General features: G+C 41.3%; 20 protein-coding genes across 26 annotated transcripts; 7 read left to right on the top strand and 13 right to left on the bottom strand.

Annotated features, from left to right (window-relative positions):
- Positions 1–17864: 17864 nt before the first annotated feature.
- On the top strand, positions 17865–30874 carry LOC6569482 (homeobox protein 5). Its single transcript, XM_032741424.1, has 4 exons — positions 17865–18032; positions 18107–18457; positions 28112–28704; positions 28753–30874. Exons 1-4 carry the CDS (start codon positions 17990–17992, stop codon positions 30241–30243), a joined length of 2478 nt encoding a protein of 825 aa, XP_032597315.1. The 5' UTR covers positions 17865–17989; the 3' UTR covers positions 30244–30874.
- An 8440-nt stretch (positions 30875–39314) lies between these two features.
- LOC6569449 (ragulator complex protein LAMTOR5 homolog) lies at positions 39315–40172 on the bottom strand. The gene is made up of 4 exons (XM_001995580.2): positions 40036–40172; positions 39914–39975; positions 39721–39838; positions 39315–39640 (listed from the first exon to the last, which is right to left on the bottom strand). Exons 1-4 carry the CDS (start codon positions 40068–40070, stop codon positions 39556–39558), a joined length of 300 nt encoding a protein of 99 aa, XP_001995616.1. The 5' UTR covers positions 40071–40172; the 3' UTR covers positions 39315–39555.
- A 189-nt stretch (positions 40173–40361) lies between these two features.
- On the bottom strand, positions 40362–43339 carry LOC6569448 (coatomer subunit delta). The gene is made up of 8 exons (XM_001995579.2): positions 42959–43339; positions 42818–42857; positions 42466–42689; positions 41957–42369; positions 41659–41853; positions 41262–41575; positions 41050–41161; positions 40362–40979 (listed from the first exon to the last, which is right to left on the bottom strand). The coding sequence occupies exons 1-8, from the start codon at positions 42959–42961 to the stop codon at positions 40685–40687; spliced, it is 1596 nt and encodes a 531-aa protein (XP_001995615.2). The 5' UTR covers positions 42962–43339; the 3' UTR covers positions 40362–40684.
- A 155-nt stretch (positions 43340–43494) lies between these two features.
- LOC6569447 lies at positions 43495–47235 on the bottom strand. The gene is made up of 5 exons (XM_001995578.2): positions 45426–47235; positions 45059–45361; positions 44323–44980; positions 43947–44204; positions 43495–43884 (listed from the first exon to the last, which is right to left on the bottom strand). The coding sequence occupies exons 1-5, from the start codon at positions 47080–47082 to the stop codon at positions 43551–43553; spliced, it is 3210 nt and encodes a 1069-aa protein (XP_001995614.1). The 5' UTR covers positions 47083–47235; the 3' UTR covers positions 43495–43550.
- A 250-nt stretch (positions 47236–47485) lies between these two features.
- LOC6569446 lies at positions 47486–48488 on the top strand. Its single transcript, XM_001995577.3, has one exon. It carries the CDS (start codon positions 47556–47558, stop codon positions 48216–48218), a length of 663 nt encoding a protein of 220 aa, XP_001995613.1. The 5' UTR covers positions 47486–47555; the 3' UTR covers positions 48219–48488.
- A 342-nt stretch (positions 48489–48830) lies between these two features.
- On the bottom strand, positions 48831–53122 carry LOC6569445 (structural maintenance of chromosomes protein 3). The gene is made up of 5 exons (XM_001995576.2): positions 53049–53122; positions 52869–52983; positions 52660–52799; positions 49468–52587; positions 48831–49401 (listed from the first exon to the last, which is right to left on the bottom strand). The coding sequence occupies exons 1-5, from the start codon at positions 53061–53063 to the stop codon at positions 49189–49191; spliced, it is 3603 nt and encodes a 1200-aa protein (XP_001995612.1). The 5' UTR covers positions 53064–53122; the 3' UTR covers positions 48831–49188.
- Positions 53123–54392: 1270 nt separating this feature from the next.
- On the top strand, positions 54393–68006 carry LOC6569444 (plastin-1). 2 transcript variants are annotated; one of them, XM_001995575.3, is made up of 5 exons: positions 54393–54491; positions 65524–66634; positions 66704–66982; positions 67077–67330; positions 67409–67748. In XM_001995575.3, the coding sequence occupies exons 1-5, from the start codon at positions 54417–54419 to the stop codon at positions 67607–67609; spliced, it is 1920 nt and encodes a 639-aa protein (XP_001995611.1). In that variant the 5' UTR covers positions 54393–54416; the 3' UTR covers positions 67610–67748. The 2 variants fall into 2 exon arrangements, with proteins under 2 accessions (XP_001995611.1, XP_032597180.1); XM_032741289.1 differs by lacking the exon at positions 54393–54491 and adding an exon at positions 63596–63762 and having other exon boundaries at positions 67409–68006.
- A 1259-nt stretch (positions 68007–69265) lies between these two features.
- LOC6569443 (COA8 family protein CG14806, mitochondrial) lies at positions 69266–70412 on the top strand. Its single transcript, XM_001995574.3, has 3 exons — positions 69266–69426; positions 69486–69764; positions 69973–70412. The coding sequence occupies exons 1-3, from the start codon at positions 69382–69384 to the stop codon at positions 70192–70194; spliced, it is 546 nt and encodes a 181-aa protein (XP_001995610.1). The 5' UTR covers positions 69266–69381; the 3' UTR covers positions 70195–70412.
- A 729-nt stretch (positions 70413–71141) lies between these two features.
- LOC6569291 (histone-lysine N-methyltransferase trr) lies at positions 71142–79537 on the bottom strand. Its single transcript, XM_043215970.1, has 9 exons — positions 78820–79537; positions 75911–78753; positions 75581–75796; positions 73226–75526; positions 72651–73130; positions 71979–72574; positions 71785–71914; positions 71529–71711; positions 71142–71464 (listed from the first exon to the last, which is right to left on the bottom strand). The coding sequence occupies exons 1-9, from the start codon at positions 79415–79417 to the stop codon at positions 71372–71374; spliced, it is 7440 nt and encodes a 2479-aa protein (XP_043071905.1). The 5' UTR covers positions 79418–79537; the 3' UTR covers positions 71142–71371.
- A 460-nt stretch (positions 79538–79997) lies between these two features.
- Positions 79998–81275, top strand: LOC6569290 (39S ribosomal protein L16, mitochondrial). Of its 2 annotated transcripts, none has more exons than XM_032741287.1 (3): positions 79998–80245; positions 80318–80380; positions 80594–81275. In XM_032741287.1, the coding sequence occupies exons 1-3, from the start codon at positions 80197–80199 to the stop codon at positions 81208–81210; spliced, it is 729 nt and encodes a 242-aa protein (XP_032597178.1). In that variant the 5' UTR covers positions 79998–80196; the 3' UTR covers positions 81211–81275. The 2 variants fall into 2 exon arrangements, with proteins under 2 accessions (XP_032597178.1, XP_001995608.1); XM_001995572.3 differs by having other exon boundaries at positions 80125–80245; positions 80315–80380.
- Positions 81276–81434: 159 nt separating this feature from the next.
- LOC6569289 (armadillo segment polarity protein) lies at positions 81435–92842 on the bottom strand. Of its 5 annotated transcripts, none has more exons than XM_032741283.1 (7): positions 92205–92339; positions 90435–90494; positions 86387–88026; positions 85439–85639; positions 85088–85360; positions 83776–83872; positions 81435–81933 (listed from the first exon to the last, which is right to left on the bottom strand). In XM_032741283.1, exons 2-7 carry the CDS (start codon positions 90463–90465, stop codon positions 81665–81667), a joined length of 2511 nt encoding a protein of 836 aa, XP_032597174.1. In that variant the 5' UTR covers positions 90466–90494; positions 92205–92339; the 3' UTR covers positions 81435–81664. The 5 variants fall into 5 exon arrangements, with proteins under 5 accessions (XP_032597174.1, XP_032597175.1, XP_032597177.1 ...); XM_032741284.2 differs by lacking the exon at positions 92205–92339 and adding an exon at positions 92710–92842 and having other exon boundaries at positions 81436–81933; XM_001995571.3 differs by lacking the exon at positions 92205–92339 and adding an exon at positions 91174–91377 and having other exon boundaries at positions 81440–81933.
- Positions 92843–92907: 65 nt separating this feature from the next.
- Positions 92908–93998, bottom strand: LOC6569288. The gene is made up of 4 exons (XM_001995570.2): positions 93863–93998; positions 93582–93714; positions 93279–93491; positions 92908–93208 (listed from the first exon to the last, which is right to left on the bottom strand). Exons 1-4 carry the CDS (start codon positions 93863–93865, stop codon positions 92979–92981), a joined length of 579 nt encoding a protein of 192 aa, XP_001995606.2. The 5' UTR covers positions 93866–93998; the 3' UTR covers positions 92908–92978.
- A 143-nt stretch (positions 93999–94141) lies between these two features.
- Positions 94142–95023, bottom strand: LOC6569287. The gene is made up of 2 exons (XM_001995569.1): positions 94831–95023; positions 94142–94425 (listed from the first exon to the last, which is right to left on the bottom strand). The coding sequence occupies exons 1-2, from the start codon at positions 95021–95023 to the stop codon at positions 94142–94144; spliced, it is 477 nt and encodes a 158-aa protein (XP_001995605.1).
- A 983-nt stretch (positions 95024–96006) lies between these two features.
- On the bottom strand, positions 96007–99906 carry LOC6569286 (ER degradation-enhancing alpha-mannosidase-like protein 2). Its single transcript, XM_001995568.3, has 3 exons — positions 99655–99906; positions 98465–99593; positions 96007–98327 (listed from the first exon to the last, which is right to left on the bottom strand). The coding sequence occupies exons 1-3, from the start codon at positions 99768–99770 to the stop codon at positions 96585–96587; spliced, it is 2988 nt and encodes a 995-aa protein (XP_001995604.1). The 5' UTR covers positions 99771–99906; the 3' UTR covers positions 96007–96584.
- A 338-nt stretch (positions 99907–100244) lies between these two features.
- Positions 100245–104334, top strand: LOC6569285 (WASH complex subunit 4). The gene is made up of 9 exons (XM_001995567.2): positions 100245–100309; positions 100376–100887; positions 100997–101218; positions 101280–102380; positions 102432–102693; positions 102761–102915; positions 103086–103512; positions 103577–103785; positions 103852–104334. The coding sequence occupies exons 1-9, from the start codon at positions 100291–100293 to the stop codon at positions 104311–104313; spliced, it is 3369 nt and encodes a 1122-aa protein (XP_001995603.2). The 5' UTR covers positions 100245–100290; the 3' UTR covers positions 104314–104334.
- A 45-nt stretch (positions 104335–104379) lies between these two features.
- Positions 104380–107398, bottom strand: LOC6569284 (peptidyl-prolyl cis-trans isomerase). The gene is made up of 2 exons (XM_001995566.2): positions 107109–107398; positions 104380–105714 (listed from the first exon to the last, which is right to left on the bottom strand). The coding sequence occupies exons 1-2, from the start codon at positions 107352–107354 to the stop codon at positions 105289–105291; spliced, it is 672 nt and encodes a 223-aa protein (XP_001995602.2). The 5' UTR covers positions 107355–107398; the 3' UTR covers positions 104380–105288.
- Positions 107399–108277: 879 nt separating this feature from the next.
- Positions 108278–115734, bottom strand: LOC6569197 (chloride intracellular channel exc-4). The gene is made up of 4 exons (XM_001995565.2): positions 115254–115734; positions 109102–109611; positions 108856–108966; positions 108278–108769 (listed from the first exon to the last, which is right to left on the bottom strand). Exons 1-4 carry the CDS (start codon positions 115344–115346, stop codon positions 108692–108694), a joined length of 792 nt encoding a protein of 263 aa, XP_001995601.1. The 5' UTR covers positions 115347–115734; the 3' UTR covers positions 108278–108691.
- Positions 115735–116196: 462 nt separating this feature from the next.
- On the top strand, positions 116197–119248 carry LOC6569196 (nuclear pore complex protein Nup93-1). Its single transcript, XM_001995564.2, has 5 exons — positions 116197–116469; positions 116530–116710; positions 116763–117620; positions 117731–118359; positions 118428–119248. The coding sequence occupies exons 1-5, from the start codon at positions 116321–116323 to the stop codon at positions 119146–119148; spliced, it is 2538 nt and encodes an 845-aa protein (XP_001995600.1). The 5' UTR covers positions 116197–116320; the 3' UTR covers positions 119149–119248.
- Positions 119185–122570, bottom strand: LOC6569195 (LIM domain-containing protein jub). Its single transcript, XM_001995563.2, has 6 exons — positions 120785–122570; positions 120405–120545; positions 120157–120326; positions 120011–120073; positions 119784–119949; positions 119185–119628 (listed from the first exon to the last, which is right to left on the bottom strand). The coding sequence occupies exons 1-6, from the start codon at positions 122205–122207 to the stop codon at positions 119381–119383; spliced, it is 2211 nt and encodes a 736-aa protein (XP_001995599.1). The 5' UTR covers positions 122208–122570; the 3' UTR covers positions 119185–119380.
- Positions 122571–122909: 339 nt separating this feature from the next.
- On the bottom strand, positions 122910–138787 carry LOC6569194 (AMP deaminase 2). Its single transcript, XM_032741301.2, is given in 12 exon segments — positions 122910–123580; positions 123668–123778; positions 123849–124143; positions 124217–124671; positions 124743–124865; positions 124867–125200; positions 125274–125368; positions 125431–125546; positions 126765–126800; positions 127482–127810; positions 130625–130769; positions 138341–138787. Coding segments are annotated over 12 exon segments (2340 nt in total). The 5' UTR covers positions 138468–138787; the 3' UTR covers positions 122910–123406.
- Between the last annotated feature and the right edge of the window lie 210 nt (positions 138788–138997).

Here is a 138997-nt window from a genome sequence, read left to right as displayed (position 1 = left end):
TTGCGTATAATAAATCAACAACAATATAAATATAGGTGACATTTCGTTGCTCCATTTGAACTCGGCAATTTGTGGAACAAGGCCGCAAGACAGGCACACTTGGCTAGTTAGTTTAACTGGCTTAATTCCAAGCATAACTAACTGTATATTAGCATACCACAGAAGTGACACATAATCCGAGCAAATAAAAACGGAGACACTTTTGCAGGCCACATTCGTAATGCAAATACAAATATTTGTATAATATTTGGTTTTTTCTCTGGGTCTTTCCCATAGAGTGTGAAGCGTGCTGTATATATATATCTATATCTATATATATCTATAGATATATCTATATATATATATATATATGTATATAAATATGTATGAAATTGAGAACGTGTTTAGCAACAGAGAGTGCTCCCGACTAAACGGAGTGTATTTCATTTGTGATACACCTGATCTATACTATATATTACATATATATGCATACATATATATATATGTATATCTATATATATATATATATATATGCCTGACCTATCCCTCGCATTTTGTGTTGTTCTCAGACCCAGCTTGCTATTTTTTGTTATTATTGTGCAGTATCTTAAATGATAACGACGACAGACGACGGCCGAAATGATAGATAGAATGTATATGTATATATTTCTAAGTGCATACTACATATATATATAGAGATCTGGCTGATTTTCGCTAATCAAAATGTTCCTCATTAGTCGAGTTCGCTTTTGGGCAAATGAAATGTTTCCACAGAGATTCGATTAATGTTTATATATATATATATATATATAGTATTACACATTGGCACACTTTGCTTGCAACCTTTTGAATGCAAAATCAACCACAGTTAGGCAACACTCGAATCATTAACTAAAATAAAAACCAACATTGAACAAATACAACAATAACAACAACCAAAACTAAAATCAAGTTTTAAGTTACGACCAAACAAGATCTTTACATAATTCCCGTCAACTTTCATTCCCAGCCAAGAAAAAAAAAACACAAAAACAAATTCAAGCTGTCACCAAAAAACAACAAAAAAAATCGAAAAAAGTATTAAAAAAAACTAATCGAAAATTAGCACACAGCATTTTTGGTGGCTGACTTACTTTCTTTTTGGTTGAGAAAGGTCTGTTTTTTTTTTCTTTGTTTTTGTTTTATTTGGAGTACAGAGTGTGTGTATTTTATGCTGTGTGTGTGTGTGTGTGTGGGTGTGGTCTGTGCAACAGAGTTCAGGCTGACACAGCCAAATTAACATTTTGCATTTGTCTTTTTTTTTCATTTCATTTTATTTTATTTGGTTTGTTGATTTTATTTTATTTGTTTTTGTTGTGTTTTTTTTTTTTGGCTATTTTGGTTGCCTGCTTTTGCTGCTGCTGTTGTCTGTCTGAAATTGAGTTCATTTATTTATATGTGTGCCAGCGAGCAGAGCCAAAGTGTAGGCAGCAGTAAATGAATTTCAATAAATGCACTCGGCCAGTTCACAGTGAGTGCCAAAAAAAACCTCTCACACCACACACACACACAGCATTTTTCAATTTGAGTGCTGGCAGTGTTGTAAAACTCCCAATTAAGTGTCAATACATGTTAGTAAATATAGCCGAAACTTCACTTGAACAACCCAAAACAATAACAATTTATTGACAACATTTGCCATAAATTACACAATTCAAATGCCAACAGTCAAGTCAAATAAATAAATATATTAAAAATTATAATTGACCATTTGCATTACACACACATATATATATATATATATATATATATATATATATATATATATGGCTGGACTTGGATTGACTTAAAGAAACGCATTCCATTTATACTCAATTGGTTCCGTCGCAAAACACTCATCACTTGACTGACCTTATTTCTTACTCACTGTTTGGTGTTTTTTTCTCTTTTTTTCTAAACAATTTGAGGTACAATTGAAATCTCTGTCTCAAAGCAGTTGCCTTTTTATCAGTCTAAATCTTAGTCTACTTCTGTAAAGCAAAAACCGTTGCGATGCCAGCGATTCCAAGCTCAATCAATCATACGCCCCATTTAACATTAAGCATACGCACAGTGTGACGAACGATGTTGATTGTCTGCATTAATCACGAGAATAGTTGATATATATTTCATAGTTATCATATTTCATAGTTATTGCACATGTAATACTCCACTTAATCGGTCAAAACATTATTCGATTTGTATTTTTCTTCTCCCCTTTTTTTTGCTACTCAAGTGAGGCTAGTCCAAGCTGGCTTTCTTTTCCTAGACATCAGAACTACTCCTCTGTTGAGCATTCAGAGCTGAAATATGAGTAAATCAAAGCTGATTACACATTTTGCTATTATGTATATCAAATCAAAGAGATCTATATATATATACTTTTGCAAGGCCATTCAAACAGTGGCAATCGAAAAGATTTCTTTTCTTTTTTTTTTTGATGGGGGGGGGGGGGGCAACCTTGAAGGTTCTTCGTATCATGGTCTTATCGGCATTGCGTTGGCCATAACTGATGAATATTGATTTGAGTTGTTGCCCCAAAAACTGATCCCAATTCCAAGTTGATATATTGATAATAATTTATGGTATTAATCTCTTAAATTGTGTCAGCTGCTGTTGCCTTTGCCTTTCAGTTTAGCCAGTTCAGTTTTATTACACAATTTGTGCGGGGTACTCATCATATGATTTTGATTATTCCTATCAGCTGAAAACATGTTTATGTTGTTGTTGTTGCTGTTGAAGTTGCCATTGTTGCTATTGTTGTCGTTGCCATTGTTGCTATTATTGTTATTGTTATTGTTATTGTTATTGTTGCTATTGTATGCTCATTCATATTGCGCGTTTATTTATTTAATTTATTTGAACTCTGATGCTAATTTGCTGGCATTTAGTCGCATTTCTTGTTGATATTAGAACACAATTTATATTGTCCTAACCATCAATATATATGAATATATATATATATATAGATACCATATATATTTATATATACAAACTGAATAAATTGCCTACAAAATGGGTTGCTTTTCCATTTTCGAACTTTGCAGTGAAATCCTTTTTACTTCTTACTTTGCCCCTTAAAAAATAAGTTTATGTTTATTTTTAATATTATCTCTACTGGTAAAAGAAACTTCTCTAATTTAATTAAATAATTCTATGGTAAATACTAACTAAAGCAAAGCATTCATCTTGCTGTCAAGTTTTCTCAAATTTTTGAATGCTTTTTGATATGCTTCTGCTAGTTTTTTGCCACCAGACCATGCAATCAAAATGTGGCCAAGTAATATTAGATATATACATATAATACTTATAAATATATACACATAGTATATCTGGGCATACATACGATATTTGTATACTCTGTGTCCATTGAAAATAGCAGAAAATACAGAAGGAAACCGAAGGATAATTTACCGATTTGATCATTTTATCGATATAAATCGATTACTGATCTGAGAATAGTTCAATCAATGCCATTTTCAACATTGTACATCCAAGCATTCATACAGTCTTTGGTACAGGGTATCTGCCAGTCGAACTCTCGCTCTCTCGCTCTCTCTCTCTCTCTCGACTCGATAGCATTTTGACTTGTTTATCAGCTGGCCTATATAATCTGTAAATCACGCATCTGCCGTGGCCTTAACGTGTTTCAATTGCTCTACGAGCCAACTGCCAACTGCCAATCTGGCCAAGTTGGCCAATTGGCTAACTGGCAGACCACAAATCACAGATCACCGAGCACAGATCACGGATCGCTGAAGAAGACGCTGTCCATGGGGTTTCGTTGGATTAGAGGGGCAGGTCGTGTCTCGTCTGCCACTGAATGTCGTGACATAATCGGCCATCCGGCAATAAATTAGCATTAACCAACAAAAAAAACAGCTTTGGTCAAAAGTGAAAAGTCAAAGAAATTCAACAATAAAAATGAAACCAAACAAAAAATAAAACAAAGAGAGAGAAAAAAACGTTGATAAACAACAGTAAATACGTGACATAAGAAAGGTCGTGGATCATTGTCATGGTGTGGCCAAGAGATCAAGAGCCAAGACCTTATTTCAAAGCAAACGTTGGCTTCAACTTTGCATATGGCACAGCTTATTTTTGTCGGGCCACCTGATGATGGCCAAGTCCAAAGCCGAAGCGAAAGTTTTGCTTCTTTATGCGTTTTTTTTTTTGGGTTTTTGATTGGTTTTTTTCTTTGGTTAACTTCTTATTTAACTTTGCTTCGTTTTCACTTTGACCCATTGTTGTTGCTGGTCGCCTGAACGTGTCGCAATTCCAAACCAAGCAACACGCTTCAAAATACAAATTTAACATGTTTATATAGATATATATATATATAAATCAACAAATATACCCTATAAAAATATATACATATATATATTTGTTTATTAATGTTCAGATCATCATCTAATTGAAAGTGCACACTGGAGAAACTTGTCATGCAAATGAATATTTGACTCATTTGATTGAATACATCAATTAGTATTACTTAGTGTTAATTCATATTACTCTTACTACTCACAACAGATCAGGCTATATAAGTTTAACTTTTCAGATTTAACCAATCTCAAAAAAAAATACAAATTATTTGAATACATTTTGAATATCAATGCAAATGAGTCAAAAATTCCAAGCATTGACCAGATTTTGAAAGTCCAAAACTGAGTGAGAGAAGGCAATAGCAATAAAGACAGACAGAGAGAGAGAGAGAGAGAGAGGGAGAGAGATAGAGATGAGGGGGAAGTGAATCAGATAAGAGCAGTCAGTGAAATCATTTAGCAACATTTCACATTGGTTGGTTTGATGGCCTTTGCACATTGTTGTTGCCCAACTATCACTCACTTGGCAAAAAGTTTGACAGTCTAAATGACTGACAGACTGACTGGCTGACTGACTGACTGACTAACTGACTAACTGACATTGGCGTACTGGCAACGCTGACAGCAACGCTGCCACTTTCTTCTGTGCAGGCAACATGCGATTTGTGTTGTTTTTTTCTTGCAGACTTTCGTTTGAATGCGAAATTACAAGCAATACAAAGTGTGTGTGTGTGTGTGTGTATGTGGCGTAGTAGTAGTAGTAGTAGCCAAGTGTTATACAAGAAGCAGCATGTCCCAAATTAAGTGTGACCAAGCCAAAGCGGCAAACAAACCAAACTGTCAACGGTGCCGTCATTGGCTAATATGCAAACACAAGCAGCATGTATACACACACACACACACACACACACACGCAGATTTGTCAAGGGTCAAACCGCTAAAAAAAAACATGGCCACAAAGCAGCCAATTGGCCAAGCCAAAACTAGCCGGCCGGCCAACTTCTCTGAGACACAAAAAAAAAAACGAATAACTCAAATTTTTGTGCGCAGTGTGTTTTCAGTTGTTAACACGTTTTCACGCGCCCATAATTGCAACACACACACAGACCGACACACACAGACACACACACACAGACACAGCTAACATTTGTGTGTTGATTATTGCAGTTAGAGTGTAGAGTCAACTTTTTTTTTTGCCAGTGTGAAAAACCATAACCGAAATTGAGGCTAATTGAAGGCACTCTTACTCTCGGTCGCAACATGTTGCACAGCACGATAAGGTTGACAATATTCGCTTCTTGCACACTGCTTGTTGCCTGATGTGTTTGTATACATATACATACATACTGTGCTCACACACACACACACACACACATGTGTATGTTTTATATTATAAATAAATATTTATAAAATGCGCATATTCAATTATTTCTTGAATTTAGTCGTCGTCGTCGGAAGAAATTATCTAGCTAAAAATTAACACAAAAAAAGCAACAAAAAAATCCCCAAAATACATTTGCAGTTGTTGTTTCGAAAGAAAGCCAACTTCTTATTTCAATCAATCAATCAATCATTTTCCATGAAATGCAAATTGATGTAGTTAAACTTTATTATAAGCGCATTATTGTTAAGCAGTTCCCATTTGTCTTCATATAAATTCGTCTATTCAACAAGAGCGCCGGAGGCGTTAGTTATACCCTCCTATCCAGACTGGAAAGGTTATGTGGCTTGGATATAGATTCACATCGGCCAAACTAGAACTAGATGGTTGACAAGTTAATTTGAATATTGAATACAAAGAACGAAAATCATAACTAAACTAAATTCATTTGTTTGCCAACGGTTTTTACAGAGTAAGCCGCAGTCGAGTGCAATGTTCTCATTTGTTTCTCATGAAATTTGGTTTCATAAGAACCGGCTAATATCGATAGTCGACTCTAATTGATGGCTATTGTTAGATTGTCAACAATCAATCAATAACTAACCAGGCAACTATAGCATGTATAATATATATATATAGTATATGCTTGGGTATACTTTGAAACGATGCCACATATCAAATCGGGGGAATATATGCTTTATATTTGTTGTAAATGATGTGCGGTTTTTGTGCAAAACTGGGTTAACAGCCAGCTGTTAAAAGCTCAATGTTATTGTCACATTAACATTTGTGCTGAATATTCTATATTCGCCTTGACGCAATCGGTACAAGTAAACATTTGGATACTTTGGGGTAGACTCTTAAGTATTTCTATTTTTAAGCAACGCATCAGATATGCTGCGGCTGCTGCTGTTGTTGTTGCTGCTGCTACGTGATTCTCTCAATCTCGTTCCACTTTCTTCTCTCCCCTTTGCTTTGCTTTGCTCTGCTTTGTTTTTGATGTCCCATTTCTGATGACATTTCATTCAGGCGAATTGAAATAATTGTCGTGACAGGCCATAAACAGCAAATTTGTGCACACAAATATTCGTTTTTCCACATTTGCTTCAGCTTCTGTTTCTTCTTCTTCAGCGTTGTTTCATTTTCTTCTTTTTCTTTATATTTTGAATGCGCTTGCATATTACATGCTAAGTGCTGCTATGTTTGCATGTATGCATTGTATGCATTTATGTTTCTATTTTATTTGTTTTTTTTTTTTGGGCTTTTGCGCCAACTTGTTGATTTGCACACTCATCGCGACGTGTGTGAGAAGCGTTACAAGCGTTGCAAGTGTATGTTTTCTTCCTCTTCTTCTTTTTGTTTTAATTGCTGTTAATTTGATTGTTGCTTATTTGAGGCGCACTCATCAACATTTGTAATGCTCAACACGTTGCCAGTTAAGCTAATATTAGAATTAAAATGCGGAATTCCGTGTTTCTTTCTCTCTTTTCCTGTACATCGTAAGCCTCTGCTTTTCATCCTCATTACAACCCGATCTTATTTCCGCTTAGCTTATATATTTAGCTTATTTATTATATATATATATACGATATATATACTGTTACACTCGTTCAACATCTTTATACGCCTTATAGACACTTTTATTGCCACTGCTTTGTACTTACTTTCCCATCGTGTAATTTGGGCTTTGTCTTTTCTCTTTTCACACACTGAACCCATTTTATAAAAAGGGTATATTGTGTTGTGCAGCGCAGTAACAGGCAGAGATAGGCTGTATATATAAATATATATATATATATGTATTCTTCTTGATCTGGCTTAACAAGCGATTTGATCTAACCATATCCATAGGTGCAAGAGACTGCAAACTTTGTATATGAATACTCATTTACCAAACACTGATCAAGTGTATTTTATTTGATCAAGAACTTGCTCTGTCTTTGCCCAATATCGATAAAAATCGATTAGCATTGGCAATAAAATTCGCAATTTTATTTGTATAACTGCCAAACAGTATTAGATCTTCATTAAAAATCAGTTGGCAAACACCAGAGAAAATTACACTTATATATAATACAAATATATATATATATCACAGGGTATTCCCAAGTCGAGCTCTCTCAAGTGGAGCACTCTTATGTGTTTTTACATGCGCTTCCGCTTCTTTCGTAGCCTTTCACTCAGACTCACTAGCAAGTTCACTTTACCTTCCTCCCCTCCGTCCCCCTCGTCCGTTTGTTAACATTTTTGTTGTTGCGGTTATTTTCTTCTATTCGCTGTTGGGTTTCGGGGCATGGCCATGTTTGCTTCGCTTCTTTCTCCCATTCTCTCTCGCTCTCTCTGTCTTTTTCTCTCTTTTTTTATATTTGTGTTTTCATGGTGTTTACTTATGTTTTTTACAAGTGCAATTGAGGTTACTTTCTATTTAAAATGAAATAAATAAGTACGTATGCAAATCGTACATCCAAAGCCAAAGCGCACAGCGTTTATAATATTTTCAACTTGCTGCTGCTGCTGCTGTTGTTGTTGTTGTTGTGCTGGTTTTAGTTTTCACACAGCTGCCGGCATGCATCAAAATTTGCCATCAATTTTTCTGTAGCTCGTGCCCTTGTTCTAAGCATTTCATTTAGCATTGCTGGCTGCGTACTCAGCAGAAAGAAGAAGAAGAAGAAGATACATCTACAGCAACAACAACAACAACAGCTGAGGCTACAGACACTTGTGCTGTTTACTGCCCTGTCTACATACAAGCATATCCAACTTTATCCATGTCTGTCTCTCTGTCCGTCTGTTTGTGTCTGTTTTGTTTTGTTTGTTTGTTGTTTATTTTTATAAATTGTGCTCCCATTTGTATTACTTTGATTACTTTTGCCGTTTCGTTTCGTCGTTTGTCGTTTGCCCGTTGTGCACAAATAAATCACTGTGGTTGCGGTTTGTATTCTCTAAATATATATATATATATATATATATATATCTGTATCCCCCATGTTGCCGAAAATATATATATTTATATATGTAAGCATGTAGGTGTCACATACGATAAACTAAATGAAAACAAGTCGCGAGAGCCCCGAAAAGCACACGACTAAATAATACCCAAGTGTCCAAAATTGTCAAGCATAGTTTTCATTTACAGTTCACGAAATTTGTTTTTTGGTATGTGTGCCAAAAATCAAGAGTCCAAACGATGTCTGCAGTAAATTTAAAAACACTTTATTTATACACTGAGCACGAAATGCATTATAAAACCAAAAAAATTTGCATTCTTCATTCAAGAATTGAATGCAGAATTTTGTAATTGAAGCTTAATAAAATGTATATATATCAGACATATCAAAAATCAGAATCAGAATTGAGTGAATGAGTGGGTTATTTTTGATTTTTGCATAAACTAGCATGGACTAGCTGATACCCATTTTACGCTGCACTCGTAGTTACAGGGTATTTCTAAATGGGGAAAAATAAACACACACGTCAGCATGAGCATTAGCATTAGCAACATTTAATGGCATTTTACTTCGATATTTATTATAATGCTCATTATGTATTATAATAACAATTATGTACACTCAATGTGAGCACATATATGTATATATTTATAAATAAATATAAATATATATATATATATATCTTTATACATATGTATAAATACACTTTGTATATGATAAAGAATTTTTACGTACATATTTCGTATGAATGAATATATAATTTTGGCACTCTCGGCCAAAATGCAAGACGTACCAAAACAAAATACGCTGATAAACACGAAGGCAGACACACACACACACACACACACGCGCGCATGCATACACACAGAGAGAAAAAAAGATAGAAAAGCAAAGCATGAAATCACATTTTGTCATGAGCACAAATCAAAACAACATTTCTAACGTATTAATTCGCAAAAAGAAGAAAGACGCCACCTGAGCAATAAACGTATTTGCCGTGGGCGTCACAATTGAGACAACAGCAACAGCAACAACAACAACATATATATATATATGTAGATATATATATATATATATATACCTATATATAGGTCGCTAGAGGTATTAACTTGATGCTAATGTATGTTAGCAGGTTGGGGGCCAAGACAATATCAAGATTATGTTTGTGTTTGTGATCATCAGCTCTAGCTGCATCCATTGTCCATTACTTAAGTTGCTCATTTGGCGCTAATTGCAACAGCAACAGCAACAATAATAACAACAATCAGAGCATCAGAACATGCAACAACAAAGCACTTTTGTTAATCATCATCATCATCATCATTGTTAGTAACTGTTTACTGCGAGAAATATGCTTTGCAATTTGCAACAAGTTGCAACCGCTGAAAATTAATGAATAAAATGAACGGCTATTTTTATTATTAATAACAACAACATTTGCAATATTGAAAAGTTCAAAAACTGCAACAGACTTTTTGATCCCATTCAATTTAAATCGAAAGAAATAATCATTATAACTAACTTCATTTTTTTTATATTCTATTTGTAACATTAATCAACCCATGGAATGGTTATTAAAAAAATGGGAAATTAAAGTCTATAGCATAAAAATATTTATTATTATTGTTATTATTATTATTGGGATACCTGCACTGAGACCCTCTAGATCTCTTATGCCTCCCTCTGAGCCTAAAGCTGCCCCATCAACCCCAGCTGCTGCACGAATGCGAGAATCTTTGTTGGGTTGAGGACTTCAGTGTCTTTGGAGACACACTCTGCTGGGAAGTGCCTTGAGGATCTTCCTCCTTCTTCTACATAGTTCGCTACTATGAATACCCAGTTTGGTTAGTCTACAAGGAATATTCTTGCCCATGGCTATTGCCTGCTTAAGGACAACTATTTTGACGGAGTCCTGGTGCCTCTGCCCAGCTCCGTTGTTGTCTCTGTCTTACATGCATAGATAGCATTAAATTGTTTTGTTTGACATCAGACATCGGAGATCCGAGATCCGAGATCCGAGATCATCAGTATTTCTCTTTAAATGCTATTGTGTTGTCTTTGTCAGCGGACCTGTCAGCATCATACAATTGTGACAGGCAGCACGCGGTCGATCCACACACACACACACACAAACACACACGCACACAAGCTAGCCATCCATCCGTCCATCCATCTAAAGCATTTGGCCGTTTAGCGTGAGAAATGCCGAAATGCTATAAAAATACATTTCGATCTAGTGCGAACATACAGATAGATGTATGTATAAATTTACATATATGTCTTTCGAAAATAATCAAATGCCAAAAAAAAAAAACAAGAGACAAAAACAACAACAACAAACGGCGCTACAATTAGTTGTTCATATTTCATACCCCTTTTTGTGGCAAACAAGCCAAAATTGGGGGTATCAACGATCTCCTCGCTGCAAGTCTGAGTTTTGCTGCAATTAATAAATCGAAATGAGAAAACAATTTTAAATGTTTAAAGAGGTTTAGCTATAAATGAATGAATGCAGGGTATCTGCTAGTCGAACGAACAGCGATCATAGTACATAGCCCACTCAAAAGCACTTTTACTTTTGCTTAATTTTCTTGTTTCAGTTTCAGTTTCGGTTTCTTTTTTTCTTTGTATTTTTGTATTTTGTGTAAACACAATGTGCCATAAAGTTTCAAATTAATAACAATTGTGAATGATGTGCGGAAAATTGGCCACCCCACGATGTGCCCCGCCCACGCTGCGGTTTGTTTGTTTATTTGCTTATTGTTTTATGCTGTTTTGTGGTATTTTGTTGTTGTTATATTGGGACAATGACGCAGGTCAATTTCCTCAATTGCCCAATTTATCAAAGTGCTCATTCCATAAATAATATTCATGTATCTTGTGCTCCTCATCTATTTATAATTGATATTGGGCGACAAATATGCTTTTAGAACAACAACAACAACAACAAAAACCAAAAAAGAAATAATTATTATTATAATCGCCATAATTTTCATAGAGTTAATTATTGTAGTTATTAATTATTGCTGAAAAATTCATTCTTGCAGTTAATGGATTACAGAGACAAATAACTGGGAGAATAACAACGATTATCACAAAAAAAAAAAACAAATCGAAATCAGAGCGATTAAATATAGATTATAATTAATTGGTTTTTATATAGATTGTTGCTATTGTTGCTATTTTTTGCTAAAACTTGTAACGCATCTGTCACAAATGTATTTGTTGCACACGCATCTGATTTACATCTGTCATTTGAATGGCAATCAATAACAATAACTCGACTGGTTATCAATAAAGAAAAAATTATACAAAAAAAAAGGGCAACAACAATTTACCGATAAGCTCCGGCAAATTCCCACGCGTGGGCCAAGCCTAGCACAATTTTCGCTCAGTGTCTGTGTGTGGTGAGTTTTTGTTGTATGTATTTTTCTGTGCGCTATCGCGTTGCGCGTTGCGCATACGCCATGTGCTCAATGTCGTCAGCGGAACCGATTTGTTTATCGACAACAGCAACAGCAACAGCTTAATTGACGCGCCCCTGCCTCAACCAAACCCCCTTCCGCCCCTTACCCCCATCTCGTCCACTCCCCCCTGTATCCACTAGCCTAACTACACATTATTGAATCCATGCTCTTTGCTTGTGTATTTAATTGTAATCTGAATTGTGTGCGTGAAATCCGAATATGCATAAATGTTTGACAAGCAGCAGGGGCTGCTTTGCAGCTCTGAACTTGGGGCGTGGCAGGCAGTCGAGCATTAAATAAATAAATTAGCTCGCCCGACTGACGTCATTGGGCCAAGTTGCGTGCGCTTCTTCCTTCAAAATAGCTGATTAGCTGGCTGGCTGGCTAAAGCACGTCAGCAGTTATGTACATCACATCCCCCATCCCCCATCCCCCGCCACCACCCCTCACCACCAGAGTCGAATACAAGTCTGTCAAAGCCGTCACGTAGCATGATTAAAACACTCTTCCTGTTTTTATTTGTCTTACATGAATCTCATTTCATTTGTGGTCGCAACACAATACACAAAGTACAAAATACAAAAACGATCTGCCTCAATGTCCCTGCCCCTGGCCTCCTCTCACGCCCCTTCGGACTGTTCCCCCTTTATCGCATCTGTCGTTTTGTATCTGTTTGTTGGAGGGGCACGTAATTGAATGCGAATGGCTTAATTTTCAGTGGATTTATTTTTATGGCCCGGCCACAATTAAGCAATACATTAAAGCCACATTTCAACTTCCGGTTCGTTAAACCAATTACAATTATATCTAATCGCACTGAACGAAACAAAACTATTCCTAAACGTCCAAATTTATCGCATCCGATTATATATATATATATATATATATATATATATATGTATTTGGATATTTGAGTTAATCCCTTCAAAGTTTCTGTTCCTTAAAGTGTGATTTGCATACATATTTCATAAATATTTCCATTAGATTATCTAGTTAAAATTCAAGCTCAGTTTGGTTATTCTCAAGACATGCCACAAACGGAAAACAATAAATTCCTCTTTTTTTTTTTAAATTCATACTTAAAAATGAAAAAATAAAAAAATGCGAAAAAGAGAGTAATATAATAGGCATGTGCCATGTGTATTGGGGAGCTTGAACTTTCAAAACAAGTTTGCTTCGCAGTTCAGCACCCCTAAGCGAAACCAAATATATATATATATATGTATATGTATAAATATATAAATGTATACACGCACATGGGGTTTTAAACTGATTGTGTATAATTGGAAAGAAACTCGTTTAGGGTTCAAGACATTAACTGAAAAACGAGACGGAATCTTAAACACTTTTGCACAAGTTCGCACAAGATCAGAGTCCAAAAACTGTGCGCAATCTGAAGTCTACTTAAAGTATATAAATTATAGTTGCGAAGCCAAGTTATGCCAGGAATGTTGCAACCAGTCAAACAAAATTAATATTTATAAGCAAGATTGAACTACATTAAAGCTTTCAACTAAATGTCATCTTAATAAGCAAATAATGAGCTTAATGGTATTAAAAAAAAGACAAATAATAAATCATTTACTTCCCTAGTTGCAAGTTCTTGAAGTTCCAGCAATTTATGTTCAACTGTTTATCGATTCCATCCACGTCCAATGTTAAATGTTAATTATATTATATATAAATATAACATTGTTGGCATTCCTTGAAATGCATCAGAGTTATTCTTGAAATGTAGTTTCGTAATTTGCTTTGAATCTTCTATGGTGTCTTCATTCAGCCTCAAGCAGTTGGGGTAGTCCCCTAGTCCCAAGTAAACTCAAGTCTGGCATGCATTGATGCCATAATTCCCTAACGAGAACCGTTTATCTTCAGTTTCAGTTTCTGTTTCAGTTTCTCATTCTCATTAATTGTCCTTGATTCAGACGTCTTTGTCTCTCTCTCTCTCTCTCTCTCCACTTCTACAAGCTGTATCAGTGTGTGTATGTGCCAGCTGCCTAAGGGTGTGCGTGTGTGTGTGTGTCGATTTTTCACTGCTTGTGTTGCCATGCGAAAAATTGGCTACTTTTTTTTGCTATTCTCTTCGGTGCTTTTTTTTTTGTTTTTTCTGTTGCCTGCTCAATTTTTGCGTCTCCTTTTGTGGCTCTTCCCTTAATGATCTGCTTTGTTGGTTTGGTTTCACTTCACTACAGTTCAGTTAAGCTCCCCCTCCCCCATCTCCCCTCTGGCACCCATTCTAATAGTATTTTGCCTTGTTTTTTGCTGTAATTCGAGCGTTTGGTTCGATGGCTTCGCTTTTGCCTCTGCCTTTGCCTCGGCCTCTTTGCCCCCCTTCCCCTTCCCAACGGCACTCTTGGCGTTGATCTTTCTCTTCCTCTACGTGGAATTCATTCAACTTTGGTCACGCACACGAATAAACACAGACATAACTACAGCTGTAAATATGTATTTGTATGTTTATACATAAATGTATATGTTCATGTATATATTTATATGTATATATAGTATGTATACAGTCTATGGGAACTTATGAATGATGACAATGATCATTAGCGTAATGAACACAAGCAATCATTTTGATAATTGCGACTGATGATCGCGCTGAAGATGATGCTATGATGATGCTGCTGATGATGATGATGATCACATCATTATCATGATGTGTTTTGTTGCCACAAATAGCAACACGCGCCCCAATCGCATTGCGATGCATTTCCGTTTTGGCAACGATGCCAAAGCTGCAAAAATGCCGCCAAATCGCTGCAAAACGAGGGATGCGAAGATGAACCGACTACTGAATGCGAACACACACACACACACGCATACACATACATATGTATATATCTATATATGGATTTGCATAAACATATAAATATATGTATGTATTTGTATCACTCGATTCAACGAACTCGCCCGCTGATATCATATTAAAAGTTATGACACATTTTAATGGCTGATTTTGCATTGATTTTGATTGCGAGCCGTTTTTTTTTTTATGTATTTTTGTATTTTTTTCTTAAACTGGCTTCGTAATGCCCTTAACGTGTTTGTGAGCCAAGAGTTATATGAAAATCTCATTAAGCATATGTTTCGTTTGTGGAACCCAAAACAAAAAGACTTTTTCTTGCCTTTACGGCGATTTTCCTTGAGGAATAAAATCATTTATTATTCATTTACTATTTGCATTTGCATGAGTGGTGTTTAAAATACATCAAAGTTCATTATTTTGACAGTTTAGTCTTGCGGTTGTCAAAATTCCCGTTTGACATCGTTTCTTTTGTACGGAGTTTTTCGTTATCGATAACTTTTAACTTTTGTTTGAGCCGTAAACTACGCTCGGTGAGCAGCTGAAGAGTATTGCAATTTCAGTGTGACCAGCATGAGCTGCTTTTCATTTTGTCAATGCTCCGGTGGTGGTTGTTGTTGTTGGCTTTACCCACTACGCAATTCCATTCAGGCACAAAACTAACCGATTCAAACCGATGCGATCCGATCCGATCCGATCTGATCGACGCCGGTCGACGCCGTCTTTTCTTTCATAAATCAATGCGTTTAACTGCCGGGGGGAGGGGGGCGTTGGCCTGTTTAGGGGGGGTCGCTTTTGTTTTGAATTTGAATTTTTGGACTCGATGAAAGGAAAAAAAATGCAAAATAAAAAATTACGCTACAATTTCAAGTAATCTTTCAATGTGTTGTTGCTGTTGTTGCTGTTGTTTTTGCAATGTCAAACGGAACGGGTGACGGGGCGGGCTTAGGCGTGGTGGGTGGGGCATAGACACACACACAGCCACACACACATACTTGGAGAGCCCCATGGAGAAGCGGCGCTAGGCACAAGCTGGTACCTGTTTATTGTAGCCGCTTTTGGCTTGCTTTTTTCTTGTATTTATTTTAAATATTTCATTTTCGTTTTTGTTTTATTTGGTTATTGCTATTTGTTATTTATTTGTTATTTTTTGTTTTTGCATTTGATTTCGTTTATTTATTTTTCAAATTTGTGGGCAGCTCTTTGTTGCTTTGTTTTTGTTTATCAAACGTTCGGTTCGCGTCTATATTCGCTCTGGCGAATTTCTAACAATTTCTAATAATTGCACAAATTCCACGACACCAGTGAAAGCCACAAAAAAAGAAGGCGTGGCTGCCGATGAGCGCCAAAGTTTAATATGTAGTACTTGTTGCGTCTATTTCTGGGCAGCAGTTCAACATCATTTCGAGTGATTCGTGTGAATCAACAGCAATCCCAGTAAATATGAGTAATGTGTATTAAAATTTTTTTTTTCTTGCTTGAGTAGCTCAAACCGGTCAGCGATCAGAAATCACTTCATAAATTTATCATTTGTAAAGATTGCAATAAAATACATTCTTAAATCGTTCTATTACCGTTAGAGTTTTTGTTTATTTGTTTTGAAATCAAAGATTTGTTATTGGTATTCCATTCATTCAATCCATTATCTAAAATCCAAAGAACAACAAAAACTTCCTTTTAGCTCTTGAAATGCATATAAAATGTTTTTTCTTTCATAACTTTTATTGATTGGTTTCCAATGTGTTTATATGAAAGTTAATAGAGGAAATTGCTAATCAACCGATAAGATTATTTGTAGGAAATCGCACTCCGAATTCGATTGCACTATCGAATCGGAAACAATTAAGGGCTAAAGAGTGTAACAGACAGAGGGAAGAGGAAGCATCTCCCCGACCCCATCAACTAGATGTATATATTCCCGATCATAATTCACGAGCGACAATTGAACTCGACGACGTTCTTTAAGCATCGAACTTCTTGTTTAAGCTGAAAGCTTCCAAATTTCTAAAATCTGAAAGCTATCTGCAGTTATTCCTATCATACTAGGACGTAGGACATTATCTAGTCAGATATCTATCCTATCCTATCAGCGCGGAAGTTTCGTTATCTTCTCGATAAAAGTCCTCTTTGATTAACTTACCGTTGCAAGATTGAACAATCATGGTAACTGTTATTTGAACTCTCCCTCTCCTTCTCTCCATCTCTCTCTCTCTTTTCCCACGAATTTATTTAAGACTGTTGAGTTCCGCATAATGCACAATGCTTACTGTAAACATTGTCTTGTTTCTGCTAACCAATAAAGTCAAATAACCGTTTTTGATTGCCTCAAAGGTGTGTGACGCATAGTCGATTGAATGACGCCGAACTCTGCAGTCCATTCATACGACTTGCACCTTAACTGTTGCGCACACGTAGCAGGCATGCGCAGCTGCTGCCCCACTCGCTACGTGCATGTGCTACAGTAAGTGTGGCACAACACAACACAGGCAAACAGCCGTTTACCACGTGCAAAAACCCAACAACAACAACAAGAAGTAAGCTTGGGCTTTAGCCCAGCCAAAACAGTAAATACAAAAACAAAAACAACAACAACAACAACAAAAAAGCACAGAACCCCGTCCAGTGGCTTTGCCATTGACTTGCGCATTCACTTATCAACACACGTTGTTGTTGTCGCTGTTCTTGTTGTTTCTGTTGTTGTTGTCGATTCCCATTATGTGCGAATGAATCACTGTGTCGTCATCGATAGCAGCGCGCAATTCGCGTCAATTTAAATTGTATTACTGGGTTTTTTTACTGCTACTTTTTCTTCTTCCTTTTGTTTTCTTTTCGCTATTAAGTTCTTGCTCACACACACACACACACATAGGCACACATGCATGTGCATGCATTTGTGTGCGTATTTGCATATTGTTTATAGCGCGCTCGTCGCTAACCGGCGCATTTAGTTTGATTTAGACTGCAACTGGAGGCGGGCGTTTGAGCTGCGCAAGTCCAGTTTTATCGAGTTGTTATCGTTATTATTATTGTGAATCGATTGCGGGGCTTTATGTCTACAGCAGCTAGCAATGCATTTGTATCTCGAAGATTTACTGCGTCTCTGCAAGATTTGTAAGAAACGAAAAACACTCTAATTCTTGGCCGACAACTAACTAATGATCTCTCTCTCTCTCTCTCTTACTTAGATGACAACATGCAGCGTTTTAACAATAACAGCAACAGCAGCAGCAACAACAACAATAACAATAACAACAGCAGCAACCATAAACGCTGCGCACAGAAATATACCAATGGCAACTTGACAACGGCTGCTGGGCAAAACAGCGCAGCAGCAACAATTGCCAACAGTTATCAGCAACAGCAACAGCAGCAGCAGCAAAACAACAACAGCAACAACAAATCGGTACGCAAGACACGCTACAACAACAACAACAACAAGCGTCAGGATGTCGCCGCCTACAACATGCAAAAGCGCACAAATGCGACTGTCTCGGATTCGACCTGGCATCGTTTTGTCACTTCTTCATGCATCGAAGGTAAGTGCCACACGTGCCACACGAGCCACACATGCAACATACCCCACACTCCACTGAAAGCATCAGCAGAAAAACACTCGCTGATTCATTTAGTTAGCAGTGCTTATAAAATTCCGCGCAAATCGCTGGCAGTGATTCATCCACTCACAGTCGGAGTTCGCGCAACAACGTCTTAATCAGATTTTGGCCGACCAACCGTTATTAGCTGGCGTCCAGAAATGGTATCGCACACACATCCAGACACCCGCACATACTGAGAACTCTTTTCGCCATATTTGTAGATTCAATCAGTTCCAAAAATAGGCAAGCGGGTCTATCTTGGACACGCCGCAGATTAAATACCCTTGCCAACCACAGTCCAGCCGATTGTTCCTAGTCGTATTATCTATATATATATATATGTGTGTGTGTGCATTAGCACAACTTAATTATGCCACTCTCTGCAAGAGAGTAGTAAAAGCACTCACTTTAATTAGGGGCATTAGGTGGCCAACTTGTTATCTGGGCCAGCAGCAGCTGTTGGCCACAGTGGCCCACATTATACACAGATATACAGATACTGTTAACCGGAATGATTTAATGAAAGATATCAAATAGAAGAACGAACAATAAAAAACAATATATTTATAAAAATAGAACTGATTTCAACATCGAAAAAGTTGTAAAAATATATTGGAATTATTTGGCACATAATCAGTGAGGGGAATCCTAAGTTGATAAGACATGTGATGAACTACATTTGGTATTTTTCCAATGGTCAATGGAAAAAACTACAAATGCCACAAAAAAAAAGAAAAAGAAAAAGAAACAATCTCTTTTTGTATCTTAACAACAATTTATAAACAATATAAAATGTATCTGTTTAAGTAGAACAGATTGTTTGCTATTTGCTCGTTGAGCAATAAAAGCAGGCAGCTGCTTCCCTTTCGATTACTTAGCAGAGCCTAAAATTCGTGTTTACGACAACTTAAGATGAATGACGCGCATAATATCATAAAAATAATCTTTAGGAAGTTTCTCATGAACTCGATTTACTTGAAGCCCATTTCCTAGAAAGGCTGCTCATTGGCGGGAGAAGTGCGAAGAATACTTTAACTTTGCTTAACTGTTAGCCAAACAATGCAACGCACAACAGATTTTCACAAACATACAGCTCAGGAATATATATAGATATATACATGTTTATATGGCTGGCCATAGGAATCACAATCAAAGCACAATAAAAACAACAATCAACAATGAAAATTAAAAACGCAATTTCGAACCTCACCCAATCGTTTTCGAGTTATTTGCCCAGTTCTTATCTAATTCGCCACGGAGCCGCTTGTGAGCCGTGTTATCGGAACAATAACAATGATTCCGTGAAGAGCCCTTTAGCGCCTACTTCCCCCCAGCCCCCCCACTCCGTACTTGGCTCACAGAAATTTTAATTATTATATACATTTCGAAATTTTGAAGTGAATGATTCGCTTATCACAATTGAAGTATAAAGTTTATAGGCAAAACACAAAATATAAACAAAGTATTCAACGAAATGCCAGTTGCTACTTAAGATACTTAATAAGTAGGAAATAGGATGTTCCATTGAGAGACCTTTGCGTGCACTTGACTATGCTGATGATGCACGCACACAAGTATATATACATATAGGTCTCTGAATCGTAAGATTATTTTGAGACCTCGGCATTTCAATTTCAATTGAAATGTGGCCTCATAAATAAGAAAATTGCAGGAAATCTTCGCTTAAGCTTAGCCTAAGTTGCTGCTGCAATCTAAATGAAAGTCGTTGTAGCCAATACACACACACACAACAACAACAACAACAAAAAACAACAACAAACAACAAACTGATTTTTGTTTTGGCTTTCGCTTTCAAAAACGACAAAAAAAAGTGCGAATCAATTAAAAATTCAAAACTCTAAAGACGTCAGAGAATGGCCAAAGAACAGCGAAAAGAAAGAAGCTAAAATCAATAATATAGCCATAAGAAAAAGCAGTCAGAGAGTGCGCGACTACGAGACACCCTGCAATTCATTTGCTGACAGTAATTACTTTAATATGGAAATAAGAGTTGGCTAACAAAGTCTTTTTATTTGGCAGTCGATCAACAATAATTGTTACAGGTGTATTCTCTATTAATGGGCAGGCAATATCTTTACTATCGTTATCGAATATCGATTTGTATCGAATTAATCATCGCAAAAGTGTGATAAGCTTTTATGGGATCCAGCAAGACGGGCTCGACTTTTGCACAACTTCATTATACCCGATTTATGCATGGCTTTGATGGGCACAGGGTATTAAAGACGTTCGCTTCATTAGATAAACAAATAAACAAAAGCGTGATGAGAAAGCACAATCTGAGAGTAAAAGCTAGAGAAACTAGAAATATAAATGCAAGTTGTGACCATTAACTGATTTGCCTTGAACAAAATGTAGTTCGAAATTGATATTTCATAATTTGGTCATCAATTTCGCAGAGTGTGTGCAAAAAATCAATATACGAAATTTGTGTTGCTATTATCTTTAATATATATATTCTCGTAGCTTATCTGCAATCTAGAAATGAGCGCGATACGATACGATTATGATATGATATGGTATGATATGATATTATTATTAACCCAATGATATCAACAGTAAAATGCCTCAACACTCTATTTATATACATATTGATTTAGTATAAGCAGTTTTGATTTATATAGCTGCGATATATATATATATATCTGCTACTTTGTGAGTTGCATATGGCATAGCCGGATGGCCCAAATCTATATCTATCTATTGTAGATATACATTTATTTATACAGCAGACACACACACACACACAGATAGATATAGACAGATATAGACAGACACCCATTCAATACTCTCGTTTTTATTAATATAGATTTGTCTTTTCTTTTTTGAATAGTTAATTTCTCAATTTTGTTTTCATTTCATAAAAACTTTAAAAAAAACTTTCCAGCAACGTTTTTGTTAGTGTTTTTTTCGCATTTATTTATAGCAAAGAACAATAATAACAATAACATTCTAAGACGCAATACGCTCGTAGCAGAATCAGCTGATTAGCGTTTCACATCTCTCGGTTAGCCACAACCCCAACCCAACCTGCCCGTCCACGCCCCACTCCCCACGCCCCATTTGTGCCCGTTCCCCGCCTGAGTCACTGACGGTGTTTCACGTGCCAAGCCAACAATCAGTTTAATATTAGTTTCCCTCTTTTTCATTTTTGTGTAATTTACCTCGCTCTCCCTGGCCTGGTCTGCTCTGGCCTGGCCTGGTCTGGCCTGGCCTGGTCTGGTCAGGTTACATAAGTTGTTCGTTTTGTCATTGATTAGCACTTGGGTCAGCAGCAGCAGCAGCTTTATTATAATTCTATAGATTTGAATTGTTGTTGAAAAGATCACATCTCTGCTGAAAACATACATATATACAAATATATATATTTATATATACAATATTAACTGGAAGTCTCAATTGATCAATTGAACTTTGTTTTTCATTTCGATTTCCTATTTTCTATAAGCAAGCGCAAACTGATTAAGAAGTGTTAACAGCTTCAATTGAATCTGGCTATATATTTTAGATAAGCGATTTTCTTCTCGCTCTTTGCAATATTTACACTTGATTTGCCTATAATTCTCAGACGATGTTTGAGCCATTTTTGGCCAGCATCTGCTTGGCAGACTTGGCACAGAATCGCAGAGCTGCCACTCTCAATTCGAATTATATATTTGGCTTTAGCTCTCTGATTTGATACAATTAGATAAGATTTCAGTAATTATGTTATTTCATTGGTTCGCTTCCGCAAAACTTGACTGCCAATGAATGAAGTCGGCCGATCTGAAATCTGAAATCTGAAATCAACGCTTTATGGTTCACCTTGTTATGTGTGTAATTAAGTCAATGCTGCCTGCGGAGCAATTGTTGCAGCTACTGCACAATTCACGCCTCGCTGCACCGCCTAAGGTTACCCATAGCAAAGGGGGCGGGCGGAGAGGGGTTGGTTCACTGCGGAGGGAGGCAGATGGTGGCGGCGTCTGTGTAATCCGCAGATGGTGCAAAGCGAGCAGAAAAACAACTTGAACTCATTTCGCTTGCCTTTTTCAGTGGCAGCCAGTAGTTGAGGGAATATGTTGTGGCATAACACACACACGCACACACACACACACACACACACACACACACACACACACACACACAGTTGTGCTCTCATCATTAGCCCATTAAGAAGAGGCTAAAAAAGAGCTGATTTCAAGGTTAATAGGTTTGCCCGTCAGCAACAACTGCCAGATAAAGATCACATCATATCATATCTGTATCCAGGGCTAGATCTGCAAAGGGTAAGCATAGCTATATAGATACATACATAGATATAGATATGCATAATCACTTCTTATACAACTGTTGCTTATCAGAAGCGCTGTTTCTGCACTGTTATCTCTGTGTGACTGCTATCTTTGATGTGTATCTATGTCTGCATTGTAGGTGCAACTTCCTATAGGGTCTGCCCAGATCCGGAACTCAAAGTACACGTACACCTGTTCATCTGTTCACCTGTTCACCTGTTGATCTGTGCTTATCTAGCTCGACTGCACTTTGTAGCTTCTCTCGTGCGATTTGGGTGCAGTTATCAATTAGATCGTTGTCATTATCTACACAGATACAAAGTACACATGTATCTATGGATGTACATTCTCCAGTTAATCAGTATTATGACAGGCCAACAACATTACAATTACAGACAATCTTCCAGCCACTCGTCGTTATTCCAATTATAATTATACAAAGTGGAATCGTATCTAATTGTATTTTTGCAATGCCATCTTTAGTGCGGCTCACACTTTATCGAATCGTCTTTTTGGTACTCGGTTTTATACCCTGTAATTGCCTAAAATGTTTACAAGCCATTTATTTTAATAGTTGCATAAGAAATAGAATAGAGTTAGAGAAATAAAGCGATTGAAATTTAGAACAGGAATTCGATACCCAAAACATTTTTAATCGATAAACCCATAGATCATATTAGTAGGGTGTCTGCTAGCCAATCACATCCAGCTCAATTTCTGGGCTGCTGTGCCCAAAATGCATAACAGTTCAAATTTCAAAAGCGAACTCAACTATTTTAGCCAAAGCTCGACACATTGTCACGTATTGCACGCATGGAGCCATCAACTGTGGAAGTGCCTCAAACACATTAGCATAACCATAAAGCCCCAACTAGCAACAGCCAGACATAGTCAGATATATATATATGTATATAGAGTCCAAGAGTTCGTCTCTGCATCCCATTATTTTCATGTGTTTTATTTACTTATTTTTTTTATTTTATAATTATTATTTTTTTATTTATTTTTTTGTTATTTGAGCATTTTTGGCGCTAAGTTTTTTGTTGTTGTTTTTGTTTCTTGCTTTTGGCCAAGGGACAGGAAGTGCCAGGGCCTTGAGAGCAGGACTGAAAGAGAGAGAGAGAGAGCGAGACAGAGACAGAGACAGAGACAGAGACAGAGTTAGTTGTGTGACTTGTTGACACAATTTTGCAACTGAATGGAATTATTAGTGATAAAGCCCAAGCTTTGTGCTGGGCAATGCTAATTTAATCGCCTCAAGCCTCAATTAATTTGGGTCACATTGCGTAGTCGCTGTCTGCTTTGCAACATGCAAACATCTCTCTTTATAATCACTCAGCCCAGCCACCCACTCTCCCCTGCCTGCCTGCCACACGCCTCACATTTCCCTTTGCCAAATTGCATCGCGGTTGCACTCGACATTCTCTCACAAGCTAATTGATTTGGCAAAAGCGAAAAGCGAAAAAAAACACTCTAAGTGCTTATAATCGTGGGATCGAGTGCTTTATTCAGTTTTACTTGTTTTATACTCTGAACCCATTAAAAATTGAGCAAAAGGGTATAAGGATGTTGTGCGAGAGAATGTAACGGACTGAAGAGGAAGGAAAGTATATATTCTATGCTATATATATATATACTCTGATCAGTCGAGTTACTCTAATATCTGATTTCGTATACCACACGCAGTTCAAGTAAAAGTTATCGAATATCGATATTTATCATTTTCCGATAGCAATCAAAAGGACAACTGTCGCTTTCGATAGAGATTTATGATGTTGCTCGAAGTAATAATGATTTCATATTGAGCAAACTACGAGCAGGGTATCTCCAAGTCGAGCTCTCTTTCTCTATTGGCTAGTGCATTGTAGTTTGTTTTAAAAACTTTGGGATTGCCGGCCGCAGTCGCCTTCACACACACCAACGCACACCAACACACACACACACACACACACACACACACACACACACACACACACACCTGATTAGTGGCCTGGCAACGAGAAGTCCACTTGACAACCACAATTAGACGACAAATTTGAGGCGCTTGTGGCCCACATCTTATCGCCGGCAAGCAGCTAAAAACCTGGGCGCCAAAAAAACACAAAAAACAAAAAACAAAACAAAAAAAAGACAGGCTAAACTGAACTGATAACTGGGCAAATCAATGGCAAAGTTTCAGTTTAAAGATCCTCAATTTCAATTTGTGTTTGGCTAGTTGTGAGTTGCAATTAAGTTTGAAGTTCTGATTTATTTTATTATTGTAAAAAGCATTTCACTTGCCATAATTAACTAAAGCTAAAACTGAAACTGAAACCAGCTCAATTTAAAAAATAATTGTTCTCGATTTACGACACTCGTTGGAGTTTATTCCTCTATTTGGATCGGTAAAAAACAAATGCTTAACATATATATTATTTGTATTTACTGGTATGCCTATATATATATATATATATACTTATATGTACATCGATTATCAGCATTTAGATCGCTGAACTTATTATGTATTTCGCTGTGCAATCTTATCAGGGACTTTCAACAATTGCTGTTATTGGTGTTATTGTTGTTGTGGTTGTTGCTGCTGCTCATTGGTCTTGTAACACTCGCAAAATTTTATGCAAATTAAAACTAACAACAACAACAAAAAGCATTGTAAGCTTTATTTAACTTTGACTTTGACATTAATCAGATGCCAGTTTTTGAGAGAACTACTTCAGAGGCCTTCAACCAATGGCATTTCATCTCAGTCATCTCTCTCTCAGTCCACAATGATTTCCATCTTGATTTCAGTTCATCATTACTTCATTAAAGCTGAGGGTCTGAGGGTTTGAGGGTTTCTTATACCCGGTTCTGATTTCAATTCGCCAAACTACTTGGCATGATTTACCTCTTAATAATATTTAGAATAATACAAAAAATAGCTCTATAAATGATGACAAACAAATAATGACGTTCAACCAAACTTGATTCTTAATTATGAACGTAAATTAATATTTAAAAAGTTTAAAAAAATGAAAACATTTCAAGCTTTTTATATATATTTTTTGCTTTTATTTTTATATATGTTTATTTCAAGTTGTTTTTAGTTTTTATAAATTGACAAGTGATATTTGCATTAATTGTCATAACCGAAGAAAGGGCAAAGGCAGGTTAATATGTATTTGATGTATGTATCTATGTACATGATGTATGTATTTATGTATTTATATATATGATGTATGCAGCTCTGTGATTAATTGATGTTGCTAATGCTAATGTCAGCAGCTACACGTGAAACGCACCTCGCATAATTATTATGTTATGTTTACGTTTTAATCATATATATATATATATATATATATGCCTGTATACATATGCATTTTATATGATTTTTCAAGGCTGTTGAAGATTTTGGCGCATGTTTGTGTTTGTGTTTTGTGTGTTTTGTGTGTTGCCAGTGATAAAGCAGCGCGAAACATAAACAGAGACGGGCAGAGACACCGGCGGAGCCAGAGGAGGTGTACATATGTTTGTGGGTTCGGGAAGCTCGTTTATCTAATCAGGGAAAGGGGTGAGGGGTGAGTGGTGAGGGAGGCATGTAGGGGGTGGAGGATGGTGGGGTTTTTGGGGCCAAACAGTTTTCAATGCGTGTTGAAGTACGTGTTGCACATATGTAAACATTAATTGAGGCTCACTCAGCTACTCTGCTTGCCGTTTGCCGCTTGCCGTTTGTCGTTTGTCGTTTGTCGTTTGCTGCTGCCTGCTGGGCAAACGCGGCGTATGCGTGATTTATGTTTTTGTGCGGAGAAATTTGCTTGACATGCAAAGCGAACGATTGAGCTGCTTATTGGCTACCTACCCCCTGCCCCCCCTCCATTCCCCTCTTAATTGGCGATTCAGGTCACGTGCCCAGCAGCAGCAACAGCAGCAGCAGCAGCAACTATGATGCCAAAATTGAGTTCCACATAAGCAATCGGAATGTCCTTCAGTGGCCAGTGCAGAGTCAACAAACTCAAAGTTCGAGCAGTGTATATAGATGTATATACATATATGTATATAGATGTATATATATCGGTGTATATGATTGATGTGCTTGAGGAAATGCGTAGATTTTATCAGGCGTGAAATTGTCTCGGAGAGCGAGAAAACCAAACAAATTGGCAATTGCAAAGAGATGTAACAAATTGTTGTTGTTGTTGTTGTTAGAGAACATCAGCTAATTTATTAATGTAAATGTTATAACAAAATTTGAGTGGCTGAGAAGCAGCTAAGTCAATCAGAGCTGCACGTGTCGTGTGAAATCGGACAACAAATGAGCACGAACCCTGCCCCAACGCCCAAGCCAGCCCTGGTTTTGGCTCTAGCTTTTGCCTGGCAACACAAGCCGGCCTCTCTTACTGTCCCTCTCTCTCTGTGTCTCTCTCTCTGTGTCTCTCTCTCGCTCTCTCTACTGCAGTATCTGGTGTAAAGGCAGCTGATGAGCCACAAAATGCGGAAGTCACAAATTTATTTATAATAATTCCGTTGATAATGAGTAATGCTCGTCTTTTGTAATAATACCAGTCAGCAGGCAGCGCAAAAGCTGTATTTATTTATTTATTTATAATTGTTATTGTTGTTATTGTTGTTGTAGTTGTTGTTGTCAGACATCAAAGTATAGACACAAGCTGCTATCTTAAGCCATGCGTAGACAGTTTCTTGTGTAGACTTTGAACAAATGCAAACATGCCCGACGCACAGCTACCCTAAAAGTTGACTTCATTTCGATGGATATAGATATTTGTATATATATATATATATATATGGCCCATTCATCAAGTCTGTGGATATCTTGAACAAAGTATTACTTAATCAGAACAAGACACAAACGCACAAAACACATTTCAAAATATATAAAAGAAAGCACGTGGCAAGCATTTGATTGCGACCAGCTGATAAAAGCCATCAATAGGCCAGCACACACACACACACACAGATACACACACACACACACACACATTGATTGTGTTATCACCCTTGACAATTGGCAAGCGTAAATTGACGTCAGCCAAATTTACTACAACTCATTGTATAACTGATTTTTGCATAAGAACTAGTTGCCTGAATAATTAGCTTAATCTAGTTATTGGCACTGGAAACGGTTTTGTTCCAAATTAATGTTGACTTGTTAGTTATATTCTATTGCCAAATAAGAATTTCGTTTTATGCGCAAAGAACTCGTTTGCGACTGATGTTTTCAATTCCATTAAAATCCCATTTGAAATGAACAAATGAATTAAATTAATGTTTTTTGTCTTTTTTGTTTTTGTTTTTTGTTTTTATACAGAGAAATATCTGGGTCAACACAATCCCGGCCATCGGAATAGCACCAGCAGCGAGACGACCAGCGAGGACATCAACTCCAGCGACGAGCAGCTGCACAAGCCAATCAAAAGTCAAAGGGCGACCAATTTGAACCACCACAACAACAACAGCAACAGCAACAGCAATGGCAACAGCAATGGCAACGGCAACGGCAACAACAACAGTGGGGGCAACAACAAAGCACGCAACAAGCGACAACAGAAATCGAAGCAATACTTGACAAGCAGCAACAGCAACAGCAGCAGCAGCAGCAGCAACAGCAACAATAGGACAACAGTGGCTGCAACAGCTGCTGCCACCACAATCGAGCAGCAGACCAACAAAGTCAATGTTAATGTTCATGCCAATGTTAACGGTAAGTGCAAGCAGCAGGGCAAGTGGCGCAACAACAACAACAGCAGCAGCAGCAGCAACAGCAGCAACAGCAGCAATATCAGCAGCATCAGCAACAATTGCAATCAGAAGCAGCGACCCAACAGCAGCAGCAGCAATTGCAAAGCAAAGCAAACCAAATGCAACAGCAGCAGCAACCACAGCAACAAACCAAACAGCAACAACAACAGCAACAACAACAAGAGTAGCAGCAGCAGCAGCAACAGCAGCCACAGCAGCAACAACCGCATCAACAACAACCGCAACAACAACAACTGCAGCTCAAACTCCTCCTCGGCGCTGAGCTCCCCAGGCAGCTCACCGGGCAACAGCAGCAGCAGCAGTGGCAACAGCAGCAGCAGCAGTGGCAACAGCAGCATTATCAGCAAGTGGGAGCGACAGAGACAGAATGTTAACTTTCTAGTGCCACCGCTGAGGCAATATGAACGCTTGGCGCTGGACGATAATGCAGTGTTGCAACAGCTGCGCCGCCATCTGATCGATCCGAATCTGTTGCGCGTCTACGGCTATCCGGTGGCAAGTGTTGTTCAGGAGGGCGCCATCGAAATCTTCAAGTGCCTGCCACACATGAGCTTTGCGGCGGCACACGTGATGTCCGTAACGGAGACGGCACTGACCGTCATCAATTGCCACGACGGCCTCAACACGTGCAACTACGAGGAGGCCACCAGCAATGAGACGACACTGAACGGCGCCACTCCACGCGGCACCCCAACCGATTCGGGCAACATATCGCCGCGATCCCTCGACTCCGAGTCCGGCGGCGAATGGAGTGGCAGCGAGTGCGAATCGAGTGCGCCCAGTGCCGATGCCGATGCCGATGCGAACAGCTGCTACGGCCTGCAGTTGTACTGCAACTATACCACAACCACGGGCGCAATGCCAACGGAACGGCGCCTGGCCAAGGAGTGTGTGCGCTGCAAGCGGGACTTCCTCGTCGACGAGCTGAGCGGCCAGTATATGACGCGCGAGGAGTGCAGCTATCATTGGGGCAAGTATCATCGTTGCTACGACGGCAGCAATTGGATCAGTCGCTGGACCTGCTGCAGTGCCACATCGGAGACGGCACGCTGCTGCACACGCAACGAGCTGCACGTGTGGAGCGGCTCAGTGGTCGGTGTGAATGGACCATATCACGACTTTGTCCACACCCGACCGCGCCTCCAGCCCACAACGGCGGCCAGCCAGGCCGTGTATGCGCTGGACTGCGAGATGAGCTACACGGGCCGTGGTCTCGATGTGACCAAAGTGTCGCTGGTGGCGCTCAATGGCCAGCTGGTGTACGAGCACTATGTGCGACCCGATGCCGATATTGTTGACTATAATACACGGTATTCGGGCGTCACTGCCAAGGATCTCAGATCGTCTGGCGTGAAAACGCTGGCCGAGGTGCAGCGCGATCTGCTCGAACTGATCGATGCCGACACCATACTGATCGGTCACGGACTCGATAATGATTTGCGTGCGCTGCGACTGGTGCATCATACGCTGATCGACACATCGATTGCGTTTCCCCATTCGAGCGGCTTTCCATATCGTCGTGCGCTGCGTCACCTGACCAAGACGCATCTGAATCGGGAGATTCAAAGCGGCGACGGGGCGACGGGACACAGCAGCTTCGAGGATTCGCGTGCCTGCATGGAACTGATGCTGTGGCGTGTCCGCTGCGAGCTCGAAGCCGACTCCAGCTGGGACGATTAAAGCACACACGGATCGGATTCGGAATCGGATTCGGATTGGGAATCGCGATCGGGTTCGGGTTCGGTTTCAGGGGTTTTAGCGTGGTTAATGTGCTTTTCATTTCATTTTCTTTTTTTTCTTTTTTTTATTTTGCGTCTTGTGGGCGGGGCCAAGAAGTACTTGTAGTCTGTAAGCTGTTTGCTTAGTTGTAGCTGACTAATTTTAGATATAAATCTACACTTTTTTTTTGTTGCTTTTTTTTGTTGCTTTTTTTTGCTTGTGCGGGGGAGGCGCAACGCAGCGTTCGCCTCCTCTATTCAATCTCAGTGTACGTTCGCTTGGTCTGCCAGCCACCAGCACCAGCAGCAGCACCAGCAGCACAAACATCATCATCGTCATCAGCATCATTCACAACATTTGTGGCAAGGGGAGCGAGCAGCGAACTGAGAGGAAATCCAACAGCAACAACAACAACGATAACAAATAATGACAATTATGTTGCTTATATAGAGCAAAGTCTATTTTTAGCTATACGAAACCTATATATATATATATGTATATATATATATATATAATGATATATATATATATCTATCCAATCGCACAACTATCAATTGTAAGCACGCACACACACACACATAATACATATGTATATATATATGTATGTATATATATATATACACATTTTGTTTTTTTTTTTTCGTTTATTTTTTATTAGTTGATTTCGAAGTAACCACAAGAAAAATGTACTGAAGTTTTAGCTGTGATGTTTTTTTCACTTTCTCACATATTTACAAAAACAAAACAAAAAAAAGAAAAGAAAAGAAAAAAAAAGAAGAATATCGAAAATATATATATCTATGTAGAAATAGATACCGTTTACACTGCGCGACACCTAATCAAAATTGAAATGTTCCAAAAGAAAAGAAGAAAAGAAAAAAGAAATATAAAATGCACAAAAATCACTCCATTTAAACGATTTGCTTGTTTACTGAATTCATTATTATATTAAATGATTATGATTATTATTATTATTATTATTATTTTTCGTCACACTTTGCATAAGATATAAAGTACGAATGAAGCATCTCATATATATGAAGAAAGAGAAATGAATAGTTAAGTTGGATTACTATTTACACACATTTCGACATATAAGTTAAGTTAAGTTTCCTATCGACTAAATTATGTTTAACGTTTTTTTTTTTCTGTTTTTTTTTTTTTTTGTACTATTTTTATTTTGTTTCTTTTGTTCGCCGACTAGTTTTTAGGACACGCCTAATTTATTTAACGAATTCATGCCAATTTTACATGCAAAGTTCATTGAAAATTTCTTCAAGTGTATAATTTTTACATTGAACAACATCGCATTCAAAACAACAACAACAACAATTGTTAGTGTAAACATTTAAGATTTAAGCAATTGTAATGTTTATTGCTAGAACTATTATAAATATTGTAATTTCTTTTTGTAACTATCATAATTATTATTACTATTGTAATAATGATGCAGCAATCGATTGTCTTTCCAAGGCAAAACGTTGACAAACGAATATGTTTTTCTACTCTTCACGCAACCAACAACAACAACAACAACTGCAACAGCAGCAACAGCAACACATTGAATTGATGTTCCTAGCAGCAACCAGCGCACAGATAATATATGTATCTATATCTATATCTGTATCTGTATCTGAATCTGTCAGATACGCAGTTGCACAACAAAAGATGCGAATGTATTTTTCTATATCAAAATGCTAATGCAGTTGTTGATTGACACACGCAAAGAGTAGCAAAAACAAACAAAAAGCATATATTAAAAAAAAAAAAAATACAAAAAACAAAATACAAAATACAAAAAACAAAAAAGAAAAGATATAAACAATACAAAAGAATTGAAAACGATGCAGAAAATAAAAGAAACATTCATTTGTTTTCAAAACGATATAACATTTACAAAAACAAAAACATTTCACACTTTCTTTTTATTCTGTGGGCTATCGGGGGCACCTCTATAATAATCTATTATAATCCTGCCTGAACTGGACAATCGCAGGACGCAGAACGGCATCTAATTGAAGCTGTTTCGACGGGGCAATTTGCAGGTTGGCAACCTGATTTCAAAATGATTTACTCAATTTAAATCAGTTATTTACTCAGATATTCAGCACTCAGTCGGTCAATCGGAACGATTTAAGTAATAGTCTAGCTCAAATTGAGAACCTATTCGAAGTTCTCAGCCAGATTACTGACTATTTCAGGCAGGAGGCAGCAGCAGCTGTGACATGAACCTGTAAATGCCACCTTCATATCCATGTTGCCCCCAAAGCCACCTCAAACTGGGCCGACTCAATTTGAGGTCAATGCAAGATGTGAAAGTGCTCGCAGAAACCAACCAAACCCAAGCAAAACACACAAAACAAAGCAACAACAAAGCAACAACAAGGCAACAACAAAGCAACAACAAAGCAACAACAAGGCAACAACAAAGCGACAACAAAGCAACAACAAGGCAACAACAAAACAACAACAGCTATTGTAATGCAAAGATAATCTTTTGGTTGTTTGCTGTAAGTAATTCAGATCGGATGGGGGCTCACTCTGGCAGTGCGTTAAATTGGTTGGGTTGGGTTGGGTTGGGTTGCGTTAGTTGTCTGCTGTGTGCACAGCTGAGGCTGAGGGCGTCAGCCATAAATTATTTGCTCAACTGAGCAACCAGGAAGTAGTGCTCAAGCATTGCCACCCAGCGCCAATCAATCGCAACAGCCAAAATAACGAAAAGCACAGCAACCAATATAATGTTAAAGGCATTGCATGGCATATATGTAAAGATATATGTATATATATATATATATGTGTGTATATAAGTCTACATATATATATATATGTGTATATATGTAGAGTATTTGTAGGAAAGAAAGGGATCTTGGATGTCAACAGCTGACAAAGGTTAACTTTGAAGATATCGTTTCATTGTCTTCCTTTAAAAGCGGACATTTCAATATTGTCTCTGTCCTTTTTGCTAATGTGTGCGTGCGTGAATAATATTGTACATGTTCGTCAGTACCTGTGTGAGTGAGTTTGTGTGTGTGCGTGTGTGCGTGTGTGTGTTGCAGTGAAAGTAGAAAGTGATTTAGATGACGACATCTGTAAATTGGTTGCGCTTGCTCTTTTGCCAATGAATTGATGAAGTGGAGCAAACAATCCGTCACCAACCACCCACCCCCTGCCCCCCGCCCACCCTTTGCTTCAGGCAACTCCCCACCTTTGCTCCCATTTGTATTTGTTTTGATTTTGATTTTCGTTTTTCTTTTATTTGCTTTTATTTAATTATCTTCAACTTATTTTCTGTTTTTTTCTACAACCCTTTTGTACAGGGGTGGCTCGGCGGGTGTGAGGTCAATTGGTTGGCAGGGGAGGGGGGCGGGGGCGGTAGTTGGGATCGGCGGTGAGACAGGTGAACGGCGAAGCGTTTGCAGCGCTATCATTTGACGTACGAAGGCGATCGACTAAATATAAATTGAATGTTCGTGTTTGGCACATTTGTGCGAAAAATCGCATCGATTGTTTTTAATTGTACAAAAGACATGTCCGAGATGTGTTTAGACAACTGACGATAAATCCGGCAGGCGAGCGTAAATTTATAATACAAAGTATCATGCATTTGCCAATGTGTATCTGTGTGTGTGTATCTGTATCTGTAGCTGTATCTATGTGATGTATGTGTGTGTTACACCCTCACCCTACTGCTCTACAATACAGCCAGAGACAGAGAGACAGAGAGAGAAATAAATAAACATTGCTAGAATGTGTGTATATCTATATATGTATATATATTATGCAATTCGAATCTGCTGAAAACGAACGCAGATTAACTAAGCAATTTATGGCGAATTATTTGAATAGTTTCCATGTCCATTTGCCATTTGGCATTTGCCTAAATTCTCTATATTTCTAGGACGTTTCACAATTGATAAACACAAAAAATAATAAGAGCAATCGTTCCCTACTCATCACAGATCGGCTATGAGATACCCTCTAAGCATGTCCTTACCCATTATTAACTACATTTTTCCGACCACGTTTATTAACCGAGCCAACCAAGAATTCTTTGCTTGAAAATAATCAATAATAAACAACAATTTGTGATAACATGGCAAAGGTGTGAAAGACATTAAATAAAGAATACACAAATCCTAAATTTATTATTATTATTTGTGTTATTATTGGGATACCTGCACTGCGACCTACTAGATCTGTTATGCCTCCCTCTGAGCCCTCCCTCTCTGCACGATTGCGAGCATCTTAGCTGGGTTGAGGGCTTCTATGCCATTGGAGCTCATAGCGTGCATCACTGGAATGCTGCATCTTCTTCTAGTTAAGGCGACACACTGTGCTCTGCTGGGATGTGCCTTGAGGATTCTTCCTCGCTGTTACACAACCTATGCAACTAGTTTGGTTAGGTGACTTCAGATTCTTCCCCATGGTTATTAGTTGCTGGCTTGTCGGAGTCTTCTGTCTCTCTTCGTTTCTGATTGTGTCTCTTCCTGTGCCACAAAACGATGTCGACCTCTCTGCCCCCATTCTCGCTTGATCATGTTGACAATTCTTAAATTTCAACTTGAAGCAATTGACTTGATTGGAAATCCTTACTGCTCAAATTAGCCGCATGATTCACAGCTTGGTTTTAACTGAGTTCAGCAATGTATAATATATGGTATAAGCAATAAATTTGTGATTTAGCCAAATATGGAAGAGACGAGCTCGGCATGAATCATGCGCCCCATCATTTCTTCAACGAAAATGTTGAATGTCGTAATATGATAGAGTTTATTTTAAATATCATTTCATTTTCGGCGAAATAACAAGTTTTGCAAGACAATTTACAAACGGACAGAAACAATACAATACCAAATAATATAATAATGTTTGAATGGATGGAATGGATGGATAAGCTGAGATTGCTCATTTGCTAATTTTAAATAGGATCGACAGTTTGTCGATTTATTAGTGCAATGAGTGAGTGAGTACCCCTACTGTTGAGCAGAACGTGATTTGTCATGGAAGCGCGCAACACCTGCAATTGTTGGCGCCTATGTTTGTCGTCCATTATACAACATCGAAATGAAACAAAAACAATTCGTGAACAATACAGCGAATACAACGATGTGCTGTGCATACTTGCACATATATACATATATATGTATATATATATATGTCTATTTGTACATACTTGAAACTGAAGCTGGCGTTTGCCGGCCAAATGTCGTCATTTTTGGTCTTCGGTGACGTGATTATTTGTGGAACCATCGATTTGTGACTAAGTTTGGCTAAGTTTGGCGATTAACCGGCCATATGACATAATTTTCCACACCCAATATTTCTGTGTGTTTGTGTTTGTTTGTACAAAACTATTGCGACTATTTCAATTTGCATTCAATCAAATTGAATTCTATTTCGAATGATGTGCAATTTATGTAGCTGAGTAAAAGAGTTCAATAACCAGTCGAACTGACAAACTGACAAACTGTGTCATTTTCTGAGAGAGAAAGTGTGTGTTGTTGGATAGCAGAGCAGCCAGTAAAATGTTTGCGAACACTACAACAAAGAACAATAGCAAAATTGAAAGCCATGTGTAGAAAATCGCCATTTAGCCAACAAATATATATATATATATATATACAGAGATGCTTCACAAAAAAGTGCGTAAAAGATTTATCATGTCGTCGAAAAATATTGCCATGAAAATATGTTTATGTTTGGCATAACTCAAGTCGCGTAAGCCGTCTAGGGGCCAACACTGGTCACATACATAATTCTTAGCTTATTTCGATTTGTTTTCAACTGAATACATATATATATATATATGTGTGTATGTATGTATGTATGTATGTACCTGCATAGCATGTATCTAGTTGTGATTTATGGCAAATTGTGTATAAATCAGCTGAAAATGCCTGAAAATGAGCTTGTGGTCAAGAGTCAACAACTTCCAGCTACAAATCTAATGAAAAACTATTTGAAAAATGTTGCAAGCATCCGCGATGAGCACAGCTAACGAAAATGCTTTGTTGTTATTTTTGGAAAACTCGCGACAATACAAATACATATATATCTATATGCATACATACATATATATATATATATATACATTTTTTTTTGTATGTATATATATTTTCTGCTCCAGTTTGGGCCACATACAGCTGATCATTTCGGCTGCCTTTCTCACTTTCGCTTTTGCATTTCGTTTGTTGCTCTTGCTATGTACACACATACACACATACACACACACATACATACATACATACATGCATACACACATACGTATATACCATTCATACTTACACCTATCAAAAGGGAAAGGCATTATTACATTGGCAGCCAACCAGCTGGCTTTTCTTGATATGAACCGGAGCTGCTGGTTTTCTTCTCTTTACTTTTTTGGCCGTTTGCTCTTTTTCTTCTGCTTCTGCTTCTGCTTCTGCTTCTCGAGCTGCTTCATTGATGGTTCCCTGAAAACGAAAGTGCAGCATTTTCGTTAGCTGTTAGCTTTCCCATGCCACCCCCCCTCGCTCTGCACAACCATTTAGCAACGACGCCGCTCTGCTGAACTCCATTGAACGCTCATAGTCAAGTTGAAGGCTTTCAGTGGCTTTGGCCGGCTAACTGGCTAAATAAACCCGCCTTGACTGGCAAATTTCGCATTTTGCTTATCGAACTTCGTTGCTTTAATTCGCGGTGAATGCGACAACGAGTTATATGCATGCGTGTGAAGAGTTGCGCAAGTTGCAAGTCTATTTGCCTTTCGCAACACCCACAACCAGCACCTACGCAACACTGTCTCCTACTTTTCAAGTTTCTGAGCCACAAACATGTGGGCCGCCCCAACACTCCATATTAACAACAAACAACACAAAATGCCCCTGGACAATTGGCAGCAATGCTGCTGCTGCTGCTGTTGCTGCTGCTGCTGCTGTTGCTGCTGCTGCTGTTGCTGCTGCTGCTGCTGTTAGTGAAAGTTCAAGGCTGCTGTTGGCAACAAGTTCATCGCCGAAATGTAAATAAATGTATACCAGCGAATATGCAAATACATAATTACATATATAGATATGGAGGCATGCATGGCGTGCGTGTAGATGTAAATAAATACGCATAAAGCGTGTTTAAGCATTGCTATTTGACAGAGTAAATATATTTGCATAAGCTTGTTCATGGATTATTTTTCATCATTTGCACAAGTAGCATGCATTCTGTTTGCCTGCTTCCATTTTCGACTTGAGCACAACAAATATTGACCGAATATTGTTCGTTCTGAAATACTTGCACATGTCTACAAATATTTGCCCATGGGTGCATGTACTTTATAAACAGTTAACTAAACTTTGTGCTGCATTTTCCCAGAAAGCCTTCAACTCGAATTGCCCAGGACATTTCAAAAATATTTGTTAAGTGAATAGTCGTTATTTGAGATATTATTTGAGTCGGCTTCGAAACAAAAATTGCTTGTTAATAGTGATATATAATAATTATTTGATATATATTTTATTTTTTCTCTCATTGCATTATCTGTATCGGTGTCGTGTGCACTGTTAATTGATTTTCTCAAATATCGTGCACATAATATTTATTTACTGTCTTTCGTCAGTTGCAGACATCAACTAAACATTAATCTCAAACTCGACAATATTCCCACCTGGCTAATGGGCCTAATGGGCAAATGTTTTTTGTGCGGCTTTTTCATATATAGTCTGCTGGCAAATAACAAACACTCTGATAGCTAAACACTAACTGCTTTAGTGGCCGAAAATTTTGAAATACGAGCGAATCACAGCGGCAATAGGAAACTCGTTTAGTGGCAGCGGCAACAAACTCCCTTGGTGGCCATGTGGCCATGTGGCCATGTGGCACTACCAGCCGCCACGAAAACGATAAATGTTAACAAAAAACACATTTGGCCAAAATCGGCGTCAAAACTTAATTTGTTCATCAGACTTTTGCGCTGACAGTTGATCCATCTTGTCACACGACTTTCAATTCAGCGAAACAATATTAACAAATTAAGAGAAACCAGAAAAAAAGTTTATTTAAAAAAAAATAGATAAAAAAAGAAAAAAAAAACTTGTGGGTTGAAATTAACTGCAATTTGTTTGGCGTTTCTGCGAGATTATTGCATGTATCTTGCATATTGCATGACGATAATATATCATTTTTTTTTTCATATTTTTTTTTTTGTCGTAGGCGGTCTGCATTTCCTCAACATTGCTCAATCCGGAAAATTTGAAGAGGTTTGAGTAAAGCACGTACAGGCGCCGTTGTGGTTGAGTAATTGCAAACATAGTCATAAATACATATTCATTATGGATGGCTACCGATAAAACATATAAGACTCGCCTTTTTTGCTCATCCATAGTTATTTTCAGTGATTGTTGTGGGTGGCTTGAAAAGATTTAAGAAAATTAAACCCAAAACGAAGCAATAACCGTTGAAAGGTTATAAAAATGCTATTAAATGCTATTTTTATGGATTTGAAAACATCTACAAAAATCATAACGATCACCATAAATTAGGTGCATATAATCCGGTGAAGACAATTTCAATTCAACTCAAATTATACTGCATATTTTTAGGATGAGCAACAAAATCGAAGCCAATTTCGGAAAATACAATTTTAAAGCATACTTTTTGGATCAAGCAACGGGAGAAGGCAATTACATACTTTTTTTAGAACACACCTCAAACTTGATCAAATCTGTACAGATTTTCAAAGGAATTCACTGTGCGTTAGAATGACAAGGCCCAACTCTATTGATAAATAGTCAATAATAATTACAAAATTGCACAATATTATTGTTTTTCGGATTACAATGTATTTTAATATATATATAGTCTTTGTGTATGTATGTGTGTGCATGTATGTGGAATTATGCTTTCACCACTCAAAGTCGAAATCGTGCAAAATGTTTATATACAAATACATGTCTGCTAAACTGTATTAATCTGTAATAGAGTATAGAGCGCATAATTGATCTTGCTTAAAGCTACGGAACAAAAAAAATCACCCAACATAATATTAACAATAATTACGATGATAATCAAAATCAATACAATTTTAGGCAATTTAATATAAAACGAGAACAGCAGCTCAAATTGATATTAGCGATTCGGCTGAACTGTGTGGACTTTTGTTGTTTCTGTGGCTGCGGTGGCAATGGCTATGGCTTTAGCTATGAATCTATCTATCCAGCTATTGTTGCAATGCTCGCGAGCGCATTTGGAAGATATATGTCTTACTTTGGCCTATGATGACGATCCTTGATTATGGGCAACTGTTTATTAATTGGTGGCCGACGTCGATGTTGTTGCTGTTTGCTTATATATGATGCCAGTTATTTCACCATCTTTTTGTATGACACAGCGCCTGATTAAACCAAAAACAGGAGACAAGTTTGTATGAGACTCTTAAGAATACAGCTAGCTGTACACACATTTCTGACTTACTTATTGCCGCTGTATAAACAAATAGTTGCGGGAACAGTGTTGTTTGGCTCCAGTTTGGCCACCTGCTCGGAAATGGCCATTCCAATACCGGATACATTGGGATTGATATTGCCCTTGGCTATTGACAGATAACGAAAACAAAGTGAATATGTTTGTATGCGTATGCATGTATTTTATATTTTATCTTACTCACCACCCAAGCACAATCCTTGCCGATTCGCCAATAATGCACCCACCGTGTCATGTTGTGTTACGCTGCAAAGCAACAAGTTAGTAAATTGATAGATAGAGTGCTTAAATATATGCAGCACGTACATTTCGCTCAACACTTTTTCCAACTGCTCTTCCATTCTGTTCTCTTCTAATATCACAATTGCCCCCAACACTCGTACAAAATGAAAACAATGAATAAACCAAAACAATGCCTGTAAAGAGCTTGACTATCGATAACTGGCTATCACAATATCGGACTGCCAACTCGCGCAAGTGTTGCATAATGTGATTAGAACAAGCACCTTGCAGCACTCCTCTAATTTGACCGACACTAGAAATTTGAAATTTACTTGAATAATTACAGGCCAACTGCATATTTGTATTAATGTTGTTGTTTCTTTTATATCAAATAAATAATGCGCAACCCGTGCAATTAATAAAATATTTATTGTATTTTATTGAATGTTTTATGCTCTATGATAGTTGTGTGGAATAACTGTTGACCATGGTGGCGACTTCAGAAGCGCTTCATCGGCTTGAATGCGTACACATACGCCCTTTCAAAACATATATATATGTATGTAGGTGAATAGATAAGTATTATAAACATAGCTTTAACATATATATATATATAATCGTACATAATGCGAAAGAATTGCTGCAAAAAAAAAATAAAGTATGTATTGAAACTATATATACTAATATATTACTGCCAACAGATAGTGTATCTACGTATGTGTGTTGTGTGGCATTAAACGATCTCGTATTTCTCCACAAAGAGCATCGTTTCGCTCGAATACTTGACAGACTCATCGTTATCCACGTGTACAACATCTAGCGCGCTAATAGCCGCATACGGCGTCTTCGAGACGAACGAAACTTGCAAAGGAAAGAAGTCGCCCGGTATGGAGGCACTGCAGCTAAACTCCATCGAGCCGGACTTATTGGCCGCATCAATAACGGGTATCTGCCACTGCAGCACATGTTTCCGTGCATCATATTTGTAGGTGCCATCGAATTCGGCCACTGAAGGTTGCACGTTCAGGCTGCGCATACGAAGGAAATTTGATTTTTAGCAACTCAAAGATGGCACATTAAATAAGATGAAATAATTACGGCAATGGTATAACAATGACGACATCCTGCAACTCCAGATGCTGCGTCTCCAGTTCGTATTCAATGTTGACATCGCAACCGCCTTCTCCATTGTCTGAAGGCCAGCAGTTAACTGAGTGTTAATGAATTGAATAGAGACAGAAAAACAGAATGAATGTGTGTAAAATAATTGTAAAATCAGCTGGCGAGCAGAGATGTGGAGAAGTGCTCACTGGTTAATGGTATGGCCGATTCGTCCTGCGTTATGAAACGCCACTTGAGCACACCCACATCGGTGTTGAGGGGAAACGGCTTGGCTGGATTCTTGAGTCCGATCATGGCGCGCGATTTGAACAGTTCCTTGTCAACATTTGGATGTGTCTGCAGCTGTATGCCTTGTGCATCGTTATTGGCCAGCTTCACCTTGATACGTCCCAGATTCTCATCGGTAATGCGCAGCGTTAGCAAGCCAGTTAGCTCAAACTGCTGAACGCCACCATCACGTCCCAGACGCACCACCAGCTTATCCTCCATTTTGAGATGCACACTGCAAAGGAACAAATAAAAAACAAAAAACTCATACAAAATTTGCACAGTTTCAAGCAGGATCGATTTAAACTATCGATGTACCTTTCTGTATGAATATCCGCTGAGATTTTCGCTTTTGCCGCTGCACTGGCATTGGCCGCTGCGCCGGAGCTGCCAGGTGCAGCCGCTGGTACCAGAGTGGAAATCTTCTCGCCCTCGCTTTTCAGCTGATCCACAAAACTGTCCACATCCTTGGACTTGCCACCCAACTTGAGAGCATTGCGGGAGACGGGCTTCCTATACGCAAGAAAGAGAGAGAGCGAGAGAGACAGAGAGAGAGAGAGATTAATTACAAATTAGGATAGGCTTGACGGGGAAATAATCAATGATGTCAACTAACTGGGCCGCCTTGACTGTCACAATCTTCGCCTCCGACTGCACAAATGATGAGTTGCCACCACTGCCAATGGAGCTGCCGCTGCTGCTGCCAAAGCCAGAATCGGTGCTGAAGCCACCGCTGCGATCGCTCAGCGAACCCATCGAGGGACCACCACGTTTGTTGGCCTCCATGCGTTGACGCTGCAGTTCCTTGGCCTTCTCGCGCATCTTTTGGCGTGCCTCGCGCTCTTGGGTCAGACGCACCGCTTGATACACTTTCTCCTCGTGCGAGTCCATCTCCACAAATGTCTTGATCTGCGCCAGATTCACGCTCTCCCTGTAGCCAAGCGCAACGATCTCATCAAAGGCGAATATCAGATTAAATGCATTCTCCACAATCTCCTTTTCGTCTAACGAATGACAGTACTCGGGAATCTGCACACATGAACAACAGTTATAAGCATATAATTAATAATACCCCCTCTGCTTCTCCCTTGGTTGCTAGAACATTGTCAGGGTCGTTGTACGCACCACTTTAGAGAAGAGCCTTAGCGTCTCCAAATCCTCCAGTATGTTGCTGGCCTTTGTGGTTATCAGTAGCATGTAGAGCTTTTCCATCGGCTGGTAGACGTAGCGCACCGAGTCTGTTTCCACATACGTGTGCTGCTTGCCGGCGGTCATCAGTTTGGGGAATGCTGCCAGCAGACCCTCGATGCGCGCCTTCGTCATCTCAACGTACTGACGTGACAATATAACTGTGCATTTGTATACGAAAGTGCAGTTTGTGTTTGACAGAGTGTTTGTGTGTGCGGGTGTATTTGTTGGATGTTAATGTTAATATACGCAAAAATATTTATATAAATATATGCAGAGCTTTGCTTACCTTTGCCATTCTTTGTGCAGACTGATGCGGCAATGAGTACCTGCAGGTGATAAGAAGCACAAGTGAATATAAAGGTATGTGAAAAATAAGTCGAATAGCCGACATTGACGCGTACGCAATTGTGTGTGTGTGTGAGCTTACCATTTTATTGCAGCGTTTGTTGGTTTGTTGACTAGTGAATACTTGCAAATTTTTTGGTGAAAGTGCGTAGTTGGTGCACTCAATTTATTGAATTGGATTGATCAAAACAAATTGTTTGTCAAACAACAATCGGCATCCGCGTAGCTGACGTGTTCGATATTGGTTCTGCAAAGAAATGTTTACGATTGCGTGCGTATGTGTGTAAGTGATGACAGTAGCGCAAGTTTTGATGTCACAATTGCTTATCATGCATCCATCTATCCGGCTTGGGGGCAAAAAATAATCAGTTAGATTATGCTTATGTGCCGCGCTACGCTTTTCATACGCGCGACATTGGCAATGTTAATTTGTTATGCGGCTTTTTCAAAAATCAAAAATCCACCTACAGAAGCAACAAAATAGCTGCTTATTTCGACGTCACTGTTGCCCGTCTTGAGTATATCGAAATCGTAACCACATCGATAACTCAACAATCGATTGTTGTTGCTGAAGTTGTGCCACACTAAAAGTGATAATTTCAAAAGCAGAGGTTTTGCGAAAATGCGCTTTTTTTATTATTCAAACAAACAATTAATAAACGAATTTTGTACGCTTAGTCTTGCTCATCATCATCATCATCTAATGTTAATGTCTCCACTTGGCTAACTATAGTGGCCACTTCGTCTTTTTTTGCCAACTGTCCTTTGGGCTTTACCTTGGCATACTCTGCACTCAGAATGCGCATCACCTGCGGAGCAGTAAGATTGGGGCGCTTGTACTTATGAAAATTTTCCTTGACGAACTTGGCGAAACCTGTCGCCTCTCGCACCGGCGTCGGAACAATATTTCCAGACTTGTCCTTCCTGTTTAGGAGCACTATGACGTGTCCACAGCAAATGCTGCAACGTAAATTCTCCACCTTGCGAGATCGTGAGTGGGCATATGAACTGTATGAGACTTGGTGTTATTAATAATTCGATTCAGATTTATATATGTGTATGCAACTTACGCTGCGTTGCAGTTATCACATTTATATGTGTACTTGAACTCAATATCGTAGTCGTGACAAACTCGAATCGGCGGCAGATCGGGAAACTTGTCGTTGGCAAGTCCAGTCCAACGCTTCCAAACGACACCGTGTCCGCACGCACCGTCGAATACCCAGGCAGCCGCATGGCACAGCTCATGGATTAAGGTGCAGCGCAATCGATCCGCACTGGTCAACACCTTGGAACTCAGCTCCACAGAGCTGCTTCTCTGCTGCCCTCTGCCAAACGAAAAAAAATAACAACAACAACAAAGAATTATTGGCAACTTTCAAATATCCTGCGAGATATATGAATGAAGGATGAATTCATAGCTTCCCATTGCCATTTGATAGCTACCTTTGTTTAGTTGTGCATCTGCCCGCTGTATTGCGCAGCAGCTTGGACCAGGTGATGGGCACTTGGAGTCCATTATTGCAGACCTGGGCGTTGAACATGTCGTATAGTCGCATCGCCAGCTGCTCCTTGTTCTTGGCATAGTTCTCGCGATAGAAGAATGCCTCGTTGTCGCAACGATCCCGACTGATCTCTGGCTCCAGCGACTTGATGAAGCTGCATTTTCCACTGCGTTTGTCCACATCCTTGCCTTGCTTGACATTGTTCTGTGGCATTTTGGAACGTTCCACTGTTTTGGTTTTGGCCGGCGGTGCGGTCTGTGGTGTGTGTAGCTTAAAGATCGGTTTCCTCCTTGGCGTTTTTATGGGCATGCCCAGCTGTTTTTTTACCTCCAGCATACGCCTATGCACCGCCGTATCCGGCAAATAAAAATTCGCCAGGTCATCCAGGAAGCTCAGGTCGAGCGCTTGGTCCACAATGCGCTTGGCCTCCTCCTCGGTCTCAAAGCCCGTATTTGGCGTAAAAAGCTGACGGCGTGTCGGGATCCGATCTGCGGTCATTGCTGGCGTGGCAGGCGTTGCAGGCGTGGCAGGCAACTTAGGTTTATCGGTGGCGCGACAGGTGCGTAGAATGTCATCGAGTCGTTTTGGAAATTTGCTTACTGCAAACGATGCACAAAGATGCATGGAAATTATTGTATAATAATTGAGTTGAAAGAGTTTTCACCAAATATACTCACTGGCAGCATCAGCTTCTTCATTGGGATTGCCGACCACCTCTACCTCGGCCTTGGTTAGATCCAAGTAGGTCAAATTGCCATCATTAGCATTGCCATTGGCATTGTCACTGCTATCTGATGCTGTTGCATCGGCATCCTCATCATCGGAGGCATCACCGCCACTGTCCGTATCAACCAAAGCCCGCAAGCGTTCCTCGTGTATATGATTGGTGCGCACAACCTGCTTAACCGGTCGCCTCTCCGTCCTGGCCACCTTCGGCAGATGCGTCGAATTCAGTTTCGTTGAATGCAAGGCTTGCTTAACTATAAGATTATATATATAAATAAAATAGAAAGGATTTCGAGTCTTATTGTAATATCTACGTACAGAGGCTAAAGTCGCCCAGTGCGCTCTCGTTGGGCGTTGCAGGTGGCGGCGGTGGCGGTGGCATCCCTTTCTTAGCTGTTGTCGCAGCTTGACGACGTACTCTCGGCTGTCGCCTGATCTCGTTCAGCGGAGTGCGGTTTATTCCCGTTGATGATGATGTCGATGCTGTTGTTTTTGTTGTTGTTGCTGCTGTTTTGCCCTTGCTGGCGTTGGGGTGTTTGAGAAGGTATATATTCTCCGGTGTTTGCCAGGTTGTGCCGTAGAGTTCATTCAACAGCTTCTCAGCATTCGTCAGAAATTGCTCATCCTCTGAACCGTCGTCGCCAAAAATAGAACTCTTCTGTTCTTGTGTCCTTCTCTGCGACTTTTGCCTCTCTAGTGCCTGATTCTGTGGCTTTACGTAGCTCACATCCGCCTTCGCCTCCTCGTCTATTGCATCGTCGGACTCTGCCGAGCTCGAATCCATTTTCGGTATGTGGATTTTAATATTGATCTTTGCCGATATATTAATGCTGCTAACTTGTATGACCGCCTCCGTCTCTGTCTCTGCCGATGAAGACGAGCTGGGCCGGGCGGGAGATGGTTCCAGTTCGGTGCTGGTCTCCGGTATGGTTTGGTCCAAGTGCGTGGAATCAGACATCGGCTCATCCATGTCGGGTGTGTTCACCTCGGTGTCATCATGCGCCAGCCGCTTGCTGCTATCCGTTTCCAGCTGCTCTTCGGATGAGCACAAAGTATTCATCTCGGTATCATTATCCGCCAATCGCTTGCTGTTATTCAGCTGCTCATTGGGCTCAGACGTATGCGTCGTCGTGATCGTGGCCATGTCCGATGGCAATTGTGTGCAATCGACATCGAGCAGACTCATGGACTCAGTATCAGCGCTGGCCAAGCGCGTATGATCGCCAGACAGGGCCATCTGTCCACGACGGATCATTGCACGCCGTTCAAAGGATACGTCACGCAGGAAAGCCTCAATTCGCTGCACCTTGCCATTGGAGAGATGAACAGCCTGTGGCTCTGGAGCAGCTGTTGTTGCTACCTGCCCGCTGACTGTCATGCCTGGCTCCGTCTCTGGCTCCTGGTGGTTGGCTGGCTGTTCCTCCGCTGGAGCACACTCGCTGTCACTGGTATCGGATATGGTAATGCACGATTTGTCATTGTCATTGTCATCGTCATCATCATCGTCATCCAGATCCTCTTCAGTTGTTGAAGATATGCAAATGGAAATCTGCGGAATTTCCGGCTTCACTGTCAAATTGTATACCTGTGTAGATAGACGCTCCACATCCGCATCGGCATCTGCATCCACAGTGCGCTGGGTACATCCATCGGCGCTCAGCTGCAGTGTCTCCATATAATCTGAGACATCGTCTCTCGATGCCTTTGACGACTGCTGCCGTCCCATAGCGCTTAAGGATGAGGAGTCGCTGCGCAGCAATGGATGCTCGTCAGACTGAACAACAGTTATTATATCCAATTCGGGCAAAAGTTGGCGACTGACGCTTTGTAGCTGATCCTGTTTTGCAGATTGCTGCTGCTGCTGCTTTTTCTTGTTGGAGGATAGTGTCAGATTCGCAAATTTTTCTTTTAGCGGCACATTTACTGTTGTCGGATCCACTGTTCTGAACAATTTAAATCCACTTGGATCCGCCATCTTGCTGGCGTCGTTTAAACTAACTGTAAATGTTTATAAGAAGAGCAACACTAAATAAAAGGAACCGATAACAAAATACAAATCGCTCGCGCGCGTCCCCAAAAATGAGATGGAAGAACAACGCTTAGTGTTGGGTAGCTGCTATGAACTAGATCGATTCGAAATAAAGCTAGATTTGCTGTAAAATTTCTACCAAATGTTCGATGTTTAACTGAATAAGATAAATTTATAATGAATATTTCAAGTTTTTAAGACTGCTCAGTAAATGATCAAATTAGAAGGAGGTTGCTTGATTCAACGAACGAGCAGTTACCCAACACTAGTTTGTATTTCTGCCTATCGATTATTTTGGATATTAGCCGATGATTTCATAAATTACGTTAAATCGCCGTTGTCGCAGTTCTGCTTGCAACAATAACAACAATATCAGTTGTAAGTTGTAATTTGTTTTGTGTGTTGGGGCAACTGTCTCAATGGCTCTCAGTGCCGGGGGCTGCTTCACTTCGAAGCTCGCCTTGGGGCTGTTGAATTTCATATTGGCCGTCTGTTCCGGTTGGGCACTGAAACACTACAGCAATGGTCGGCATGGATTGGCCGCATATGGTTTAATCTTTGCACACAGTGTCTTCTGCATTTTGCGCTACACGCATCCCAATCCGGGCAATGTGCAGCGATGCATCTGCGAGCAGTCGCTCCGCTATGCACCGGTCATATTCGTTACACTGATCATTGGCCAGCTGCAGGGCATCGTTGGCGATATCCAATTGGGCGTCGGCATCAATTGGTGCTTTATCGTCCTGGCCTTGTATACGAGCATATTGACATTGATCAGCTTGCGACGCTGCCTCAACGAGAAGTCAACGCTGGCAGTGATCTTGAGTCGGTTAGAGCGCTTCAATCTGACCATGTGCGTGCTGTGGAATGTGTATTGCCTGTGGCGCATCGCCATCATCGAAGAGCACTCGTGGTCATTGGGACTGGCCATGTTAGTCCTGCTCAATCATTTTGTACTCTGGCGCCTAACATTGCACTTCAACATCACTGCATTGGAGGTGGAAACTGTGGGCATGTGCTTCTCTGTTATATTTGCCATCAATGCCACCCAGGAGCTAATTGAGGAGACCACCAGCAGATGATTATGATTGTGCGAGCTTGAAGATTATAGAGAATGGTTTAAGGATTTGTTAATTAACTGATTAATGCTGCATTTAGCGCGAAACTGAGACATTTTTATACATTGTACTTGTATTATTAACTTGTATTTTTAAGCGTTGATTTTGTTTACCTGTTAATCTGCGAGATTCATTCAAATGGATTTTTAGTCAATAAACGATGGTTTCTATATATATATATATTGATGTGCAACCCATTAAAATAAATCTGTGCTGTCTATTCGAAATCAAACAAGAAAACAATCAAATATTTATTAATTATTTTTAACGAGCTGTGGAAAATAAGTTTAAGGCCAATTGGAATGCAAATGTGACCTGTTCTCTACTTAGTGACTGATATATATATCAATATACAGGTGTATATATATATAGGTGTATAATACACCTTTTAGTTTTCAATGGATCTTCAGCAAACCCTTTTTGTCAAGTGTAATGATCTGTTCGCAAGATACAAATGTATTTTATTTGTTGAGGTTGACATTTTTATTAATAAATGTACATTGTAAACTTAAATCGTTTGTGTATAAACAAATCGTTGAACATTAAGTTGCTAGAGTATAATTAAATACGTTTGTATATATTTCTCTGCGTCATTTATTACGATTACTTAAATGTAGCAAAATAAGAATAGATCCTTAATGGAAAAGGAGTTTCGCAACAAATTGCGTTATTTCAAATGTTGCAAGACTTGTTGCTTTCACTTAAATAGGTCGAATTGATAGCAAATTACAAAAAAGTACAAATAAATTTAAGCATTCAAAAACGTTTAGTTTTAAGAAAGAAAAACATAATAAAAGGGAATACAAAATATTGAAAAACAAGAAACAAAAAATTCAAATTATTTATTATCACTAAGAAATGCTTGAGTGTGTGGGATGTGGGATGGGAAGGGAGTGGGCGTGGGCGTCGGAGTGGTAGTGGAGGAGTGCTGCTCTTAAGCGTGCGTATTGTCATCCTCGACAAAGTCCTTGGCCTGCTCGCGGGTCACACAATCAATGTGGCTGACCTTGTTGCGAAATCGCACACCATAGAATTTGTGGGCATTCTCGAGCAGCTCCGGCCTGAATGTGGTGGTTATAAACTGGGCGGTGTCGCTCAGCTCGTGGATCATATCGGCAACAGCCTTGCGATGCATTGCATCCAGTGCCTGCAAGACAGAAGACGGATAGATTAAGGCAATCGTCGTTGCTACTGCTGCTGCCAATCTGATTACCTGATCGATCTCATCGAATAGATAGAATGGTGCCGGATCGCATTTCTGTATGGAGAAGATGAGGGCGAGGGCGACCAGGGATTTCTGTCCACCAGACAGTTGATTCATTTCACGCATTTCGGCATCGATGCCCGTAAACGACACGCGTATCCCGATGCCAGTGAATGCGTCCGAATTGGCCACCTCCTTTTCCATTTCTTCGCCCTCGTTATCCTTGGTCCTCAGTATCAAATAGCCGGCGCCTTGAGGCACCAGTTTCTTGAAGACCTTGGTGAAATTCTGGGCAACCTGACGGAATGTGAACTGTATGGCCTCGACCTTCTGCATCTCCAGCGACTGGATGAGGATATGGATCTTCTGATCACCCACATCAAGCTCCTCCTTGCGCCTGTACAGCTTCTCCTTCTGCTCGGAAAAGCTGAGGAATTGATCGAGCGCCTTCTTGTTCACATGATTGTATTTCTTTAGATGCTGATTGGCCTTCTCCAGCTCCTTGAAGATGTTCTTCAGCGAGATGCGAGTGTAGGTGGCATCCACCATTGGCAGGGCGCCCAGACTGGCAATCTTCTCGGTACACTCATCGATCTTCTGATTCAGCATATTCTCTTTGGTTGTCCATTTCTCCAGTTGTTTGCTATCCTTGTTGATGTTCTCCTCGGCCTCCTTCTCCTTGCGTACATGCGCCTCCAGCTCCGACTGCAGTTCCTTTTGCAGCTGGACAGCCTCATTGACCCGCTTCTCAATCTCCTCCAGATCTGCATTGACCTTCTTGATGCGTTTCTCCGTTGAGACCAGCTCTGTTTTACAATTGTTTAGCTTCCGCTTGCGATCCTCCACAGAGATCTCCTGCAGTGCCTGGATGAGCTCATCGCGTCGCCGAAACAGATTGTTAATCAGCAGATTGTCCAGTTTATTTTTGCGCACCTCCAGCTGCATGCGCTGGGTGAATGCATCCTTATTGTTCTGGTTGAGGTTACGTATATCCTCGTTGAGCTTATCAATTTCAAGCTGATCCTGTTCGGAGAGCGTTGACATTAGCTCTTGCTTGAGCTCCGCCTCCAGGCTGGACTTGGTGCTATTCATCGCCTCCAGCGAGGCCTTGCATTGGGCCAGCGATCGTTCCTTGGGCGCACGATATTTCTCGATGCGCACCAGCTCCTCCTTCATCAGACGAATCTCGCCCTGCACCTTCTCAAACACATCCTTCGATTTGCCCTGTTTCGTTTCTGTCTTCTGCATCTCGGAGACAATCGAATTGATGTTGTTCTCCGTCGATTTCAGCTCGTTGCGCAACTTGCTCAGCTTCTTCTCGAATTCCGTAATCTGTTGGGTGTATTCTGTGCGCTTCTTTTGCATCTCCAAGCGGGAACGCGACGTATTGAAATAGCCGCCGGTGAGGGAGCCCTTCGATGATACCTGATCCCCATCGAGTGTGACACAGTCGAGCCCGGTGCTCTTCGCCAGCTCCGTGGCACGCTCCAAATTGCGACAGATGAGCGTCTTGCCAAAGATATAGCGCAGCGCCTTATCATGCTGCTCATCATATTTGAGTTTCGATATCATTGGTATCGAGTCCGGATCATCCGGATAATCGTGTATCTTCACCTGGAGGCGATTCAACGGCATGAATGTCACCTCTCCGGGCAATTTCAACTTGTTCATCTCCTTGAGGATCTGGGTGCCCTCATATTCTGATTCGACAATGTGATGGAAGAGCCGATTCGCCGCAGTCACCTCGACGGCCGTATAGATCGTCTTGTCGCAGCTAAAGTTCTCGATAACCGGACCGTAATAGGCACGGGCTATCGCCGCAGATTGGCCGCCGCGCTCCACGAAGCTGTCGAGCACTTTGCGCACGGAATCGCAGCCATTCAGGATTGGTTTGCCGGCCATGCTGCGCAACGCTTGATCGGCACGGGAGAGCTCCTCCTTTTGGGTTTGCAGCTGCTGGGTCATTTGGGTCTCCTTGCGCCACAGTTCGTTGCGCATGGATTGATGCTGATCCTTGGTCTTCTTCAGCTCGTAATATTTCTTGTTGTGCTCATCGATTTGGAGGCGCAGCTGCTCCAGCTCCGATGAGTGCTCCTCGATCTTGGTGCCCAGATCCTTCTCGGAGGTGGCATCCTTTTTCAAATCCTCCACCAGTTTTGCATGATGATTGATTTTGTCCTTGGTCTGTTTGCTGATCGATTTGAGCTCATTGTGTATCCACTTGTCGCGGTCCTCGCGTGACGAGAACTGTGAGCCGCGTCCCTGTTTCGCATACAGCTCCTTGCGCTTCTGCTCCTTCAGCTGGAGCTCGCGGGAGCAGTCCTCCTCCTTGCGCTTCATCGACTCGTATTGGGGCTTCACTTCGTCCAGTTCGTTCTCGCGCTCTGCTATTGTCACCTTGAGATTCTTGAGCTCCTGATCGGCGCGCTCCTTGGATTTGTTGTCACCCTGCACCTCATCATTCAGATCGACAATTGTCAGGTCGAGTTTTGTCTTTTCGCGCAACAATTGCTGCTGTTCGGTCATCAGCACCGAGCGCTCCTCCTTGGTGCTGGTCACCTTTTTCTTTGCCTCTTTGAGGTTCTTTTGCACCTCCTTGATCTTCTCCTGCGCCTTTTGTATCTCAATGTTGTAGTTCTTCTTCTTGTCCGACGAAGATTTGCGCTGCAGCAGCAGCTCCTCGAGGGCACGTCGCGTATCCTTCAGCTCCGTCTCGTAGCGTATGTATTCCAAAGTGCGTCGAGTCTTATCCCACTTCTGGTATTCCTTGAGCTCTTCCTTCTCCTCCTCGAGCGTCTGCAGTCGGTCCTCGATCGTCTTCAGATACTCAACGATCTTCTCCAGCTTGCCATCCGTTTCGCGCAACAGATTCAAGGACTCCTCCTTGCGCTCATCGTACACCCGAGTGCCGGCCACCTCGCGAAGCAGCTTCAAGCGATACGAATCGGCGGCGGTGGCCATCTGATTTATTTTACCCTGCTTGACAATATAATAGGGATTGGAGCTGGAGAAGCCAGCCGATTCGAGCAAATTGACGACCTCATTGCGTGGCACCACCTTCTTGTTGAGGAAGTACTGATCCTTTTTGGCGCCAATAACGCGACGCAAATAAATCTCCTCCTTGTCGATCTGTCGCAAAAATTCGAGAAAGTTATATATATATATATCTTTATGTCTGTGTGTTATTCACATCACACTTACCGGCACTCGATTGTCCGAGTTATCGAATATAATTTCCACATAGGCGGATATGACGCGCGCTCCTGTCCCCTCATGCAGCAGAGCCTGACGCTGCTCCGGCCGTTGATGTGTGAACTCATCGCTCAGCACAAACTGGATAGCTACATGTGTGTGTGCGTGTATGTTTAATTTGCAATTGAATCGCAAGTGGAAAGTGGCATAGGACTTACCATAGAAGAAATTACTTTTGCCAGAGCCATTGCGTCCAACGACGACATTGTGACGCTTATCGAATGGCTCGACGACCGTCTGGTCCTTGTAACTCTTGAAGCCTTGTATGATAATCTGCAATGGGAGCGCATTGAACGACAACGGCCTTTTTCATTTCAGTTTACTTAGTTTTTACATACCTGCTTAATGTGCATTTTATTTCAACACGAAACACATAAATACAGAACACAATACTGCTTTTTCTGTTTTTTTTTTGTGCGCCAGCGCAGGGTTGCCTGCTTTGATTTATGTTCGCAGCCAACTTCACGCGACTCGAATGTGCGCTAACAGTTTTCTGGTATTTCTAATTATGCCCAGCAACTGTTCCCATGTTATTTGAATAACGAAATGAATGTTATAAAAATGCATTTATTTTTTTCTATATTTGATAACAATATTTGTTATTTCATGCGATTTTAATTATGGCTTTAAGCCACAGTGCTTTGAGTATAATTATCATATAATATAATGGAATATACTACAAATGTATTTGATTTCAAAAACATGTTTAAATTGTTATATAGTAAAATTACTTCCAATTTTGATTCGAATCCATGTAAGCGCGAACATTTGATTCAAATATAGTATTTTCTTAGGTATTTTTGTAGATTTCCAATGACTGCGTTGGTGTTTTGAGTAATTAAGTACATTTTGTTGTAAGCCACCAGCGGTCACACAGTTTCAGGCTCCATCAGTTTCAATTCAGACTTTCTTGCGCATGGTTCGTGCACCCTGTCAGCAATATAAATCATTCTTTGTCGTTAGTTGAGTTATTGTTATTGATTAGGAAATAACAAAGTGTACGCACACACAGAAGAAGCCGGCTAAACAATAGCAACAGAGGTGAATAAGCTGAGCTTAGAGCAACGTGTAAATACGAGCGGCGGAGAGTGAGACCAAATCTTGTGCGTTCATATTTTGTTAAGTGCAAAAAAGAAGTCGTGCCAAAACAGAGAGTGAGAAAGTGCGCAAAAAGGAGGAGAAAAGCAAAAGCAACAGCAATAAGCAATAACAAAATAGAAATAGCAAAATAGCAATTATCCAGCGCAGTAGCGTGTAAGAGAATTAACAACAATAACAGCCATAAATAAAAGTAAAGTTGCCGCCAACGCCACCACCCAAAAGAGAGAAGAAAGTGTCACCGTTGTCCCCCCAGCCGCCCTCGACAGCCCATCTCCCATCTTGCTGAAAGCAAGCAAACAAACCCACCACCAACAACACAACACAAGACAACAACAACAACACAAGCAGACAGACAGCGACGCGACGCAGCAGCACCAGCAGCGGCGCACTTTTTCGCACAACAACAACAAGAACGAGACAAAAACAACAAGAGAGCGGCAAAACGGCGACAGCAGCGATAAAGTGAAATTAACCCTATACTTTATATAAATAATAGCCAATATAACAATTAAGAAACAAGAACAAAGAACATCAGCAACAGACGCAGCAAAAGCAAGAACAACAACAACAACAACAACAAACCCAATAAGAACAGAGATAACAAAATGGCAACACTTAACAAATTTACAAAATCTTTATCCATTGATGAAAAGGCCGAGATAAAAGAGAAATTTACAGAGGTAAGTAAAGAGAATATGAACGGCGTTTATCATGTGTTTATATTGTATATATATATAATAAAATACACATACAAATATGTACAGTAAATGTTAAATCAATATGGGCAACTGTAAAGGGAGATGCCATGTAATGGGAGATTGTACATAAATATATATATATTAAATGCCAATTGCATGACTCATATAAAAGAGCACTGCGCAAAACCGTTAACCGGTGCATGTGGGCGTCAGCGTCAAGTCAACGTCGACATCTCCAGCAATAGCGACAGCGACAATGGCCTTCAACAACCCCCCCACGAAGAGAGCGGCATCAACAACAGCTAACGGTAATGCTCCAGCTAGAGTGCATATACACATACATATGCATGTATGCATAAGTATGTATGCACTTATGTATAAATACACATGTATGTGCGTGTGTGGGGGAGCGCAGCGCTTGGGGGAAAACAAGTTCCCTTGGGTGGTGGCAACGCCATGTCTCTTCTCTCTTTCTCTCTCTCTCTCTGTGAGTTTGCATGCATTGCAAAATCACAACCAACAGCAGCAGCAGCAGCGCATGCGCCTTGCCCCTCTGCTGACGCACAAGTTCAATGTTTTCCCCCTTCCTCGCCAAACCCCCTTCCAACCCCCCACCTTATCCCACGCAACAACATTTATGACTAATTCGCATATGCTAAGCTAGGCTGGCATCTTCTTCTTTCTCTTTACTTGGAATTTCATATGAATTTCGCAAAAATAACATTTGAATAATATATAGATATATTTATACTTACACATACAAGTATGTGTATGTGTAAGTATTTCCATAGTATGACAACACAACGGCAAACTTAAAGAGACAGACCCACAGAGGCTAAGAAGGCAAACAGAAACCGGTTTCTGCTTAAAATAAAGACACACACATACACAGACAGAGAGATAGAAAGAGAGAGAGAGGGGGAGAGAGAGAGAGAGGGAAAGAGAGAGCAGCACAAAGATGGAGAGCGTGAAAAACTACGACTTAGCATCAGCAGCAGCCCGCAAGTCAGAGACGAAGAGCAACACATAACTACATCATCAGCGACGACGTTGCCTCTAGTTCTCCAATTCTCTAGTTCAAGGGGCAGCCGTAATTTTCGTTTGCCATTTTTGTGTACAATTTCTTTGCGCACACACACACACACAGACGATCGTGCACAGTGTCTTAATAGTTTTCAGGTGTTGCTTTTCGATTTGCCAACTGTAATTGCTGCGTCTGCCTCCCCTCTCTCTTTATCCGCCCACACACTTGTCCCCATTCAAATGCAATTTGCGCCGTGAACAGTGGTGGAGCACGCGCGTAGCGCTAATCAAAACACAATGTGCCATTGTGAAACGCGCAAGCGCGCGCGCGTTCGCTCACTCATAAAAATGCGTGGCAAACAAAACGATAAAAAGGATAACTGGGAAAGAGAGAGAGAATTACAATGAGTACGCTGCGTAGGCGGTTGTTGGCTGCGATCGGGTGCCGGTGGAGCGGAGGCGTGACATGCTAAATTATTGACACTGACACTGATTGACACTTGAAAGTAGTTGTGGATGCTGTTGTTGTTGTTGCTGTTGATTTTATTAATCAGCCCCAGCTCGCCTTGTGAAGCTCTTGTGATGACTAATGCAGCGCAGCGAGAGCGGGGGAGCTGGACTTATTCAGCAATGCTTACTTTGCTTTACATTTGTTTATGTCAAATCGTAAAGAGTGTTGCCATACTGCCACAAAGCATTGCCTTTATTTTTGCCTTTGTTTTTGTTTTCCTTTTGTCTTTTGTCTTGTGCCTTTTGGTCGTTTCTTCTTTAATATTTTGAATTGCGCGTGGGAGTGTCAGCGTTAATTGCCGCAAAGTCTTGCATTTTGAGTGAACAGATATGAATGCATACATACATACGTATATGTACATATATATGTGTGTGTGCATAAATATTTTTATGGTTTATCAGTATGTTTGCTGGCTGCTGGCTTGCATGCCTCAAGTTGGTGGGTGAGTTGAAGTGGATAGGCACAGCGCATAATTCATTGGGCTGCGCGTTTATTAGGTCTGTAGTCGTTGCTGTTGTTTCTGTGCCCATTCACACACATGCAACAATAATAAGAACAACAACAACAGCAGCATTTGTTTTTGTTATTTTAGCTGCGCGCTTTGCTTTTATCAAGTGCATTTTAAGTGCGCTTGGGGCAGGGGTCAGATCTGGGGTGGGGGTAGGACGCTACTTAAATATGTATGCATGTATGTGTGCATGTGTGTGTATGTGTGTATGTACTCGTATGCATATGCACTTCAACATTCTTCGCATTGAAACAAAGAGCATCTGACTGAGCTTCGCTTATGCTTAATGAATGCTTCTTGAATGTGCACGCAGATGCCGAACGGCGTTTACAGTGTGCAACTCTTGCAACGCACGTGCACAGTGGTTCCTTGAGAATGACAGTACTCACTCATGACTGTACACATTTGTTGCCACATTGATATATATATATATATATATATAGGTGTGGGTATTTGATATGACTGCAGTGGTGCATTGTAAACACAAAAAGAACACATTTACCGCACGTACAGTGACCACGCCCAATTGTCTCAAGTACGTGAGACTCATTTCAAATTTCTAATAATATTTGTTTATTGTGTTTCAATTTCAATTGTGGTTTCAATTGTAATTACACATTTCGAATGAGAAAAGCAAAGAAGTTGAAGAATTGAAATTTATATACATATGTATGTATTTATGACGCTGCTGCGACCACTGTGCACAAATGGAGCGAAAGTGATTTTGAATGCGTTCAATGCCAGCTGTGTCGCTTTTATTTGGCGTTGCCACTTGTCGTTTGTCCTTATGCAAAAGCTTTGATGCTTTCTTCATTCGGTTCGATGCGGTGCGGCTTGGTTTGGTTTTTTTTTTTTTGGTGTGCGTGCAGAGTTTTTTGAACTCGGATTACCAGTTACTTTATGGCGCCGATAACAACGTTTATATGTTTATGTGCTCTCCCCACCCCACCCCCCTACCCCCTCCCACACACACACGCACGCTCCACAAGTTAATTTTGATCAGTGTATTTGCCTGGTTTTTCAGTGCAGGTTTTCACTTTATCATCAACCCCCACTCCAAAGAGACATTTGCAAACATAGACAGACAAACAGGGTGGGGGGGTTAGACACCGAACGATTTATGGCTCTATTACCAATATTTAGCAGAGTGGCAGCACTGGCACTACGACTACACCAACTACTCCTACTGCTTAGCAACTGTTCCCTTCGTTCACGCTAATTAACACGCCTTAAGGTGTGTTGTGGTTCTTTTTTTTATGTATTTATTTTTGTGGTTCGCGTTCCATGCCAAAGAGACTTATTGTCTGCTGAGCTGTTTGGCGCGTCGTTCCCAATGGGCCAGTTGATTGACTCACCCATGTAACGAGAATACATATCATTTATCCTTATGACTAATATGTGTATTATGTTTCACACAAAATTACAATCAGTCTGCCGACCAACGACCACGCCCAACAACAACAACAACAAGAACAACAACCCAGACACGAAAAGTAGATTTGCCTGTAGTTTGGGCAAGTGGTGGTCAATGGCCATCCGACTTTTGCATTAGTCTATTCGGCGGATATGTGTCACTGCTGATTATACAATTCACTTAGCTTTCCGAGCAAGTAACTCTTGTATGTACACATTGTATATATATGTACAATGCTCGACGACTCTTTATCTTGTTGTTGGTCGCATTGCCAATTTCTACATAAAAATTTATTACATGCGAGCTGTGTGTGCTCAAGCAGACAACGCGCAGAGTCAAATTTGTTGTACGTGTTACAAATTTCAATTGACTGCACGATAACAACAAAAACAAAAACAATAACAAGAACAATAACAGCAACAACAACAATGACAATGTCAGCGACATCGCAACGTTGATGAAGACAACAGCAAACAGCAACAAACTGACATCACACTGGACTCTACAGGTGACAAAATTGTCGGATTCGAGTTACTATTATATATTAAAAGAAAAGGATTGTTTTATATATGAATATTTTGGTACATTTTTTGTTATTATTAATTACTATGTCGATTGTTTTCCCCTTCTGAGCCTAGCAATACACTTTTCATAGCTGAAACTGCACAGAAGTTCACAGAGAGTGGGTGAATACCCAACCACGCATACAAAAATAATACCGTTTTCGAGAAATTTGAATTGAATACCTATTTATTTGTCGGATGGCAGCAAAGCCTGCTTCAATCGTCTTAGCCCCAAAAGACGTTTCTTGTGTGGCAACTGCGCAACGGCAACAGCAACCATAACAACTGTAAATGCTGCATTGTCATATAAATAATCATGACTTGTCTGGTGGCCTTTGATTATTCATATTTTGTTCAATCGATTTCCTTTGACTATTTACGATCGTTTGCCAGGTACTTGGCCCCAATGTGCGCATTGAGCAGAGTGACAAATTATGCATAGATAGTTAGATATGTAGATACAACTACTCGAACAATTGAGCAGTCTGTGTTGATTAACATGTTTCCAATGTTGTTGTTGTTGTTGTTGACTCACTAGCGATGCCGATGCCGATGTCGATTCAATCAACGTCAACAGCTAATGTTGCGCTGATGTAATGCCGCCTTTGTTGTCGAGGTCGGGCATCAGCTTCAGCATTAGGTTCAGTTTCAGGTCTGGTTTCAAGTACGGATTTAGCTGCTCCGTGAACTGCATGCAGTTTGGGCAAATATTGGAATAGTCCGCATAGCAAATGCTCCACTTCCACTTTGTGTTACGACGGGGCAAGCGAACAAAGGTTCGTGCCTGGCATGAGCAATTGGAATTTGACTAGTGAACTGGTTCCAGGCCACAAAACCGGTTCAACGAAAGCGAAAAACTAACCATAATAAAAACCATAACAAAGTACATGTAATCCACATTCATACATACAAACAAACCAAAATACGTATGCATATTTAATTGAGGGCACTTTGAATACCCCTTAGCCACTCTGACAAAGGCAAACAAAGGGTATAACTAGCCGGTGATCCCATAACAGTGTGGACAGTGATCGCTTGAGACTTGAATTGGAAATATCTTCGTCATATAATATAATAATATTACAAATTGTGAAAGTCGAAAGATCAGCTATCAAATGTCGAAAAATACCTAACTAGATCAATTATGAATGAAATATAACAGATGAAGAAATCGAATTACAGTGTATACGTTTGTCGGGCATTCTCGATGGACAACGCACTTTTACTTGTCATACCCTGGACACATTAAAAATGAATGTAATGGTTTTGTGCAAATGTATGTAATAAGCAGAAGGAAGCATCTCCGATCCTATAAAGCATATATATATATTTGGTCAGGATCAACGGCCTTGTCGATCTGATCTCAGAGACTATGAGAGCTAGAGAATATAGGTTCTCATATACCCGGCGCAGATCAAGTGTGCTTTATTTCATCGATAACTGCCTTATTTCGATTTTCGAAAGCAAAAAATGCTGCAATTTTAAAGGCAGAACCTTCTAATTAATACTTAATATGCATATTTATCTTATTGAGCCTTAAAAGAGTGCACTTGCAGACCGCAGACCTGCTCACATTTGGGTGCAAAACTTTTGAAAGGGAAAACTGGAATATATTTAACAGCTGGGTGGGTTCAGGGTATATCGTAGTCGAGCTGACTCGACTACAGCACTCTTACATGTTTTTGTTGTTGTGTTTGTATTTTCTGTTTTCGTGTTACGTTTTCACGCCTTTGGGTGACACAACGGGGGTGGGGGGAGCTGGGGTTGCTTACGTCAGAGGGCAGAAGTGAAGTGGTCGTGTCACGAGCCATTACACGACAGGTCGCGACTCGAATGGGCACCACAGAAAGAATTGGCACCAAACAAAGCAAGGGACAAGGCAACAAACCAACAAGGCAACAAATAAACAAAGACAAATACAAACAAAAACAGAAACAGAAACAACTAAACGCCGTTTAGTATCTTTGTGGCATGCTAATGAACTTCATTTGCTGTAAATTGACTTCAAATGACAATAACAAAATTCATTAACAGAACTTTCGCGCGCTGCTCCTCATAATCATAATCATAATCACAATAATCATAATCATAATTACGGTTTGCGTACGTTTTGCCGTTTGTTTTTGACCCTTTTACCTGGCTTACCTCTTTCAGTTATTTTCGTTGTTTTATTTTTATATATCTATTTTTTTTTTGTATTTTGGCCAAACTCTCGAAACTATTCTAAGCGACGAATGCGGACGCTGAAAAGGCCAAGAAACGAACTTGAACTTGTTAACACTCAAAGTATTTAGATGTGTGCTTAAAAAGTTAGCTGTATGCGAAGTATGCGTATTATGAGTGTGGTTGGGAAACTTGTCATCGATGCTGTTCAGCAACTGATCAACTTATCTGTCAAATGAATGATATCAATTAAACGATAGAAATGAACTGTTTCAATGATGATTTGTATATTGCTAGATTGCTTTGCGCACTTGTGATTTTATTTTATTTATGATTTAGCAATTTACTTACGTACAACGTGCGTCCTCGTAAATACTAGAAGCATTTAAGAATTTCACGTTTTACCTGTCTTCGCGCCGACAATTTCCCTAATCAACTGTGCAAATGTGCAACTAGTTGCCGCCAAGTGAGTGAGGCAAAAGTAAGTTAACGATAGTTGACATTAAGCACAGGTGGTGCATGCATCAAATAAGCCGAAAGCTGATTGCTATTTAAAAGCAACAACTGTTAGCGATCCATTTAAAAGCGCCAACCCGGCTTTCAGCTGAAATGAATGAATCTTAACGATTGCCATAACCAAAACCACAACGTGACTGCTGCATTCAATTCGCTTCAACCGACCACGGGCAACGGACAATGGGCAATGAGTAACAACACATGCAGCAAGCAAACTCATTATCAAAAAACGACGCTATTCAAACAACTGTTAAATAAAAACATTATGTAACGAATATAGGTTGATTACACTTGCTTAGTGGCTGTGGGGGGATTAGTCATCGCTGCTCAACTTGGGCTCAACTGGAGTGCTTAAAAATATATAATTTTGTGAAGAAACCAAAAACCAAAATGCACTATTTATTCCTATAGAGTTTAATAAATAACTAACTGTCTTGTTTGTGGACGGTCTTATCGAGACATTTTCTTATCATTGACAAAATGGTATTAATTTTATGTTTAACAAGACATCAGTTGGCAAAAAGCAATTGTCACATAATTCCCTACCTGATACAATGGCTATTAAAAAACCAATTACGTTTAAATGTCATGTATTTCCCTCCCTCTCTCTCTCTCTCTCTCTTTGCCTCTCTCCCTGTCTCTGTGCTTCTCTGTGGGTTCTCTCTGACCATAACTGGGCGGATAGTGCCATAAATTATAAACCTTTAACTACATTAATGCAATACATCCACTTACGTAAGTAGCTATGAAATTGAGCAACAACAACAAATTGCGGTGTGTAAGCATTTTGTTAAAGGTTTTTGGCACTTGACAATGGGTTGTCACATTCACCAAAAATATGTGTTCTTTGCTTTTACCAAAAAGAAAAAAATGTAAATTAACCAATGCCGAAAAAGAGAAAGAAATCCAAGAATTTGCATAACAATTGATATAAAAATCTTCGAATTTTCGAATGATTAATATAAACATATTGAAAGTCAGCCCAAAATGGCTGATGATGCGTTTGCTTGAGATCAGTTAACATTGAGATAGCTAGTAATGAATGAACTGCTGGGCTGCTGAGTCAGAGATGTCATCAGAGATTGATGGATGCAATGCACTCACCTGATTTTGAAGGTATGACAACCCTGTTCCAACATCGCTCGATAATCGAACGTAATCTGATATTCTTAATCGATATCGCGTTGATTTTGACTGACTGCCTGGCTGACTGACTGACGGTGCGAGTGTGATGTGGTGCAGGGTGTTGGTCGCTTGTTGTTGCTGCTGCTGTTGCTGTTGGTTGTTGTCTTGTTGGCTGATTGGTTGACTGGCCGTTTCAGTAGCGTGTCTTATCGGTGCGAATGACCAAAATACCTATATATATATGAACACAAACACACACGTGCCGTATGCCATATAAATCCTAATTATTGGCTCATATGACTTCCAACTGGAATTCGAATTGAATCGAAAATTGCAAATGCCAAATGGCAAATGGATGCAAATACAACAACAAATTAATGACCAACTAGCCAATAATTAAAGGGTCTGCTGTTCACTGCTGACTAACTAACTATTACATTAATAATACAAAAAGAAAAACGAAGAAAACAGTCGCTCTTTAAAATATGGTTTGGTTTGTTTTTTTTTTTTAAGTTCTGCACCAATCAGACACTCTATCTCTCTCTCTCTCTCTCTGTCGCTCTTTCGCTCGCTCGCTCGCCGTGTGTTATCGGTTTCGATTTTAGTGCTAGTCTCGCGCGAATGGGTTTTCTTCATTGCTCTGATAAAAGAAAAGGCATAAATAGTGCGCACGGCGTCAGGCGCTCAATTAGTAGTACAGCTCGTCCAGTTGCGCTAACACCTAAACGTGGAGTATTTTATTATATTATTAGTCTATCCTATATTCGCACACGCAGTCTATTCACATCCTTTGCACTCTCTCGCTCTCTCTCGCTCTCTCTCTCTCTATCTATTCTTGATCTCGCTCTCAGTGCTTGCTCTCTCGCGCCTCGTTCGGCTCTCGCGTTTAACGTTTACTCTCACTTGCTCTTGCTCTAGCTCTTGCTCTTGCTGTCTTCCTATCGGGCTCTCTGGCTCTCGGTGTTCTGCTACGTAACGGTAAATTTGTGAACGCGCCTGCTTCTTATTGAACGAACCGCCTGTCGTTGTTCAGCACTCGTGCCATACACAAATCGATCGCGTGTCCGCCCCCACCAAGTCGGCCCCAGCTCCCTCCTCGGGTTATGTGCTGCTCTTCTTTATTTTTTTAATTTTGTTATTATTGTGTTTTTTCCTTTGCGTGTGTGTTTCGTCTTAAATCAATTTACTTAATTTACGCATAATTTTTGGTTTTGTTTTTGTTTATTTTGCTCAGCAATTAAGTGGCTAGCAAGAAGCAACACACAAAAAAAAAACATCTAAAAGTGCCCCAAAAAAAAAATATATATATAAGTAAAAAACAGAAACAAAAAGAATCGAAATAAATATCAAAAATGTCTGATATTCTGAACGTTGACCAGCATCGAACCATTGAGGAGTTCAAGCAGAATCTGGAGGAACTTCTGCCCGATGTACGTAAATCAAGTTTAAATAGGTGCAAAAACGAATCATTTCAATTTGAATTCAATTTTCATATTTTTCCGCACCAACCAATTTTATTACTCACGTTTACGCTCACGTAATCAAAAAAGTGTTTGCTCTTTTTCCTGTACTTGTTCTTGGTGTCGGCATACTTTATGGTTTTTTTTTTTTTTTTAAATCGATAACACAGACAAGCGCACAAAAAAAAATGATTCTCAACAGGGGTTTTTTTTTTGCTTTGCCTTCGTTTTATAGGCAGTTACAGTGAACACCTTTGATAAAGTTTACCCACCTTTTGAAATCGCACTCAGCTGACCAGTGGACAAGAACGAACTTCCGTTAGTTGTCAGTCAGAGCACTGGGCCATTTAGCCTGTGCGTGGCTTATCTCAAAAGTAAGTGGCCTATTGCCTAGGACAAAGCCAACCAACCAACCAACCACAATCGTCATCGTCACTTACCCTCTTACGCTGCTCCTTTCTCATCTATATATATATATATATATATATACATCATGTATATATATATGTAGAATGATTACCATATACGTAATCAGGTGCTATTTTCGATTTTGTTGCCATTCTGCCACAAGACTTTATCTTATCGGGAAACGCAACGGCGAACGGCAAACGAAATAGTCGAAGTAACATCATCATCATCATCATCGAGCCGACCGACACAAATTCCACACAATCACCCATATATGGCAAGGCATACAAACTTTATAGCATTCTATACTGTACTATATGGCCATGATGGGAATTTCACACCATAGTCACAAACATTTGCGAATCCCCCACCCACCGCCCCCAAGTGAAATGTTTGCGCTTCTCCATGGGGAATTGCGAAAGTTTCTAATAGTCCTCCACTCAGCACTCAGAACTCAGCGCTCAACTGAACGTTATATGCATATATGCAAATACTTCCCGCAATTGTGCAAATCTAGAACTTAACTTAATTAACTGTAGTAAATATATATAGCTCTTAACGCTGAATGTTTAACTCGCTCGTAATCTCGGTTCGCACATAAAAACTTTATGTTCTGTTTGTAAATTGCTTAGGATTTTTTTTGGGTTTTTGTAACGCTAATCGCCAGATTCTTTTGAGATAGAAATATTTCCGATAATTTCAAAGTAGTTAATAGTTCTTTTTGTAAATCGTGCAACTGACTGTTGTATTTCTCAAGATGATAATGATAATGAGTTGTAATTCCAAAATAACACATTTTATTTCATAGCCGATGATCGCATGATTGAGGCATTTCGATTTCGATATCGATAGAGATAGCGATAACGATTGTCTTAACTAAAGCTAGATACAAACTTTACACATACGTCAGTTCAACTGACTGCCAATAATCAATTACCAATGACTATGAAATGATGTGCAGCAACTTGATGAAGTCGAAAACTGTAGATAGATATACATATAGATATAGATATATATTGATAGTAGTGGGGAAGTGGAACTCTTTAGCATGTGCAGGTGACGTGTTAAGCCTTCAAAGAAAACCACATGGCAAAGCAAATGATGGCCTGGTCTGCATTGTGTTTAGCGATTCATCTATTCGATCTATTCGAAGGTGAATCCGCTCGATGAGTCAGCAAAGTAAACAAATAAAAACAGAAATTTGCCTAATTGAAATAGCAATGAATGAGTAAGATAATTAGTCAGCCAATCAAATTAGACACATAACTCATGCAGTCAAAATTTTTAAATTTTTCTCTTTGTTTTTTGTTTTTTGTCTTGCAGCTGGACGCCAATAAGGATGGCTTCATTGATCTGCACGAGCTGAAAGATGCACTCAATCAGGTCGGCTTCAAGCTGGCCGGTTATCAGGTGCGCGAGATGATCGATGAGTTCAAGAGCAAACAGCGAACGGCGCATCAGGGCAAATTGAATTTGGATGAGTTTGAGACGCTGTGCCTGGATTTGAAGTCAAAGGATGTGGCCAGCACATTCAAGACGGTCGTCTCCAAGAAGGAGAACTTGGAGACGTTAGGCGGCATGTCCAGCATATCGTCCGAGGGCACCACGCATTCGGTGCGGCTCGAGGAGCAGCTGGCCTTCTCCGATTGGATTAACTCGAATCTGGGACATGACAAGGATCTGCAGCATCTGCTGCCCATCGATGCCGAGGGCAAGCGTCTATATCAATCGATCAAGGACGGCATCTTGCTGTGCAAGATCATCAATCACTCCTGCCCCGACACAATCGATGAGCGCGCCATCAACAAGAAGAGCCTGACCGTCTATCGTGAATTCGAGAATCTGACGCTGGCGCTCGTCTCGTCGCAGGCCATTGGCTGCAACATTGTCAACATTGATGCCCACGATTTGGCCAAGGGTAAGCCGCATTTGGTGCTCGGCCTGCTCTGGCAGATCATTCGCATTGGCCTGTTCAGTCACATTACGCTGGACAGCTGTCCCGGCTTGGCCGGCCTGCTGTTCGACAATGAGCGTTTGGAGGATCTGATGAAAATGTCACCGGAGGCCATATTGCTCCGATGGGTGAATCATCATCTGGAGCGTGCCGGTATCTCGAGACGCTGCACCAATTTCCAATCGGACATTGTCGACTCCGAGATCTATACGCATCTGCTGAAACAAATTGCCGGCAATGAGGCCGATGTCAATCTGGATGCACTCCGCGAATCCGATCTGCAGTCACGTGCCGAGATAATGCTGCAGCAGGCGGCCAAATTGAATTGTCGCAGCTTCCTCACGCCACAGGATGTCGTTAATGGCGTCTACAAGCTGAATTTGGCCTTTGTCGCCAATCTGTTCAACAATCATCCCGGCCTGGACAAGCCCGAACAGATCGAGGGACTCGAGTCCATCGAGGAGACGCGCGAAGAGAAGAGTATGTTGTTGACTACCCCAATTGATTTGATTGGATTGATTTGAACTGATTTCATATATTATTTTCCAGCTTACCGCAACTGGATGAATTCGATGGGCGTGGCGCCGCATGTTAACTGGCTGTACTCGGATTTGGCCGACGGCTTGGTCATCTTCCAACTGTTCGATGTCATCAAGCCGGGCATTGTCAATTGGAGTCGCGTCCACAAGCGTTTCACGCCACTGCGCAAATTCATGGAGAAGCTGGAGAACTGCAATTATGCCGTTGATCTCGGCAAGCAATTGAAATTCTCGCTCGTCGGCATTGCTGGACAGGATCTGAACGATGGCAATGCCACGCTCACATTGGGTATGCACCAATATATAGTATATATATATGTATAAATAGTAAATCGTATATATGCACTACAATTTGTTTGTTTTTGGCTTTGCTTAATCGATAGCTCTGATCTGGCAACTGATGCGCGCCTACACATTGTCCATATTGTCCCGGCTGGCCAACTCGGGCAATCCGATCATCGAGAAGGAGATTGTCCAGTGGGTGAACACCCGGTTGAGCGACGCCGGCAAGGAGTCGAAGCTGAAAAACTTCAACGATCCGGCGATTGCCGATGGCAAGATCGTTATTGATCTGATCGATGCCATCAAGGAGGGTAGCATTAACTACGAACTGGTGCGCACCAGCGGCACTCAAGAGGTACGTGTCCCCCCTCAGCTCCTTCTCCGTTGCTATAAATGAATGAATTTTAATTGAATGCATTTCATTATTATTTAGGATAACCTGGCCAATGCCAAGTATGCCATCTCAATGGCGCGTAAGATTGGCGCTCGTGTTTACGCCTTGCCCGAGGACATCACCGAGGTCAAGCCAAAGATGGTGATGACCGTGTTTGCCTGCATGATGGCGCTGGACTATGTACCCAACATGGACAGCGTTGATCAGAACAACCACAACAACAGCAACAACAGCAATTGAATCAACAAACAACAACGACAACAACAACTACAACTACTCAATTATACTTAATCAAAAAGGAGAGTAACAAAGTAAAACCAACCAACCCACAACAATAACAACAAATATGTAAACAATACGTACTACATACATGCATACCTACATACATACAAACATACATACATACATACATACATATATACATACATAAGTGCATATGTATTTGCTAATTAACTAAAATTAACTTTTTAACAAGTGGCGAAATAACAACAACAACAAAAACAACACAACATGAAACAACAGCAAATTGTTCTTGCAACGTTCTTTTAGAATTTTTTTTTTATTATTATTATTGTATTATTTTTTTGCTATTGTAATTAAGCGTAAACAGTAAAAAAAAAACAAACAGCAAAAAAAACTCACACACAACACATTTTGAGTTGCTTGTGTTCATTATTAATTTTGTTTACAAAAATTAATTGTTTAATTTTTTTTTAAACTTGAACCTTATTTTATAAATAAAGGTTTGGCCCTTTCTGCTTTAGTTCTTATCTGTTTATCTGCTCGGCAAAGAGTTGAACGTGCACGAAATTTGTAATATGTAACAAGAGAAACTAAATACTTTGTAATATATATTTATATACAATATACATGCGTCTATCCATAAATACTACATACATATACATATATATATATATATATATATATATATACGTAAAGCTATATATATTTATATATACATATAAAATGATATATTTATATATATATAAATCTATTTTTGCATAAAGAGTTGCCTGATCAAGAAAAAGGGACAAAGATGTAAGCAAATGCGGCAACTTTTTTTTCTAATTGTAAGCAAACATTTTAAGCCACTTTTGTTTATGTTTTCTTTCATCTTTTTTTATGTGTGTGTATTGTTTTACCTGTTTCGTATTGGAGCGGGGCGGCAACAAATGCATGGCTTTGAAAGAGCTAGCAAATTATATGTCGAACAGGTTTTTTTTAGTGCAATGAAGAAAATTGACAAAACTTAAAGTAATTATCATACGCATTATGAAACTAAAATAATAAAGTAAACAACAACAAAACGAAAGAAAAAACCCAACAATTATATTATTTATTTACTGGAAGGAATTATTGAAAGCTAAAAGCCCCTAAGGTGGTAAGTAATTGAGCCATATTCTATTGTAAGAAAACTCCTGCTATTCCACTTATTTGAACGAGTGAAATCCTTTGTGCTTCATTCCAATCGGCAGCCCAATGTATAAATTGCAGCACACTTTAAGGGGCATGCAGAAAATAGTTTCTTAATATGTGCATCTTGGATATAGTTATAGCTGTTTATATTGTAAGTTAAGTTCGTTATGGGTATTGTTGGCAGCGGCAGCAAAGAACTTTTAATTGATTATAAATTATTTACATGCTTGAATTTGGAGCCCTGCGTGGCTTAATATAAATAGCTTATTGTTAGTCGTATTTACAAATCCACATGTTAAGTGCAATGCATGGAGTAAGTTTAGCAATTGGAGGAGGAGTAGAGTGTAATTGAAATTGGGATTACATTTTTGAATTACTTAAGCGAGAGCCGAACTCATGTTTGGCGGCAAACAAAGTGTGCTTCTTCTTCCTACTCACGACGTCAGGCGCAACCCAAACAACAATCGAGCTATCGTAACGTAATCATATTTCCGATAACTATCGTAACGTAATTATAATATTTCCGATAACTAGTCGCGAGTCGCAGCACAAGTTACCTACATAATTACGTACAAGATAGAAAATAACAACTAGATATGAATAAAAGTTCAACACCACGGATATTTGCAAGTATATTTAACGTGAGTAATTTGAACCGAAATACTTGTGTGCTCCTTTAACGTTTAGTATCGTAATTTAGGCATCGTCACGGCGCTATGCAACAGAGCCGACAACGCAAACACAGCCACGGCCAAAGAAGAATCCTCCGGTGTACGTTGGTCTTACACAACCGCCAAATCCACAGTCGGTGAACAGCGATTATATTGGCCCACCGGATCCGAAATCTAATCTACGGCCTTATATATGGCACTACGATGAAAATGAAACAGAAATGGCCAAGAAATTACGTCTATTGCGAATTGAGGTTGAAAAGTGGAATATGGAGTTCTGGACAAAGCACAACAAACGCTTCTATGAGGTTTGTGTTGTATTTGTTAATTTCGTTGTCCACCGGTGACCATTTAACCCACGAAATGTAGTTTTAGCACTTGGTGGGCTCAGCGTCTCTATTCCCCTTGCTATCTTGCTCATTATCTCTCTCTCCCTCTCAATGGTACTTTCTCCGTTTGTTTTGTGTTTCTGTGAAATCTAAAAAAGAAATTTGGTTTGTTTTGTTCGATTTGCAGGAGAAAGACGATTTCGTACGTCTACACAAATTAAATGGGAATGACGAAATAAGCGCCGATCAAATGAGTGTTTTTTATAAAACATTTTTGGATAAAAATCGACGCATACATTTGATGTACAACATCTCATGGTATTTGAAAAACTTTGATATGCTAACCTTAGCATTTGCAGTGCAGGTGCAAAAATTACTAAATCGCCGACGAAAAAAGGAGACGCGATGACTACCTATAAATCCACTTACATATAGGTCCAGGCCGTTATATAGATAGAAGTACATCAGTTGTTAACTATAAACATATACACATATTTGTATATATATATATGACAATTTGGTGTATGTACATTATGTTGAAAATCGTTGGAATTTATGGATAAGTTAAATTGATTTACAAAAAAAAGCAAAGTATATATATTATAAATAAACGAAAAATCATATGTATAAAACATATTGTTTTATGGTGTAATGTGTTGACATTTACTTAAAATTTAGAGATACATTTGATTATTTATTTGTATGTATGTTAAAAAAATCGAAAAGAAATTAAGTAAAAATACATTCAATTTGGATGTACATCAAATAAATTACTACGCCACTTGGGAAGAGATTGTTTCTTTTTTTTATATATATATTCTTCCTATACAGTCTCGTAATAGATAAAAAAAAAACTATATTCAAAAATAATAAACAGAAGGCACACCCACATCTGAGCTGCTCCTGAAGAGCAGCGCCAAGGCTTTGGGTAGAAAAATGTACATATATATATATATATATATATAGGATCGTAATACATACGACTCATAAGGTAAGTAACATAAAATACATACTTAAAACTTTTATCTATAGATAATTTATGCGTGAAGTTTTCCATTTTGTTGTTCTTGCTGTTTTTCTGTTTATCTGTTTTTCTTTTCTTTTGTTTTTCTTCAAATTTATACTAAAAAACACGTTTGGCTTATGAGCAATAGGATACAAATTAGCTACAATATGCACGGGGGCGCATTCTTACAATTTATAAACTTTCCAATATATATATATATATATATATACATAAACATACATAGATACGCATTTACATAGAACGTATGCATAGATATGTATATAAATATATATATATATATTTAAAAAAATAATAAATATATGTACATATATATATATATATATATACTGCTTACTAAATATACTATTTTGATGATGTGGTTTACAATGTGTTGATAACAACATTATTATTATAATTATTATTATTATTATTTTGTGTTCACTGGGGGGCGGCGATTCCGCGTACACCTGAACTCTGCTGGTATTGGGGGTTTGATCGGTTTTGGTTTCGGTACTCGTGGCCGTATTGGTACAAGTGCTAGTTCTAATGCGGGTGATCGTGCTGCTGGAGTAACCGGATCCTAGTTCATCCATTTTCGACAATTCGGCGCCCCACAGGCACAGGGGATCTTATGGGATTCATCCTCGATATCGAACTTGTAGTCATATGACAGCTAACAAAATAAACGTTAGCATTCGCATAATACAATGGACAAATTCAATTGATATGATAGATACCTCTTCGCCACGATAGATCTTACGCTTGGCAAATATGATTATGCGCACATCGCGATCAACCTCAACGATCTCAGTGACACAGTTCGGATTGCAGGAGTGATTAATGTAGCGAGCCAGGCCGCCGCTTAGAGTTGCATCGACAACGCGATCCTCATCCAGGCGGAACATATAAATACCACGATTCTGCAGTTGGAAAAGACAATTAGGTTATACGTGCATAGATGCATTGCTGATGGATTGGTTGATATTCGCTCACCTTGGATTCGTATTGCTTTTCACGTATCTCGGACACCTCCGTGCGGATTACCTCGCCAATATACTCAATTATCATCGTATGCTTCTCAATGTCGCGGGCCGCATACAAGCCCAGCCCCTGAATTTTGGATCTGATCGAGAGGAATATGTTATATATCTATATACTGATAGAGTAGATAGAGTAGCTTCGCTTACCGCGCCAGGTAGACGTTGTTGCGCCACTCCTGCTTCATCTTTTTGTACTGCGAACTCTTGGAGTGGACAAACTGTTTGCTATACGGGCAGGCAACTTCGCCGGCAATTGCCGCAGAATTTGCCATGCGTTGTGTGGTGCAACTGCCGGCGGTGCGTTGGGTGTGTGGCTTGCGCCAGACGAGCAGCTGTCGTTGCTTGGGCTCCGTGCGCGCAGCACCCGATGGATTGATGGCCAGCGGGAATTCCAGCAGCGGATTGCGTCCATATTTAAATCGATAGTCGGTCAGTGTCTCGATGCCAGGCAAACTTTCCAGAATGCGCACAATCGCCGGCTCCGTCAACCCGAACAGATCCTCGCCGCTAATGTGTTGCGGAAAGAGCTGCAGCAACTTATGCACCTGTCGCAGACGCTGGATCGGCTGCAGTATCTGCTGCCAGACTCCCGATGGTGTGCTGTCGCGGTACTCGCGATCCGGCTCCTTGTCGTGGCCCTCGTGCACCTGAATGCGGAACTCCGGCCGACAGCCAACCTCGGCAATGCTGCACACATAGCGACATCGTCGATTCGGCCGTCGAGTGCACCAATAATAGCGGCTCTAAATAATAATGCAGTTGTTAGTTGCTGGAGGAAGTTGGGTGTTCTTTATCCAATTTATCCAATTTGCTACTTACCACCTTGTAGCCAATGGGGTAAATGTAATGGGACGTATGGAACGCCTCCAGTTGATGTGGCAACAGTTGGCCCACATTGAGAAACGTCATGTTGCCGACGCGCAGCAGATTGGTCAGCTCCGAATAGTGCATGACGGTGGCCACCTGTCGATTCTCGTCCCGGTCCCGGTCGACAAACACCCGACGATGCACAACGAACGAGCTGAGCTCGTTATCCGCTGCACTTGCCAAGCTGCTCGACGCATGCGTGCTGCAATGCACCGATTTGTCCTTGTAGAAGACGCACTCCTCTTTAATGGCGCAGGGCAGATGATAGAGACTGTTGCAGCGCGACTTAAAGCACTTGATTGTCGCGCCCAATTGGTGGCAGGCAACGCACGCCTGATTCAGTCCAGCCTGCAGAGCCGTCGGGAAGTTCATCAGTGCACCCGAAACCGTCTCGAAGACATCGTTCGACCATAACGCACAATTCAGATGGACCTGGTTTGGTGAATCGTTAACAAAGTTATCAAAGTGCAAATAAACAATTCAGTCGAACAGTTGCCACAATTATAAATTGTGCTTGAGTCACTTACCCATTTGTCGACATCAAAGTTGAGGAGACGTGAGGGACCATCGGCCTGGCCATCGCCACGCTGATTGCAGAAGACGCACTGGCGCGTATCCTCGTGTGCACCCAGAGCGTCTCTTTCCCACACCGTATTATTTGATGTCGCCGCATCCGTTTCGGGCCGATGGGCGCTGCGATCAGTGCTCGTCGCAAAGCAATCGGCGCTGTAACACTTGATGATGCACTTGCGCTTCACTGGCAGCGTTGCTGTTGCTGTCGCTGTCAAATCCTGTGAAGGCTGTTGCTGCTGCTGCTGCTGCTGCAAGTGTTGTGGTGGCTGCTGCTGCTCCATATCAACGTCTTCTTCCGCTTTATCAATGGGAATGACGTGCTGGGATGCGGTCGCGGTTGCAGTTGAAGTTGCAGTTGCAGTTGCAGTTGATGATGTTGCCGTCATGTCCCTGTCGATTGTCAGCGATTCGTCATCGATTGGTTCGTCGTTGCCGCGATATTTGTACTGCGTGAAGCAGCTGCGATTGCAAAAATAGACAAAGGCCGATGGCGGGGATTGGCGCGGCAGTAGAGCACGCAGGCGGGCAAGCATTGGCGATGGCTGCTCCTCGGGCACATTCTGGTGCGGCACACGCAGACCAAAGGCGGCAATGGCGCTGCCACAGCAACGGCACAACTTCCGCTGACCGGTGAGTATTTTCCGCAGATTGCCCTGACTAGTTGGAGTTGCTGCCGCTGCCGCCGCTGCTCCCCGTCCACGCCGATGTCCCTGTCCCTGACCGGACTCATCGCCCAGCTCCGAATCGGACTCCGTTTCCGTTTCGCCTGGCTGCTTGTCCGTCTTGTCCGCCGCTGTGTTGTTCGCTTCAATTAACTTGCAGGTTAAAGCGGGCGTCAAATGCAACAGATTCGCCAAATCTCGCAGCACGCCGGCAATATTATCGGTTGCCGATGGATGCAGCGAGAGTATCACATTTTGGTTCTTCTGCTGATAGTTGTTGTTGTTGTTATTATTATTATTATTGTTGTTGTTATTGCTGCTGTTGTTGCTGCTCACGATACCGGTGCTGGTGCTGCTGCTGCCTATTGCAATAGTTGCCGTGTTGGTCGCTGCTGCTGTTGCTGCTGGCGCTGTTACTGTTAGACCCAGGTCAAGCTGCTGCACCTTGCGCAACTCCTCGGCACAGCTGCGCATCAGTTGAGAGACAGGTGGTCGCATTGTGCTCGCCTCCATGGACAGGGCAATGGGTGACATGCGTCCGGGCGCACAGCGTTGATTGATATTCGTATTGAGCAGCACCAGACCCGGATAACGGCTATGACGCGCCCACGCAACGGCACCATCCAAGCGCATATTTGACGACTGCTGCTGGTGGTGCTGCTGCTGCTGCAATTGCTCCACCAGCTCGGTGGTCTCTAGATTGCAATCGCGAACAGCGCTTATCAAGCGGAGCAGACGCTCGCGCGGATTGCGTTGGATGTGTGATGAGAATTCCTGATCGTAAAAGTCGTTCTGTATGGTTGACATGGCGGCGCCACTCGAACTGCTGCTGCTGCTGCTGCTGCCACTCGCATTGGCTGAGGTGCTGTTGCAGCTGCTTGGTTCACTGCTGCCGCCAAAGCGTTCGCTGTCGTACAGCGATTTAATGCTGGGATGACGCACATTGCCAAAGCGGCCCAGAAGCTGATCACAGTCGATGTCGCCGCCGCTGCCGCTGCCGCCGCCGCTGCCACTGCCATCGGCATTGTTGTCGTCGAGCTGTCGCTGTAGCTGCAGTGCACGCGATATTGCCTTCAATTTGCCACCGCCGGCACCGTTGCCAAAACCGGCACCGCCACCAATCAGAAAATTGCGATTGAGCAGCGGCTCCAGCACTTGTAGTGGCTGCATTTGTCGTATGTGCGTCATCAGCTTGTCGGTAAATGCATCGTGATCCTCCTCCACTTTGGAGAACTTGCGCACCCGCTTCTTCAGCATGGGCGATCCCATGCTTCCCGCACCGCTGCCACCGGCACCCAAGTGTCCGCCAGCTACCATCTGGCCGCCCAGCTGCGAATTGGTAGTCACGTTGGCCAATTGGACTACGGCGCCAGCGGGCAATGTGCCAGGCATATCCTTCAAGCTATTTGCCGCAGCAGCCGCAGCGGCGGAAGCAGCAGCAGCAGCAGCCGCAGCACCAGCAGCACTGTTCGCATTGCTGCGTCGCGGCTTTTGTGTCTCTCGCTTGCGTCGCTTCCGTTGCTCCACAGCTTTCGGCTCGGGCAATGTTGCCTGCGCTGTTGCTGGCATTGATTGTTGTTGCTGCTGCTGCTGATGATGCAGTTGTTGTTGTAGCTGCTGTTGTATATGTTGTTGCTGTTGTTGTTGCTGCTGCTGTTGTTGTTGTTGTTGTTGCTGCTGTTGCTGTTGTTGTTGTTGGTGCTGTTGTTGGTGTTGTTGCTGATGCTGTTGTTGGTGCTGTTGTTGATGCTGTTGTTGATGCTGTAGCTGCTGTATTTGCTGCTGCTGTAGCTGTTGTTGCTGCAATTGCATTTGCATCTGGTGTTGTTGTGGCTGCTGCTGCTGTTGTTGTTGCTGCTGCTGCTGTTGTTGCTGTTGCTGCTGTTGTTGTTGCTGCTGTTGTTGTTGTTGCTGTAAGTGTTGTTGTTGCTGGTGCTGCTGCAAGTGTTGGTGTTGCTGCTGTTGCAAGTGTTGTTGTTGCTGCTGCTGTAGCTGCAACTTTTCGTAAATTGTTGGGGGCGCTGCGATGCGTGTTTTGATCAACTCATGCTCCTTATTATTGCTATTGACCAAAATTTCCGTTTTCAGCTCCAACGCAGGCTTCTCCTCGATATGTTGCTGTTGCTGCTGTTGTTGTTGTTGTTGCTGTTGCATTGGCAGCTTGCGCTTCAGCGTTTCGCAAATCATGAGACTACCACTTGTGTGCCCGTCCTGCATTTTCCAGTTGTCGCCATGCGTCGCCGCTGACGGCGTCGTCATCGTTGGCGCTGACTTTTCCGGCTCGTCATCAAGCGGCTCCAGTTTGGCCAACTTGCTGAGCTCCTTGCTGGGCTTGGTCGTTATGGAAATGGTCACGTTTGATACATTGCCGGTGCTCAGCTCGTAGGGTGGCGGCGGCGGCAGCTGTTGCTGCTGCTCCGTTTTCAGGCTTGACTCGACTAGCAATGTGGGCGGCAGCTTATTGACAACGGTGGGCAGGACGACGGTGGACTGGGCAGCCGTCACTGGTGTTGATATGAACGATGTCTCCTTGGACACAATTTGCACCGACTGCTTCAGCTGTGGTGCTGCTGCTGCTGGTGCGGGAGCAGCAGCAACGGCAACAGTTGCTGCTGCTGCTGCTGCTACGGTTGTTGGCGGTGCAACAGCAACCGTTGCAGCCATTACAGCTGCAGTTGTAGTCGCTGCCGCTGTTGTTGTGGCAATCGTTGTTGTCACTATCGCTGCCTTCGTCTCTGGTTGCAATTCCAACAGCTTTTGTGGCTCATTTGTTGGCGTTGGTGTGTTTGAGCTGCTGGACGGCGCTTGACTAATTGCCACCATGGTGGCTGTTGTTGTTGTAATGGTATTACAGCTGCCGCTGCCACTGCCGCCGCTGCTGGTGCTGCTGTTGTTGCTGCTACTCACAGCCGTCGGTACTGGTGGTATAACTGGCCTAGCCAGCTGGGCCTCCAGCGAGCTAACCAATCCCATGCTCGGCGCACGCACATTGATCACTTTGCGGGCGGACAGCGGCGCCGACGTAATTGAAATCTGTTGCAGATTGTGACTGTTGTTGCTGTTGGCGTTGCTGCTGATGCTGTTTTGCAGCAATTGCTTGAGCAGCGCATTGTTGGAGTCATCCACACGACTGGGCGTCACCAAGCGTTTCTCTTGCGCCTTCGAGCTCAGCAACTCGTGGTCCGGCTGCTCAGCATTCACATCCTTGCTGCTGCTCTCGGGCGGCGGCGGTGGTGGTGGCAACTGTGTTGTTTGCTTCACCAGCAGCAACTTTGGCTTGGTGTCGGATTCACTGGCATCGGACTTATCAGCTGAGCTGAGCTTGACCGTCTGTGGTTTCAACTGCAGCTTGGTCACCGTCTCAGTTTCCAGCGCATTGAATTGCTGTAGCGTGGCTGGCGTTGTCAGCAATTTGGCTTTCTGTTGACCCATCGGTGCCTTGGACACCACCAGCGAGATGTTCTTTTGTAGCGATATAATGGGTCGCGTGAATATTTGGGCGCCACCAGCTGTTGTTGCCTTGTTGTCGTCATTTGCAGCAGTTCCGGTTGCCTGTTGCTGCTGCTGCTGCTTGAATATATTGATGTTGGATGCACAGTGCAGCTGATTTTTGTCGAGTGGCTTGATAACAACGCTGTTTATCTTGCCAAACTCGCTGCTGGCATCGCTGCCATCCAGCGATTTGCTTTTGTTTAACAATATCTTTTGTATGTTCTCGCTGTAGGTAATCGTTTTCGGATGCTGCTGCTGCTGCTGCTGTTGTTCACTTTGTTCGCCACCATCAAGTTGTTTTTCTAGCATTGTAAATGTCTGGCTTGAATTAGTTGGTGTTATTGTAACAATGCTGCCGGTGCTGGGTTGCTGCTGCTGCTGTTGATGATGCTGCTGCTGTTGTTGTTGTTGCTGCTGTTGCTGCTGTTGTAGCTGTAGCTGTTGCTGCTGGAACTGCAGCGACATCTTTTTGCTAACCACTTTGGCGGTGACAATTTTTGCATTTGCAGGTTTAATTTGCACATTGGCAATTGATAAAATTGTTGTTGGATTCTTGCGAGTGCCTTTTAACAGCTTGGTGAGGTTCAGGTGCTGCTGCTGCTGTTGTTGCTGTTGATGCTGCTGCTGTTGTAGTGCTGTTGTCAGCGTTGCTGATGTTGCTGTTGTTGTCAATTGCTGTTTGCTTTCGACTATTGTCGCACCACCAGCTGTGGTTGCCCCACTAACGCTCATTAGCTGGCCACTTTGCAGGATTTGTGGCTTTAGCAGCGGTACAGATATCGTCTTATTGCCAATGGACACCTTGGCCGTTGTCTGTGTGACTTCGGCCAATTTCTTGGCATTCACCATTAGGTGTTGACCCTTGAATTTTGCATTTAAATTGACGCGATTCAGGAGAGTTGTGGTTGCTGTTGCTGTCGCTGTCGTTGCTCCTGCAGAGCTGAACAAGCTATAGCTGCCAGGGTGTGTTGCTGACTTCACAATGCTGGTTGTTGTTGTGTTGCTCACAACAATGTTGTTGTTGCTGCTGCTATTGTTGTTGTTGCTGCTGCTGCTGATTGTACTGCTGCTATTGATGTTATTTGTGACCTGTGTCGTCTCGTGTGTGGCTGGGTTTAGCTCAGCCGTTGTTGTTGCTGGCAGTAGCACATATTCCAGTTCATCAATCGAAACTGTTTTGCCCAGCAGCTGCTGTTGCTCGCTGCTGCTGTTGTTGTTGTTTTGATGCGGCTGATCGGCGCTGGGCTCGATCGATATGATGGAGGCTGTCGAGGAGCTTGACGAGGCCGAAGAGCCGGCAGCATCTTTTTTGGTAAAGCTGGCAAAATCTGCAAAAATCAAGTATATTGAATATATATTGAATGTCAATTGTACAAATCATTAAAGCCACTTACTTTGCTTTGGATTGTTACTGTTGGTGTTGGTGGTGTTAGTGTTGGGGGTGCTGGCGGTACCGGACGACTCCTCGGACTTAATGGCGCTCATTTCGCAGACAATGATTTGATCGTCGCGTGCTTCCCAGCAGACGTCAGCAGCAGCAGCGACAGCAGCAGCAGCAGACCCAGCAGGTTCTGTCTTGGCGTTCGCCTGACTGACAAATTGGGGTTCGTCTGTTGTTGTTGTTGTTGATTTAACGCTGATTGTGGATGTTGTCGACGCTGCTGCTGCTGCTGCTGTTCCTGTTGTTGGTGGTGGTAGTTGTGCTGCTGATGCTGGTGATGCTACTGTTGCTGCTGCTGCTGCTGATATTGTTGTTGTAGATGTAGCTACACGTTGTTTGGCGGGTAAACTGGTTGTGGGCGTGCATATAACAATGTCGCGTTTTAGTTTCTTGCGATTGGCATCATCGGTGTCATCAACGCTGCTGCGCTTCTGTATGGTTATTGTGTTAAAACTGAGCGCCGCCGTTGCAGATGTTACACGTTCGGGTTTTGCTTTTTCGGCGGCAGCAGCCGCAGCAGCAAGCGATGTTGTCACTTTCGATATATTCATAACAACAAACTATGCGGCCAACACACACATTTAAGCGCTAGCACAATTCTAGCTTAATGCACTACGATTCCGAGTTCGGTTTGTTTGTATCTACATATAGAGAATGTTTCAAAATATACACTGCTTAGACAAAAAAAATGATTTTCGTGTACGCGCAGGGTATCCTAAACTTTAGCCAGTGATAATATATGAAGAAAAATACCACACTTCAGCAGCGTTGCATTTTTCGATAACATTATGTACACACACCCACACTGAAAATACTGTGTATCCACTATAGAGCTGGCCGAATATATTTAATATTCAACCTGTACCTGAGCATGGTCAATAATTAATACGAATCATATGTGTAGCATTAAATAATGTTCGTTATTTTTAGCATTAATAAACAAAATTGCAATTCGATTAAGAACTTTTCGTAATTTCCAGTTGAATATTAAAATAGGCGCATGTCGACAAATCGTGAATGTGAGAACGCAATGTCTGGTATGGTAGCTCTGCGTCGAAACCAGTGCTGCAATACGAAAGCACAAATGCCCCTGTACATACAATAATTTATTAAATATTATGTAAATGTGCCAATGTACGCAGAACTGAGCGATAATTATGGAATATAGCATATAATAGATATGTGCATTTAAGATTATCATGTTATTATTACAATTAATTATCACAGCTTAAAATCGAGAGTTTGCCAGTCTGGCAACGCTGCGCTGATGCAACCAGCGGCAGGCAAGAATTCGTGAATTGACTCTTATAAAATAATAAAAGAAAACAACATGTGGTGCTTGAAAACGGTCACACAAGTACTTAAAAACAGCATTGCGTGTAAGTGATTCATTTTTGTTCGACAGGACATATTCAACTTATCCGAGATCATTCAATATTTATTTATAGCAGCAAATGTGAACTACAATTGTATAGCCGGCCTCAAATATTTCCCACCGCCAATCAAATATGAAAGTAAGCATAAGTAAATATTCTCGTACCCTGTACCCAATTAAAATGACCAAATTCATATGCTGATGAATCGAATCAGTGAATTCGATCTACCGATTTTCACAATAAATACAATACAATATTCATTTTTGGAACTGGGTACAGGGTAACTCATAGTCGACCACTCCCGATTATATCACTCACAATGATTATGTTTGTTGATAATGATGTTTGTAGATATTGAGAAAGTGGAACGACCCAAGCTGCGAATTATGGAGCGGATGCCGCAACATCCGCCCAATTTGCGGCCTCCCAAAATGCAGAAGCGTCTACGCTATATGCGCGGTCCGGAGCTGGTCCACAATCAGCTGCTCCACAAACAGTATGCGATAGTTGCGACTGGAGGCGGTCGTTTGCGCTGGGGCCACTACGAGATGATGCGTCTGACGATTGGCAGGAAGATGAATGTAAACACAATGTTCGCCACATGGCGAGTACCAGCACCCTGGCAGCCGATAACCAAAAAGGGACAGGGCCAGCGCATGGGCGGCGGCAAGGGGGCCATCGATCATTATGTGACACCGATTAAGGCGGGTCGTGTCATCGTTGAGATCGCTGGCAGATGCGAGTTCATCGAGTGCCGCGGCTTCCTCCAGCAGGTGGCCAATCAGCTGCCCTTCCAGGCCACTGTTGTCTCCCAGCAAATGCTGGACGAGCAACGGGCGACAGAGGAGCGCCAGGCACGCCAAAACGAGAATCCCTTCACTTTCAAATATGTTGTACAAAACAATTTAAATGGTTGCCATCGATGGCTGTCGCCAGTGGACCACAAGTGGTTCGGCAAGCATTTATAGAATAGGTTATATCAGCTAGTTAAATGTTTAATAAATTGAACAGCATGTCAATTGTTTTGTTTGAATTGCACACTTGTTTCAATGCAAAGAACTTATTTGTGAAATCCTTTTTTAGATTGGCATAGTCGTGACGAGGAGACGTCTTCAATTTGCTTACGAGCATTATTTATTATTATTATTAGAAACCACCCACCCGCATATAGTATATTTCAGAGAATGATTAAGTTGGAAAACGTTTTTAATTTATGATTCTATTGCAAACATTCGTTTAATTTCCATTTTTGTGTATATGGGTAATATGTAAGACTTCGCACTTTATATATGTTTTGTTCTGCTTTATGTTTTTTGTTTGTTTTGTTTAATATAATGTATGTGTTGTATTTTAATTGCACGACATTGGAATCAACGTTATCGCTCTTGTTATCGTTATCGTCGTCGTTATCGTCATCTCTGCTTAACAATCAGTATCGTACCAGGCAGCCAAGTTATTGTTGTCATTGGGTGGCGTCGGCATGGCATCCAAATCAAAGTTAAGAGCGGCCGCATCAATCTCGCCGACATCCATGTCCATGGAGTAGGGCGATGTGGGTGCCCCACCCGGTGGTGCAGCGCCACTGCCGCCAGCACCACCGCCCACTGTATTGCCAGCAGCGCCAGCACCACCACCTACTGGACTGCTGATCTCGAGACCCTGCATTGAATCTATTGGTAGAGTATCATATCCTGTAGAATGAGAAGTCAAAAGTAAGCAACAATTATTCGCATGCTCGCCACAACATTTTTTGGGGCAACAATGTTATGTACGATATTATTAAAGGATAATTATATATGTATAAAAGATATTCAATATTAATTGGCTAGAAAAAACAGAGCACTCAGCCGCTCTCAGATGACTTATAAACATAGATACATACATATATAAGCGACGCTTCTTTCAGACATTTCTATTACATGCATTCTATTATATATTTTTACTACATATGATATATATGCACCATATGCACTTCAATTCTACAATTCTCTTCAAAGAAAACGTGCAAAATTACGGCTTATTTAACCTAAACATAACGCACAACGATAATCAATAACTTGAGAAGGTAATAATAGCTTTAGGCTTACTTATAAGGGAAACAATATTCTGTAATCAGACGTAAATTAAATAAGAAAAATAACAAAAAAAAAAAAAAAAACATTTTTAAGGGCGCCTTTAACTGCACAAGGAATTTGTGTGTGGGTGGCGTGTTGTGATTGTGCGTGTATGTGTGTGGACGTGTGTGTGTATGTGTGTGTGCGTGCGTGTGTGCCGATATGTATTTTAAGTATTGATAGTGTACAGAGTTTATGCTAACAGCACTCTGTAGATTTCGACGACTGCAACTCGTTAACTTTTATATTTAACATTCACTGCTTTCCCTTCCAGAATATGTATGCATGTAATACAAATGTGTGTGCGCGTGTGTGCAGGTTTAGCACTCACCTAAGCTCAAAATGCAGTTCTTGCGCTCTCTCTTTCGCTGGAGCACGTAGAAATGCATGTGTGTGTGTGTATATGTGTAAGTAGTCGCTCAAAGCTCTCTTGTGCAACATAAAGTTTAACATATTTCGACAGAAATTCGAACTGTAATCTAAATGTTTGGCGTTACAACTGTAAAGAGTCAGCCATGAAAACATTGGTAAAAATGATTCTTTTCCATTTTCGAGATGGCACTGAATATGAAGTTAAAATAAAGGGCGGGAGCTGGGGGCGGGGGGATTGTAACCAACTGAACACACGCAAAAAGAAATGAAGTAAAGTTATACTCGGTTTCTTTCCAGTTCTTTCACAATTTACATGCAGAGCGGGGCGGGGGTCAGAGGGTAGTGCTGATTGGAGCTAGAGATATTTTGGGTAGCGCTGGGTGAGTTGATTTGAGTTGAGTGGGTGGTCAGGAAACAGAAATACATATGGATGATATGGATTGATTATATATGTGCCTACTTATGCATATACGAGACTTAAGATAAATTCACACGATATTATTTCTGTATATGGAATTGTTCTAATTTTCCGTGCGAACATAATGTTTTTGTTAATAGACTTGAAGGAATATTGTTTGCTTATGTAGAAATGGAATAATAAGACACTTATGTATGTTAATGTTTATCGATTAATAAAAACACTTATATGTTAATCGATTCGTAAGACACTTATATATGTAATCGATTAATGAGACACCGATAGAAACGTAATGGTTAGTGATATCGGTGGGGAGTTCCTTGGGGTCAATCAACTACAAAGGCGTCAGGTGGGGGAGGGGGCAGGCGGTTGGGGTGGTCGGTGTCGGATTAAAAGGCAAACCCATTTTATGCCATCTTCTTGTTTTACGGCTTGGCTTGAACAAACAACGATTATGCATCTATTCATTCATACTTAAAATATATGCAATGAAACGAGTGGGGTCAGGTCAGAGCGGGGCGGGGCGTGGCGTGGCGGGTCGGTTTGGATTACTTGTAAGATTAGTGTTGATTGTGTGTTGATCTCCTCATTAGCCGTAGTAGTAGGTAGATGGAAGCAAGCATACATACCTTGCTGATGGAATGCGCGACCTCCGTGCGAACTGTGCACACTGGGCGGACCTTGTCCGTAAAGGCCCTCATATGCTTCATCGGTTCCAAGCATATCCTGTGATCGTGATGATCGTGATTGTGATCGTGATTTGTGTTCGTGTTTGTGTAGTCAATTCGAATGTGAGTTTGTATAATGTGCATGTGTGTATGTTTGTGTGTGTGTGTGATCGAAAGTAGGTCGATTGTTGTTGTGTTTGTGATTTTTTTTTAACACATATATATATATTGAATTTTTTTTGGATGGATCAGAAATGAAATGTTGTTAGGAAAGAGAAGAGACACACAGACACAGAACACGAGTTTTTGTGTTGCGTCATTTGTTGTTTAGAGAAAGGATGCGCAAAAAGTAGTCATGATTGATGGTTGATTGTTGTTTTTGTGTGATGGTTGTTCATATTATATGTGTGCGTAATGCAAGTGAATTCGGTCGGTGTGTATGTGTATGTGTGTGTGTGTGTGTGAGTGTGTGTATGTGATATATTTGGTTTGTTCGATTTTTGGTTTTTCACACAAAGAAAACATAATGAAAGAAAAAAGAAACGAAATAAATCAAAATACAAATTAATTACAAAATCAAAAATAATGACAACGTTAATTAGTAAAGTTGAGAATTATATATATAGGTGTATGAACGCAACATTTAAAAATAAATAAGTTTAAATATAAAGATAAATATACATATATATATACACACAGATATGCACATATATGTATATGGCGGCAAATTAATGGGGTAACAATTCGTTTAATTACTTTCATGTGGTGGACGACTAACGCTAATTGAGAGTGTTTTGGATTAATATATATATATTTTTTGTCTTTCGAATATTGTGACTAATTCCAGAAGATCATCTATCTATCAGTGGCCAATGCTTGCAAACTCCACTTAAGTCTAACATTAAAAATAATCGTTTATCGATATACAAAATAAGGAATAATTTCAAAAATGGAATATGTAGATAATTTTCAAATACAATATATACATAATTGATATGCTTACAAATAAATAGTTATATATATATATATATATATATTATATTATATATATATATATATTATATTATATATATATATATATTATATTATATATATATATTTATTTATGTACATATCTGAAACGCTACAAATTGCTTATGTACAAATTCAAGAACTATAAAAATTTGATTTTATCATATATACATCCGAATCAAAACTAGGTCGTAGTTAAATTAATCGACACTCATGTTTATGGGGAGAGTGAGGATCAAATCAAAATGGCAATATTACGCACCTGTAAGTCTGGACCCATGCCCAGGTCGGCGTTGGTCCAGATGTTGTTCTCCTCGCGCAACAGCGAATTGGTCAACTCAATGGACAGTCGCTTCTTATAGTCCTGGGGCTTGTCCTCGCTCATGCGGAACAGCACGGCTGCTGCATAGGTGGCCACGCCCTCGTTGCGCGAATGCAGTAGATCAGTGAGCGGCCCAGTGGCGCCCTCCTGCTCAATAATCTCGGCGCCCTCCTTATCCGCGGCCAGCTCGCAAAGCACGCCAGCAGCGACACGCTGCAGGCAATATACAAATATATATATATATTGTAAATCTGCAAATCTCAATACGAGTCCATGACTCGACTCGCTCACCTGAATGTTTTCGATTTCGTTGAAAAGCAAACGCACAAAGATCGGTATAACCGATTGCTGGCGTATGAGAGCCCGATTATGCGACTCACGCGCAAGGATATGCAAGGCGCCGACAGTCCCCTCAACAATCTCCTCCATGCGCACACCGTCGGCATACGCAGACGGCTGCTGCGACCCTGTGGTGGCAATCGAAGAACGTTGCTGTGAACAACGTAAGATTCATATTTGTTAGATACGCCGTTCATTTGTTTAAATTGCTTGTATATTTGCGTTTGGTATAACATAACTAAATAAATAAACTAAGACTGTAACATAACATCTGCAACTTAACATGCAACTATGTACTTAACATATAATATCGATCGATATCATTGGTGTGACCACCAGCTTGATGGAGAAGAGATCAATCGTTGTAAATATAGTACTGAGCAGGCGTAATATAATTGAATTTTGACTGCTACAAATGTTAGTTGAGTGAATTGCAATTACATTTGCACACCATGTTAAGTGCATCAGTTAAACTCTCGCTCTCTGCAAAAGGGCGCTCGCTGATCTGCTATTTTGAGGTACCAGCAGTCTTAACAGCTGTAAAGTTTCGTCTGTCTGACAGCACTTGGCGGCGAGCGTTTAAATCATTGAGAATGATATTTTGTAATGAAACACATTCTGCAGTCTTTAAGGTGCAATTGTCAAACAAAAATCGTTCGTCTCGACCAAAATGCACAGCAGCTGCTTGCTTATTAACATGTACTTCGAAAGTGAGATGCAAAATCGGCTTGTTATCGCCTCATGTTATTACACCATCCCAGTGTTAACAGCGCTCTCTCTCTCTCTCTCTCTCTAACACTGCATGTTTACCAGTTACTAATTCAGTCGCTACTTATAATAATAAATGACAGCGCAATGTTTGACATTATTAAATGAAATGAATAGGTTTTTGTGACTTACGCGTTCTGTGTCCTGGAATGCACGCATCAGGAGCCGCACCAGATGGTGGATTGCGCCGTGTTCGCGCAACGGTGCATGATTGGCCGGACAGAGGGCCAGATTGCGGATGAGCCCGATGACGGCCTTGATGAGGGGCCAACGGGATGGTGGATGCAACAGCTTAACAATCACGGACAAGCCATAATTGAGACGCACTGCATTCTGGGCGAGCTCCGAGTCGACGTGACGCGAGGTCAGATGGCGAAGGGCGCAAACGGCCGGCTCGGTGATCTCCTCACGGTCACCGGCATTGATGATGGTGCGAACGAGTGCATCGACGCCGCCCACTTGGCAAACAGTCGCCTTGTTGCGCTGATTGTTACATGTCAAATTCGAGAGAATGCCAGCGGCACAGGTGACCACATTGACATCCGTGGAGCCCAGCACTTGGACGAGCGATTGGAGCAGCGCCTCGAGGCCCTCCACCTTGGTGGCTGCATCCGATAGATTGCGCAACGTCCACAAACAGTTCTGGACGAGACGGGGCGACATGTTGCCCAAATGCATGGCCAATGCCTGCATGCCGCCGGCATCAACAATTGCCGGCTTATTGCTGGAGCACACAGAGAGGACCTTCAGCACACGTGATGTGGTCCACAATAGCTTCTCGTAGTCGTAGGAGCGCATGATGCGCACCAGTTCATTGGGCCCGCCGGAGGCGAGTATAATCAATTTGCTCTCCTGATTCCCATATGCCAGTATCTGCAGGCAGTCGGTGACAATGGCCAAAAACTTGACATTGTTCCGCTGCAGCAGGGTGACCATCTTCTGCAATCCGCCAGCGAGACGAACGGCCATTTTGGAACCATCCTGATGGAGCAGCAAGTTATGGAGCGTGGTGATCGCATAGAAGAGCACACTCTCAACCGGTGACGAGAGCAGCTTCACAAGAGCTGGTATGCCGCCGCTCTTGAAGATGGCCAACAGGCCCTGGCGATGATGCGACAAATTGTGCAGGGTGCCCACAGCAGCCTTGGTGCTCTCCAGATCATTGCTGTTGGAGATGGCGCGTACAAGGGCGGCCACCATCTGGGGGCTGTTCATGATGGCATGGCGCGATGCCTCCTTCTTGGATAGCTGGTGGACCATCATGGCTGCCTGGGAGACGACCACCTGATCCTCGTCATTGAGCAGCTTGATCAGCTCGGGTATGGCGCGTGTGGCCAACTCGGCGTCATCCTGATAATTTATCAAATTGACAACGGCATGCTTCAGCATCTGTGATGGCTCCGAGAGGCGCTGCACAGCGGTCGGCTGCTGTGGATCAAACTGTGTCGATGGTATCTCGATGCCCTCCTCGAGTGTCTCGGGGAACATGGCGGCACGGACGCGTTGCGATCGCGTCTGGCTTAGCTGCTGATTCATATCGTCCACCTGATCCTGTGTGAAATTCTGTGGAAATCCAGTGTCCAAATCAAACATCAGCGGATCACCCTCCATCTCCTCATCCTCCTTGCCAGAGAGCGATGGCACCTGGGTGACGGCGCCCGAGTGTATACCGGAGTCACCCAAATACGAGTTTTGCTGCCACATCAGTGTCTGCTCCTTGGCCGACACCATTGGCGGCAAATCCGGGGGATTATATTGGTTGTTATGGGACACTGCAAAAGCAACAATCAAAATATTCATTGTAATTGCACAGAAAAACTAGAAACAAAACGAAACGAAACGGAAGGATGCACTGCACCCACTCCAATCTAATGCCATCTTATAGTTGAACAAAAATTGCTAAATCAATGAGTTCAACCAGTTTTTGAATACATTTTGCATTCATTCTTGGCCACCCACTCATCCATCCATCATATATCGTCGCGTGGGGCTCGCATTTGCAGCCATCACATGGTTGGTTGGCAGCTCATTTTACTTATAGATGGACGCTTAAGTACTTATCTAAATACATTTTAGTGGATTTGTGTAGGGGAAACGAAGGACTAAGGAGAGCGTACTTCATTTGTGCATTGAAGCCTGCCTACAACTCCTAATGGATTAAAGAAGAAGCAGGCAAAGTGGCCCAAACTCCACGACTGGCTTCTTCTCGCTTCTTCTCACTTCCTGACGTGTTTGAAATGCGACACGACAACGACAACAACAACTACAACAATCATGAACAAGAAACGACAGCAAAAATAGGAACGTGACAAATTGAGCGCTGCAGGATATTATTTTTTTGCGCATATTGTAAAAGCAACGCCCCCTTCAAATGAAAGAAACATGTCGCTTGCAACACACATATATACGCGACTAAATATATATACATATATATATATATATACAAATGAGTGTGTGTGTGAGGAGACGGAATCATCAGTGTCGTTTGTGTCTCAACGAGCAATCAAAGCCAAAAAATGCAAACTGAGCTGAACTGCTGCCAGGACGAACAGAAGAACGCCGCCCTCCTGGCTCGTGCCTCGTGATGCCTGCCAGCCTGTGTTGTCCATTCTTTTTCAGCCGACAAATTGGCTTGTTTTAAACATTCTTAAAGCACTCACATCTTTTTTAATTGTAGCACCACAAATATCTGGTATGAGCGAGCGTAAAATATGAATTCTTCCAGCAATTCAGGGATTTTAAAAGAGTCTTTTAAATAAATTAGCTTGTGAGCGAGACATTAATAATAGGATAGTCGTAGCAGTAGTCAAATACCAATATTATACTAATAAAAAACGATAAGAAAAAAACAACGAACAAAACTCAGGCCATTTTTTGTCCTTTTTTTCGCTCCCCACTAGCATCTTTGTGCTTTTTACTTTACGCCAAAGGATGGCAACGCTGCAGCCTGGAGGAGGGTTGCCAGCTGTGTGTGTGGGTGGGTGGGTGGTGGGTGAGTCGATGTCGTCGCCCAATGCGTTTGGGCGTTTTGTTTGCCACTTTGCCTTAATTATGCCTGCTCAGCGATTCGCTTTGTTTTTGCATTTGCATTTGCCGTTGAATTTGAATGAGAACTGCTTATGCGCTGGGATGTAGAGATGTAAGGCCGACGAGAAGTCATTGAAAGTCTTATTCATGTTTTATCATGTTTTTCCCCTGATCGATTAAAACGCACTTTGTGCCCTTATTCTCTAATTCTCAAGTGGGAGCAAAAGCAAAAGCCCGCTGTTGCTGCTGCTGCGGCGCTCTAATTACAATTTTTAACAAAAATCACAGAAAGGAGACTTGAACGTGTGCCGGCAGTTGAATTATTGGAATAGAACGAGTGCGAGTACGTATGCGTGCGAGTGAGACAGTGTGCAAGAGAGCAAGGGAAGAAGAGAGGAACACTGCCAGCCAGCCAGACGCCCCCATCCAATCAAACGTATTGCAAATGAAGTGGCAACAGTGGACAAACAAAAGCAACAACACCAACACCAACTTACAATGCGCAATTTTCAAAGGCAGCATAAAATAATGTTGAAAGCGGAGAAAGAAAAAAAAGAAAAGAAAAAGAACGAAATGAACAAGTTGCTAACGGGGATGGCGGCCGCACTCATGTGAATGAGATAGGAGATGGAAGATGGATAGATGCACTACAGCTAACAGAAAGTAAATAAAGAAGCAAAAGCAAAAAAGAACATAACCAACAACAATGGCGGCCGATAGATTCATGTTACTGTTGTTATTGTAGATGCTTTGAAAACAGCCACACAATTTATAATCGATTACAGCAACTGCGCCTATGCTCTGCAAAATAATCGTTTGTCAATGGGCATCGAAGCGTATATGAGCCACATTGCAGCAGCTGTACAACAACAATAACAACAACACTGATTGAATGGAGCCCCGCCCCGCCTCGTTCCACTCCCCCTGCCCTAACGCAAAGAGCTTCACTTAAATATGTATGTATGTTTGTGTGTGTAAATAACAGTTTGTTGACCAGTGTGTACCTCAGCATTGCATTCAATTCAATGCGAGCTTTTGCATACACTCCCATAAACTCTGCTTACAGGCAAAGATTGAAATGCAATTCGCAGAGAAGACCAAATCTGGATTGATTTTTGTTTATTTTGCTGCTGCTTTTAAAGTTTAGACTTACTTGTACGGTTCTGGGCTGGCATGTAACTCATCTTGGTGGCTTCGGCGATTTACACCACACCTGAAAATATAAAGAAAAGATAGTAAGGTATTATACGATTTCGTTGATTTACATTTAAGACTTATGTTGTTTGTTGTGTTCGTCTCAGTTTCTCAGTCTAAATATGATATGAAAATCTCTGATCCAACCGGCTTTCTACCTGCATGAGCATTAAAATAAACAATATATATGCAAACATATATACACAACATATGTACAAACAACCATATTTAACCTTTTTTTCCGTTTAGCGCAACACTTTCATTCACAGTTATAAAAAAAAAACATCGCGCACACAAATACAAGTATATGCATGTGTACATTTGTGTGTATGCATGTACATTAACATTGACACACTACCTAGTTAAAGATTCAACGTGAGAGCGCTGCTGACTCAAATTTCAACAGAAGAAGCTAAACATAAGATGAGACAAAACTCCCTCACAAGTCGTGCTCGTGATCCGTGCTCCGAGATACGAGCAGGTAAACACGAGTTTGCATGCAGCAATCGTTACTCACTCATATTGTATGAACTATACATATATGCACACACACACACACATATGCAAATATATGTATACACATACAAACATGTATTTCCGGTGCAAACAAAATATGTTAAGGTGCACAACACTGAAGAGATTGTTGTTTGCAGCATGTAGGGCAACAACAACAACAGTTACTGTGATTTGATAATTACCTGCAAGGCGAAGAGCAAAGCTCTCACAAATCTCAAACTAACGAGAAAAAACTATATTTCGTTTTTTTTTCTTTTTAATATAGTTGAACAGCAAAAAAAAAAAATGTTTGTTCTGCTCACTATTATGGTTTTTTTTATTTTGGTTGTAGCAAGCCTTGGATTCTTGGCACACGCAGCCAAAAACACGAACGACCAGCACCGAACGGAAACAGACAAGTGACTGGAAAACAGTGAGAACGACGCCGTAGCGGCCGCGTTGCAAGTATATACATATAAACATGCTGCAGCCAGAGTGAGCGAGAAGGAACGAGAAATGGAGAGAATTTATGTACATGCACACGCATACACACAAACATACATACATGCACATGTACATAAGAGGAAACTCCAATGCAGCTGGACAGTGTTGCCATATGCTGCGATTTCAAATGCTAATAAAGTAAACATTTTTAATTTGTACACAGAAATGAGTTGTGCCTTGACACAATAATTCATGTCAATAACAAATATTTCAAAACAAAAGTATATTTCATTGTAACATACTTTCTACAGCATACTTTGCTCACATACATTCAATGTACACACAAATATGTTTAATGCTGCGCAGAAAGCTGGCAGCTCCATTTTGCACCCATACATATATACACACACACATGTACACATATACATGTAAACGTACATAAGTATGGAGTTTTCTTTATTCTAAGGTGAATACATAAATGAATACAGCATTGATTTAAAACTTGATCAGCACTTGCATTGTTGGCGTTGTTTATGTTTATAACAATAAAAATCAACATGCACGGATACATACATATACAACTGACAGTGTTTGTAGCTAGCTGTTTGTGTGGAACTGGCTGCCACACCCCCGCCGCTGGTTACTTCTATCCCCTGCCCATTGCCAGCTTTCCTACGTTTCTTTTTTCACTAGTTTTTTAGCTTGTGGCGAGCGTCTTAATTTTTCATCACACATCAAATGATGGAAATTATTTGCTCGAAAGAAGAATTACTTAACTCCATAAACTTACCGCGTCAATAACAATTTTATCTGCTAAAAAGCAGGTTTTATTTATTTTCACGCACTTAAATACACAGAATTTTACAAAAAATTTTCCAGCGAAAACAAGTATGTGTGTATATGGACGAAGACCTGCAATAACTTCGACGATACTATCGCTCGATTGGTTTTATTATCACGATACGATATACTCAGTATCGATTACTGCTGCACGTACTCGATACAAATACTAAAGCGATTCATTTTTTAAACTAAATTTTGAAACGTTTACTTTTATTGGGGATAATTTAATAGTTTAATTGATCATTTCATATTTAATTGCCATAACTACTTATGTCTGTATTCGACAAGCACACAAACGCACTATATGCAATAACCATTAAATTATCGTAATGTGAATACTTTGTATGTATGTATGTATGTTATATACCCATCCATCGGTCAACTTGTTTGCAACTTAATAAGTATTGAGAAACACCCAAGTTAATATGTTATTTTGTGAAATGGCTGCTTACCGTGTCAATAACACTTTGGTCTGCTGAAAAGCAGAGTTTATACATAAATTTGCATACACTAATCAATGAGAGTTTATCAACAATTTCACTGTAGTAAAAACTTCACTCGTTTGTATTGGAGATGGCCTGAATAAAACTATCGATATCGTGCATATTGTGAAAAATTACACAGTGTCCTAAAATTCAATACTTCGATGATTTAAAAAATTCATATTACAGTCTTTCGTTTATTACGGGGTATGCTTCAAATGTTCTTTAGAAAAACTAACTTAATTTGCAGACCCTGTTTCGGTAGCATTTCGGGCTGGTCCACTTGCATTAACAGAGCTTCTGTTTTGTTGCATAAACGTGATGAGCGCGTCTCGATGACGCTCCATTCCAAAGAATTCATAGATCTGCGCAAACCCAAAATATGCAATGACAGCAAACAAGACAACGCCAATCGTCAAACTGGCGATGCAGGCAAGAAATATTATGAGGATAACCGTCAACACGGTACCTACAATTAATGTGGATAATGATTATGGTGATGCGGTAATTGTTCTCAATAATATCATTTGGAATAATACCTTCAAGAACAAGGATGCCAGTAAATGTGACCGCCATTGTTATAATGCCAAAGCCGAAGATGATGAGCAGCGGCAAAAATAACACAAAACAGGCCGCAACAGCACAGATGGCAATGTCTGGATGTTGGAGGCACCAGGAAGCCGCCGCTTCGACCAGTTCCTTTCCACCCAATTCGCACATAATGCTATAGGCAATGCGGCGAAACTGCAGCCCTGTAGCATAGCATAGTAGCATAAATTTGAAATAAAAAGAAGTAAACATATAACATTGAATGTAAAGTGTGAAAAATGTCGGCGACTTACAAAGCTTTTGCATGGCTTGAAATACGCCATCCAACAGTTGTTCGCTATTCAAGGACAACGAACCCTTATCAGTGTCTTGTTTTCGATGGTTTTGGCTGCTTGCGTGCCTGTTCGTTGCCTCATTTGATTGGGTCTGTTAATAAGTGAATACGGTTGAAATCGACGGTAATTAGGGACAACAAATGTTATAAACAACAAAAAAACAATAACCAAACAAAAAAAATATGAACTTCGATTGTTCCGCTTCAAAGTTCATTTTACTGCTCTTTGACGATGCCTACCATATTCTCGCGGTATGGTGTATTTTGTGTATTAGTCAATTGTCGCACTAATGTCCATTTTACAATTCATTAGATTTTCACAGCGAATTTATGTATAATTTGAACAAATAATCCTGGCAAGAACGGCAGAAAAAGTAAACATTAGCTTCAATTGAGCTGCCAACTCGTTGCAAAACGCTGCGTTGCCACAATTCGAAAATTTAAATATGGACATATATAGTAAATATATTGTAAGCACTTTTTTAGTGGAAATGCACAGTTACTACTAACTTTATTTGATTAATGAAGTATGAATTTTAGGCCGTTAAATGGTGGCCGTTCAGTAATGCGCCCAGCTATAATCTGTTCGCCGTGTCTTGTCATACGGCAACGTCGCTTCGGTGCATGTATACAATTCAAATAGGTGGCAGCCTCCCGACACTGCAACGGTATCCACCCGTACACCTGCGACTCCAGCAGCGGATACTCCGTGAGCGGTTTACTGTTTCTGTGGCGCTGCGTCTGCGCCGCTGAAATCGGCTGTGGCTCACATTTGGCGTAAAATTTGCTAGTGATTGGATATACTGCAAGTAATAATAATATTTTTATGTACATATGTATAAATACTTTCAGCTCCTGTACACATTAAATTGAAGCGAGAAGTGATATTTGACTCATGAAAATGTTTCGTTAAGTTTTCAGCAATGGATGAGAAAGAGAGCGAATAATATTTTGAAATATATACGCAGCTCGCTCGCTCTCTTGTATTAAACTCAACTTGTAGGTGCGCTGATCATTCAAATGGTACAACTTTAAATACATGTATATTAAATAAATATATCTAGTAAATATGTATGTATGCAAACTTAAAATATGAGTATTTTTCAATTGTACCATTCGATAGAGCAGCATACACTTTCCAGTCGAGATTCGATCAACGGATCGGGAATTGCTTGGAATGTGACACACACACACGCACACATACACACCTTTGTTAGAGGGCACAAAAACTTCACAGATGCGTATGTGTTTGTTCGAATTGTCGATTAGTTCCTTTTCGAATGCGTAGGGCATTGGACGTGGATCTCCCTCGAAATGATCGCTGCTGTGCTGCTCGCCATCGGCATCGTCGTCGTCGTCGTCACCGCCGCCGCCATTCGCCAGTGCCGCCTTTGACTTCATGCCAGCCAGAACAACGTCTGCGGCGCGTAGCGTGCCTTCTGCTTCTGATTGGGATTTGTGGTGCTACAAGGACATCCGCCCGTTCTCCTTTCTTTCATTTATAAAACTTGAACTCATTTAACTTTTGCCATTGCTATTATTATTATTATTATTGTTGTTGCTGCTGATGTTCTTGTTCTCGTACTTGTTTCTGTTATTACCCATGCAGCCCATGACAGGCAATTTCGCCATATTACACACGCACCCACATCCAAACACACACACACATACACACATGCAAACAGACGCATACAAATGGCAGCCGGCAACTGCGGCGTGACCTACATACATATACAGACATACACACACATGCACACACACACACACATAGACACGCCAACGTCACCAGCAGCGCTGCCATTTATTATTTTTGCAATGGGCACAAAGCTGATCACCGTCATCATCATCATCATCATCATAATTATTGTTATCATGAATGCAAAAGTTTCCCTTTCGCTGTTTTCTTTTACTTTCGCTTACTTCACGTCATACTTGTTGTTGTTGTCCTTATTTTCCCGTTTCCACAAGCAAAACCAAACCGAACCCTTGAAGTATGCAGCAATTTCCGAAAATAAACTTATTGAACAAAGTAAAAGTGTTCGCGTGAAGAAGAAGACGCCCGACTACCAGTTATCCCGCAAAAAGGGTGACTACGTTTAATCGAGAGTAAGTGCGAGAGAGAGAGAGGGAGAGCAGAATATGGTGAAGCGAGTCTAAATATCAATTTGGTGTGCAGAGTCAGAGAGATGAGCAAGACAGAGTGAGAGAGAGAGAGAGAGTGGGTAAGGGAGAGGGAGTAGGATGACGGAAGAGTCTTCTAATTCCAATATGACTATTAACATAAATCACTTAAAATGAATGGGAACCAATACAAAAAGAGGGGAAAGAGTCTTATGGCTATAATATTAAGCCCATTAGTATTAAGCAGTAAAAAATCGCGGAAATCAGTATGCCTAACTTGAAAGGCTATAAATGGAGTAATTGTTATTTATTTCGGTTATAAACTAGACTAGACTAGATTAGCCATTTTGTACTGAGTACAGGGTATAATAAATGCCATTGCGTGCCGCCGCAGAAGGAGAAAGAACAGGAGCAGGAGCAGGAGCAGGCGCCGGAGCAGCAGCATAAATTGGAATTTAGTCGCAGGCCATTTTTCGATTTGATTGGATTGGAGTTGTGCAATCGTCATCGTCGACATCGTTGTCAATATTGAAAGCACTAAATACGCCAATTTAATCAGCAAACAGTCAATAAAATTAATTGCAAACCAAACGAAATGCGAAATGGGAAAAATGAACAGGAACTGGAACAGTTCTCGAGTTGAGGTACCAAGTACATTAGTATTAATATAATGAATATAAATTACATAGTGCCATGAGGAGAAATGGACTTTGTTTGGCATTCGCAGACAGAAAACAATTGGATTAGTATTATTCAGCTTAGCTTATGCATCGACACATATATAGGGTCATATATATATATCTAATATCTACAGATTCAGTCAGATGTGGCAGATGCTGAATTACATTGCCTCCGGATAATAGTCGCGATAGGCGAACGATTCGATATATTGGGGGCGACGGCAGCTGAACAGCTCGTAGGACAATTGCTTGTGGGCGTGCTTCTCGAGAGCTTTGCGCGTCTTCTCGAGCAGCACAGACTCATCAAATTTCACCCGTTGCACGGTCGTTTTGCGCAATATATTTTGCACAAATTGCGACCAGACGGAGCCCACATCCGGGGCCTTGGCTTGCTGATTATCCTGATCCTGCAACTGCGCCTGCGGCGGCTGCTGCGGCTGATGAGGCTGTTGACGTTGACGATGTCGATGATGTTTCGCTGTGGCTGTTTCGCTAATTGCTACCGGTGGCATTGCAACCGGCACAGGACTGGGATTGCCCGATGTTGTTGGTGGTGATGTTGAATCCGTGTTTGTGGTGCCAAGATCCTGCATGATTGTCTGCAGGCGATCAACCGTCTCCGACATGCGCTTGCGAAAGTCGACAATGCGTCGCGTATATTTGAACAGTTCCTGCTCCTCCGCCGGCTTCAATGGGGTAGTGAGCAGTTTACCCAACTCAGCGACACTGAGAAGCGGCAGAAATTGCTGTGTCGCCTGCTCCTCATTGGTGCCGTGCAGGTAAATGCGATGCACAAACTCCTGCATCGCCGTCGTATTCCTCATGGCCAGCACATAGTCTATGCGGGCCACATCAATCGCATTCCGTATCAGTTGGACATCGGAGGAGTTAAGGGTCTGATTGAGTGTGCTATTTGCTGGCAGTGTCTGCAGCTCGTCCAACGATTGATTGAGATTCTCGAGTATGATGGCCAAAAAGTTGCGCAACATGTCGCCATCGATTGGTGGTGGCACAATATCCAAGCCCAGGCGTCGGATCAGCTGCACATTGATCGTAAGCTGCTGTTCCAGCACGTAGAGCTGCCAGAGGGAGCGCATCTTGGACTCGTAGTCCTTTTGGGCAGCCACGCCCAGCACTGTGCTAATGTTGCCATCGTACAGCTGCAGGCCGCGTATGAAGGCGACGTCCATGGTGAAATTGGACATGAAGTTGAGCACAAACTGCAGCGTATCCTCGACACTGGCAAAGCTCTCGCGTCGCTGCCCAAAGAACTCATCCAGATCGCTGACGGTCAGCTGATTGCGGGCAACAGCCAGATTCTGCTGGGTCCGATTCAGTTCGCGCTCCTCGCGTATCCGCTCAAAATATTTAACGAGCATATCCGCCGCCGGCTGCTGGTACTCATCGAACACCTCAATATCGACGGCCGTTGTGAAGCTTGGCGTTGCCTGAGCGCTTCTCCCCTTATCGCGATCCCGTTCCGGTTCATTGGTATTCGACGTTGACTGCTCAAAGGAGGCTGCGAAGCTGGCGGTATCTTTGCTTGGATGACAGTCGGGCTTCCAGTTCTCCTGGGCAGCGACACGCTGTTTGCGACTGTGCTCGAAAAGCGCCTTGCCCGTAAAACTGGACACATCCAGCTGCGCAAAGATGTCCTCCTTGTAATTGTGGCAACAGTGCACCGCCGACATGTCCATGGGATGTGCCTCGGTATTGAAAATATAGGCGCCCGCCTGCACCACGCACACATTCTCCTCGGTGTCCAGCAGTTCGCCATGGCGATCGTCGCCATCGTTGTGCAGAAAATTGTTCTCGTCGAAGAGCAGATACAGATACTTGGTCGTCTCGGCCAGGAAGAACGATTCCATGCGGTTCTCCTTCTCGTGGGTGACCACATTGCGTATCTGCGAAGGCAAGCACAATCTCAATTAAAGCAACCAACTTTCAACCTTATCGGACAGACGTTGACAGAGAATCAGAAATAATAATCTTAATCTAATCTCGAACTGTAAACGAATAAAGTGAACTTTAAGTTGCTTACCGTCGCATAGCCGCACCTGGTTTTGGCACTGAACTCAATTGTTTCCAGCATGTGCTCGCCGAGCTCGAGAAGATATTGATTTTTGGTTGATCGATAGAGATACATGGCCGATTCGATGAGCTCGGGCCGGAGTGGATAAACCTCGCGATTGGGCGACGCCTCGCCGGCAGGAATGTTGAAGAACTCGGGCAGGAATCCGTACTTTTTCCACACACTAATGTAGCGCATCATGGTGCGCAAGGCTGGCTCGGTGTCGCCAACAATGCTGAGTATGCCCGGCCAGAAGGATTCGAGGGATTGGAAGACGGGCAGCGTCACATGTCCCTTGTTCATGCCCACCCACACATACCAGTCCTCCTTGCGCATATATTTATCGATCGGTGCACGCGCCTCCGCAAACAGTTCCATCAGCTCGGGCCGATTCAAAAGGATCGCCCCCTTCACCAGATACTCGAAGAGGGAATCAACGCCGGCACCGATGCCCGAATCGATTGCGGTCCATCGCCCACTCTGCACGTCGATGTGATTGCCAAAGAGGCCGATCGGCGAACGACGCTCCCAGAGTGCGTAGATCGCTTGCAGAGCCACCTCTTCGTAGATGCTGTTGCCAGTGAGGCGGCTCAGTGTGCCGAACTCAACGAGAAAGGTGCCGACACCGGCTGTGCACGTTATGGGCGTCTCTCCGCTGGGCACACCGTAGCGCAGATTGACGGTGCCATACGGCATCCCAGTGCTCGTGTCAAAGGCCGGCAACAGTCGACGGGCAACATCCTCGGCCATGCGCAACAGCGGCCCGGTGCATGGCCAGCCGGGCTCCACATCGATGCCGGCGCGACGCGACAGCAGATGTGCCGAAAGGAGGCCGCCAACAATCCGTATGTTCGTCTCAAAGACGGACACATTGATGTCCCTGTTGAAGTTCATCTTCTCGACGAGCAGTGTGTGCACACGCCGGAACTCGCTGAAGTTGCCCATGGTGGCCAATGTGTCCAGGGCATCGATCAGCGTCAGCGAATAGCTTCCCCACGTATCTTGGCCATCACAGGTCAACGGACGCAGCTCATCATAGTTGCCGGCATACCTCAGATAGCCATCGTACGCATGCTGAAACATGCGGCGTACATCCTCCCTAAAGCGCAAACAATGGGATTTGAAATCACGTATTTATAACGTTTATAATCATTGCTTACCGCAGCTCCAGTTTTCGCGTGGCTGAGTAGTGTTTTTGCGCAGCACCCTGCGTGGCCAGGCTGAGTAGAGTACAGAGGGTGACGATGATGTACAGGTTTTTGGCGACTTTTTTCATATTTTTGCGAAAGTTTGTTGCGCTCAATCCATGTACCCCTAATCAAATTATGAGCATTGTAACATTGTCCACATAGCCAGCAGAAGCAACGAGTGCGAATTGCGGTTCTGGCTACGTAGTCGCAAAACAAAGATCAGCTGATAGCTTTCTTTTATCGATATACCCAGTATATCGATGTTTCAGCCACACAACGCACCTATTTTTTTTTTTCATTACAAAAAATTTTTTTGCACTCTTTTTCTTGTTCGTTTTAGTGTGCGCAAAATACTTACTAATTATTTAGTCAGTCATTTCAGTTTTTCTGATATTATACTCCGATTGAAAAATTGAGTCCGAATCAAAATTGAATCTAGTATATTGAGGGCATACCCCTAATAACTTTCCAGTTTAATTTTAATCGATACACATATGTGAGTGCAAATGTATCGATATCGCTTTTAAAACTCGCCCATTTAAACGATGTCATCGCTATGTCTAATAACAAAGAGAGACCAAAACATTAGAATTTAACAATTACAAAATGAAACAAAATTCCTTATGTATGTAGATATGTGTGTATTTTTGCAAGAAACCACAGTGTAATTTTGTATGTCGCATATTCACAGCCATTTTCGCCGAAGACATCCTAAGGGATTATGGCACATTCATGGAGGAACACGATGATAAAATGAAACTGTTGCGAAATCAAATGCATAGCAACTGTTTTGATAATTGTCATAATTCATCTGTGGCACCGGCTATTGAGATAAATTACATGGACAACGACTTTATAATCGGCAACTGTATGAAACTGTCCGAAGCCGAGTTGCTGGCCAACAAGCCGCTCACAACTCTTGCCAATTTGTGTAATCAATGCAACGATTTGACCAAATCCGCACAACAACTGCAACTCAAATTTTTGAACGCAAACTCTCAAATAGAGATCCAACAAGTGTCGCAGGGGAGCACCAAAAATGTGGGACTGGAGTGCACTCTATTCCAAATGAGCGCCGCCATTGACTTCTTCTGTCAAGTGTATTTTCTGCTCGAGCGCGCCATTCTTGTACTCCAGAATATTTGGACACAAATCACATCCTTCGTATCCATATCTGTTGACATCCATGAAGCGTCCCTTTTTGTAAGTATCCTTCAACTGGCCACAACTGCAACTGCCAACGTAAACAAGCAGTAAACAAAACTAGATTCGATTTGCTTGCTTTAAACTGCTTGAGAATTTCTTGTTTCAGAATGTTTTCGATGCGATGGTTAAATTATTGGAACAGATTGTTGTCTTTAACGAGATCACCGAACAATCGAGCCTATCGAGCAAATGGTCCTTCTACAAAAAGTGGCTGCAGACGCTGGCCAAGAGCAATGCAACTTATGAGCATTGTACCAATTTCGAGATCAATGGCCTTCAAACATCGCTTGATGACATCGAATCAGTGATTTCTGGCAATGTATTTCGGGTAATTCAAATAGATATATATATATAATTTATAATTAATAATTATTTGTGTGCACGTATAGATACTCTTGGATAGCTTGCTGGATACGAAGAAACAGATGAATCTGAAGGATGCCAATGTCAATCTCATAACTCAACATTCCAATGCATACATTCGCATGCTGGTTGGCTCGATTGAGACGCATCAGCCGAACGAGTACAAGAATTATGAGGAGCCCAAGCATCTAATACGACTGACAGCATTCATTTGCGTGCTCCACAAGCTCGGCATTCTGCTGGATGGTAAACTATTGAGGAATGCCCTCGAGTCACTCGCAAGATATCAGCGTGTGCCCCTGAGCCGGATGGTTTATTGGTCGCCACACGCATTCATCGGGAAGCATGCGAAAACTCTGGTAAAGAGCCAGGATAAAGTGCAGGATTGCCTAAAGCAATATCACGCATCCATTGAGAAAATCAATGCCAACGATCTGAGAAGCTGTCGCCAGTTGGGCACCCACATTGCATTGTGGTCGATTAACATGCAGCGTGTCATTGCTGCTGGGCCCTTTGGCCAGCTGAAGTCCTTCTCGAAACTAATCCTACAGGGTCAGGGCTATGCCGATGATGTAAACGGTCTTATCGATGGCCTAATTAAGCGACACTTGGCGTTGGCATTGCCCATCACGAAAGCGACACTTTTCACAATCTGTAAACTGATGCAGTATTTGCAGATGTTGCAGCAAACCTTTGCATCGAATCAAATCATTTGCATGCGCTTCTTAAGCTCCTTGCTGCAATGGCAAAAGCAAAAGATACTCCATCTATTGCAATTGACCAAGAAGAGCATCGCTGATGTCAAGCAAATGGAGAGAAAAATGAGCATTCTATCGACGCTGAAGCTGTCGGAGAAATCCATTAAGGGCTATCCCTCAAAACGGCGTCTGACCATTCTAAATCTGGCGCTGAGCGAATTCCTGGGCAAAGAGCGCATCCTGCCGACCGATAAGCAAAAACTGCTCAAATCCATTTCGTTGCGAGCGAACAATCTGTGTCGCTACCAAGCCAACCTGCTCGGCCAGTTCGATTCGCCGACTCTGATCAACAATTACGATTCGGTGGCGCTATCCGATGTCGCCCTCAAGGAGTACGTGCAGCAGCAGCGCAATCCCTATTTACTGCAAGTAGGTGTTGCTAGTTATCAATATATATATATCTGTTAACAACCCGATTAGAATATGTTCGCAGCATGCAACAAGCTGGATAAGAATCTGGGCTTATTTAATCTGAGCAACGAGTGTCCCATGACCAGCACAAGGATCTTGGACGGGGAGCGGGACTTCCTATGTAATCATTTGGAGTACCTATTGCGCGTGGAGGCATTGTCACATCTCCTACTTAGCCAGGAGCAGCCATTCACCCAGCAGACGCTCGACTACAGAAACTGCATTCAAATGTCGGCAATTGAAGTTGCCGGCTCTTATAATATACTGAAAGGTTCGCCTTTAAGCTATTCATATATATATATATATATATATATATGTCAACTTGTATGTATTTGTAGATAACCTGGAAAACTATTTCACTGCAACGTTCTACAATTTAACGACCATCGCGCCACATGATTGGAAATCATACGAAAAGATGCGTCATTTGGCTAATAAACTTTTACAATTGCGACCAGTCGATGATTATTTGCCCAATCAAATAATCGATCAAGTAAGATACATATGTACAAGATATACGAGTATGTATATATAAGTGAGATTTATATATGTACATTGGCATGGACTTGGCTAACAAATCCGATTTCGAATCCTGTCCATATTTATATCCAATGTCTGCATCTGTATTTGTATATATTTATTAAATATTTTTCCTTCGAATAGGGCATCGATGTGCTGCAGATAATGCGGAATATACACACATTCGCCTCGACGTATGCGTACAACATGAATCTGCAACTGTTCGTGGAGATGGAGAGTCGGAACAAGCATCTCGATATTATTGGGACGCGGCACGTGGCCAATTCGGTGCAGACACATGGCACGGGCATTATAAACACAACCGTCAACTTCATCTATCAATTCTTGAGGCAAAAGTTCTACACGTTCTCAACGTTTCTGCACGACGAGCACATCAAGTCGCGACTCCTCAAGGAATACCGCCACCATGCCGAGCACAAGCATATTAAACCATATCAGTCGTATCCGTACGAAAGAGCCGAGAGCTTTATCAAGAAAATACGCAAATTGGGTGTCTCCAGCAATGGGGAGACATACATGGATCTATTCCGTAAAGTAATCACTCAAGTTGGTACGTCTGATTCTTCAGTTATAGTTCTTTATATTAAAAATATATCCCCATTTCTTCAACATAGGCAATGCTGTTGGCTATGTGCGTTTATTGCAATCGGGCAGTAAAAATGCCAACTTTCGAAGCCGTTCTTTCATGTGCAGATTTAACAGCAATTTCGGGCGATGCGAGGACAAAAGCCTGGAGGCAACAACCACGGGTTCCATTAGGGAATACGAGAAGAGTGTCGAGCATCTTAAGGAGTGTTATTCCGACTGCACCAATTACTTTAAGGTATTGAACAAAAGTGAACAGTTGAAATACAATGTATTATTTATTATTGATTGATTGACATTGCAGTTATTGATGCAAGGATTTCAACCATTTTTATGCAATCCACACAATCATCACTTGAGAACGTTCTTCCTCATAACGCCCGCCCTGATTATGAACTACATTGACTACCGGGTCAAGGAGAAGCTGAAAATGTATAAAAAGGATCAACCGAAATGTTCGCTGTTCGAGGACGGATTCGCCATTGGCCTAATCTATATACTCAACATGTTGAATCAACTGGGCGACTTCCATGAGCTCGGCTGGAGCCAGACAACCGCACAGCAGCTGGCTGCCGAGCGATTCAAGCTGAACGACATGTTGTCCACCAGCAGCAAGGACCAAAGCAATTCGCCACAGAAGCCGCACAACATCGACGAGAAACTACTGCAGACCGTCGCAATCACGGAGCGGCATGTGAACGCCTTTGAGCATGAATACAACTTACTTTATGCCACTTTAAGTAGCGCTGAAATCTTCTTCCAATAAATCCCTATTATCCAAATATTATATACATATTTAGCTTAAAAGAAAAGTATCAACTATAATTGTAGGTGTTTTTTCTAATTTCAGTTTATTAAGACGAAATTATGAAACTGTTGGTAAAAAAATGGATGAAAAACATCTTGTTATCGGCAATGTTGCTAAAGATTAGTTAACTGGTTTTACAATTGGTTAGACTACGTGTTAAGCAATTTGGGCAATTGTTGTAACGCAAGTTTCGAATAGTCGTCACGCACGTACCTACTTAGGTTAGATATAGATTAGGGGTTATATTCTATATTGTTGGGGCTTGCCAAGTAATAAAAGCACTGCGTGTGTGGTGTTTGTGTGTAAATGCATGAAAAATACAACAAGTTTGCGCTAGTTGAGCTTAGGAGCGCACAGGAGGTGAACAAACACTTAGGATTACTCTCACAATTAAAAAATGCTTGAATCAATCACTTTTTGTTTGGTTTGGTTTGGTTTCTTGCACCGACTGACGACGACGGAGCAATCTCTCTCCTCTCTTACAGATTACACAGATAGAGACGAAAATTAGCACATGCGGATTGGATTGGATTCGATTGCTTTTCTTTAACTTTCTTCTTTCATTCTTCCTCCCCTTCTTCTTCTTCTTGTTCTTATTCAGTGTGTTTTTAGAATCTTGTTAACAGAGTCGGTGTAGTAGTTAATTACATTCATACTCTTAAGGTACTACTGGGATTCCTCCATGTTGCATTGCATTGGAAACAAATCCGTAAAGTTGCGCATTGTGATTACGGAGGGGAGAGTAGAGAGAGTATAGAGTACAGAGTAGTATCGATAACATAAGATAAGAATGTCTATTGAAAATATGTATTGTATTTCATATTATTACAGTTATTGGTAAAAAAAAAAAAAAGTATATAGATTTTGTCTGAGAAAATGCGAACGGGTATTTTTGATTCGTCTTAACCAGAGAAGGAGTTGAGTTCAGCTATCTTAAAGTGCTCCGCAATCAGCGACCACAATCTTCTTTGTGGTCTTGCCCGACTGGGAACCGTAAGACTCGATCTGCTTGACAACATCCAAGCCCTCAACAACTTCGCCAAAGACAACGTGCTTGTTGTCCAACCAGGTGGTCTTCACGGTGCAAATGAAGAATTGCGATCCGTTGGTGTTGGGGCCAGCATTGGCCATCGACAGGATGCCGGAGCCAGTGTGCTTAAGGGTGAAATTCTCATCGGGGAACTTGTTGCCGTAGATCGACTTGCCGCCAGTGCCGTTGTGGTTGGTGAAATCGCCGCCCTGGCACATGAAGTTTGGAATGACGCGATGGAAACTGGAGCCCTTAAAGCCGAAGCCCTTCTCGCCGGTGCACAGAGCACGGAAATTCTCCGCCGTCTTCGGCACAACATCAGAGCGCAGCTGCAAATACAAATAAAAACCAAATGATTAATTCAAATTCTAAATAGAATAGAACAGGGCAGGGCACTGTAAAAATAAATAAAATATCAATTCCTAAATATTTCAAAATGCAAAATGCCAGTTTTCCAAAATCCATAATCAAAAGCAAAAAAAAAAAAGAATAAATAAATAAAACAAAAAAAATAACATCATTTATTAAAAACGATGATTCAAAATGGAATTTTGTTTATCTGAAAGTACTAATTTGTGTCTCACTATAAATGTGTATGTATGTTTGCATGTTTGCTTGTATATATATATATATATATATATATATATATATATATGTGTGTGTTTAAATACCGTGTACAATGACCGGAAAATTACCAAGACTGTGCACACATACATATGCAAATGTCAATATGAGAACACGCTACTCGCAGCACTCACTCACATCGCACCTAAACAAATACAAATGCACTACGATTTCGTTGCAACGGGAGAGAGAGACGCGAGGGGAGGCGAGTGGGTGACCGCTAATAGCAGATTTATAGATTTGACAATCGAAATTGACGTAAGCCCATTACATCATCAAATATAAAATAACCATTCATATTTAAAAGCTCGTTCCACAAAGTCAAACGGGTTTACTTAATTCTCAACACACACACGAATACATACATGCATGAACATACATACGTATGTATTCTATGGCAGGCAATTCGCCGTTAAGATGTTGAGGTTATGTTGGCGTGTATGAATTTGATTCGTGTATACACACACATACGCACAATGCCGGCATTTTTTGTGTATATGTATTTATATGTGTATACATTTTTTTTTAGTTGGAGCTCGTTACTTAGCATATATTTAACTTGGCAACTAAAAATATAAGCGGCGAACTTTAATTGTGCTATCTTTACACACATTCATACACATACACATCCACTTGTGTATGCGTAGGCATGCACACAGTCACAGACAGACATCTATGTATATGTGAATACACACATGCATTTTTTTTTAGGAGTATGTGTAGGTATGCGGTCAAATCTTAGGTGGCAAAATGGTAATTGCCACTTAAGGCAAATATACAAATTAAAGCACACATACATACACATGTTAGCAAATGTGCATTTATATATATTTAAACATATATATATATATATAAATGTAAATTAAATTAGACACAATATGCCAGAAAATAAAATGCAAGTTAATCACGTGTTAAATTTTTCAAGCGTACTATGGACTTGGTAGTGTGATTAATACACACGTGTATACTATATATACATACACAAATATATATGTACATATATAAGCTCATATGCAGAGATGCATTTACCTATGTTCATGCGCCGAATTATCCCGCAATGCAATCAAAAAAAAAAAACGGAAAAATAACTGCAACTTACCTCCATAATTATCCTACCAACCGGCTGGTTGTCGGCGGTCATGTCGAAGAATACTCTGGGTAAAGTACTCATTTTCGATCCTTTTGAATATTCGCGAACAAACTGAATTCCAAATTGCAACTGACCTCCGCTGCTTCCACTTCGAGCTGGGGTTATAGATTTTTTAAATAAAATGGCGGACCCAGCAGAGCGAAATGCCGCCGACTTGTGAATGTTGCGAATCAGAGTTGCACCTGAAAAGGCCATCGTGTAAGTGTGCTATGCGACACGAGGCGTTTGGAACCGTTTTATCATTGTTCCATTCCATGAGCCGTTGTTATATCACAATAAGGGAGCCATGAACAGTGAACCGGACTGGTTCCGATTTTTACATATTAATCACAATGAATGTGATATATTTAATAAATTCAAATTCTGAAAGTTATTAATTCGGGGAATTTTTATTAGAAAAAAAAATTTAAAAAAATAACTATCGGATAATTTGAATCAGTTTCAGCAGATAGCTTGAAACATGTTTCATTTCCATTTATATTGCCTATGCTTTGGACTTTGCATTAATTCATTTATTTATTTCGCAAATGTAAGATCTTCTGTATAAATTAACGTAATGAACCACAATTCCAATTATGTTGCTCAAGTAGCAAATATCTCTTATATATGCGAAATCAAATACATCGATTCGACTCACATTGGCATGCACCATAAGCACCATTGTTATCGAAATCTGATTTTATACCAGGGCTACATCGTCGAGCTATCGTTCTCGCAAATAATGCGCGATTCAAATGATTATTTGAAAATATATTTAATAACTGACTGAACATGAATATGGTTGATTGTTCTGCACGTAATAAACACAAACATGAATATGTATTTCAAATTGTTTTTGTTTTATTTATAATTTTTCACTTAATACAAAAAATACTCTTAATTTCCTCACATATTCTTTTTTTCTTGTTATGGTATTAAATAAAAATTAAAAGCAAACAAAATGGCAACTTGCGCCAGGTAGCAAAAAAAAAGAAGAAAAATAATAAAATTCTCTGAATAAAAGAAAACAACGCTATTTCTTTACATTGAAAAACAAAAGGGAATTGGTATCAATTGGTATTGGGGTGGGGCAGTGGAAGTTAAAGTTGAAGGATATACAAAGGACGACGATAAAAAGATTTTTCAATAGCTTTCGCAGCTGCAGCTTATGTATATCAAATACATACAGTTAATTAATTAATTAAACAAATATTACACGCACAGGCGGGCGATATAGTCAAAAAATGGGTTTAAATATAAATCAAATAATTGTATGCATAGCTCTTAAAGAAAGGCAACGGTGGCTGCTTAAAAAACACTTGCTTGTTATGTTCACGCGTATTTATATATGTAAGTGTATATGTATATATAGTAATTATATACGTAGTTATATTCTTTTGTATAGTTGTAGTTTTGTATGTTGTCATTCAAAGTTGTAGTTTCAAAAATAGCTGATAGTTTTCGTAGCTTTGTAAAGCTGTTGTTGTCACACAAACAAAAAAAAAAAAGATTGTATCATAATAATAATAATAACTGTGCATGGCTATAAAACTTTACTCCGAAATATCAATTGGAATGGATGTGGTAAACGTCGGCGTCTCCAGTTCCTCGTGCTTCTTCATTTTGAGACTCTGTGCGCCGTTGAAACGAAAAGGATGAGAGACGTTTAGCAAACTTTGCCACAATTGAATATTGAATTTCAAATCTCAAAGCTCACCTGTTGCAGCTTATAGTGATTGATAATGTCCTGATCGGCCGGGCACGATTGTGTGAATGCGTCCAGCTGATACATGTGGTACATATAACGCCACAGCGCCGTCAAGTGTGTCTGCAACGGGACGAACAGATCAACAGACAAAATCAGAATGCATTCGTTTAAATACACAAACACTCGAAATAAGTTGATAAGTTAACAGATGCAAGCAACTATAATTCGTTTTTGCATGTGCCGTTTGCTGCTTACCGGTATCTCAAAGTCGACAAAGTATTTGCCGGCAACGCGAATGTGCTGCAGACGTGGCATCAGCTCGCAGTCGAAGCAGCACATGGTGTCGCCGGTGAGGAAGCGTGTGTTGCGATTGGCCAAATGATCGTTGATCTTCTTCAGATGCGAGAGGAGCGCATTGTTCTTCGCATCGTCCTTCTTTACCAGCATCAGCTTCAATTTCACATACAGATTCTCAATCAGCGTGGCGACCTCCTTGTCCTGCACGAACAGATTGTAGCCGCCGGGTATGTTCTTCATGATGTGACGCTCGATTTTCTCGTTCTCCAATATGGCCAGGCCACTGTCGATCAGGATCGGTGGATGTGTCGCCTCGAAATTGGTCCGGAAATCGGGTGGCGGCTTCTGCATATCCACTGTGGTCACCTTCAGGCTAATCGTCTTCAGCTCCGCCAGCAAATACAGATCCATGAAGTACTCCTGACAGAACAGACATGCCCCCTTGCGCCGTCCATCGATGGTCGAGGCCTGCGTTAAACAAGCAGAAAAAAGAAGAATAAAATAAAACAAAATATGCCAAATTTTAATTGGTACATAATAAGCATGTTGTCATGTTCATGTGGGTCAAGTGGACCGACTATGATAGATACACGAGTATAATTATCTATACTAAATGCCAGTTAAGCGGCGATCGCGTGCCACGCATTTGACATGCGAATAAATCAAACTCAATAAAGTAAAAGCAAAATACAGTGCACGCTCGCCCAAGTCAACACAATGTGTGATATACATATACACGATATATGCAAGTATAAACAATATTCAAGTTATTGATATATCGTATGTGGGCGTGTGTTATTAACACAATTTACCAAATCCAAATCCAATTAATACGAAAATGTATTCGATTCATTTAATGGAGCGGCGACTGTAGCTTTAATCATGTGACATCATCACCAACACATCGCATTCACATCAAAGTCGCGTGATGCATTGTTGACGCACGCCGACGATATCGAATAGGTATCGAAAAGTGTTTAGTCGTGCTATCTAATAGCTCAGGAAGTTGTTCAAAGGCTGCGCCAAGTTCCTCTGCATGCCAGACACGCCTGCGTGGCATTTGACCACCAAAGATAGAGTGATGTCATCATCTTTTCTCCTTATCCCTCTCTCTGTCACTCTCTCTCTCTCTTGCTTGACTTGTTGATTCATCGACTGCCGGCAATAAGTCAAGTGTGTGTTAAATAAACGCATGTCATTGTGTTTGTGTGTGCGTATTAACACATTACAAAACAGTTGCTGCCTCTGCCTAAAATAGAAGTCTTGTAACAATCACCAATCGGTCAATCGGCTGATGAGTATTAGTAATCGTGGCTGCCTGTCAACCACTAATCGATTGATCGTAATCGCTTGCTTTAACATGTACGCATCAATTACATAGGCTTTTATGTTTAATTTTCTAATAAGAACAAATTAACATGCTTTTTGCATGCGACTGTCAATAAGCGTTAATAGCTTAATAGCCACACCACATCACATAATAGATACACACACCACATATATATATGCATGTATGTACATACAAATAAACTTTGGCCGCGCCCACGCCGCCCCTCATTAAGCACCATGCTTCATGCATGTGTGCGATCGAGTGGGGGAAGGGAGCGTCGTCACGGGTGCGTCGTCGCCACTCAAAGCATTTGACGTTTGAGCTTTAACGGTTCATTTTACATAGCGACAAAAATATTGCACATGTGTCTTTAGCCGCTTTAGCAGTCGGTGAATGCCCAGCAATGTTATTAACAGTTTGCTTGTACATATATAGTGATGCGAACATACATACATATGTACTTGCATACATATATAAATACAAGGCGATCACACATTAGTTTCATAAGTGACCTGATTATTTTCTCTCATACGTTTGACAGTGTTGACAATATTTGGCTACCAAACAAACAAAAAAAAGCTAGTTTCATTTAATAGGAATTGCATTGACATTAAATTGCCAGCACTAATACTTTTGAGACTTTGACATATGTGCAAATACGTACATGAATATGAATATCAACACACACACTCGTAACTGTAAATACCTTTGAATGTGTAAAAGAAAAATTGCTCAATGGCCGCAGCCATGTGAAATGTCAAAGTTCAATCGAATGCAACAGAAAAGCTCGAAAGATTGCAATTCGAATTGCCGTTCGAAAATAGAAATGATCATCCGAAACAAGCCAAAAAGCGGCAGCAGTTAGCAAATGTCAAGGCGCGCATCGCGGTTTGGTCATAATTGAAAATCATAAACGAAAAATACAAAGCAGTCACTGATCACCAGATCAGCAATAAAAACGTTCATTTTAAATACCACATAGACACAAGCATTTCATTTAGCTTGCAAATAAATTACTGATGTGTGCTGTTGGTTTGGGGTAGAAGAAGCAGCACCAGCAGCAGCAGCAGTCGCAAAAACTAAATGGCATCATTCACAGAAGCGAGACAAATCTATCGTATGATTAATCATCTATCTATCTCCCTCTCTCTCTCGCGTCGCTTCTATGGCTACATATGTCTGTACATGCATTTGTATGGAAATGTGTAGTTGGCGAAACATCTCCAACTAGTCTGTTTTATTCTTGATTTGTTGGTTTTACGAGGGGCAACGCATTCCAGCACAAATACAGAATAACAGCGTGATAAGATAAAACCTAAACATACAAAAAAAAAAAAAAAAAAAAAAAACACAGAAATTGTGAGTGCGGCAATCACAAATAAATATGAATATGTATATAAATATGTATGTATGTGTGATGCTCACAAATAGCTCTCATTTTTTAAGTTTCTTGTTATTTAAACATTTCTATTTGATACGGCAACAAAATGCATTTACATATTTTCTATTTCTGAGTGTTGCATAAGGTAAAAACGCTTATTAAGTTGTTCGGATTCCTAAAGATGGAATCGATGAAACCACTTTAAATATTTCCACTTTCAAATATGCCAGCTTTTTGGGTAGTATTTTTGGGGAATCGGCAACCCTGGTGCCGTATTTAAAAAATGAGGAGTTTATTTTTGGAACCGGTTTTGTGGCTGACAGCTGCAGCAGCACAATACATGCGGCATTATAACTAAAGTTGAGGGCGGGCTGCTGACGCTGAGATGTGTCAACCTTGGGAGCTTTCTTGCCTGTTTGCCTGCTTGCCCGGCCAACCCAACCATGTATCAACATGCTGCACACACCGTGGCACACACACACACACTCACACTCACATACATATCTTATCGAGCAGCAGCGGAAGCATTCGCCCCTAATAGAAAGAGCTCGAGCAACCCAACTCGACTGCCTCTGCAATGTGATGAAGTAATGTACAAAATAAAAATAAAAAAAGAGAAATAATAATAAAACATAATCAACGCTGAGTGGTGTGAGTGAGTGCTGCATGAAGTATGAAGAATAAAGTATGAAGGAGGAGGAGGGGAAGGAGGAGGAACGTGCGCTTCAAGAATGCTCGCTGGCTCGTATCTTGGCCTAAATTGGTAAATGGCTAATGGGTTTTTTTTTCTTCTGTTTTTTTTGTTGTTCTTCTTCTGCTCAAGTTACCCCTTCTTCCGAGCCTTCTCCGCGCGCTCAACGTCTTATTATTTACGACGACGCTTGTCAATTTAATTTGCCGAACTTTGTGACTTAATTGCTATTTTAGTTGCCAGCGCACAGATAAAGCACGGCGGGTGTTAAGCAATTTCTAAAATCAATTATCTTCCAGTGCGATATGTAATCAACACAAACACAAACGAAAGATGAACATCAACAGAAATAGATTCCGAAGCTCGTTTTTTGTGCTGTGTACTCGGCGATTTGTCAATGAAATACATATATACAAAACACACACACACACACAACACACAGAACTGCAACAACAACAAAGCTACTCTTGCATGCTTTGCTAAATGTCATGCTGTGGCACGCTGCAGATGGATGCGTGATATATGTATATATAATATATATATATATATATATATATATATATGCAGTTGTAATCATTTTTGAAACAACACACCTTAAAAATCTGCAAGGCAAAACAAAAGCAGCGAGTTAGTTTAGTTGTAGGATAGCTGTGTCTGCATCAAACCCTACACAACAATGAGCGCAGTTGTTGATGTTGTTGTCTTTGAGTGTGTGCCTATCCATGTGTGTGTGTGTGTGTGGGCGATGACTGTGTTCGGCTTTGGCCAAGGAGGCGGAAAACTGCACACGAGAAAAACCTGTTTAGCGTTCAATGATTGTGTTTTGTTAGTTTGTTGGACCTCGCTCGCCTCGTGAACGTAGTCAACACAAATTTGTTTTGTTTTTGTTGCTGATTGTTTGCTGCTGCTGCTGCCACTAGTTGGGAAGAGTGAATGCGGTTGTTGCTGCTGCTGTTGCTGCTTTCTTCGTCTATGCAACAGCAACAACAACACCAACAACAGCAACAAGTTGCCGCAATGTATTTGGGCGCAAAACCAAATTGAACTTTCACTTTTTAGCTTAAGCGTTTTGTTTGTACGTTTTAGGTTTATTGTTGTTTTCCTTTTGGTTGCAAATGGCATGTGTATGCTTGTGTATATATATATATATATATATATATATATATATATATATACATATACATATATATATGTATGTGTGTGCGTGCGTGTGCATTATGTCAAAAATGCCTCTGCTTCGTCGAGAGTGCATTGAGCTCAACAGGTGCGCTCACAGCCAATCATCCATCTTTCACTTTCTCTCATTCTCTCTCTCTCGCTCTTTGGTTACAACTGCATGCAGTTAGAGGTGGCATAAGTCATACTCCTTTAGTGTGTGTGTTTTTGGGGCGCGGCACAACGTGCAGGCGTGGCGCGAACTTATAGCCCTAATAATGATAATCAATGGTTGCCTTACTAATAGAATCAACAATCGAAACTGTACAAAGACAATTACCTGGCCAAACAAAAGGCGTTCGAGTTGAAGTGTTGTTTTCGTCTTGCTAAGCATGACGTAGGCGCCAAGAATGATCGAAATCACGCACACACACACACATAAACACGCACACGCACACGCACACAGAATGTGAGTGAAAATGTGCGAGTTGTCAAGCAATCACCTTCAATGTGATATGAGTTAAGTTAAGTTGGTTAATCTAACTACAAACTGCAAAAAATGGAAATGCATAAATATATTTTGCACCACAAATGCAAATTCAAATATGCACACGTGTGTTTCTCTCAGTGTGTGCGTGTGTGTGCGCCAAGAACTCAAAGAGGAGAGAGCCAGAGACAGCGAAAGAGAGCAAACCAGTTTTGCGATGCTTAGCTTAGAATCAACAACAACCACAACAACAACAACAAGAACAAACAAACGCAGAGCAAAGCCAATACAAAAGGGGGCGCGGGCAGCGTAAACTGTTGATGAACAGTGTTGCAAATTTCATTAATTTTCTTTTTTTACGCCTTTTCGAAACCTAAAAAACAAATATAATATATATATGTGGATGCAAGAGAAGATGTGTGTACCAATGTAAAAGCTAAAGCTATCAACATAATTAGCAAAGTGTCAATATTCATCAACACAACATTCAAAATGAAATAGAATTAAAAGAAACAACAACAACGTTTTGGCAAATTCAGACATATTATATCTAAACCTATCAATTAAATGTCTAAAACGGTATAGTGTGTAAAAAGCAATCTGAACGATCTTATTGTATTTGATAGAACGAAAGCAGCAAAATCTTAGGAATTTTTCCTTCTTTTCAAAACTAGCTTTTTTTCGTTCTGAATAGCTGGCAGAACCCATAACAAATAAATGAAATACGAATAATGAGCGTTATGCATAAATTTTGTATATTTCATTTGACACAAAAGTGGACAAACAAAAGATGAGGAACGACTCAGAAGAAGAAGAATGTGTGTCTCAGTGTGTACTACACACACACATGTGTGTGTGTGTGTGGCGTGTGTGTGTTGTGCTGTGTGAGCAGAGTTATTTGCAACTCAAAACAGCAGCATTTTCACTTTGTTGATGCACGGAAAATTAGCAAAAGCGCGCATAAAGAAATTTAACACAAATACAAATGCAGATGCATATGAATATGAATGAATATGGTTATGCATGTTGTGTGTGTGTGTGTGTGTATGGCACAGTGTTAACCCACCTTGATGATCAATTCGATCTCGGGCACATCAAATTTGCTGGTACCGTTAGACGACTCCTGCTGCGACTGTGTCTCAACATCGGCGGCTGACATGTTGTTTCTTTTGAACGCTTTTGCAAAGCTTTAGCTTTCTGTTAAAGAACTTAAAAATTCACGCTCTTTGCTTGCTGTTTCTTGTTTTTTTTTATTGTTTGCGTTATCGTTGCGTTGTCGTCGGTCGGCCGCGTGACGTGCGTACGTGTTTTTCTTTAGCTCTTCTTTAGTTGTGCCAATTTGGTATTTGGTAATATTCACACACGAACACAGAACACTAAATTCAATATGCACTGTACTTAGCACTCCAGTATGTGTAGATAGTGAGTATAAAAAAAAAATTATACGTTTGCTTTCCGTTGCAAGCGATTGCGGTGTGCTGCTGCTGTTTGCTATAGTTACAGTATAGAATAGTGTTCGATTCAATCCCATGGATTGTTCATAATACAATGTCATCGTCTTTAACATATCGATAGTTTGCAGAAAATGTATATCGATATTTAACATTGGCATGCCACAACAGTGCTGTCAATTTACCCCTGTTTCCGTACAGATTAATATTTTCAAAATTAAGTTCACTGAGTCAGTTTTGTAAACTATTCATACACAGAACAATAATAATCCCCATCAATGTTTGCATATATTTGAAATAATGCCTGTATTCACGCGAATTATTTACAAAATGTGTTGTTTGATTGAACTAGACTAACCGGGAAATTTGAAAGTATTAAAATGCTAAACAAAAAAAGTGACTGCATAATTAAACCGTATTTGCAGACGTTGAACGCTATGCTGTCCAACCGATAAAGTTTAAGCTTTTAAAAAAAAAACAGCTCAGCGGGTCACAATTTATTTTTGTTTCGTTATCGATTGGTGGCAGCACTGCTGAAATAGATGTGCGATGAATGGTATCGTCTATCAGTATATCGTTTAAAATCGTGCTGTTGTTTTAGCCGGCTTCCGACTGAATTAGGAAATTCCACTTTCCTCTTCCTGTTTTTCGATTTTGTGGGCAATTTTCAAAGTGTTTAAGCATGAATTTGAACGAGCTGCTGCAAGAGGCACAACGCCTCGCAAATGAGACAGAACTGCCGCCCGTGGAGCGCACGCTGTCGCAAGTGCTTCAGGCCACACAGGAATTGCATTCGCGCGTCACACAAAACGGCTCCAACGATTTACAAGCGTAAGTTGTTAACCACAATGTATATACATATGTATATATATAAATGTATGTCTATTACAGGCAGCTGCTGCTTGGCTCCCGGGGCGTGGATCTGCCAAAGCTAACACAAAAGGTCGAATCGTTGAGCGCGCGCCAATCTTTCGAGCCCCTCAATCCGATCGCCGACACCGATGTGGATGGGTTTCTGAAGAACGTGCGTAATAATGCCATAATCGCCATCATTGAGGAGACTAATCAGAATGTAAGTGTTATATATAGTTCGGTTCAATTAATTATATTTGTTTGCCTGCCAGATATTTAAAATGGTTGAGCGAAACAAGATGCGCGCCATGTTTGCCGAGTGGGGCGATGAAAAAGAGCTGCTGCTTAACGCAATGGTTGGCCCCACTCAGGAGGACTTTCCCGATGTACCCCGTCACATGGTGTCTACAATACTGCCAGAGAATGCGCTGCCGCGCTCTCGTCTCAATCGAATTGAGGCATTGTACGCCGCAGAGATTAGCGAATACAATAAACAGCACGGCCAGGGCAACCAGCGTTTCAATCTGCTGACGAAGCTCACGCAACTGGTCAAGGAGCCGCAGAACGGGTTCGACGGCTCGGTGCAAGAGATGTGGAGCGTACTGGCCTATATGGCCAATGTCACGCCACTCTCCCGCACCGCAGATCCCATTAAAGCCCGCCAAACGGGCCAACAATTCGTGCAGCTGGCTCTGGCCTATTTGGAGCAGGCCTATAAGAAGTACATGAACAAGATCATCCAGTTCAATCGGCTTGTCGGTCAGCGCGGCGGCATACCCAATGTCTATAATACGGTCAGTTCGTTTGTGACCGTCACATTCCAGTTGCCACAGAGATTGGTCGGCCTACTCGATGTGACCAACAAATGTCCGCTGTGGCCGCTCGTCTATTACAGTTTGCGCAGCGGTGACCTGGGTGCTGCCGCACAGTTCCTCAAGGAAGCCGGCGTTTCGCCCGATCTGCTAAAGCTCATCCAGCACAAGCAGCAGGAGCAGCAGCATAAGCGACAGCACCATCCCCAACATCACGAACTGGGCGACCAGGAGCGACCCAATGCAAAGCTGGAGAGTCAGCTAAAGCTCGAATATAGCAATAAGCTGCGCGTCTGCACTGATCCCTACAAAAAGGCGGTAAGCGAATTGAATAAAAACAGATGAAAAAAGCAAAAGAATATTTGACAAAATGTTGAATTATTTCTCTACTCGAACTTATCCCTTGTCTGCCTGTCTGTCTGTTTCAGGTGTATGCCATCGTGCTGGCTTGCGATCCCCATGAGCCGCACCCTGAGGTGGTACGCACCATTGATGACTTCCTCTGGATGCAGCTGTCCGTGCTAGCCACAGATGAGCGTCCCGACTATCACATTGATCGCCTCAGCTACAACGGCCTGCAGTCGCTCATTTTGGACAAGTATGGCGAGAACTATTTCAATGCAGGCGAGAAGAAGTCAATATATTTCCAGGTGCTCGTCTTAACTGGCCAATTTGAGTCGGCGATTGAGTTTCTGGCCCGCACCGCTGAGAATCGTGCGCACGCCGTTCACATGGCCATTGCCCTTAACGAGATATCGATGCTGGGCACGCCCAGCAACAGCCAGCAGCCGCTGCTTTGCATCGAGCCAACAGATCCCTCGCCCATGCGACGCCTCAACTTGGCCCGGCTCATCATCATGTACACGAAATGCATCGAGCAGACGGACACCACTGAAGCAATGCAATACTATTACTTGCTGCGCCATTTCAAGGCCAACGATGGACGCAACATGATGCTGACCTGCGTCTGCGACATGCTTGTCGAGAACTGTGACGCCGACATGATAACTCTAGTCTTTGGCACGCCCGATCTCAACGATCCCTGGCGTTATGTTGGGTAAGCAGCCATATTTCAAGTTCGCCTTTTATGTTTGTCTTATGCTTCTTTTTGTGATGGCATTGCAGCGGCATCTTCGCACTGTTTCCCAGCATGGATCACGACAAGTATACGCTCGCCGGCATGGTGGGCGATGATTTGTCGCAGCGTACCAAATTCCAGTTGGCCATTCAGCTGTACTTTATAGCCGGGCAGCTGGACAAGGCGTTGCGCTTGCTGAGCTCGCTGCTGATGCAGGTGGTGCATCAGCCGCCCAGCGAGGGTAGCATGCGGGAGCAGCTGACGATTGTGACGGAGCGAATGAATCACTTGCTGACCGAGCGCAAAGTGGATGTTGATGAGCATGTGATGGCTACGTATACGCTGCTCTCCCAATTGCTCAAATTCTTTGATTACTACCATGAGGGCAACGGTCGTGTGGCCGCTGAGATATTGGCCAAGAATCGCATTACGCCAAATAGCTGTGCCGAGGTGGACGAGTGCGTTAGACGCCTGAAGCTGATCGGTCCCGATATCATCAAGGTGCTGCCCGATGTCCTGCTGGCCGCCATGGATCTCATTTATGAAGAGTACAAGGATTACAAGTCCACCAGCGGATGCGGTGGCATCGGCAGCGCTACCAGCAGCCGCTCTGGCGTAGACAATTCGATCAGCGAGAGCAAGGAGGAGCGGCTGATGCAATTACGGCAACGCGCCAAGGCCCTGACAAACATGGCTGCAACGCTGCCCTGCCGCATGTCCGCGGACACCAACAATCGCCTCGTGCAGCTGGAGATATTGATGCACTAACACATCGATAAGGGTTAACCAACTGGAAGACTTGCATTTGTTTTTATGAAATGTTCTCTTTTATTAAAAAGATTATAATTGGTATTTGGAAAATTGAAAATATCTGTGTATATTTTATTGTGTGTGTGTGTGTGTGTGTCTCTCTGTGTGTGTTATTTTGTGCGAACAAATTGTTTATGATGCATCAGTCGGAGGGTGGGGGAGTGTGGAGTTGTGGGAGGATTGCTTCAGCTCAGCCCATATACTGATAGGAGGCACACACCGGCTCCTGGTGGCGCGTGTGCGGCGAGGATTGCAACGCCAGTCGCTGCAGATGACAGCCGCGGCAGAGCAGTCGGCCATCCAGCGGATAGCAGCGCTTGTCCGGCTCATCGGTTAGCTGCATGCCGCACTCCTCGCATATATAGCAGTCCACATGGAAGTCCTTGTCCATGGACACAACGCGCACCGTCTCATCGGTGCCCTCCACGGGCGTAATACCTAAACGAATGGTAAAAGTAATTAATAAATGAAATAATTCATCAATTTACAAGCAATTGTTGATCTTGGCTAAAGGATTGTATCAGGACAGACAGACAGACAAGATTATAATATTTAGAAATATATAGTTTGTTTTGAGTGGATAGAAGTCGCACCTTTGCCGCAGCTGGCACATTTGGGTGCAAACATGCGATGGTAATCGTTGACACAGTAAATCTTGTGATCCACATCGACGGTGAATGGGACGCCGTCGAGGCACTCGTTGCAGATGCAGCAGCGAAAGCAGCCCGGATGATATGACTTGCCCATGGCCTGCAGAATCTGTTGGCCACAAAAATCAATCAGAAAGAGATAGATAGAGAGAGGGAGCAAGAGTACGCACCATTTCCATAATAAGATGGCCACAAATAGCGCATTTCTCAGCCGTTTGCTGAAAGCCCGAATACTGCAAGAGAAAGAGAAAGAGATTGAGATATATATATATATATATATATGTGTGTGTGTGTGTATGTGTGTGTGTCAGCCTACCATGTAATCCTCCTCACAGTAGACACGCCCGTGCACATTGTAGAATGCCTTGCCACGCAGCGCTCGTCCGCAGGAGCAGCAAATGAAGCAATTTGTGTGATATAAATTGCCCATGGCCTGGCAGGCCTGGCCAGCACCCTTCACCTTCTCGCCGCAGGTGTGGCAAATGCCTGCAATCGAAACGAATATAAATAAAACTGGCTACTGCAGCTACTGGCTACATCTGCTACAATCGGAGCTGTGCCCACCAAAGTATTCGCCATGCTCCTCGCTCTGTTCGATCTCCTCCTCCAGTTGGCGCGTCAATTCCTCTATTTTGCGCTGCGCCTCTGTCGGACCAGCCGGGCGCGGCGGTGTCACGCTGTATGGCAGCAGATTCTTGGTCAGACCTGCAAAAGTAAACCCAACAACAAAATGTAGTAAATGCAACAAGCTGGATTAAAAGAGGCGATTGGGGATGGAGGATGAAGGACGGAGGATGGGGAATACCTCGTCTGGGCCGCAAAGCGGCTGTGCAAGCATTTCAAATAAGATTAATAAGTAAAAGAGAGAAAGAGAGATTTATAGATTAGTAGCAATGTATATCGACAATCCCAATCCCGATCTCAATATCGTCTTGCCCGCTCACCTGTGCTGCTCTGCGAGGGCGTTGGGGATGTGGCGACAACGAGTGGGGCTGTCGTTGCCATGGGCGTGGCACGCAGCTGCATCGGCTGTGTTTGGGCTGCTGCTGACGTTGTTGCCATCGTCGTCGTCGTCTGAATGGTGGCGGTGACCAGCGGTGGCGGTGGCAACGGCGGCTGTGGACTGATTGCCGTGAGACGAACATTGTTGGGACTGCGACTCTTGGCCGTGTTGCTGCTGCGATGCAAATTGGCAGTCATGCACACATAATCGGAGCTGTTGATGTCCTCAATGTAGTTCGGATTGACGGACACATTAATGCCACCGTGTGGATGTTGCTGCTGATGCTGTTGCTGCTGCTGATTTTTGATGGGCGTGTGCTGTTGGAGCTGCAGCTTGGCCAGCGGTGCCGGCACCGGCGAGCCCATTGGACTGAGGTGGCTGGGCAGCGATAGATTGCGATAGCGCTGTGTGGGTGATCCCAGTCCACCAGAGCTGCTGCTGTTATGGTTGTTGTTGTTGCTATTGCTGCGCTGATGGAGCGGAGATGACAGCATCAACGCATTCATCTCGGCCACCTGATGGGGCGTCGGCGTCGCCATCTCTGTGTGCTGATAAATTGTTGCCGTTGCGGGGGATGCCTGCGGCTGGGCACGTTGCCCGGAATGCGGTATAATATTCTCATAAATGGGCGCCACCTGCGACGACTGCAGCTCCTCGATGGCATTGTGGCTGTGCCCATGTGCGTGTGTGTGAGAGAGTGTGTGCGTGTGTGCCTGGTGATGCTTGGGCGCCTCCGGGACGGGTGTGTGCGCAAACCGACCGCCGCCGATCGGCTGCATGAGCAGATAATCGTTCAGCATGACGCTCTGACGACTGGCCGGGCTCTGCGGCTGGGCACGCTTCTGATTCGTATCGAACTGACCATAAAACTCGAGATTCTCATACACCGGCGAATGCTTTTGGGGCACAATGCGCTGACCCAGCACCTGGGCCGTGGGTGCATAGATTAGCGGTGAGTTTGTGTGGCTATTGTGGCTTGTGTTGCTATTATTGCTGCTACCATTGCCCAAGTGCTGCATTGTCAGGTCGATGCTGGTGCTGCCGCCGCCGTGTGGCTTGGGCGTTGCCGTTGCCGTTGCATATTTTGAGGCGGCTATTATGTTGCCGCGCTCATACAGCTTGTAATCCTCGCTGCTGGGCAGGCGAGGCTGCTGTGAATGGTGTTGTTGCTGCTGCTGCTGCTGTTGTTGTGCATCGTGCATAAAGTGTTCAATTGCGCCGGGCGAGCGCTGATAGCTGGAAATGTTGAGGCGCTGCATCAGTGTCTCGTAGTCCGCTTCCGAGCCGAGACTCCCCACCGTGCCACCACCACCGCCGCTGCTGCTGCTACTGTTGGCATTTCGATGCGTTCGCTGGGTGGTCATTGTGCACACATGCGCACACACATATACAATCTTCACACACAGGCGCGCACATGCATGTATGTATACGTGCGTATGACTCGTCCAGAGCGCGTTCAGAATTCGAGGTGTCTGTGTCCGTCTCTCTGCGCGTGTGTATGTGTGAGTAAGTTACAATTTTGAGTTTGCCGTTCAGCCTTTCTGCTACGATTTCTTTTTTTTAGGTATTTCGTCTTTTTCGTCGGCTTTGCAGCGGCTGCTAATTTGTCGCGTTCTATCAGCTCTATGTGAGCAACATATTTTTCAGTTTATTTTGTGTGGCTGATTTTGTTGAAAACAAAGACAACTTGAAGAGAAGAATCTCTCGGCCACAATAACACACACACACATATGCACGCATATATGCGTTCATGTGTGTAGTCGGATTGTTGATCTTATATCGGCATATCGATAGTTATCATCGATGCACATTTTGGGCGTATTAAGGTAATCGCATTTTGTTGGTTAGCCTATATCGATACATCGATAACAATAACATTGTTTTTATTATGAGTATAATAGTTAGCTGCAACGCCAAATCAAGAAGTGTGGCAACTCTAAACAACTAGTTTGAACCTAGTGTTTGATGGAACAACCGTTACATAACGCCCCTATTTTATTTTTAAGTCAGTTCGAATTAACCACCAATTGAAATGCATAATTTTGTATATTGACATATTAAACAAATTTGAAATCGGAATTTTCTTTATTTGAAACTTTCAATGTATATACGATTTTGAAATAATTGTCTCTAATTCAATTGCAAAGCAGCAGCAACCTTAACACCAGCAGTGCCATAAAAATAAATATTTACCTACAATCGAAAGTTATACAAATTGCCGATCGATTGCTGCACTTGCTGTGTGTTGCACTCACTCCTGCCTGCCAGCCCATGCGCCCTGTATATAAGTATGTACTACACGTATATATGTAGCTATGTGTATATATGCGTGGTGTGTGTAGAATTTTGGTCTGTCCGGTCTATAATTGATTAGTAGCAGTAGCAGTAGTAGTAGTAGTAGTAGTTGTAGTAGTAGATAAAGATTCACACTGAGTAAGCAATTAGAATAACGTAATTAATATGTTATAGGCAATAAGTATGCACGTTCGTTGGTTGTTGCTGGTGTAGTATAAATCAGCAGCCCCTTGTTACGCGTGCCTCGTGCCACGTACCACGTGCCACGTTACTCGTTTTCTTTGACGTGACACTTTTGATTCACGTTGAATATATTGGAGAGCTCATCCAGTAAGGTCTCATAGCGATAGGCCACACGTATTTCGGGCACATTGGTGCGGGTTATGTCGTTGCCACTGATGCCATCTTCAAAGTAGTTGGGACCCAGCCATTGTTGTTTGATCTATTTTTGCAAAATATAAAGACATATATATATATATATATAGAATACAGTAAAAACTACAAAAATCTCCAATCGATTTAAGCTTACGTTATGTGAGAATCCGCTCATAATGACGCTATTCCGCGCCAGCTCACACATATCGCAGGAGCTGAGCTTCCATACCTGGGCCGCAATGCTGTACTCCTCCATAAGGGGTTCCTGTAAGCAATGCGTAAATTAGTGATTAATTTTTCTTATTTATGAAATGTAGCAGATCGATCGGTTGTACCTTTGTAAAATGAAACTGCAACGGATCATCGGTGGATAGCGAGATGATCAATCCACGGGCTAAATATTCGGGCAACGGATTCCGATGGTAGTTGAGAAACAGCGAGTTATTTGACAGCGGTGACATCGCGATGCCAATCTGGGTCAGATAGTACAGATACTGCAGTACGGGCACCTTGCGCAGCAGCAGACCGTGCGAGATGTTCTCGGCCATCAGGTAGCCGCAGACCAGATGCTGGACGGGTCCAGCTTCACCGCAATGGGGACGCAGCACGAAAGTGTTCAGGCCACGCATTCTGTTGGTAATAATGATGATGTTAATAATAAATACAAAATTGTTCGATTTGGATTTGGATTTGGATTACTAACTGTCTGAACTTATTGAGCACCGTCATGTTGGCATACATATAGTATATATAGTAGGCATATGGCGGATTCTCCTCATATGTCCATTCCTCGGGCCGTGGCACATCGTTGTCAAAGAGTGGATTCTCCGGCTTGGACTCATCGTCAACGGAATCGAAACCAATCACATACGTCAAGAAGCGATGCAAATTGGGATTCTCGCTGGGCTTATTGGTCGCCTCGAATAGTGGTAGAAAGATATTATCGATTATTTGCTGGAATGAAGTCATCATCTTGTTGGACTTGAATATATCGAAGAGTCGCGGTATCTGTATTAACCAGCGTATATTCGAGCTGTACACATTATTGTCGATAGCCCACTTGGCCAGCTTGTTCCACTCATCCGGCGACTTGCCATAGATGGAGAGGCGCAGTTCTGCATTCTGATATTTCGATTCTTCCAGATCAAAGGCCACTTCCTACGTATGTAACAATTAATATGCTATTGAATGTAATCTATATATACATACATATATATATATTTGCATACCTTGATGATTTGTGCAAAATATTTGCCATTCAAATAGTTATCCGTCTTGAGGAAGACCTCCCGGAGACGCGACTCGCCAATGGGATTATATTTGGAATTGAATTTATCGAAACGATGGAACGTTATTCCGATCGGCGTGCACATCGAGCATATCAACGGTCAGATCGTATGTGGTCAGGTTCATCGATTGGAACACCTGGGCCAACGTCATTGGTTGTCCGTTTGTGTGGGTGACCACCTCGCTGGCATTGTTCTTCAGCGTCTTCTTGATGAAGCGCAGCAAATGCTTCTGGTTCATGCACGACGCTGCATGTATGTGAGTGTCCACCTTTCTAGTGTTGTAAAAGTCACGATGCGGCACCGCTTTCTGGGCGGCCAGCTCACGCAGCTCGTTGAGCAGCACATGCATCTGGTACTTGGAGGACAAATAGCAAAGGCGACGATAACAAAACGATTTCCTAAGCAGCAAAGGAACAAAGGAACAATCAATTTGGGGTTCTATTAGTAATTATATGGATACACTCTACTTACAGTGGTCCATCGGCAATCATATTGCACATGACCTGCATGTCATTCACGAACTGACTCATGTCCGGGTAGGTAAAGTTCAGCTCACTAGTTAATGCCTGCAAAAGAGAACATCTATATTAGTATCTGTATATAGTATCTATCTATTTTGGCAACTTACTTCATCTTTGTAGATGTGAAATACACCATTCACTGGCTTTATTATGTAAGACTCGTCAGGTACAAATTCCACATCCCAGGCATGGGGCGCTTTAAGCGACGATGTTGGATGCATGTCTGGATGCAATTTTATAGTCGGTTTGTTTTATGTAAAAAAGATATATATCTCTATATATATATATACATAAATACGTATAAACGCAGACATATACACCTGGACAGTAGAATAGATGTGTATTTTGGACACGATTTTTACATTTAGTGCTGAAAATTCACAAGTATTATCTTCACAGGTATTTTAGTGTCCAGGTTCGTTTGGATTCAGTATTTCCAAGTTGTAAGTTTTGGAAAATGTTAATTACTTATATTCAAGGCTACGATTAGTTTTAAAACTAACGGTGTTTGTTTTTAACTACAAATGATCTACACACAAACGTACGGGGTGCTTGTATGTGCGTGTGGGTGTAAAGAACAGGGTTGTCAGCACACAAAATTGTTGTCTCTCTTGGTATTCATTGTGCGCAACAAGCTTGCTAAATTTTTTTTGGTTTTTATTTTTTTGTTTAGCATTCTGTTTAAAAACAGTATTCGTAAAATGAGAATATGTTGGCAGAAAACAGTGTATTATGCAAACTGCTAAGGCAGTTAAGATGAAAAGAAAAAACACCGAGAAATTCGTGTTTTTGATTTCATCTTTTTAGGTTGCAAGCAGAATTCGCATTTAGTTCAATAAACGACAATCACAAAAGCATTAACATTTCGCGAGCAATTCAAAGTTATTGTAAGCGACTGCAACAAGACAAACATTTCATCACTAATTTCAAAATGTTAAGAAATGTGTAAAAGGTGAATTTCTGAACATTTGAAAATTGTCTAATAAAATTTATTGCAGTTTTCATAACCTACTTCTTAGCGTTTCTGAACAACCAAACAAGACTGGTGTGAGTGTGGGTTGGTGTGTGTTAAGGATTGACTGGTACTAATTTCAATTACATTTAATACATTTCTGGTTGTCGGAAATAGGCGTGAAGTAAAAACAATCAAAACAAAAGCACAACGCATAACACAAATCTGTTAAATACAGCTAGTTAAGTTCGTGACAAAAGCTGAATGCTGCGGCATCCGGGCGCGAGCGCGAATACACAAAGACACAAAAATAGAGAAAGAAAGACAGAGAGAGAGATAGGCTCAACACATGAAAAAGCTAAATTATACAAATTGTAGGTGTGTGAGTATGTGTATATGTGTGTGAGAGAGAGAAAGAGAGAGCAACAAAAAAAAAGAAGAGGATATAACTGTTTTTTGATTCGGACAAAGTGGCAATGCCCGAATTACCTGTAAAGCTGACCATACTCTGTTTGCGAATTATTTCTATAAAAAAAAAATGAAAAATAATATTGAAATAGAAAATAATTATTTGTACAAAATGAAGAAAAACAAAGGCACACAAAGCAAAAAAAATAAATCAAACAAATTATAATATTTAAGGACAAACCAAAGTAAAATGGAGAGAGATAGAGACAGACAGAGAGAGAGAGAGAGAGAAAAAGAGAGAGGGGCTGCATATAATAAATCATACATAAATACATATGTATATAGGATATATGTAAAAGGAAAACTTACTAAACGCAATAGAAGACATGACAGGAGTAAAGTGGCAGCGGCTAGCGAGCAAGATATAAAAAGAGAGACCCAAACATATATATATATATATATATATATTTACATTTATATCTATATATGTATTTCGATGGAGAGAAAGAGATAGAGTGAGAGAGAGAAAGAGAGAGAGAGAAAGGGGGAGCGGGGGAAATAAATAGTAAAGAGCTTAACGCGTTCCTAGCGCACAACAAATCGCTTTACAATATATATACTTATATATATGTATATATATATATAAAACACAACTATTTTTTGTATAATACATCGCATCAGTTTGGGGGTGCTATACAACACTGACATAATTCGCTACTAAAGGCACTACAAGGGGTTGAGGGCTGGCACCTGCTTTTCCGTTAGATCAGCAAATAGCAAGGGACAACTTGAACTTACCAGATACCGTTCTCACTGGCAGATTATCGTAACGATCCTTAAGCCGAACCGTTTTGAGGAAACGGGCTGTGGTCGTTGGGAACGATTGATCAGAGATTTCCATGTAATGGGAGCGCAACTTTAGCGCCTCGATGAGCAGCGTGGAAGCGCGCTCCAGATCCTCGAGTGGCACACCGCTGGTATCCTCCCCAGAGACGGACACACGCTGAAAATTGATGTCCGCATCGGTGAGCCGGGTCGAAGTGGTCGGCGCCCCACCATCTGAGTCCGAGCTGCTTGCCCGCGGACTGGCAGGCGTGGGCGGCGCTGGTTTCTGGCAGATCGATTGCCTGCATTGGTAGAAAAGAAAGAAGATCAGTATATATATATATATATATTATATGTATTTAGAGAGCGATTCAATCAAGTATAAACCATTGTTCCGAGCGGGTCTCGTACTCGTAGTGGCGACAGAAGCTGTAGCTATCATCCGCGAACGACATGTTGCTCCTGAGCACCGGACTCAGCGAATGGGCGCCGACGTCAAGTTGCAGGCCAAGTTTACAATTTTCCCAATGATCGATTGAGCGATTAATTTATAGAGCTGTTCCCGTCTTTTACCCCGGCTCCGCTCAAAACCCACTCCACTCCCCGATTATTTGCAATTGGGCACGCAATGTGGCGTAAAGTGAGTGAGTCACTGGGCGGGGGTTGATTATTGTTCCCCTGTTCCCCTGTCGAGCGACGGGGGTTGCCTCTCTCTCACTCCTAAGAAGTTGCGATATTTGGATACTGCCTATCATATCTTTGCAACTGCGCTTAGAGAAGCACGCGTGTCACGAGCACGAGCAAGAGCACGAGTACGTGCACGACCATCAAAACGAAGCTCAACCCGATTGACCATAAACAATTTCATTATCTTTATGTGACAGTTTTTGTAGAGGTCGCTTGCTACCCGACTATCGATTTATGATTAGTAATCTTAATACAATTTTCCTTTGTTTTATTACTTTTAGGCCTGTTTTACAAACTGAAGTACAAAACACGAACAACGAACTACAACAAAAATACCAACAGCAAACAGCAAACAACCAACAACCAACAACACACAACAAACTTCAAGTGCAGTGCGAAAAGTTTGGAGTTTTTGACGCTTGGCGTGTCACACGAACAAAAACTATACGAAACGTATTTTGCCTGAATAACTGACTGACTGACTGACTGAGGGATGGACTGACTGGTTGGCTGTTTGTGAGTCAGTCAATGTCAGTCGTAGGTCGTTGAACAACTCGTCTTGGGACGACGCACGATAGAGCCACAGAGGCCAAAACCCAGACCGGCAACCGGCACTGCCCATAAGGGTTCTCAGTTCTCGGTTCTCCGTGCTCCGTTCACGGTTCACCCGAAAGCCCAAACCCAAATCGAAGCCCGCCAAGCTGAATCTGTTCCAGTCTTGTGCGCTTCCTTGTGGCCCGCTGCGTTTGTCGCGGTGCGCTCTAAGTTATTTGGATGCACAAATTGTACTAAAAGTGACGGCATTCGAAACTCAAAAATTGTTCGGCTAGTTCGCAGTAGTTGGTTGGTGGTGGCTCGGTGGTTGGTTGGTGGGTTGGTTGGTTGGTTGGTTGGCTAGTTGGTTGGTTGTTGGTTTCATCATCATGCCATAAGCCGCGATGGCGACGCGGCTCGAATGTGTGGTGTGTTGTGCGTTGTGTGTTGAGCCATCGAATGCTAATGCAGTCCCATTCAAAATCAGAACGTGTCCAACGCTGTTATTGCCGTCTACGCTTTTGACCCACCTGCTCACCTGGCCACCTGCTTGGCATGGCCTACCTAAAGCCCACACCTGCACCATTTGTTGTCTGTCATCGTCGTCTAGTGGCTTGGATTAGCACTTGCCCTCCAAAAAGCAGGCAATGTGAACTTGATAGTCGCAGAGAACGCGCTAGTCGCTGTTTGGCATACCCTTTCCAACAAAATAAAATTGCCATCAGAATCAATCAATCAATCGCATTATGATTGACCATCTATATTCCCTTGCTTCCTGGTGAGTTTACCGATATATATATATGAACATTAGCGTTCGTTATTGACAATAAAATATAAGAAAATATGGCTCATTTTGTGGTCATATAATCGCGACCTCTTCAAATCTTCAATATGAAGGAAAAATTCAATTCTGCAAAACAAAAAACAATTGCGTTTTTCATCTGGGAATTTTTAAAAGTACATTTTTTTTCCAAATACTAATCGTAGTAAAATAAAAACAACCATCATATCTACTTTTTAGAAAGGGAAGCCGAGAAAACTTCACTATTATTTGAAGACTATAATAATGATGAATTTAAATAATAAATATACAAATTATTAAGTTTAAGTTTGGCTTTTCATGTTTACTTATCCTCAGTATTGATTTTCCAAACCTATTATTTTGACTGCAGCTATATATATATATATATCGGCATCAACATCTGTTCCACATTTCATTAGAATGTTGTAGTACCCTCGAAAAGAGTATAATTACAATGCTTGTGTTGCACGGCGATGTTGTTGTTCATTACGATACTATAGAGAATGTTACGAACAGACTACGTGGATTAGTACTCTCCAGGCAACTCGATCCAGGCAACTGTCCAGCTGTATAGCCAAATTATTAGTAATCCCTGCAAGTGTTTCCTTAGCTGACAATCAGACATCAAATAATACATGTGATTGACTCATCTGATGCATAAAAAGGGTAAAACAGCTTTATAGCTGAAGTATATCAGGCAGAAGAAAGCAGCTCCTAACATGTAAGCTATGTATATTTTTGATCAGCATCAACTGCCGAGTTATAGCGAGGTTATAGCCATATCCGACTGGCAATTCAAATTTTGAGCAGAAGCAGTACGTACGCAGATAAGTTTTATCGATAACAAATATCGAATTTCGATTGCGAGAAAAATACACACTATTGCAAAGATATTATCAACTATATTGATCTGTACAAATTGCATTCGTCATTGTAGATCGGCTAAGAAACACAGATTTTGTTAAGCAAGTTTAATCATAAGGAACTAGTTCTCTTTGAAGCCTTTGAAGACTCTGCTATAGACTATTCAAATTTAAGGTAATAGGATCGGGAGTTGGGTATTTAAGGAGTTGTTGAATAATATTGCACTTACTTAACATTGAGTTGCCGTTGTATTTGTAATTTCTTTTCAATCTGTTCAATGGGAAACTGAGGTACTTCATACGGTGCTGAAATTTCATTGGTTAACTCGTTATCACCCTCGGTCTTATTAGCGTCCGGTGAATCTGTCATATCGCCTGCAATAAACAACAAATTGACATATAATTAAAGTTGAATACGCATTTTAATGCTAATGTTCTTATTATGCACTTGAACATGTTTTCATCTGCATATATATATATATATAGATAGATAGATATATATCAGTATACTACAATTATTTATTGCAATTTATAGATGGAATAAATGGGATAAATTGTTTTACTCAACCTACAAATCGATGATTCTGGTGCCGTTTCGATCTCGGCTTTAATGATATCATTATTATTATTATTGGTTTTCGTTGGCTCCATGACGTTGCCACCAAATAGCTTGATATCTACGCGCAAGCGATGGGCGCTATCCATGCGATTGAAGTTCATATCGAGGAGAGCTGACTGGACATAAAAGTCTTCTTTTCTTTTCTTTTTCTTTATTGGTTATTCCGGATCGCGATCGTATATTGCAAGTTGTAAGCTTGTAACCTGAACGAGTGCTAGCGCTTCAATGACTGAGACTGACACTGAGCCTGATACTGCGACTGAGACTGAGACGACGATTCCAAGCGATACCTGAAAGCCGATTTCGAAAACAACAAATTATGCCTCTGCTGCTGCTGCTGCTGCTGCTGCCCACGATTATCAACTTCGAAAACGAAAACGCGAACCGACTGAAGAAGACAGCTTCGAAAAAGAAAAAAATCCGCAGTCAGCTTGAACAGCGGCCGGCTTTAGCGAAAATCAAAACAAAATGCAAAAATGTCACTGCACACCGAAATGTGAATACCCTATTTATTTGAAATGTCTTTGTGCCTGATGCTTTGCTTGCTAGTCGTGCACTTCATTTAAGTGAGTTGTGCACAACCAAACTACAAACATATCAAACACTTACAACATCTTTTTTATAACAGGTGCAACTACAATAACTAAATCGTTGATCAACCTCAACAGAGCCAGATAAACTAAAATCAAAGCAGCACTGGCATTTCACAAATATTTAAACAATTTACATAAATAAATGAAATAATTTTTGTATTAAACTATGTTAAATCCTAGAATAAAGCAATAGGAGCGTTTTGAACGCGTGGAGAAAACAACTCTGATTGACTGAAGAGCTAAGCGTTCTCTGTTTACATATTGGGAGTCAATAGCTGTCCAGATATGCCCAAAACAACACACACTAAACACACACACACACTAAACACACACTAAACACACACACACACACACACGCTAAACACACACACACACAGCATCCCGCTGTTAAACATAGTTTTAGTGCTGGAAACAGTCTCAAGTCGAATCAAGTTGAGCGGCATCAAGTGGATTTGAGCTGAGCCAAAGAGATAGTTGTCAGTTGTCAGTTGTCAGATAAGAGATGACATGCTTCAACTTTCCTGGCCGGTCTTTAAAGTGGGCGATCTAAATTCAACACTAAGCCATCATCATCAAATTGAGGTCTTTGAGGCGTGAATGGGTCTCACATCATAAACTAAATCTTAGTTTACAGTGACTATCAACGAATTGGAAAAATCAAAAAGAATATTTGCTCAGCAGCAATCTTAGTTCGAATGATTTTGTCTTTCTGCTTAATTTGTTAAGATGCAGCAACTTTTTGTTTTGGACTGATTAACCATTATGCAGCTATATTACATATCGGCTAAAATAAAATAGGCATCTACCACTAAGCGACTTGTTTGCGTGTCAATAAACGGACAGACAACTGGCTGAATGAATATATGTTTATGTGTTTACTTATCGAATATGTGCTTATCTATTTATAAATGTTATATGCTTGAAGCGTATATCCATTTAATTTATTTAAAAATTAGATGTCTATGCTGAATTTGGCTCCTAACTGAAAAGCTTCCATCAGCAATCTAATGGCTTTTTAGGCCAATCATAAAATTCAACTCACTTGCAGCAGACTGTTGCAGACTCAAACAGGTGCGCTGCTAGCTGTGCAGGTGTGTGTGAGTGTGTGTGTGAGTGTGTGCGTAGGTTGGTGAATTTCTTCTTGGCTGCAGGCGTGTGTGAGAATGCGAGCAGAAGCTGTTTGTTTTATTTTGTTTTGGATTTGGTTTTGGGTCACACTTACAAGGACATTTACAATCGCATTTGGCAAACTTTGAGTTTGTGCGATTCACTTTGGCCATTTTGGAGACTTTGCTGGTTATCGGCTGGTGTATTAGCTGACTGCCCTCAAGCGATTCAGATTCAATTGACAATTTTCTGTGAAGCGGCAGAGAGGTGGCCGCCTCATTGCCGGTATCGGATAGTGGATCATCAAACGAATCGCTATCCGGTGTATCGCGATCCGCATCGTCCGTGGTAGCGATAATGCCCCGATATGCCATGTTATTTTCTGTAACTGATTCTGTTCTTGCCACAAATCAGAACTACACGCACACAATACTGCCACAATCCGAAAGATTCTCTCGGCTTACAGTTAATGCCTCGGCGTTAATGCGACGGCGCTTCTGTTACGCTTCGAGAATTTCGATAACGTTTTACAAATGTCGATTTTGATGTCTAAACCAAATATGTTTGTATATATATAAATATATATTTTTTGTTGTTTGTTGTTTATGTAATATTTAGTTTGGCCTATTTCTCTCACACACAAAAAAAAATCAAACACAAATACAGATACAGAATAGTTCTGCTCTCGCTCTGAAAGTTGCTTGTCGCTTGCACGATTAATGTTTAGAGTTGTTTGTTGCACAGTTCGCGTTTTGATATTTTATTGCTGCATAGATAATGCCTGATGCCTGCTCGGGGCATAGATCTGTTCTACTGTTTCTGCTTCGTGGCTGCAACGCAATTTTCACATTTACGCGCTATTTTCACTTTGTATTTCAGATATATTCTTCGCCTTTCTTTGCCCCGGTCAAATGGGAGGCACTTATCGCTCACTGCTAAATGTTTTTATTCAAAGTTTATACATCGGCTAAAGTTTAGTGGGCGAGTTCGAGAGAGCCACACAAAGAGAGAGCGACAGAGAGAGAGAGAGAGAGCCTGAAAGCTTTCGCTCTTCAGCTTTTGGTGCTCTGAGCAGAAAAGCTTCCTTGTTGCTTGTTACACCAAATTTTTTTGATCAACAAAATATATACATTCACTTATATATATATATGCATGTGTATAGGTTGGTTGTGTTGCTAATGGGGTTATCCAGCAGAGAGATAGCCACTACCAAGAAAATGTTGATCGTGCGCAAAAATGAGCCCTACAACTATTTTGACAGTGTATATTAGTTCAGTTTGGGCTCGAAATTGATTTGGTTGATGATAATTGATATGCAAATATGACATATTAGAACTGAAAGTAGATATTTTTAGTTTTTAATACGTCAATGAATCTTGTTAATTCGTTTCCTTAACTTCTACTAACCACTTCAGAGAATTTAGAAAAAATACGAAAAAAACGGAAAGTAAATTAATTTTTGAGAAGAAAACAAATCAAAAAAGTGCATTTGTTCGCATAGCAAAAAACTATTATTGACATAGTGTACATAACATCATTCTAACTTGGATCGATAAGATATTGATAAGCACAATTAGCACAACAAGATTGCTATAACCTAGATCGACAGCCCTCTATATATATATATATATATATACATATATATATATATGTATATATTTATATAAGATAGCACTAATGTGTATTTGGACACGGTTTTACGACAGCGACTTTGTGTGCAGTGCTGGTTATTTAAGTGCCAGTAATTTTCCCTTTAGGCACTCGGCCGGCAATCAATGCTAATGGCTTAAACAAAACAAAACAAAACTTGCCTTTATTATGGTACTGAGAAATGGGGAAATGGGACGGGGGGCGACGACGACGAATGGCAGTATAATTTGACGAACTGTTTGTAAACGACAGCAGGTCTATCAAAATTAGCGTACAAATGATAACGAGGCAGCCACAGGCGGTGTGCCTGATGGCTCCATAAGTAAAATAAATTTGTCAGCGTAATTGCAAAGTAATCGCAGTTCATTTAGCTTATTATATCGGTCAATGAGCCAATGAGTATCGGTTATGCGATATGTATTATGGGATATGATTGTCGCTTAACAGTCTTTCCGCACATAACTCCACTCTATTTTTGTAGAATAGCTTCGGATAGCTTTCGATACGTGTGTTTCGGGATTACCCTTCAAATTTGTTGGGTTTTTTTTCGCACAAAAAGAAAAAAAAAAAGAATAAGGAGAAAAAATGAGTTCAATCTTCTGGCTCGTTTTTATCGTTGTCGTCGTTCTTATGTTTATTTTTGGCAGCAAATATTCTTGCTTTTGTTGTTGGTTTTATTGACCGACCAAATTGTGCACTTATTAATTGCCACGTTTTGTTTTTTGCTGTTGTTGTCTTGGGCATTTTGGGCACTTTGCCATTTGGCCATTGGCCGCTGCTCAATTGATTTTCATAAAGATGTCAACTGTCACAAATTTAAATCGGTCGTCGGTGGAGGTGGGCCGGGGCTGGGGGCGATACTCTAGCTAGCGGTCATTGCATAATGCCAATACCGGACCAACTTGAAAGGTTCTCTCCCGGAAAGCAGTTTGGGAATATTTATTTGCGCTTTTGCCAGAACGGACTCGCGAAGTCAACTGATTTTCCCATCGAGCAACTTGCAAAAACGAAGCTATAAGAAACAAAAAACAACAAAAAGAAAAACAACCGATTTCGTAAAGTTACATATATACTATAAGATGTGTGTATATTATATAGACAAACAGAAAGAAAAGAAAAATCTAACAATAATTAAGGATTGCAGCGAAGCTTAAATACCCTTGAAGCCTGAGCTGCGCATATGAAGCACTCAATGCAGTTGATAAGCGTCGCATTTGTTTAAAACGATAAGATATGCTAATTTTGGCTATATGAAATAATAAAGTCAACTGATTACACTGATTAGAAAATGCTGCCAAAGTTTTGAAATCATAACAAAGAGTTGAGTCAACATTTTAAAAGGGTATCAGGCATAGTCAAGCAACAAAAATATCAATCAAAACATTTTAGCGTGACTAATAACCGTTACATTTTGCCAAAGAGAGGGATTGAGAGAGCGAGAGAGAGAGAGAGAGAGAGAGAGAGAGAGAGAGAGAAAGAGAGAAAAAGGTTTTGTTAGGCACGCCGAAGATGAAATACCCTTGCAGAGCAGAGTCAATCTGTAGATATTTGTATTTCTATCTAAATATATCATTTAGCAGTACTTTGGACAGCTGAAATTGTCATTTGGTCTGACCGACATCAAGGTTAATACATATGTGCTACCTGCAGAATCAGACAGACAGATATATATATATATAGCAACAGTAGGTGAGTAGTATATGTACTCTATAAGATTGGAGATGTCTTCATCAATATGTTACGTTTCAAACGTTACAACAGAATCATAATACTCTCGGCAAGCGTATAATACATAAAGGAGAGCAAATACACAAATGAAGGCAGAGCAGAGCAAAGCGCAACGGTTGAGCGTGGGAACTTTTCTCCCGTTTGTTGCTAGTGCATTTGTTCTTATTATTGTTTTTGTTTTTCTCTTCTCTTTGCTGTTGTCGTTTGGTTTCTAATTGAATCCCTGACCTATGCCTATGCCTAGTCAAAAGTCAGTCGGCCCCCGCTCCAAAGTTCTCAGCCAAAATGAGCTATTGCTTATTTATGTGCTTATCGGTTATGCTCGATGACACCTCGATGACAGTTCGCAAAAGCTCAATTATGATCAAGTGGCATGATTCATCAGGTGTATTGCTGCAAGAAAATAAGCACATTTATTGCCACGAATAATACACACATTACATATGTATTTGTAATGCATTTATAAATCTGTGTAGATTTTATGGCTTGATCATTTGACTATATAATTCTGAAAAACTCTGAACGCATTATTGCGCAGTGTGTTAATGTTAATTTCATAAACATAAATTTCGCGATTTTTATTGCTTGTGAGCAACAAGTTTATTTGAATAAACATTTGTATGAATAGCAATGTTTTTCAAATTCTGATAATGCGTGTATATTGAAAATTTTACGATTGGTATTTTTTCTTCTTTTGATCCCCAGAAATAAAAGTTCTAACTTGTTATTATGGCCTTACAACTTACTAACAACAGTACTTCGGGACATAACAATATACATACTTAATTTTGACCATATGTCTTCAATTGTAATTATGCGCATACGCACACACACACACACACACACACACACGCACGCTAGTTTATTAATATGATGATAACCAGCTGCTACAATTGTGAAAGCATCTGGTTGGCAATGTTGTTATTCATGAGACGGCTTGTTTGTGGAGCCGGCAAAGAGCTAATGATAAGGTCCACGTCAGGGGAATTTAGGGGGACTGATAACAGACCCTCACCCAACGCACAGAGCAATAAATATGCATACGTATACGTATACGTGTACACATATACATCGGCATACCTTCAATCAGACATATATACTTCGCTTAAGGCCACGTTTTTCTTCTTTATTTCATTAGTATCGGTTCATCTTTTTAGTGCCTCTCTCGAGCATTTCGCTTTTTATTCAACGTGGATTATGCCCTAGATAAGATTGCAAGCAATGCGAACGAAATATTTATTTTGGACTCACTAAAAATGGAAACAGCAGTCCAAAGTTATTGTCTTCACTGCAGCAGCATGCAAAAACAAGTAGAAAAGCATACACAAAAATATCTATATATATATATGTATATATATATATATATATGTGTGTATGTGTGTACTCGAACTATCGGTTGTATATTGCCATCCACTTTTCGAAATGGCTTTGCCCTGTCTGACAGTCGGTTGTGTTATTTTTCCTCCACTTAACTTGCTTGCCACATACACACGCACACGCACACACACACGCACACACACACGCACACACACACATAAAAAACCGAGTGTTGAACTCGACTCTGTGCATACCTAGCAAGGTATTCAATTTGCGCATTGTTGCTTTCATCTTTTATCATTGCCGAATCTACATTCAGGTTTCGGAATCTTCTAGTTTTAATCAAGAATAACAGCCATGAAGTTCGTTATTTGGGTATCTACTGTATCTTTTGAACAACTCTGAAAACGCAATTGAACAATCGATTTTCTTCACTAGCTGAGCACACTTAAAAATTCTTTTTACATAGTATTTGAAGAATTGGTGCATTGTGTTTTGCAATTGATATTTGCTTAAAACTTAAAAACTATTAAGTAATTAAGTACGCTTGTATTAAGTACCCTTTAAATTCTCCCTGACCCAGTGCTAACGTTAACAGTGACTATAACAGTGAGAATCTCTTGAAGTTCAGCTGTTAAATAACAGTCTACAGTCTGAGTCGGTAAACATCATGATATTCAGAAACAGGACACACAATTGGGTCTCAGCAGAGTGCTGTGGCATAAATAATTGGACATGGCAAACGGACACAGTTCCTAGCACCTTTTCTTTTGTTGGGCAATTCGTATACATGATATACGCATACGTGTATACGTGCATATATAAATATTCTTATATGCTGCCTGTCAATGACCAGCAATTATGCCACACACACGCACACGCACAGACACGCTATATAGATGTGTTTGCATGTAGTTGTAATCCCCACTCACCTCCTTTGCGCTTCTCTATTCGTCGAATGCCCAGACCCATGCCCGGGTCCATATCCATTTCAACATCAGTGTCAAAGCCAAAGCTGCGATAGCCCTTGGCACTTAATGCATCCGCATAGCTTTGCATGATGCGCTCTTTTTCTGCACTCAGACAGACACTCACACACACACACACGCACACACAACACACCACACACACACACGACACTCACACGCCGGCTTTGTGTGCCTTCTTTTCACCGTTTTTTTGAGCTTTTAAATACGTTTTCTTGCGCGTTTATGTGCGGTTTTTAGACGTGCCTTAAAGTTGGTGGTGTTGTTGGCGGTGTCGTCACTTTTCCTTCGACTCCTCCTCCCAATTCTTATTTGAATCTTGCTGTTGCAGTTCTTTCACAGTTGCACACACTTAATGTTCGATTGGGATTTATGTATGAATGTACTTGCAAGACTTTCAAACACAATTAATTAAAATGACACGCCACCTGGTGCAAACAACGCAAAAAAAAATCGTGTATATACAAAAAAAACAATAACAATAATACTGCTTTTTAATGTGTGAAATCAAATGCGGCAATTGAGCGCCACTAAGCGTTGTAGACTTTATTTTGCGACTGAAACTTTCAGCCAAAACAGTTTTCTATGCATTGCGCAGCGCAG

Source organism: Drosophila grimshawi, unplaced genomic scaffold (genome assembly GCF_018153295.1).
Source record: "Drosophila grimshawi isolate 15287-2541.00 unplaced genomic scaffold, ASM1815329v1 contig_848, whole genome shotgun sequence".
NCBI lineage: Eukaryota > Metazoa > Arthropoda > Insecta > Diptera > Drosophilidae > Drosophila > Drosophila grimshawi.
Note: the sequence above shows the minus strand (reverse complement) of the source record. Positions and strands in the feature narration are given on the sequence as shown.

Excerpts from the sequence above, each read along its gene's own strand:
- LOC6569482 (XM_032741424.1), top strand. The coding sequence starts at position 17,990 with ATGCATTTGTATCTCGAAGATTTACTGCGTCTCTGCAAGATTT. Across the intron at positions 18,033-18,106 it reads ACTGCGTCTCTGCAAGATTT|ATGACAACATGCAGCGTTTT; the intron begins GTAAGAAACGAA and ends TCTCTTACTTAG. Across the intron at positions 18,458-28,111 it reads CACTTCTTCATGCATCGAAG|AGAAATATCTGGGTCAACAC; the intron begins GTAAGTGCCACA and ends GTTTTTATACAG.
- LOC6569449 (XM_001995580.2), bottom strand. The coding sequence starts at position 40,070 with ATGGAAGAGCAGTTGGAAAAAGTGTTGAGCGAAAT. Across the intron at positions 39,976-40,035 it reads GAAAAAGTGTTGAGCGAAAT|CGTAACACAACATGACACGG; the intron begins GTACGTGCTGCA and ends GTTGCTTTGCAG. Across the intron at positions 39,641-39,720 it reads TGTTTATACAGCGGCAATAA|GCGCTGTGTCATACAAAAAG; the intron begins GTAAGTCAGAAA and ends TGGTTTAATCAG.
- LOC6569448 (XM_001995579.2), bottom strand. Across the intron at positions 42,690-42,817 it reads CTGCACAAAGAATGGCAAAG|TTATATTGTCACGTCAGTAC; the intron begins GTAAGCAAAGCT and ends ACAAATGCACAG. Across the intron at positions 41,854-41,956 it reads GTGACAGTCAAGGCGGCCCA|GAAGCCCGTCTCCCGCAATG; the intron begins GTTAGTTGACAT and ends TCTTGCGTATAG.
- LOC6569447 (XM_001995578.2), bottom strand. The coding sequence starts at position 47,082 with ATGGCGGATCCAAGTGGATTTAAATTGTTCAGAACAGTGGATCCGACA. Across the intron at positions 44,981-45,058 it reads TGAAGAAGCTGATGCTGCCA|TAAGCAAATTTCCAAAACGA; the intron begins GTGAGTATATTT and ends CATCGTTTGCAG. Across the intron at positions 44,205-44,322 it reads AGATGCACAACTAAACAAAG|AGGGCAGCAGAGAAGCAGCT; the intron begins GTAGCTATCAAA and ends TTCGTTTGGCAG.
- LOC6569446 (XM_001995577.3), top strand. The coding sequence starts at position 47,556 with ATGGCTCTCAGTGCCGGGGGCTGCTTCACTTCGAAGCTCGCCTTGGGG.
- LOC6569445 (XM_001995576.2), bottom strand. Across the intron at positions 52,800-52,868 it reads CAAAAGTAATTTCTTCTATG|CTATCCAGTTTGTGCTGAGC; the intron begins GTAAGTCCTATG and ends ACACACATGTAG. Across the intron at positions 49,402-49,467 it reads TATTCGATGAGATCGATCAG|GCACTGGATGCAATGCATCG; the intron begins GTAATCAGATTG and ends TCTGTCTTGCAG.
- LOC6569444 (XM_032741289.1), top strand. The coding sequence starts at position 63,685 with ATGTCTGATATTCTGAACGTTGACCAGCATCGAACCATTGAGGAGTTC. Across the intron at positions 66,983-67,076 it reads CAATGCCACGCTCACATTGG|CTCTGATCTGGCAACTGATG; the intron begins GTATGCACCAAT and ends CTTAATCGATAG. Across the intron at positions 67,331-67,408 it reads GCACCAGCGGCACTCAAGAG|GATAACCTGGCCAATGCCAA; the intron begins GTACGTGTCCCC and ends ATTATTATTTAG.
- LOC6569443 (XM_001995574.3), top strand. The coding sequence starts at position 69,382 with ATGAATAAAAGTTCAACACCACGGATATTTGCAAGTATATTTAAC. Across the intron at positions 69,427-69,485 it reads TATTTGCAAGTATATTTAAC|GCATCGTCACGGCGCTATGC; the intron begins GTGAGTAATTTG and ends ATCGTAATTTAG. Across the intron at positions 69,765-69,972 it reads ACAACAAACGCTTCTATGAG|GAGAAAGACGATTTCGTACG; the intron begins GTTTGTGTTGTA and ends TTCGATTTGCAG.
- LOC6569291 (XM_043215970.1), bottom strand. The coding sequence starts at position 79,417 with ATGAATATATCGAAAGTGACAACATCGCTTGCTGCTGCGGCTGCTGCC. Across the intron at positions 75,527-75,580 it reads AACAACAACAACAGCAGCAG|CAGCAGCAGCAGCAACAACA; the intron begins CAACAACAACAG and ends CAACTGCATCAT. Across the intron at positions 71,712-71,784 it reads AAAAGCAATACGAATCCAAG|AATCGTGGTATTTATATGTT; the intron begins GTGAGCGAATAT and ends TTCCAACTGCAG.
- LOC6569290 (XM_001995572.3), top strand. The coding sequence starts at position 80,197 with ATGTGGTGCTTGAAAACGGTCACACAAGTACTTAAAAACAGCATTGCG. Across the intron at positions 80,246-80,314 it reads ACTTAAAAACAGCATTGCGT|CAGCAAATGTGAACTACAAT; the intron begins GTAAGTGATTCA and ends ATTTATTTATAG. Across the intron at positions 80,381-80,593 it reads ACCGCCAATCAAATATGAAA|ATATTGAGAAAGTGGAACGA; the intron begins GTAAGCATAAGT and ends TGATGTTTGTAG.
- LOC6569289 (XM_032741284.2), bottom strand. The coding sequence starts at position 90,465 with ATGAGTTACATGCCAGCCCAGAACCGTACAA. Across the intron at positions 85,640-86,386 it reads CATTCCAGGACACAGAACGC|CAACGTTCTTCGATTGCCAC; the intron begins GTAAGTCACAAA and ends CGTTGTTCACAG. Across the intron at positions 85,361-85,438 it reads ACGAAATCGAAAACATTCAG|CGTGTCGCTGCTGGCGTGCT; the intron begins GTGAGCGAGTCG and ends TATTGCCTGCAG.
- LOC6569288 (XM_001995570.2), bottom strand. Across the intron at positions 93,492-93,581 it reads TCAAGCCATGCAAAAGCTTT|GGCTGCAGTTTCGCCGCATT; the intron begins GTAAGTCGCCGA and ends GCTATGCTACAG. Across the intron at positions 93,209-93,278 it reads TGGCATCCTTGTTCTTGAAG|GTACCGTGTTGACGGTTATC; the intron begins GTATTATTCCAA and ends CATTAATTGTAG.
- LOC6569287 (XM_001995569.1), bottom strand. The coding sequence starts at position 95,023 with ATGAAGTCAAAGGCGGCACTGGCGAATGGCGGCGGCGGTGACGACGAC. Across the intron at positions 94,426-94,830 it reads TTTTGTGCCCTCTAACAAAG|TATATCCAATCACTAGCAAA; the intron begins GTGTGTATGTGT and ends TATTACTTGCAG.
- LOC6569286 (XM_001995568.3), bottom strand. The coding sequence starts at position 99,770 with ATGAAAAAAGTCGCCAAAAACCTGTACATCATCGTCACCCTCTGTACT. Across the intron at positions 99,594-99,654 it reads ACGCGAAAACTGGAGCTGCG|GGAGGATGTACGCCGCATGT; the intron begins GTAAGCAATGAT and ends TTTGCGCTTTAG. Across the intron at positions 98,328-98,464 it reads CCAGGTGCGGCTATGCGACG|ATACGCAATGTGGTCACCCA; the intron begins GTAAGCAACTTA and ends TTGCCTTCGCAG.
- LOC6569285 (XM_001995567.2), top strand. Across the intron at positions 100,888-100,996 it reads TCCATGAAGCGTCCCTTTTT|AATGTTTTCGATGCGATGGT; the intron begins GTAAGTATCCTT and ends TTCTTGTTTCAG. Across the intron at positions 102,381-102,431 it reads GCAATCCCTATTTACTGCAA|AATATGTTCGCAGCATGCAA; the intron begins GTAGGTGTTGCT and ends CAACCCGATTAG.
- LOC6569284 (XM_001995566.2), bottom strand. The coding sequence starts at position 107,354 with ATGGCCTTTTCAGGTGCAACTCTGATTCGCAACATTCACAAGTCGGCG. Across the intron at positions 105,715-107,108 it reads TTGGTAGGATAATTATGGAG|CTGCGCTCTGATGTTGTGCC; the intron begins GTAAGTTGCAGT and ends TTGTATTTGCAG.
- LOC6569197 (XM_001995565.2), bottom strand. The coding sequence starts at position 115,346 with ATGTCAGCCGCCGATGTTGAGACACAGTCGCAGCAGGAGTCGTCTAAC. Across the intron at positions 109,612-115,253 it reads AGATCGAATTGATCATCAAG|GCCTCGACCATCGATGGACG; the intron begins GTGGGTTAACAC and ends TGTTTAACGCAG. Across the intron at positions 108,967-109,101 it reads TTGTCGACTTTGAGATACCG|ACACACTTGACGGCGCTGTG; the intron begins GTAAGCAGCAAA and ends GTCCCGTTGCAG.
- LOC6569196 (XM_001995564.2), top strand. The coding sequence starts at position 116,321 with ATGAATTTGAACGAGCTGCTGCAAGAGGCACAACGCCTCGCAAATGAG. Across the intron at positions 116,711-116,762 it reads TTGAGGAGACTAATCAGAAT|ATATTTAAAATGGTTGAGCG; the intron begins GTAAGTGTTATA and ends TTTGCCTGCCAG. Across the intron at positions 117,621-117,730 it reads CTGATCCCTACAAAAAGGCG|GTGTATGCCATCGTGCTGGC; the intron begins GTAAGCGAATTG and ends TGTCTGTTTCAG.
- LOC6569195 (XM_001995563.2), bottom strand. The coding sequence starts at position 122,207 with ATGACCACCCAGCGAACGCATCGAAATGCCAACAGTAGCAGCAGCAGC. Across the intron at positions 120,327-120,404 it reads GGAGCATGGCGAATACTTTG|GCATTTGCCACACCTGCGGC; the intron begins GTGGGCACAGCT and ends TTTCGATTGCAG. Across the intron at positions 119,950-120,010 it reads GCCATCTTATTATGGAAATG|ATTCTGCAGGCCATGGGCAA; the intron begins GTGCGTACTCTT and ends TGTGGCCAACAG.